The following is a 144,179-nucleotide window of genomic DNA, read 5'->3' on the forward strand; positions in this document are numbered from 1 at the left end:
TCTTTTTAATCATAGACCTGAAACAGGGACAAGGGGGCATCCTCTGCGTTTGGAGGAAAAAAGGTTTAAGCATAATAACAGACGCGGATTCTTTACTGTAAGAGCAGTGAGAATCTGAAACTCTCTGCCGTATGATGTTGTAATGAGTGATTCATTACTTAAATTTAAGAGGAGACTGGATACCTTTCTGGAAAAGCAATGTTACAGGGTATATACACTAGATTCCTTGATAGGGCGTTGATCCAGGGAACTAGTCTGATTGCCGTATGTGGAGTCGGGAAGGAATTTTTTTCCCCAATGTGGAGCTTACTCTTTGCCACATGGTTTTTTTTTGCCTTCCTCTGGAACAACATGTTACGGCATGTTAGGTTAGGCTATGGGTTGAACTAGATGGACTTATAGTCTTCCTTCAACCTTAATAACTATGTAACTATGTAACTGTCCGGCGGAATTTGAAGTAAGGCCTGAAGTCAGTTACTCCTACGGTGATCCGGCCACCGACTACGCGCCTCAGTAAGATGTTGCCTCTCTCGGCACAACTCTTACTGGTACTCCTTTGTGCTTGATCTCGTTTACACGGTTCCACAATATCCTTCCCTTCGTGTCTCTGTCCTGGATACCGCCGCAGGGTGTGCAGGCGCGGTTCCGTTACGTTCTGTTCGGTTCGCTAGGCACCTGCCAGGTTCCCACGCCTGACAGGGACCCCCCTGTGCCTTCTCCCTGCAACACCCCCTGCCACGGGATGTTGCCTGGTTCCAACCCAGTCAGCTTCTGACTCACTTCCTCCCCAGCCCCTAGTTTTACCAGTGTGAGGAGTGGCCCAGTAAATAAAGCCTTTTTCTCCCCCTAGTGGCCGGAGTGTGAAGTGTAATGTGTTTTGGCGATACCTGGTCAGGAGAACTCCTTAGTGCCATCAGACGTACCGCCACTCTCCTTAGCAGCAGAGTGCCATACTGCAACGACCAGGTCTCTGGGGCGCTGCACTCCCCCCCCGTTAAATCCAGTACTCCTGGACTGGGAAGAAGAACAACAATATAATACAGCAAAAGACATACAAAATTTATGAAATGCTTAGAACAAGTAAATAGAAAAGGTGCTTCCCTTTATGGGCGGTAAGGACACTTGAACGTTACAAACAAAAACAGGATTAAATATTTTTAAATAACATTTTGACTAGGAATAACTCTCAGTACCCAGCCGGGTATTCTACTAAGTGCAAACGCTGAACAATAAGTTAACTGAACCCACTAAAGGCCTATCATAACATACTATAACAACAACTCAACTTTCTTGCTGTTCTAACTTCCCGAATGCAGGACCGCCTAGCTCCTTGCTGGGCCTACTGTCATTGTGCCGACCATCTTTCTACTTCTCTCAGGAGGGCTCTCTCTCTAACCCCTACGGGTTCACTTTCAAGCTTTCCTGTCCTCAATCTCTGTCAACATTATCAAACTTTCTAACATTTTTAACATTATTAACGTTTCAGCTTTTATTAAGGCAATCATGAAAACATTCCCTTTAAGAGGGACCCAAGTCTCTAGTGCAGATTCTCTCTCTGTCTGCAAGTTCACTGCAAGCAAGACCTTCTGCATAATGTCTTCGCAAAGTCTTCTTTTGCTTGTAAAACCAGTAGGGAGCACCTTTAAGAAGGTGCAAACTATATACAAAGCAGTTCTGAATCATTCACCGTCCATGATCCGGCAGCCTTTTAAACAATGATGAACGTTGTGCAAAAGTAGAAAAGAAATAGAAAACAATAGGGATCCCGGGTAAACGAAGGGATCCCTAGGAGTTAACCCTGGACGGGTTTAAAGTAGCAGCAACAGCAGGAAACAGTTAACTATATACATCTTTCAGGTCTTCGAGGTTTATTTCTATAGTAGGTTGCAAGGCATCCATCGGTAGGGAACTCTTCCCGGCCGTGGAAGTTCCGGTTCCGTGTTCTCGCCTATTGCAGTGTCATTGTCATGGTTTCGTCGCTCAGGTGCGGCCAGGTCACCCGGTGTCTGAATCCGAATGTCGGCTTTGGTTGCAAGTTCTGTAGCAGCGATGATACATACTGTGATAACAGGGGTGAAATTCGTCAAATCCGGGTTAGTTGTAGTCAGGACAGCAGGTGGCACCACTACCGGCTCGCATCGATGGACGTTCCGGGCGCACCACTCTTGCGCACTCAGATGGCGGGTGTATGTCACCTGATCTCCTTGATACAGCAGTTGATGATCCCATCTATTATGGCACGGGGTCTTCACGTTGTAGCTAGTAAAGAAGATTTCCGTCGGTAGCCCCGGTTCCTGTATATAGCCCCAACCTCGCTTCGGGTGAAAGGCCAACACAGTTCCCCGCTTTACCGGACTTTCCTTATTGCGTCCTGTCTTTGGTCCTTGTACTTTCGGTGGGTCACTTTGCTCAGTCTCTTTTCGGTCTTTCCAGTGTGAAATCAGGCATTGTTTATACTGTTCCCAGGTGAGCGCAGCGATGCTGAGGCCCTCCTGTCTGGTCCTGTCTGGCTCTATCCTCGGGTTATCCCATTGGAAGATAACCCCCTCGGAGCTTACGCACAGTGGTGTCCCCATAGTTGTCGGTAGCGGAGGCACCAGCTTCTCCATGGTGCCAGGGGCTATAACCACCAGTTCGGGGGCAGGGAATCGGTCACCGTCAGGAGGGCAGGGGCGTTTTCCATACCTCCGTCTGATGGGGTTCCACTGATGCAGATCCGTTCCGCTGATAAGAACACTGGAGTCGGCTGCGGCTCGAACCGCGGTCCTCCCGAAGCGGCTCTCGACGGCGGCTCCGATCTCCATAGCTTCGCATCGGCCGGCTCCATACTCGGGATAGGTTGACTCGGCTCCTTCACCCGCGACTCCAAGAAGTCCGGGTCCTCCTCCGGCTGACGGGAGCAAGCCAGGATCACTTCTTCGTCGTTCGGGTACCCGTTGGTCGTCATCCCCTCTCCAGGATCTGCAATGGCACTCACACGCGACTCCTCCATTTCCTGGGGGTCGAGCTCCTTCTTGTCTTGGTTCCCGCCGTTGCCAATCAGGGGGCGGTTCTCCTCTGCTTCGGGGCAGATCGTCTTCCCGCTACAGCAATCGAAGGGGGTGGTCAGTACTTCTGGCGCCACTTTGATAGTCTCCTCCCATGGCACGCCCTCTTTCTCCTGTGCTCCTCGTGGCGCGGCAATGGCGGCGGTTTTGGCGGGAATCTTGCAGCAGATAGCAATACACAGTCTCAGCAATAAATCACAGTCCAGCACGTTTCAATCACAGTTCCAAGGCACACATGACCCGATTCTCCAGGCCCAAGTACAATCCTGCTCGCGACGCCAAGTTGGAGCACCCCCAGACACAGGGCCACGCGTTTCGGTACCGGGCCTCTCTGGTTCGGTTCCGAGGCTGTCACGGTGGCTAGACCCGGTCTGGGACCCTGCTAAGGGGCGTCCAAAAACAAAAGGTGGTGATAGAGTCTGTCAGGGGTTTGTGACGCCACCTGTGGCGCTCGGTCAGGGTGACTGACGCCGCTGTGGGGTCCGCTGGGGCGATGGAAGGGCAGCCGGATGGTACACCCCCCCACAGGTGAAGCACGTCCCCAGGGCTTCCCAGTAAAGTGGATGGTGATGGTGTGAGGTGCAGTCAATAACGAGGACACAGGGTTGCAGTCTCTTTACCTCTTTACTGAAGACTTCAGGATCCTCAATCCAGAGCACGTTCAACCGTGCTATCAGAGACCGGCCGGTCCGATGGGCACATCCAGAGTTTCCCTCGCAGATGGAAATCGTTGCCTACCAATAGCGCCTGTGTGTTGTAGTCCTACCCTGCTGAGCATTCGGAATAGTCCTCACAACTGCTGTTCTCGTTCGTTCATTCTCTACAGCTCTCTCTCTCTCTCTCTCTCTCGTTCTTTGGTTCCAGATGTTACTAGTTTCTAACGTCCCCTAGATATGATATGGCTAGGATGCCACCCGTTTGACGGGAAGGCTCGGAGCTCTTCCGGGACCCTAGAGACGCCCCTCTCTACGCGTTGCCCCCTATGTCTTCGTAGGTGTACTAAGGTAGACAGTCAACCTATAATTAACTGTCCGGCGGAATTTGAAGTAAGACCTGAAGTCAGTTACTCCTACGGTGATCCGGCCACCAACTACGCGCCTCAGTAAGATGTTGCCTCTCTCTCTCGGCACGACTCTTATTGGTACTCCTTTGTGCTTGATCTCGTTTACACTGTTCCACAATATCCTTCCCTTCGTGTCTCTCTCCTGTACACCGCCGCAGGGTGTGCAGGCGCGGTTCCGTTACGTTCTGTTCGGTTCGCTAGGCACCTGCCAGGTTCCCACGCCTGACAGGGACCCCCCCTGTGCCTTCTCCCTGCAACACCCCCTGCCACGGGATGTTGCCTGGTTCCAACCCAGTCAGCTTCTGACTCCCTTCCTCCCCAGCCCCTAGTTTTACCAGTGTGAGGAGTGGCCCAGTAAATAAAGCCTTTTTCTCCCCCTAGTGGCCGGAGTGTGAAGTGTAATGTGTTCTGGTGATACCTGGTCAGGAGAACTCCTTAGTGCCATCAGACGTACCGCCACTCTTCTTAGCGGCAGAGTGCCATACTGCAACGACCAGGCCTCTGGGGCGCTGCACAAACACTATATATATATATATATATTATACATATCACAAGCACAGTATATTGCAGGGGGAATAAAGGCTCTTAGGCTATGTTTCCATGTTCAGTATTGGCAGTGCTTTGGATGCAGCTTTTGTTCGCACAGTGATTCCACATGTGTTCATAGAACCATGTGGAATCACCACATCCTATACATAGAACAGTGATATTTATCGTGCGGAGACTGAGCATTTCCACAAGATAAATAGACCTGCTGCGGTCTAGAAAGACGCGCCGCATGTGCGTATACGCTGCGAAGCCGGAGGCGTCTCTGCACACATAGTGGAGATGGGATTTCATAAAAACCCCTCCACTATGCTGTAACATCTGGATGTTGCGGACCGTGGAAACATACCATTAGTTCCTCACACTGGCCTATAACATGGCCGAGTGCTATGTGATGTTTATGCTATGGGGCACTGCAGATCTGTGATTTTTTTCTATGGTCCGAATAGGTCTGTGGAAAAATAATCTGCAGCATGCTGTGAATGTCTCTGGAATTCGGATCACACGCACCCACTATGGATGCGTGTGAAACATCAGACTGCACTCAGCTGTCATCTGGCGTAGTGTAAAGGTTGGGGAAAAATTGGGGAATGTTCTCTAGATAACTGTGTTATTTTCTGCAGAGATGAGTCCTGGCTGGAAGAAGTGATGGTGGTCTGAACTGGATGAAGAAAAGCGAAGATGAAGGACTTCAACTAGAGACGTCACCGGTGAGTCACTGTATTACCTGTACACTTACACTATACACTATATACAGCGGTCCTGTGTATAATGTCAATGGTTATCACAGGTAATACAATGTTCACCAGTGACATTATATATATATATAGGACCTCTGTATATAGTGTCAGTGTACAGGTAATAGTGATCACCAGCAACATTATACACAGGAGCTCTGTATGTAGTGTACAGGTAATACAGTGATCACCAGTGACATACCTATAGGCTATATACAGCGTTCGTGTGTATAATGTTAATGGTGATCACTGTATTACCTGTACACTGACACTATGCACTATATGATGTATACAGAGCTCCTATATATAATGCCACTGTATTATCTGTACACTGATACTGTATATAGGAGCTCTGTATACAGCATATAGTGTATAATGTCACTGGTGATCACTGTATTATCTGTACACTGACATTGTATGCAGAGCTCCTGTGTATAATGTCACTGTATTACCTGTACACTGACACTATATGCAGAGCTCCTGTGTATAATGTCACTGGTGATCACTGTATTACCTGTAAACAGACATTGTATACTAAGTGGAGCAAAAGAAAAAAGTTCCAGCTTCCAAATTTATTGTGAATAAAAAGCAAGATCCAGTCAGATAAAAATCACATAATTTTGAGTAACAGGCAACTTATTTCAAACAGTAACTTGTTCTTTCTCAAAGCCGTATACTAAGTACAGATCTCCTGTGTATAATGGCATTAGTATTGTGTGTTTTTGTTTTTTAGTAATGATAGTGTAGTATTGGGTCACTATCTGGTGGTAATATGTGATTCGGTCATGGTGGGATGGAATTTATCCCTTTTATGTGATATTTTGGTCATTTAAAAAAACTGAAAAATAAATAAAAATATATCTAAACTAGATGGTGGCCCGATTCTAACGCATCGGGTATTCTACAATATGCATGTCCACGTAGTATATTGCCCAGCCACGTAGTATATTGCCCAGTCACGTAGTAGATTGCCCAGCCACGTAGTATATTGCCCAGTCACGTAGTATATTGCCCAGCCACGTAGTATTTAGTATATTGCCCAGCCACGTAGTATATTGTCGAGGCACGTAGTATATTGCCCAGCCACGTAGTATATTGCCCAGTCACGTAGTATATTGCCCAGCCACGTAGTATTTAGTATATTGCCCAGCCACGTAGTAGATTGTCGAGGCACGTAGTATATTGCCCAGCCACGTAGTATATTGCCCAGTCACGTAGTATATTGCCCAGCGACGTAGTATATTGCCAAGTTACGTAGTATATTGCCCAGCGACGTAGTATATTGCCCAGCAACGTAGTATATTGCCCAGCCACGTAGTATATTGCTCAGCGCCGTAGTATATTGCTCAGTTACGTAGTATATTGCCCAGCCACGTAGTATATTGCACAGCCCACGTAGTATATTGCCCAGCCACGTAATATATTGCCCAGTCACGTAGTATATTGCCTAGCGACGTAGTATATTGCCCAGCGACGTAGTATATTGCCCAGCGACGTAGTATATTGCTCAGCGCCGTAGTATATTGCCCAGTTACGTAGTATATTGCACAGAGCCAAGTAGTATATTGCACAGTGAAGTAGTATACAGCACAGAGCCACGTAGTATATTGGCCAGTCACGTAGTATATTGCCCAGCCACATTTGTCACAGGTTAAAAAATAAAAAATAAAGATATACTTACCTTTCCGAGGGCCCCTTGTAGTCCACGGCAGCTTGCGGTCCCAGGGTTGGTCTGAGCGCAGGACCTGTGATGACGTCCGGTCACATGACCATGTAGCAGTCACATGACCGTAACGTCAGGTCCTTTCCGCGCAGGACTTGTGATGACGTCGCGGTCACATGACCGTGACGTCATGGCAGGTCCTTCTGCCATACCATCTTTACCACCGCAACCTGCAACGGAAGATGGCGGGCGGCGCGAGAGGCTCAGCGGACTACAGAGGGTGAGTATAGCAGGTTTTTTAAATTTATTTATTATTTTTAACATTACATTTTGTACTATTGATGCCACATAGGCAGCGTCAATAGTACAAAGTTGGGGACACACAGGGTTAATAGCGGCGGTAACGGAGTGCGTTACCCGCGGCATAACGCGGTCCGCTACCGCCGGCATTAACCCTGTGTGAGCGGTGACCGGAGGGCGAAGGTATGGCTCCTCCCCTCGCGCTCCACACGGCGAGGCAATGGCGGATTTTGGCGGCAATTTTTGGCGGTAAATGGCAATACACAGTCTTTAAGCAAATCACAGTTCTAATACGATGCTGGTACAGTTCTTAGGTGCACATGACCCGATTTTCAGGCTTTAGTAGATCCTGTTCGTGACGCCAAGTTGGAGCGCCCCCAGTAGGGCTATGGGGTACTCTGTACCGGGCCCTTCGGTTATCAAGGGGGATGTCACGGTGGCTGACCCGATCCGTGGCCCTAGGGACGTCCGTAGTAAATGGGGGAAAGGTCTTTAAAGGGATATGTTCGTGACGCCACCTGTGGTATTCGGTCAGGGTGACCGACGCTGCTGTGAGGGGTCCGCTGGGGTGATGTTATGGCAGCTAGATGGTATACCTTCCCACAGGTGAATTGTATCCCCAGTCCAGACCACAGGGTAGGCAGAGTCCGGCCGGTCTAAAGGCAAATCCAGAGTCCCCTTATCCAGGTGGAAATCAGTAGCCTTCCTCTAGCACCTGGGTGTTGTAGTGTTATGATCCGGTGACCTTGGAGCAGCATGAAAACTTTCTCTGGAGTAGGTGGTAACTATACTGACCGCAAATCCTGATCTTAACACCGCAACTAGAAGTAGCCGTGGGATGGACCTAACAACCTAGACACCTCATCACAGCCGGAGGACTAAATACCCCTATAGATGGAAATAGGAAGACTATCTTGCCTCAGAGCAGAACCCTCTAGGATAGGCAGCCCCCCACAAATATTGGCTGTGAGTAGGAGAGGAAAGACATACACAGGCAGAAAAACAGGATATAGCACAAGAGGCCACTCTAGCTAAAATAGGAAAGGATAGGACAGAGTTCTGTGCGGTCAGTATTAAAACCCTTCCAAAAATATCCACAGCAGATTATACAAAAACTCCTCCATCTAACTAAAGACGTGGAACGTATATCTGCAACTCCAGAGACTCCTACACTCAGAGCAGGAATACAATCAAAAAACAAGCACACAGCTTGTGTGCCATGGAAAAAGAAACAGACACTTATCTTTGCTGAATTGGCAGCTAAGCAGGAGAAGCCAGACAGAAATCCAACACTTCCCAAGAAACATTGACAACTGGCAAGGACTAATGAATCCAGCAAACCTAAATACCCCAGTCAGAACTGCAATCAGCAGATACCCCTGTCCAGGACTGCTGCCCAGGGACAACTGCATTACCACCTACAACCACCGGAGGGAGCCCAAAAGCAGAATTCACAACATTTTAGTACCTTACTGCTGAGCCTCTCATAAGGTTCTCACAACTGCTGTTGATGTTATAGATGTTATGTCTTTCTCTCTGTCCCCCAGATGAATAGGAACAACCCATATGACTGATGACCTGAGTCTTTTTACAGAGACCCTAGCACGCCCCAGCCCCCACAAGTTGCCACCGTGCCTCCTGGGTATAGGTTGGGCAGGCAACGTGGAATTATCTGTCCTGCCAGTCTCTGAAGTAATGCGTAGAGATCCTTACTCCCTCGGTATGCTGGCTACCGGATCCTGCGCCTCAGAGGGAAGCAGCTTGTTTCTGGCTGATCTTCCTCTGATATTCCTCTCCTCTGCTCTGCTTTCTTGCACACTCTCTGCAATATGTTCACTTTAGTGTCTTCTTCTGGGAGCTGCAGCACTTCAGGCTCCAGGACTCCTTCCTCTCCCTCTGTCTTCCTGACAGGAACTGAACTCTGAACTCCTTTTCCCTCCAGATCAGGATGTTATATAGGGGAGTTCACCTTAAACAGGCTTAGAGCTCCCCCTTCTGGTCTGGAGTGTGAACATGTTGCATGCATCGTGTTACCTGATAAAGAGATCTCCTTTATTGCCTTCAGATGTAACATCACTCACCCTGGTGGAAGAATGACATTACTGCAACGACCAGAACTCTGGGGCGCTGCATTCACAAACTCTCAAATGAGAAATGCACATTTATGTACCACCAAGACCAAACCCAATTTATCATATATCTCAGCCAGCGCATACTTCATAGTATGCTCACTGGAATATTTCTCTTCTTACAAACTCTAAAATGAAAACAAACATCATGAGACAACATCAAAAATGGCAAACTCTTCAAACACAATTCTCAGGGGATGTTCCACAACGTTTATCTAAAATCTGAAATTAAATTAGTCCATGACGGAATCAGGGCAGGGGGTATAGGATGTTGTGTAGTAAGAGTTATTTTTAATCGCTTCAACATTTCAATTAATCAATACAAATTATTGATAAGGTTTCAATCAGATATATATATATATATATATATATATATATATACTTACTTTCAAGGAGTGTAGCAGAAGGTCATTGAAGCTTAAATGTTTAACCATATGGCTCATTTAAACAAGGAATGTAAACGACCCGGTCATTTACACTTATCTTCTAACAAACAACTCTTTTGAAATTCAAAGATGAGAGTCACATGATTAGACCTTTCCCAAGAGAAGGTATCCTGAATATGTTAATTATATGTTAGATAGATACTGTTAAGTCCCCAGGACACATACCATGAGAGATCAAAGCTTTTATATTAGTTTCAATAGACAGTTTTAACATATAATAGGGTACTGGAACTTGAGATGGGAGACAGACATGTACAGGGGAGATTGGAGATGGACATACAGAGACACATGCAGCAGATTGGAGAGGTGACAGACAGAGATTCCGAGGGAAAGAGATGGACATAGATTGACCGACATCTACCTTATAATGTATGAATAATGCTTGTTTTAATGCACATGTATTTTGCTTTATTGTTTAACCCCTTCCCGACCTGTGACACAGCGTATGCGTCATGAAAGTCGGTGCCAATCCGACCTGTGACGCATATGCTGTGTCACAGAATGATCGCGTCTCTGCAGATCGGGTGAAAGGGTTAACTCCAATTTCACACGACCTACAGGGACAGGGGGAGTGGTACTTCAGCCCAGGGGGGGTGGCTTCGCCCCCCCCCCGTGGCTACGATCGCTCTGATTGGCTGTTGAAAATGAAACAGCCAATCAGAGCAATTTGTAATATTTCACTTATGAAAAGTGGTGAAATATTACAATCCAGCCATGGCCGATGCTGCAATATCATCGGCCATGGCTGGAAACCCTGATGTGCCACTGCCACCGATCTCCTCCCCATTCCTCCGTTCTGTCCCATACTCCCCCTCCGTCCTCCTGTCAGCTCCCCCGTCCTCCTGTCCGCTCCCCCGTGCTCCGATCCACTCCACCCCCCGTGCTCCGATGCACGCCCCATGCTCCGATCCCACCCCCTCATACTTACCGAGCCTCCCGGTGTCCGATAGTCTTCTCCATGGGCGCCGCCATCTTCCAAAATGGCGGGTGCATGCGCAGTGCGCCCGCCGAATCTGCCGGCCGGCAGACTCATTCCAGGTACATTTTGATCATTGTGATAAAACCTATCACAGTGATCAAAATAAAAAAAATAGTAAATGAACCCCCCCTTTATCACCCCCATAGGTAGGGACAATAATAAAATAAAGAAAAAAAATATATTTTTTTCCCACTAGGGTTAGGTATAGGGTTAGAACTAGGGTTAGGGTTAGAATTAGGCTATGTGCACACGGTGCGGATTTGGCTGTTGATCCGCAGCGGATTGGCCGCTGCAAATTCGTAGCAGTATTCCATCAGGTTTACAGTACCATGTAAACCTATGGAAAACCAAATCCGCTGTGCCCATGGTGCGGAAAATACGCGGAAATGCTGTGGTGTATTTTCCGCATCATGTCAATTCTTTGTGCGAATTCCGCAGCGTTTTACACCAGTTCCTCAATAGGAATCCGAAGGTGAAATCCGCACAAAAAACACTGGAAATCCGCGGTTATTTCTCAGGTAAAATGCAATGCCTTTTACTTGCGGATTTTTCAAAAATGGTGCGGAAAAATCTCACACGAATCCGCAACGTGGGCACATAGCCTTAGGGCTAGGGTTGGAATTAGAATTAGGGTTGGAATTAGGGCTAGGGTTGGAAATAGGGTTAAGATTAGGCTTGTGGTTAGGGTTGGGATTAGGGTTAGGATTAGGGTTAAGGTTGGGATTAGGGTTAGGGGTGTGTTGGGGTTAGGGTTGTGGTTAGGGGTGTGTTGGGGTTAGAGTTGTGATTAGGGTTATGGCTAGAGTTGGGATTAGGGTTAGGGGTGTGTTGGAGTTAGAATTGAGGGGTTTCCACTTTTTAGGCACATCAGGGGTCTCCAAACGCAACATGGCGCCACCATTGATTCCAGCCAATCTTGCGTTCAAAAAGTAAAATGGTGCTCCCTCCCTTCCGAGCCCCGACGTGCGCCCAAACAGTGGTTTACCCCCACATATGGGGTACCAGCATACTCAGGACAAACTGGGCAACAATTATTGGGGTCCAATTTTTCCTGTTACCCTTGCGAAAATAAAAAATTGCTTGCTAAAACATAATTTTTCATTCCTCAAAAATTATTTATTTTCATGTCTCTGCGTTATAAACTTCTGTGAAGCACTTGGGGGTTCAAAGTGCTCACCACTCATCTAGATAAGTTCCATGTGGGGTCTAGTTTCCAAAATGGAGTCACTTGTGGGGGGTTTCTACTGTTTAGGCACATCAGGGGCTCTGCAAACGCAACGTGACGTCCGCAGACCATTCCATCAAAGTCTGCATTTCAAAACGTCACTACTTCCCTTCCGAGCCCCGACGTGTGCCCAAACAGTGGTTTACCCCCACATATGGGGTATCAGTGTACTCAGGACAAACTGGACAACAACTTTTGGGGTCCAATTTCTCCTGTTACCCTTGTTAAAATAAAAAAATTGCCTGCTAAAACATCATTTTTGAGGAAAGAAAAATTATTTTTTCTTTTCACGGCTCTGCGTTATAAATTTCTGTGAAGCACTTGGGGGTTTTAAAGTGGTCACTGCACATCTAGATTATTTCCATGGGAGGTTTAGTTTCCAAAATGGGGTCACATGTGGGGGAGTCCAATGTTTAGGCACACAGGGGCTCTCCAAACGCGACATGTTGTCCGCTAACGATTGGAGCTAATTTTTCATTCAAAAAGTCAAATGGCGCTCCTTCCCTTCCGAGCCCTGCCGTGTGCCCAAACAGTGGTTTACCCCATGTGAGATATCAGTGTACTCAGGAGAAATTTCCCAATAAATTTTAGGATCCATTTTATCCTGTTGCCCATGTGGAAATGAAAAAATTGAGGCTAAAAGAAATTTTTTGTGAAAAAAAGTACTTTTTCATTTTTATGGATCAATTTGTGAAGCACCTGGGGGTTCAAAGTGCTCACTATGCATCTAGATAAGTTCCTTTGGGGGGTCTAGTTTCCAAAATGGGGTCACTTGTGGGGGAGCTCCAATGTTTAGGCACACAGGGGCTCTCCAAACGCGACATGGTGTCCGCTAACGATTGGAGTTGATTTTTCATTCAAAAGTCAAATGGTGCTACTTCCCTTCTGAGCCTTGCCGTGTGCACAAACAGTGGTTTGTGACCACATATGAGGTATCGGGGTACTCAGGAGAAATTGTACAATAACTTTTGCGGTCCAGTTTCTCTTTTTACCATTGGAAAAATAAAAAAATTGTTGCTAAAAGATCATTTTTGTGACTAAAAAGTTAAATGTTCATTTTTTTCCTTCCATGTTGCTTCTGCTGCTGTGAAGCACCTGAAGGGTTAATAAACTTCTTGAATGTGGTTTTGAGCACCTTGAGGGGTGCAGTTTTTAGAATGGTGTCACTTTGGGTATTTTGAGCCATATAGACCCCTCAAACTGACTTCAAATGTGAGGTGGTCCCTAAAAAAATGGTTTTGTAAATTTTGTTGTAAAAATGAGAAATCGCTGGTCAAATTTTAACCCTTCCTTGCAAAAAAAAAATGTTGTTTCCAAAATTGTGCTGATGTAAAGTAGACATGTGGGAAATGTTATTTATTAACTATTTTGTGTCACATAACTCTCTCGTTTAACAGAATAAAAATTCAAAATTTGAAAATTGTAAAAATTTTCCAAATTTTCGCCAAATTTCCATTTTTTTCCACAAATAAACGCAAAAATTATCGACCTAAATTTACCACTAACATGAAGCCCAATATGTCACGAACAAACAATCTCAGAACCGCTAAGATCCGTTGAAGCGTTCCTGAGTTATTACCTCATAAAGGGACACTGGTCAGAATTTGAAAAAACGGCCAGGTCATTAAGGTCAAAATAGGCTGGGTCATGAAGGGGTTAATCTTATTATTTATTAAGCAAATTCAATTTAGTTTACTCAATTCTCGTATGAGCATTTCATATTCATCACAATCCTTTGAATCCGTTACAAAACAGATGCTCTGGTATTGGAGGAGTGTAAGGGGTGGTTACACTAAGGACTTTGTATGCCTCCATCTGGTGTCCCACCTCTATCTTTCCAACCCTCTATCTTATTTGTCGCCATCCTCCTGGGCCTGGCTATTTGCAATTTACTTTTCCTCCTCAGATCTTGCCATCTCCTCAACAGGTCACTAGTAGAGAGAGATCATAGTAACATAGTTAGTAAGGCCGAAAAAAGACATTTGTCCATCCAGTTCAGCCTATATTCCATCATAATAAATCCCCAGATCTACGTCCTTCTACAGAACCTAATAATTGTATGATACAATATTGTTCTGCTCCAGGAAGACATCCAGGCCTCTCTTGAACCCCTCGACTGAGTTCGCCATCACCACCTCCTCAGGCAAGCAATTCCAGATTCTCACTGCCCTAACAGTAAAGAATCCTCTTCTATGTTGGTGGAAAACCTTCTCTCCTCCAGACGCAAAGAATGCCCCCTTGTGCCCGTCACCTTCCTTGGTATAAACAGATCCTCAGCGAGATATTTGTATTGTCCCCTTATATACTTATACATGGTTATTAGATCGCCCCTCAGTCGTCTTTTTTCTAGACTAAATAATCCTAATTTCGCTAATCTATCTGGGTATTGTAGTTCTCCCATCCCCTTTATTAATTTTGTTGCCCTCCTTTGTACTCTCTCTAGTTCCATTATATCCTTCCTGAGCACCCATCTATCTGAAAATGGAACCCCACTAGCTGTAAGGTCACAAAACAACTCCTTCCTGCTCTTTCCAATTTGGGTCTCATCCTCTTTTCTCCTTTCTTGATCTACTCTCTCTACTGTACTATTTTATGACACTTTTGCTTTCTCTAGAGCAGATAACTGAAAGAGTAAATTGCATGCAGTATATACAGTAGTGGAATTTCCCATAAGCGCACTGAACATAGTAAATAATGGGGATTTGTAAGCAGCTGGGGCACCTTCTATGAATTTATTCTTCATCATTACTGTCAACATTGCAGCAACTGGTCCCTTCCAATCCTCAACAACAGCAAAGTGATCATTGCAAATCTGGCAAAGGATTAAGAGTTATACCACCTATGCATGCAATTTCTCTCAATCTCTGTACTCCGTCAGCAAGAGACTCCCATTGAGTTTGTGGCATTAATTCAATAGGAGAGTCATACACTTGTGCCACAGAATCCCTCACCAAATGCAATAGGGAAAAATTCTCTGTATTCTCTGTAGTGTCCCTGGCACGTCTTTTTAGATATACCATTGAATCAATACAAATACTTCCTATTCCTACTGCCTCCCGACTGTTTAGAATTATGGTGTCTGAACCATGATCCCATACTCTGAGAATCCATGTTAACAATCATTCCCCTGGTTGCTGCTTGTACCTGGTACCCAGTTCTGTTAGCTCTCCTGCTGTGTACCCCCTAGTCTCCTCTGTGATTGCAGCCTCTGCTCCAGTAAATGCATTTCCTGAATCCATCCTATCTCCACTATGCTGTGTGACTTCTCTCCTAGTTTTTGTTATTACAATGGGTCTGGCATGCCTGTCTTCCTCATCTGTCTCACTGTTAGAGCCCTCCCATTCTAGCAAATCTGACCATTGTTCACAGGTGATCATGGTTCTGACCCATCTTGTAAGAGAGTCTGACACAGGCTGCTGCCTCCTTCTGGGTCTACACGTATTCATATTTTTATGACATATGCTTCAAAATTACTTTGGATATTGTCATGCTGTTTAATTTGGTATCTCAAGGCTGATTGATTTGCTCTATAGCTGTATGCAGCTCTAAACGCAAGTTATCAATCTCCTCCTGTTAACTTTGAAGTGCCTGAACACAGACCCATCCAACGGCTGCAGCAGCTTTCTTTTCCGTTGCATCATACCTTGAGAGATCAAATTTGGTAGCCACATCCTGGGGATTTGGTAAGCGCTGTCCCTCCATATACTTGTTACATTCCGGTGCCATTGGGGTCCACGTTCCTGATAACACCCATTCTGGCAAGGATTTTTGTTCAACTTCTTATTCAACATTTTTATTCAAAACAATCCCACTTCTGACACCACTTTGTTTTGTAACAGATTCAATTATTGTGATGAATAAGAAATGTTCACACAAGAATTGAGTAAACTAAATTGAATTTACGTAATAAAAGATAAGAAATAAACAGTCAGTCAAATAACACATATAAGCAATAAAGTAAAATAAATACACGTGCATAAAAAAAACAAGCATTTTTCATACATTATATTCTCAAGGTAAAAGTCCATCAGCCTGTGTGTCCATTTCCAATCTCTGTATGTCCGCCCGTTCCCAAGAGTTCAGTCATCTTTTATATCTTAAAGCATCCAATATATCTCAGTTAAAAGCTTTGATCTTCCATAGTATGTGTACTGAAGACTTAACAGCCTCCATCTAACATATAATTAACATATACAGGATAACATCTCTGGGAAAGTTGTAATTAGAAAAAACAGCAAAATAAGGCAGAGATGCTTACCTGCCTAGGCCTCAAACAAATGCACTCAGGATGCAGTGGACCCATGTGGTAAAATAGAAACAACACAGGTGCAGCATAACCGATGAGGCAACCACTCTCAACCTGCCAAACTAATGGAGGGGGTGGCTGCTTGGCACATTGCTGCACATAAAAGACTTGTATGTGGCGCTGTTCACACAATGGAGATGCACAGCATCCAGGCAAGCCTAGTAGTGACACCCTTCTATTAGATCAGGTGGGCCTGCCCAGCGCTATCCAAATGCACCTCATGTGAACAGACACCACAGTTTACAAGACAAAAATGGGCCCAACTGCACCCCGAAAAAAGTGTAAAAAACACATAAGAAAAAATCTTTGTGAGGTATTAGTTGATATTTTTTGTGCTTTTGCTGTTTAGAGTTAGGACTCATGAGCGTGGGGACCCTTGACGCGGGTCATGAGCTTCTGTATTTTGGCCAAAATATCAACTAATACCTCACATAAAGATTTTTTTCTTTTGTGTTTTTTGCACTTTTTTTCGGGGTGCAGTTGGGCCCATTTTTGTCTTGTAAACTGTGGTGTCTGTTCACATGAGGTGCATTTGGATAGCGCTGGGCAGGCCCACCTGATCTAATAGAAGGGTGTCACTACTAGGCTTGCCTGGATGCTGTGCATCTCCATTGTGTGAACAGCGCCACATACAAGTCTTTTATGTGCAGCAATGTGCCAAGCAGCCACCCCCTCCATTAGTTTGGCAGGTTGAGAGTGGCTGCCTCATCGGTTATGCTGCACCTGTGTTTTTTCTATTTTAACCACATGGGTCCACTGCATCCTTATAGTGCATTTGTTTGAGGCCTAGGCAGGTAAGCATCTCTGCCTTATTTTGCTGTTTTTTCTAATTTTTGGAGGATCTCTGAATTCTCTTTTTGTGCTTTTGCTGTTGAAAGTTGTAATTAGTTGACTCTCATCTTTGAATATCAAAACGCTCCTTTGTTGGAAGATAACAACAAATGGCCGGTCATTTAAATTCCTACGTTAAATAGGCCATCTGGTGGAACATTTCAGTATCCATGACCTTTTGCAGAAATCCCTGAAGGTAAGGGTATATATATATATATATATATATATATATATATATATATATATATATATATATATATATATAGTGAAAAAATTGGAACAGCATCAAAATACTACCTTACAAGGCATGCAGAGCTCTTCCGACCAGCAATCTAATGGTCAAAAAATGATAAACTCAAAAAAAGGAAAAGCAGCACAGAATAATTGAAAAAAAGTGGACTTTAATGCCTGAACGGCGTGGCAACGTTTCGGATGTATTATCCTTTGTCAAGCAATGAATACAAGAGTGAGACCACATTTTATATCAAACACATACATGTCTCATTAGAAAATCATTAAATATAATAAAATCAATAATACTAAACAGTGTTATTGTGCACCATCGGTGTAACAGTGCAATTGTGCAAATTACTCAGCCCATCAAACCACAGCTATTGACGGGTATTATTAACCCCTTCCCGACCTTTGACGCATACGCTGCGTCATGAAAGTCGGTGCCATTCCGACCCATGACGCAGCATATGCGTCATGGAATGATCGCATCCCTGCAGATCGGGTGAAAGGGTTAACTCCCATTTCACCCGATCTGCAGGGACAGGGGGAGTGGTAGTTTAGCCCAGGGGGGGTGGCTTCACCCCCTCGTGGCTACAATCGCTCTGATTGGCTGTTGAAAGTGAAACTGCCAATCAGAGCGATTTGTAATATTTCACCTAAAAAAATGGTGAAATATTACAATCCAGCCATGGCCGATGCTGCAATATCATCGGCCATGGCTGGACACACTAATGTGCACCCACCCCACCCCTCCGATCGCCCCCCAGCCCCCCGATCTGTGGTCCGCTCCCCTCGGTCCTGTGCTCCGCTCCCCCGTCCTCCTGCCCGCTCCCCCCGTGCTCCAATCACACCCCCGTGCTCCAATCAAACCCCCCGCACTCCGATCCCCCCCCGCACAGCGATTCCCCCCCCGCACAGCGATCCACCCGCCCACACAGCGATCCCCCACTCCGTGCTCCAATCCACCCCCCCGTGTTTCGATCCACCCCCCCGTGCTCCGACGCCCCCCCCGTGCCCTGATCTCCCCCCCCTTATACTTACCTGGCCACCGGGGACCGTCCGTCTTCTTTCCTGGGCGCCGCCATCTTCCAAAATGGCGGGCGCATGTGCAGTCACCCCCATAGGTAGGGACAATAAAAAAAATAAATTTTTTTTTTCCACTAAGGTTGGGGTAAGAACTAGGGTTAGGGGTAGGGTTAGGGGTAGGGGTAGGGTTAGGGGTAGGGTTAGGGGTAGGGTTAGGGGTAGGGTTTCGGTATGTGCACACGTATTCTGGTCCTCTGCGGATTTTTCCGCTGCGGATTTGATAAATCCGCAGTGCTAAACTGCTGCGGATTTATGGCGGATTTACCACGTTTTTTCTGCGCATTTCAATGCGGTTTTACAACAGCGATTTTCTATTTGAGCAGTTGTAAAACCGCTGCAAAATCCGCAGAAAGAAGTGACATGCTGCGGAATGTAAACCGCTGCGTTTCCGTGCAGTTTTTCTGCAGCATGTGTACAGCGATTTTTGTTTCCCATAGGTTTACATTGAACTGTAAACTCATGGGAAACTGCTGCGGATCCGCAGCGTTTTCCGCAGCGTGTGCACATACCTTTAGAATTAGGCTATGTGCACACGGTGCGGATTGGCCGCTGCGGATTCGCAGCAGTGTTCCATCAGGTTTACAGTACCATGTAAACATATGGAAAGCCAAATCCGCTGTGCCCATGGTGCGGAAAATACCGCGCGGAAACGCTGCGTTGTATTTTCCGCAGCATGTGAATTCTTTGTGCGGATTCCGCAGCGTTTTACACCTGTTCCTCAATAGGAATCCGCAGGTGAAATCCGCACAAAAAACACTGGAAAACCACGGTAAATCCGCAGGTAAAACGCAGTGCCTATTACCCGCGGATTTTTCAAAAATGGTGCGGAAAAATCTCACACGAATCCGCAACATGGGCACATAGCCTTAGGGTTAGGGTTGGAATTAGGGTTGTGGTTAGGGTTGTGATTAGGGTTATGGCTACAGTTGGGATTAGGGTTAGGGGTGTGGGGGGGTTAGTGTTGGAGGTAGAATTGAGGGGTTTCCACTGTTTAGGCACATCAGGGGTCTCCAAACGCAACATGGCGCCACCATTGATTCTAGCCAATCTTGTATTCAAAAAGTCAAATGGTGCTCCCTCAATTCCGAGCCCCGACGTGTGCCCAAACAGTGGTTTACCCCCACATATGGGGTACCAGCATACTCAGGATAAACTGCGCAACAATTACTGGGGTCCAATTTCTCCTGTTACCCTTGTGAAAATAAAAAAATGCTTGCTAAAACATCATTTTTGAGGAAAGAAAAATGATTTTTTATTTTCACGGCTCTGCGTTGTAAACGTCTGTGAAGCACTTGGGGGATCAAAGTGCTCACCACATATCTAGATAAGTGTACGTTCACATTAGCGTCATGCGACGCTGCGTCGTCGACGCAACGCACGACGGATCGGAAACGCACGCAAAAACGCACCATTTTTGACGCATGCGTCGAGTGGATGCGTTGTAAAACGCAGCCTTTTTTGTGCGTTTTTGTTGCGTTTTTCCAAAAAACGCAGCGTTTTACGACGCATGCGTTGTCAAACAATGATGTTATCTTTCCACACAATTTAGTGTCTAGACACTAGATAACACCACCAATGAATAGAAGAGGGTGGGTCTAGTGTCTAGACAATAGATAATGCCACCAATGGGTAGATGAGGGTGGGTATTAATGTAATAGTGGTATATATACCCCGGCATAGATTATTTCCAACCATACAGCATCAAGATGGATCGTCCCATGGAGAGTATCTACCTCAATTTTGAGCTGGAATTAGCCCTTGCTATTGCTTATGCTATTGCCTGTCATGAACAGAGGAAAAGAGACAAACTATGGAGAAGCAGTCGTCGGCGTTTTTGGCTACACCCTATAGTGGAAGTCCGAGAGAGTCGTGGAGCCTACCATTGTCTGTTTGGCGAATTAAATGAGAACCAGGAGAAATACTTTGAATACACCAGGATGTCACAAAACAGCTTCCGATATCTGCTGCGTCTGGTGGAAGGAACCATTTCCAGGCAGGACACGCAGCTCCGTAAATCGATTTCCCCCGAGGAACGTCTGCTGGTGACTCTACGGTACGTAATGCAATGTGAAGGATTTATATGTTCTTGCCATTTTTTAAAGTAACGTGTTTTGGTTTTGTGGGGTGGGGGATTGTAATTAAGAATTAAAAATTCTTTCATAACAATTTAATTAATTACATTTATTTATTTTTCTTCTTGTCAGTTTCCTTGCTACCGGAGAGACCTTGAGATCACTGCATTTCCAGTTTCGGATTGGAGTCTCCACACTGTCTGGTATTATTGCCGACACATGCCGCGCATTGTGGGACAACCTCCGGGAGGAATTTTTACCCATCCCTACAACAGAATTATGGCAGGCCAACGCCCAAAAATTCGAACAAGTGTGTTCTTTCCCTAACTGTATTGGAGCCGTGGATGGGACGCACATTAGGATTACCAAGCCTTCAAAAAGTGGATCTCTGTTTTTTAATTATAAAAAATACTTTTCCACCGTGCTCATGGCAATTGCAGGTGCGGACTGCAGGTTTCTCGCTGTGGACATTGGAGCGTTTGGCCGTGCAAATGATTCACGGACATTTAAGGAGTCTGACATGGGCCGAAGATTATACGAGAACAATTTTAATTTCCCCCAGCCACGACCTCTTCCCAACACCGAAGGCCCGGCCCTGCCATTTGTTGTGGTTGGGGATGAGGCTTTTCAAATGAGTGGCAACCTACTTAAACCGTACTCCAGTCGGGGGTTGGACCGCACCAAAAGTATTTTTAATTATAGATTGTCCAGGGCCAGAAGAACTGTGGAGTGCGCTTTTGGAATCCTTGTCTCCAAATGGCGTATCTTAGGATCCGCTATAAATTTGAAAATTGATACAGTGGATGAGGTGGTGAAGGCGTGTGTGGTTCTCCACAATTTTATTATTGATAAAGAGAGAGTCAACGTGGAACTCGATGAACCCATACCAAATCCATTGCCTGATTATCAAGATCATCCTCTGCGGACAACTGTGGAGATTGCTCATATGAGGGACCAATTTGCTGCATACTTTGTTTCAGATGTTGACCGTGTTTCATGGCAAGATCAAATGGTTTAATTCATCTTGGTATTATGATGTCATGTAAACACTGTGGAGTCCATGTCATTTTACCATCCTATGTAAGGTTATTGTTATAATGTCCCCTGATTGTCTAATGCATTGTGTTTTGAAATAAAGTTCTTGTGCCTTTCCGTTTTCACAAAACAAATCTCCCATATGTTTTTCCATAGTAATCAAATTGTAAAATCCAATGTTATGGAAAGTAATGTGTGTCCCACAAAATTTATGTGAGCACCAGTACCCAAATGGAATGTGACAAAACAAAAAAATATTTCAGCCGTGTGTTCCATAGTTTTGACGTATGGCATGATCGGCTCCCACCTTGTCAACCATTTTTAATCCTGCAGACTATTTGCATATTGAACCTGGCTTGACAAGGAGGGAGACTATCATGTTTGCACAACTCTATAGAGTTAACACTATTGCACTCAGGATGCTAGAATTCGTCCAGAGTCAAATAGTGGCGACACTGTGAACATTGCTACCACCTCACCTGACCAATATTCTTAAGGTACCGTAATAAAACGATTAGCCAACGATCGCGAGCAGTGATACGACCGGACCGTGATCGTTGTTAGTCGTCGCGTGGTTGCTGGAGAGCTATCACACAGACAGCTCTCCAGCGACCAAAAAAGAGCAAGTCCCCGTGTAATCTGGGTAATGTTATGAAGCGCATGGCCGCACTCACGATGTTTTGCCTGTTTACCATTGTAAATGAAATTTAAAAAAATGAAAAAACCCTTACATTCCGGTGTGTGACACGTCCATCGACGTCAGCTTTCCGTGCTGTGCCAGCCCTAAAGCACAGCACAGCGTTTATTATTAAGTCAACGGTGTGCTCTGCTTTACGGGCGGGAATCACAGTGTCAGTCAGTGCGGAAAGATGACGGCGAGGGACGTGGTTGACACCTTTATTTTTTTTTTGGGGGTATTGTTCACTTATTTGAGTGTTTAAAACACTGCGCTACTAACCCAATATTCCCTTGTTTAAAACAAAGACATCGCTGGATCTGTGTCAAACACGCCGATCCAACAATGACAGCGTGTGATCAGTTACCCCAAAAAATTCCTAATCATTCGCTGACACCAAAAATCTCACAGCAGGGGCCTAATCGTTGTACGATTTCAGAAAAGATAATGTTGGTTACACACAAAAACCAACTATATCGTTACTGAAATCGTTGTGTGATGGTACATTTTTTGAACTTGACATATTGAGCAATGCTGTTTGTGTTTGTAACATCTCATAGTACAATGAGCGACAGCCCGATAAAAAAATGAAAAAAAAAATTTATAAAATATTGTCAGACATTGCACATCAGGTGTTACAAACACAATATTTGTGTATACGGCGCACGGTGTGATTTGGTGCAAACTTTATTTGAGACAGTAAAAACTCAGTATTTTTTTAAAAAATAACAATTTTATTAGGGACACAAAAAAAAGAAATGGGAAAGGTTAGGGGGTATCTATTTCTGCAATTAAGGGGGATTGATATCCCCCACTTCTGGTGGGTGTTGAGGAGACCGAGGAGGAGGACGAGGGGGAGGAAGCAGCATAGTCTATGACACTAGACGGGATGCCGACATCAATCCAGCCTGTTGACGGTGGCGAGACTGCCAAAGCAGGTGAGGGAGGAGGAGGGACGACCAGTGTCCTTGGCTGGCTACTCCGGCTCCGGGTCGACCCAGGCTGTGTACTAGGTGTACTCCTTGTAGACCCAGGCTGGGTACTGGGTGTACTCCGTGTAGACCCAGGCTGGGTACTTGGTGTGCTCCGGGTCGACCCAGGCTGTGTACTGGTGGTTGTTTTGGGAGCAGCCATAGCCAAGGTTGTAGTGCTTGTCGTCGTCTTCTTCTTTTTTTTCCTCCTCTCTCCCTCTGGGTGTGGGTCGGCTTCCCGTCTGTGTGCCCTTAAAGGCCTGGCATGATCAGAACTTTGGGGCTCTGTTCTGTGGTGGCGGTGGCGGTGGCCCTCGGCACGCGGAGCTCTGTGGTGGTGCTCTGCAGCAGGAGTCGGAGTCATGGCAGCCAGCGATGGTACTGCGGGCACATTTGTCGCTGACTGCATGACCCGAGCCTGCTGCAGAGCAGTGACATATGCGTTGTTGCAGGCCTGCATGACCGAAATCTGGAGTTCCGGCGTAAGATGTTCAACCATGCCCTTGTGAATGGCACTAAAAAAAATGTTTGGCCGGCCTCGAGAGCTCCGATTCGATGTTTTCAAGATGCCAGTCGATATTGGACATTTTATCGCACAGCGCCTTGAAACCATTCTGGAATACGGTGCTCAAATGTAAAAATTCGGGCATGACCACCCTGTCCGAGGCCCGCTGAAGCTGTCGGGAAGACCCGAAGAAAGGAGCGACAGAGGCCTCGGCCAGGGGAACATCTGATGGACCGGCTGCCGGTTCGCCAGATTGTGGTGGTGCAGACCTGCTCTCGCTGTGGGATGGCTGCGACGGTTCAGATGGCGCTTCACGAAGGACCGCTCCAGAGGTTCGGACAGTCTCGCGGGTGCTGCTGTGTGTTCTGTGAAAACATAAGGAAACCATTAGTATACTAAATATAACATTTCACATGCGTCATTAATGAACTTTACCGGCGGTATACATTGCCGCCGTTAATATTAACCTATTTTTAATATTGACACTGCATATGCCGCATCAATATTAAAAAAAAAAAAGCATTTATTTATTTCAAAATAGTCACCCATGGTTGTGGTTTGCAACGCCCAACAATTACGCTTATCGTTGGAACTGCCATGACGTCACGGTCATGTGACCGAGACGTCATCACAGGTCCTGCGAGCTGAGCAACCATGGGAACATAACCTGCCTTGCAGTAAAAGGTATGCCGTGTCTATTATATTTTAAATTTTTGTGTGTAAAAAAACTGGGATACACCTGGATGGGCACTATACTACTCCACTATGAAATATTGCCTGGGCATGGCCAATCTACTATCTTTCTGTGTTCTGTATACTTCTGATTTCAGGGAAATAAATAGTAAGTCAAGCTCACCATTGTAGTAATCCCAGAAGGCTCAGAGCACGGAGCCGCTGTGTCAAGCGTGAGAAGACCAGTAATGAATAAAAAAATCCAAGTTAACCAAGGCGTGAAAAGTAAAAACTAAATACTTTATTCACTTCAATCAGAAGCAGAGGATGAAACATCTGCACAATACAATAAAAACACTATCTACGCGTTTCAGGTCTGATGTTCCCTGTCACCTGAAACGCGTAGATAGTGTCTATTGTATTGTGCTGATGTTTCATCCTCTGCTTATGATTGAAGTGAATAAAAGTATGCATTTTTTACTTTTCACGCCTCGGTGAGCTTGCATTTTTTTCTTCATTTCTATACTTCGTACTTGCCAAAATAAATGGCTGGGCAATAAGCTACGTGGCTGGAATATAGTACGTGAATATGCATGTTGTAAAAACTAGGTGTGTGCATAGGTAGTATACTTACTCTCTGCTTTCAAGGACCGGTCGCAAGAACTGCAAAATACGATTGTATTTGTAGACAGAGGTCCTTGACGCTGCAGCACCACTACGGATCTGTCCCTCCTTTTTCAGGCCCCTCGTGAAACGGTCCTTCATGGAGCGCCATCTGGTCTTCAATTGTTTAACTGTGTATAAATTAAAAAAAAAAAATAAGTTTTAGAGAAAATATTGAAAATGATTACGCAACCGTGTGCAATCCCAATAGAAGACATCACAGACGGTTGTGTAATCCTGGCATGATGGGTCACAGCAGCATTTTGGAAATACTTACGAAATTTAGCTTTGTCCGTGGGGGAAGCGCTGTCGAAGCCATCCCACAGCGATTTTGCCACCTCAATCCACAAACGGCGCAACACGCCCTGGTCCGCGTGCCGGGGGTCACGGCTGTCCCACAACGGGCCCCGTTCCTCTATGGATGCCACCATCATGTCAATATCCAGTGGGTCATCATGGGCCCGTTGTGAAACCTAGAATAAATGTAAAATATTAATGTTTGCAAGATGAAAAATGTTGTCCCTACCTCCTCCACCGCCACCTACCACCTCCACCACCACCCCCTCCCACCACCCCCCATACCCGCAAAAACAAAAAAATTAACGAAAAAAAAGGAATAGGTTTGACATAAAAACTTACTCGCCGTCCTGCAACCACAGCTTGGCCCCGTGGTCTCTGCTCCTGCTCCCTCTGTTCCTCCTGGCTCCCCTCCTCACTTGAAGAAGCCTGCAAAATAGTTTACCAAAAAGTTGAGTGACCCATCTACAAATGACAGCGAATAGTAAGCAATAGTAGATCATGTACTCACCGGACTCCTCAGCGGTGGGGTGTTGCTGGAATCGCTGGCCATAATGCAATTCTGAAATAAAGAACAAAATAACATTTATCCTATGCTCCTATGCACAATACAGCAATATAAAAAAAAATAAATAAATTTACTTTTCAACCACAAAGAACATTGCACTCCAACTCAACTAACGCTGAGCAAACAACACTGCCACATTGAAAGAAACAATGGCAGAGACAACCCAATGCCAGAGTAAACAAAAGCCTAAAGATAACAAAACTAATCTACAACAGACCCTATGTAGTAATCCCCAAAAAATGTATTTATTTTTTTTTTTTAAATACAGTATGCACGGAGCAACCCAAAAAACACAATAGATTTTTGAAAGGAAAAAATTAACAACCCCCAAAAATTAAGGGCAGAAACGATAATAACACACCATACTTTACAATAAAACCGACAGGGCCAGAGACACTAAAAGGCCATACAACGCCATACATCACAACCAGAAACATACAACAATGTCTTTACACAACCACAGTGCAGAACATAATACACAACTTGCAATATAAATTATTACATTTAATAAAAGGGCGCAGAATCATTCTATACTATACTTTACAATAAATTCAACAGGGACGGATACAATAAAAGGCCATACAACGCCATACATCACAAACAGAAACATACAACAATTTCTTTACACAACCACAGTGCTGAACATAATACACAACTTGCAAAAAAAATTATTACATTTAATAAAAGGGTGCAGAATCATTCTATACACTACCATACTTTACAATAAAACCAACATGGCCGGAGACAATAAAATTCATATAACGCAAGAATAAAACATCACAACTGAATACAAAAAAACACCCCCAAACCAATAAATGGAAAAGAAAAATCTATCCTGGAAAGAACAATAATCAAGGCCGCAGACAATGAAACGCCATCCTATACAACGCCATACATCACAACCAGACGAAAAATACAACAATATCTTTAAACAACCACAGTGCAGAATATAATACACAACTAGCAAAAACAATTTTAAAAAACATGTAGAAAATGCAGAGAATCATTCTATACTTACATCTCTGGACAGCGGATGAAAAGACAGTCTGGTCTGATGTAGTCTGATGTGTAGCCTGATGTGTAGCCTGCAGCAGAAGTGACAAACAATCCAAAAATTCTCTTTATATATGGGGGATGTTTTTATCACTGTTTGCACTGTCTAGACACTGTCTAGACACTTTTTTGTTTAATTTTATCTAACGACGCATGCGTCGCACAACGCACGCACGACGCACACACGCGACGCAAGTGCGTTGTCAATTGGTTTCAATGGGAAATTGTAACGCAATGACGACGCACGAGCGACGCAAGTGCGACGCGTGCGTTTTTTAGACGCTACAAAAATGCAACATGTAGCGTCTCCGACGCCAGCCAGGTGCGGTGAAACGACGCATGCGTCGTGCGTTTTACCGAAAACGCACGACAACGCAACGCATGCGTCCCCAATGATAAAGATAGGGGCGCATGACGCATGCGTTGTCGTGCGTCGACGACGCAGCGTCGCATGACGCAAATGTGAACGTAGCCTAAGTTCCTTGGGGGGGTCTAGTTTCTAAAATGGGGTCACTTGTGGGGGGTTTCTACTGTTTAGGCACACCAGGGGCTCTGCAAACGCAACGTGACGCCCACAGACCATTCCATCAAAGTCTGCATTTCAAAAGTCACTACTTCCCTTCTGAGCCCCGACGTGTGCCCAAACAGTGGTTTACCCCCACACATGGGGTATCAGCGTACTCAGGAGAAACTGGACAACAACTTTTGTGGTCCAATTTCTCCTGTAACCCTTGGGAAAATAAAAAATTCTGGGCTAAATAATTATTTTTGAGGAAAGAAAACGTATTTATTATTTTCACGGCTCTGCATTATAAACTTCTGTGAAGCACTTGGGGATTCAAAGTGCACACCACACATCTAGATAAGTTCCTTTCGGGGTCTAGTTTCCAAAATGGGGTCACTTGTGGAGGGTTTCTACTGTTTAGCCACATCAGGGGCTCTGCAAACGCAACGTGACGCCCACAGAGCATTCCATCAAAGTCTGCATTTCAAAACGTCACTACTTCACTTCCGAGCCCCGGCATGTGCCCAAACAGTGGTTTACCCCCACATATGGGGTATCAGCATACTCAGGAGAAGCTGGACAACTTTTGGGGTCAAATTTCTCCTGTTACCCTTGGGAAAATAAAAAATTGCAGGATAAAAGATCATTTTTGAGAAAATACATTTTTTTTTATTTTCATGGCTCTGCGTTATAAACTTCTGTGAAGCACTTTGGGGTTCAAAGTCCTCACCACACATCTAGATTAGTTCCTTTGGGGGTCTAGTTTCCAAAATGGGGTCATTTGTGGGGGATCTCCAATGTTTAGGCACACAGGGGCTCTCCAAACGTGACATGGTGTCCGATAATGATTGGAGCTAATTTTCCATTTAAAAAGCCAAATGGCGTGCCTTCCCTTCCGAGCCCTGCCGTGCGCCCAAACAGTGGTTTACCCCCACATAAGGGGTATCAGCGTACTCAGGACAAACTGGACAACAACATTTGGGGTCCAATTTCTCCTATTACCCTTGGCAAAATAGGAAATTCCAGGCTAAAAATCATTTTTGAGGAAAGAAAAATTATTTTTTATTATCATGGCTCTGCGTTATAAACTTCTGTGAAGCACCTGGGGGTTCAAAGTGCTCAATATGCATCTAGATAAGTTCCTTGGGGGGTCCAGTTTCCAAAATGGGGTCACTTGTGGCGGAACGCCAATGTTTCGGCACACAGTGGCTCTCCAAACGCGACATGGTGTCCACTAACGATGGAGATATTTTTCATTCAAAAAGTCAAATGGCGCTTCTTCCCTTCCGAGCCTTACCATGTGCCCAAACAGTGGTTTACCCCCACATGTGAGGTATTGGTGTACTCAGGAGAAATTGCCCAACAAATTTTAGGATCCATTTTATCCTGTTGCCCATGTGAAAATGAAAAAATTGAGGCTAAAAGAATTTTTCTGTGAAAAAAAAAAGTACTTTTTCATTTTTACGGATCAATTTGTGAAGCACCTGGGGGTTCAAAGTGCTCACTGTGCATCTAGATAAGTTCCTTGGGGCGTCTAGTTTCCAAAATGGGGTCACTTGTGGGGGAGCTCCAATTTTTAGGCACACAGGGGCTCTCCAAACGTGACATGGTGTCCGCTAAAGAGTGGAGCCAATTTTTCATTCAAAAAGTCAAATGGCGCTCCTTCCCTTCCAAGCCCTGCCGTGCGCACAAACAGTGGTTTACCCCCACATATGAGGTATCAGCGTACTCAGGACAAATTGGACAACAACTTTCGTGGTTCAGTTTCTCCTTTTACCATTGGGAAAATAAAAAAATTGTTGCTAAAAGATCATTTTTGTGACTAAAATGTTAAATGTTCATTTTTTCCTTCCATGTTGCTTCTGCTGCTGTGAAGTACCTGAAGGGTTAATAAACTTCTTAAATGTGGTTTTGAGTACCTTGAGGGGTGCATTTTTTCGAATGGTGTCACTTTTGGGTATTTTCAGCCATATAGACCCCTCAAACTGACTTCAAATGTGAGGTGGTCCCTAAAAAAATGGTTTTGTAAATTTCGTTGTAAAAATGAGAAATCGCTGGTCAAATTTTAACCCTTATAACTTCCTAGCAAAAAAAAAATTTTGTTTCCAAAATTGTGCTGATGTAAAGTATACATGTGGGAAATGTTATTTATTAACTATTTTGTGTCACATAACTCTCTGGTTTAACAGAATAAAAATTCAAAATGTGAAAATTGCGAAATTTTCAACATTTTCGCCAAATTTCCGTTTTTATCACAAATAAATGCAGAATTTATTGACCTAAATTTACCACTAACATGAAGCCCAATATGTCACGAAAAAACAATCTCAGAACCGCTAGGATCCGTTGAAGCGTTCCTGAGTTATTACCTCATAAAGGGACACTGGTCAGAATTGCAAAAAACGGCAAGGTCTTTAAGGTCAAAATAGGCTGGGTCATGAAGGGGTTAAAGAATCTTCATTGCTTTCAATTCTTTTAACCCGCAAAAGCTGACTATACGGGATTGACTCTAGTTTTTCTGGGGTGTTGACTATTGAAAAGCAATAAATCATTTTTATCAGTGGCTTTAGTAAACAATTGAGTAGTAAATTTACCATTCTCAATTTGAACTGTAAATAGGGATGTTGAAGATGTAGTCTTAGATTGGGTCATGTGTGTCATATTATGGGGGTTTGGAGAAACGCGGGGGGAATCCGCCCCCAAAGGTCTCCGTTTCCTTACTCAGGGTCAGGATGCCCCACTTTGGTAAGGGGGGCTTCCTGGACCTTGGTGACATATTACAGACTTATGTCTGGGTCCCTTTAAATACGGCGGCACATCGAGTATGTTCCCGGATAGAGAAGACTATTTTTATACATATGACCACGTATGGAGCAGTTTAATTTTTTATGATTTTCACATATTCGTATAGTAATTCCTGAGTAGTGCAGAGTTCGGGATAATTAGGATCGCTACTGTGATTTTTACATTGCTATTGCAATAGTTTATGTGGTTCCGTCCTCCGTTTGGGCAAAGCCGCCCTTAGCTAACATGGCGCCATGGTCCTCGGACGGCTCTGCGCAGCTGCGGGGCAGAGCATTGTGGGTCCCTGACTATGATGTCACGGACATGCGCAATAGGCGCATATATATAATTGCCTAGAATACTACTTCCTGCAATTTGTGCCAACTTCCGTGGCTTTGTCCGGAGCTAATGTCCGGAGCTAATGTCCGGAGCTAATGTCCGGAGCTAAGTGACGTCAACAGTGTCCAGTGTCTGATTGGTTGCCGCCTGCTGCGAGCGACCAATCAGAAACGTGCCATACTGTGACACACTCCGCCCGCCATTTTGGTGTGATATTTGAATTTTTACCTCACAGCAAGTTTCTACTGCGTGGAGGCGGGCCCAGATTTTTACATTTGAATAAATAAAGTATATAAGGATTCTAGACTCCCGATTCTTTAGAATCGGGCTGCCATCTAGTATATATATAATTGCCTAGAATACTACTTCCTGCAATTTGTGCCAACTTCCGTGGCTTTGTCCGGAGCTAATGTCCGGAGCTAATGTCCGGAGATTAATTGCCTAGAATACTACTTCCTGCAATTTGTGCCAACTTCTGTGGCTTTGTCCGGAGCTAATGTCCGGAGCTAATGTCCGGAGCTAATGTCCGGAGCTAATGTCCGGAGCTAATGTCCGGAGCTAATGTCCGGAGCTAAGTGACGTCAACAGTGTCCAGTGTCTGATTGGTTGCCGCCTGCTGCGAGCGACCAATCAGAAACGTGCCGTACTGTGACACACTCCACCCGCCATTTTGGTGTGATTTTTGAATTTTTACCTCACAGCAAGTTTCTACTGCGTGGAGGCGGGCCCAGATTTTTACATTTGAATAAATAAAGTATATATGGATTCTAGACTCCCGATTCTTTAGAATCGGGCTGCCATCATACATACATACATACATACATACATACATACATACATACATACATACATATTAAACAGATTGAAACAAAATCAATAATAACATAGTAACATAGTAACATAGTTAGTAAGGCCGAAAAAAGACATTTGTCCATCCAGTTCAGCCTATATTCCATCATAATAAGTACCCAGATCTACGTCCTTCTACAGAACCTAATAATTGTATGATACAATATTGTTCTGCTCCAGGAAGACATCCAGGCCTCTCTTGAACCCCTCAACTGAGTTCGCCATCACCACCTCCTCAGGCAAGCAATTCCAGATTCTCACTGCCCTAACAGTAAAGAATCCTCTTCTATGTTGGTGGAAAAACCTTCTCTCCTCCAGACGCAAAGAATGCCCCCTTGTGCCCGTCACCTTCCTTGGTATAAACAGATCCTCAGCGAGATATTTGTATTGTCCCCTTATATACTTATACATGGTTATTAGATCGCCCCTCAGTCGTCTTTTTTCTAGACTAAATAATCCTAATTTCGCTAATCTATCTGGGTATTGTAGTTCTCCCATCCCCTTTATTAATTTTGTTGCTCTCCTTTGTACTCTCTCTAGTTCCATTATATCCTTCCTGAGCACCGGTGCCCAAAACTGGACACAGTACTCCATGTGCGGTCTAACTAGGGATTTGTACAGAGGCAGTATAATGCTCTCATCATGTGTATCCAGACCTCTTTTAATGCACCCCATGATCCTGTTTGCCTTGGCAGCTGCTGCCTGGCACTGGCTGCTCCAGGCAAGTTTATCATTAACTAGGATCCCCAAGTCCTTCTCCCTGTCAGATTTACCCAGTGGTTTCCCGTTCAGTGTGTAATGGTGATATTGATTCCCTCTTCCCATGTGTATAACCTTACATTTATCATTGTTAAACCTCATCTGCCACCTTTCAGCCCAAGTTTCCAACTTATCCAGATCCATCTGTAGCAGAATACTATCTTCTCTTGTATTAACTGCTTTACATAGTTTTGTATCATCTGCAAATATCGATATTTTACTGTGTAAACCTTCTACCAGATCATTAATGAATATGTTGAAGAGAACAGGTCCCAATACTGACCCCTGCGGTCCCCACTGGTCACAGCGACCCAGTTAGAGACTATACCATTTATAACCACCCTCTGCTTTCTATCACTAAGCCAGTTACTAACCCATTTACACACATTTTCCCCCAGACCAAGCATTCTCATTTTGTGTACCAACCTCTTGTGCGGCACGGTATCAAACGCTTTGGAAAAATCGAGATATACCACGTCCAATGACTCACCGTGGTCCAGTCTATAGCTTACCTCTTCATAAAAACTGATTAGATTGGTTTGACAGGAGCGATTTCTCATAAACCCATGCTGATATGGAGTTAAACAGTTATTCTCATTGAGATAATCCAGAATAACATCCCTCAGAAACCCTTCAAATATTTTACCAACAATAGAGGTTAGACTTACTGGCCTATAATTTCCAGGTTCACTTTTAGAGCCCTTTTTGAATATTGGCACCACATTTGCTATGCGCCAGTCCTGCGGAACAGACCCTGTCGCTATAGAGTCACTAAAAATAAGAAATAATGGTTTATCTATTACATTACTTAGTTCTCTTAGTACTCGTGGGTGTATGCCATCCGGACCCGGAGATTTATCTATTTTAATCTTATTTAGCCGGTTTCGCACCTCTTCTTGGGTTAGATTAGTGACCCTTAATATAGGGTTTTCATTGTTTATTGGGATTTCACCTAGCATTTCATTTTCCACCGTGAATACCGTGGAGAAGAAGGTGTTTAATATGTTAGCTTTTTCCTCGTCATCTACAGCCATTCTTTCCTCACTATTTTTTAAGGGGCCTACATTTTCAGTTTTTATTCTTTTACTATTGATATAGTTGAAGAACAGTTTGGGATTAGTTTTACTCTCCTTAGCAATGTGCTTCTCTGTTTCCTTTTTGGCAGCTTTAATTAGTTTTTTAGATAAAGTATTTTTCTCCCTATAGTTTTTTAGAGCTTCAATGGTGCCATCCTGCTTTAGTAGTGCAAATGCTTTCTTTTTACTGTTAATTGCCTGTCTTACTTCTTTGTTTAGCCACATTGGGTTTTTCCTATTTCTAGGAAATAAGTATTGATTAATTGGAGTGTTGAAACTATTAAAAATAACTCTTACTATACATGACAATATGCAAATTGCCTCTTCTGAGAAAAAAGAGGACTTAAACTCTATAGCGCCACCTGTTGGAAGTAGCGATCCTACAAGTCACAATCAACCCTTTAACGAGTCGTGCAATATGAATTAGGATAAAAGCCAAATCAGTATCTCAATTCACAGACACGGTGTTTCAGGCTGTAGAAAAAAGAAAGGGGCTGACAGCACTCACTCAAAGGGGAGCCCGTTCCATGTCAAGCATGCTTGAAAAAGACCAGATTTTGGTCGAAACGTTGCTGTTTTATGGCGAAATAAACTGCTTTTGATACCAATACGCCCGGTTGGAGCGCTGTTCATCTACTTCTGCACGGTGTTTCAGGCTGTCGCCCCTCGTCAGTGCGAAGCATGAGAACTGATTTGGCTAGATGAGAGGCTCTGGACTGAGATCTAAGGGGTAAGGTTTCTCCTTGTGGAGTGGCATACCAGCTCTGGCTTGTCAAGGTAAGGAGGCTTATTCGCTGTGCAATGCTCCTCTGGGAAATATAATATGCAAATTGCCTCTTCTGAGAAAAAGAGGACTTAACTCTATAGCGCCACCTGTTGGAAGTAGCGATCCTACAAGTCACAATTAACCCTTTAACAAGTCTTGCAATATGACTTTGAATAAAAGCCAAATCAGTATCTCAATTCGCAGACACGGTGTTTTGAGCTGTTGCCCCTCGTCTGTGCAAAGCATGAGAACTCATTTGGCTAGATGAGAGGCTCTGGACTGAGGTCTTAGGGGTAAGGTTTTTTGTTGAGAGTGACTTACCAGCTATGCTTTGACAAAGTAAGGAGGCTTATTCGCTGTGCAATGCTCCTCTGGGAAATTTAATATGCAAATTGCCTCTACAGAGAAAGGCCGGCTTCACACTTGCGAGTTTTACGGACGTAAGAGCGCAGAAACTACGTCCGTAAAACTCGCAAAAAATACGGCACAATTATTCTCTATGCCCCTGCTCCTATCTGCCGTATTTTACTGATCAGTATTATACGGCTTTCTACGGCCGTAGAAAATCGCAGCATGCTGCGTTTGTCACCGTATTGCGCAAATAAAACGCCAATGAAAGTCTATGGAAGCCCCAAAAATACGGATTACACACGGACCAGCAGTGTGACTTGCAAGAAATACGCAGCGGTGTTAGAGAGAAAAGCCGGCAATTCAGTGCGGTGTACAGTAAAATCACACTGACAGCTTACAGTAGAATAGGTAGAATAAATGTGTACACATAGAATAGGTATATATATATATATATATATATATATATATATATATATATATATATATATATATATATATGTCAGTAGACACATATATGTATATATATTATTACTTCATACAGCCGCGATATAGCAGAAAGCTGGTAATTCAATTACCGGCTTTTGCTTTCTCCTTCCTAAACCCGACATGATATGAGACCTGGTTTACATACAGTAAACCATCTCATATCACCATTTTTTTTGCATATTCCACACTACTCATGTCAGTAGTGTGTATATGCAAAATTTGGCTGTTGTAGCTATTATATTTAAGGGTTAAATGGCGGAAAAAATTGGCTCCCACGCAATTTTCTCCGCCAGAGTAGTAAAGCCAGTGACTGAGGGCAGATATTAATAGCCTGGAGAGGGTCCATGGTTATTGCCCCCCCCCTGGCTAAAAACATCTGCCCCCAGCCACCCCAGAAAAGGCACATCTGGAAGATGCGCCTATTCTGGCACTTGGCCACTCTCTTCCCATTCCCGTGTAGCGGTGGGATATGGGGTAATGAAGGGTTAATGCCACCTTGCTATTGTAAGGTGACATTAAGCCTAATTAATAATGGAGAGGCGTCAATTATGACACCTATCCATTATTAATCCAATTGAATGAAAGGGTTAAAAAAAAAACACACATTATTAAAAATTATTTTAATGAAATAAAAACAAAGGTTGTTGTAATATTTTATTGAACGCCCAATCCAATCACTGAAGACCCTCGTTCTGTAAAAAAAAAAAAAAAACATAATAAACCAACAATATACTTACCTTCCGCAGATCTGTAAAGTCCAACGATGTAAATCCTTCTGAAGGGGTTAAAACAATTTGCAGCCAGGAGTTCCGCTAATGCAGGCTGCTCCTCGCTGCAAAACCCCAGGGAATGAAGGTAAAGTAGGTCAATGACCTATATTTACCTGCATTTGCGGTGAGGCGCCCTCTGCTGGCTGTTCATAGATCGTGGGAGCTTTCCCAGGTGTGAATTACTTGTACGATGGACTCCTCGCCAGAGACGGACTACACCTCAACAAACCTGGGAAACACACATTCGCCAGAAGACTCGCTACACTCATCAGGAGGGCGTTAAACTAGAAGAAGAGGGGACGGGAAGAAAAACATTAGACTCGAAGGAGATTGGAACAAAACAAAATCCTCTAAACTGCATGCTCGCAAACGCCAGAAGTCTGACAAACAAGATGGAAGAACTAGAAGCAGAAATATCTACAGGTAACTTTGACATAGTGGGAATAACCGAGACATGGTTAGATGAAAGCTATGACTGGGCAGTTAACTTACAGGGTTACAGTCTGTTTAGAAAGGATCGTAAAAATCGGAGAGGAGGAGGGGTTTGTCTCTATGTAAAGTCTTGTCTAAAGTCCACTTTAAGGGAGGATATTAGCGAAGGGAATGAGGATGTCGAGTCCATATGGGTCGAAATTCATGGAGGGAAAAATGGTAACAAAATTCTCATTGGGGTCTGTTACAAACCCCCAAATATAACAGAAATCATGGAAAGTCTACTTCTAAAGCAGATAGATGAAGCTGCAACCCATAATGAGGTCCTGGTTATGGGGGACTTTAACTACCCGGATATTAACTGGGAAACAGAAACCTGTGAAACCCATAAAGGCAACAGGTTTCTGCTAATAACCAAGAAAAATTATCTTTCACAATTGGTGCAGAATCCAACCAGAGGAGCAGCACTTTTAGACCTAATACTATCTAATAGACCTGACAGAATAACAAATCTGCAGGTGGTCGGGCATCTAGGAAATAGCGACCACAATATTGTACAGGTTCACCTGTCTTTCACTAGGGGAACTTGTCAGGGAGTCACAAAAACACTGAACTTTAAGAAGGCAAAGTTTGAACAGCTTAGAGATGCCCTTAATCTGGTAGACTGGGACAATATCCTCAGAAATAAGAATACAGATAATAAATGGAAAATGTTTAAGAACATCCTAAATAGGCACTGTAAGCGGTTTATACCTTGTGGGAATAAAAGGACTAGAAATAGGAAAAACCCAATGTGGCTAAACAAAGAAGTAAGACAGGCAATTAACAGTAAAAAGAAAGCATTTGCACTACTAAAGCAGGATGGCACCATTGAAGCTCTAAAAAACTATAGGGAGAAAAATACTTTATCTAAAAAACTAATTAAAGCTGCCAGAAAGGAAACAGAGAAGCACATTGCTAAGGAGAGTAAAACTAATCCCAAACTGTTCTTCAATTATATCAATAGTAAAAGAATAAAAACTGAAAATGTAGGCCCCTTAAAAAATAGTGAGGAAAGAATGGTTGTAGATGACGAGGAAAAAGCTAACATATTAAACACCTTCTTCTCCACGGTATTCACGGTGGAAAATGAAATGCTAGGTGAAATCCCAAGAAACAATGAAAACCCTATATTAAGGGTCACCAATCTAACCCAAGAAGAGGTGCGAAACCGGCTAAATAAGATTAAAATAGATAAATCTCCGGGTCCGGATGGCATACACCCACGACTACTAAGAGAACTAAGTAATGTAATAGATAAACCATTATTTCTTATTTTTAGGGACTCTATAGCGACGGCGTCTGTTCCGCAGGACTGGCGCATAGCAAATGTGGTGCCAATATTCAAAAAGGGCTCTAAAAGTGAACCTGGAAATTATAGGCCAGTAAGTCTAACCTCTATTGTTGATAAAATATTTGAAGGGTTTCTGAGGGATGTTATTCTGGATTATCTCAATGAGAATAACTGTTTAACTCCATATCAGCATGGGTTTATGAGAAATCGCTCCTGTCAAACCAATCTAATCAGTTTTTATGAAGAGGTAAGCTATAGGCTGGACCACGGTGAGTCATTGGACGTGGTATATCTCGATTTTTCCAAAGCGTTTGATACCGTGCCGCACAAGAGGTTGGTACACAAAATGAGAATGCTTGGTCTGGGGGAAAATGTGTGTAAATGGGTTAGTAACTGGCTTAGTGATAGAAAGCAGAGGGTGGTTATAAATGGTATAGTCTCTAACTGGGTCGCTGTGACCAGTGGGGTACCGCAGGGGTCAGTATTGGGACCTGTTCTCTTCAACATATTCATTAATGATCTGGTAGAAGGTTTACACAGTAAAATATCGATATTTGCAGATGATACAAAACTATGTAAAGCAGTTAATACAAGAGAAGATAGTATTCTGCTACAGATGGATCTGGATAAGTTGGAAACTTGGGCTGAAAGGTGGCAGATGAGGTTTAACAATGATAAATGTAAGGTTATACACATGGGAAGAGGGAATCAATGTCACCATTACACACTGAACGGGAAACCACTGGGTAAATCTGACAGGGAGAAGGACTTGGGGATTCTAGTTAATGATAAACTTACCTGGAGCAGCCAGTGCCAGGCAGCAGCTGCCAAGGCAAACAGGATCATGGGGTGCATTAAAAGAGGTCTGGATACACATGATGAGAGCATTATACTGCCTCTGTACAAATCCCTAGTTAGACCGCACATGGAGTACTGTGTCCAGTTTTGGGCACCGGTGCTCAGGAAGGATATAATGGAACTAGAGAGAGTACAAAGGAGGGCAACAAAATTAATAAAGGGGATGGGAGATCTACAATACCCAGATAGATTAGCGAAATTAGGATTATTTAGTCTAGAAAAAAGACGACTGAGGGGCGATCTAATAACCATGTATCTATAATATAACGCTGGGAGCGTCACTCTGTCCGAAGCCTCGATAGACTGCGCAAGCGCCGGCGCAGTCTGGGCCTCACAGAGCGACGCTCCCGGGAGATCGCGGTGTGCGTTCACACTGAACGCACACCACGATCTCCCCCGCAGAAGCAGGGACCGCCAGGAGGGTGAGTATCGGACATATTCACCTGTCCCCGTTCCATCGCTGAGCGGCGCCATCTTCCCGATCTCCTCGGCCTGTGGCCTTCAGTTCAGAGGGCGCGATGACGCGCATGCGCGCCGGCGCCGCCCTCTGACTGAAAAGTCACAGGTCGAGGAGACCGGGAAGATGGCGCCGCTCAGCGATGGAATGGGGACAGGTGAATATAGTAAGTGCTGGGGGGCCTGAGCTGGCGGCGATACCGGCACCTGACCCCCACAGCGCGCCGGTGTCCCCGCCTGCTCAGGCCCCCCAGCACTCAGCGCCGACCGGGTCAGAGGCAGTATGGGGACGCAGGATGGAGCAGCACATAAAGTGGGATGGAGCAGCACATAAGGATGGGGACGCGGCATGGAGCAGCACATAAGGATGGGGACGCGGGATGGAGCAGCACATAAAGTGGGATGGAGCAGCACATAAGGATGGGGACGCGGGATGGAGCAGCACATAAGGATGGGGACGCGGGATGGAGCAGCACATAAGGATGGGAACGCGGGATGGGAGCAGCACATAAGGATGGGAACGCAGGATGGGAGCAGCACATAAGGATGGGGACGCAGGATGGAGCAGCACATAAGGATGGGGACGCAGGATGGAGCAGCACATAAGGATGGGGACGCAGGATGCAGCAGCACATAAGGATGGGGACGCGGGATGGAGCAGCACATAAGGATGGGGACACGGGATGGAGCAGCACATAAGGATGGGGACGCGGGATGGAGCAGCACATAAGGATGGGGACGCGGGATGGAGCAGCACATAAGGATGGGGACGCGGGATGGAGCAGCACATAAGGATGGGGACGCGGGATGGAGCAGCACATAAGGATGGGGACGCGGGATGGAGCAGCACATAAGGATGGGGACGCGGGATGGAGCAGCACATAAGGATGGGGACGCGGGATGGAGCAGCACATAAGGATGGGGACGCGGGATGGAGCAGCACATAAGGATGGGGACGCGGGATGGAGCAGCACATAAGGATGGGGACGCGGGATGGAGCAGCACATAAGGATGGGGACGCGGGATGGAGCAGCACATAAGGATGGGGACGCGGGATGGAGCAGCACATAAGGATGGGGACGCGGGATGGAGCAGCACATAAGGATGGGGACGCGGGATGGAGCAGCACATAAGGATGGGGACGCGGGATGGAGCAGCACATAAGGATGGGGACGCGGGATGGAGCAGCACATAAGGATGGGGACGCGGGATGGAGCAGCACATAAGGATGGGGACGCGGGATGGAGCAGCACATAAGGATGGGGACGCGGGATGGGAGCAGCACATAAGGATGGGGACGCGGGATGGGAGCAGCACATAAGGATGGGGACGCGGGATGGGAGCAGCACATAAGGATGGGGACGCGGGATGGAGCAGCACATAAGGATGGGGACGCGGGATGGAGCAGCACATAAGGATGGGGACGCGGGATGGAGCAGCACATAAGGATGGGGACGCGGGATGGAGCAGCACATAAGGATGGGGACGCGGGATGGAGCAGCACATAAGGATGGGGACGCGGGATGGAGCAGCACATAAGGATGGGGACGCGGGATGGAGCAGCACATAAGGATGGGGACGCGGGATGGAGCAGCACATAAGGATGGGGACGCGGGATGGAGCAGCACATAAGGATGGGGACGCGGGATGGAGCAGCACATAAGGATGGGGACGCGGGATGGAGCAGCACATAAGGATGGGGACGCGGGATGGAGCAGCACATAAGGATGGGGACGCGGGATGCAGCAGCACATGACAGGATGGGGACGCGGGATGGAGCAGCACATAAGGATGGGGACGCAGGATGGAGCAGCACATGACAGGATGGGGACGCAGGATGGAGCAGCGCATGATAGGATGGGGACGCAGGATGGGAGCAGCGCATGACAGGATGGGGACGCAGGATGGAGCAGCGCATGACAGGAAGGGGAACGCAGGATGGAGCAGCGCATGACAGGATGGGGACGCAGGATGGAGCACATGACAGGATGGGGACGCAGGATGGAGCAGCGCATGACAGGATGGGGACGCAGGATGGAGCAGCGCATGACAGGATGGGGACGCAGGATGGAGCAGCACATGACAGGATGGGGACGCAGGATGGGAGCAGCGCATGACAGGATGGGGACGCAGGATGGAGCAGCGCATGACAGGATGGGGACGCATGATGGAGCAGCGCATGACAGGATGGGGACGCAGGATGGAGCAGCGCATGACAGGAAGGGGAACGCAGGATGGAGCAGCACATGACAGGATGGGGACGCAGGATGGAGCAGCACATACCAGGATGGAGACAATATACCAATATAAATGCTCGCCACCCGGGCGTAGAACGGGTTCAATAGCTAGTAAGTATATAAGGGGACAATACAAATATCTCGCTGAGGATCTGTTTATACCAAGGAAGGTGACGGGCACAAGGGGGCATTCTTTGCGTCTGGAGGAGAGAAGGTTTTTCCACCAACATAGAAGAGGATTCTTTACTGTTAGGGCAGTGAGAATCTGGAATTGCTTGCCTGAGGAGGTGGTGATGGCGAACTCAGTTGAGGGGTTCAAGAGAGACCTGGATGTCTTCCTGGAGCAGAACAATATTGTATCATACAATTATTAGGTTCTGTAGAAGGACGTAGATCTGGGGATTTATTATGATGGAATATAGGCTGAACTGGATGGACAAATGTCTTTTTTCGGCCTTACTAACTATGTTACTATGTTACTATGACTTTACAGATCTGCGGAAGGTAATTTTATCCAAAGCAATAGCCTAAAAATAAGGCACTTCCAAATTTCACCAAATATCAAACAATAGAACCACAACGGAAGCTTAATGCCAATAAAAAACTAAATTTTATTAATAATACAATTAAAAATTCTATTAGAGTCCAATTACAGTCAGTGGAGATACATGAGACAGAATTATACTGTCTGCTGAGGAAAATACATATAATACCTAATATAAATCATATGATCCCAAATAAATACATATAAAACCCACAGGAATCAATACGGCATGAGTGTTACACAGTACATCTATATATAAATACCATAAGTGTGCCATAAAAGGAGAGATGCCTAAGGGATATAAGTTGGATTAATATGCCTACGAGAGCAATGGCTACTGACAAATGTCACAGATACCAAGGGTTAAATCAAATGTATGTTGGCAGACAAAGCTAACCTAACACATAAGGTGTATGAACCTAAAAGATCCCTGAATGATACTACTGTATCTATTCACATAGTAGCCAAAAAGTGCATGCTGTGCTAAAGTGCAAATATATATCCACAGGGGTCAATAAGGCATGAGTGTTACACAGTACATCTATATTATAAGGACCATAAGAGTGCCATAGATAAAGAAAAAGAAAAAAATGCCTAAGGGGATATGGGCTGAATAAATATGCCTAAGAGAGCAATGGCTACTGACAAATGTCACAGATACCAAGGGTTAAATAAAGTGTATGTTGGCAGACAAAGCTAGCCTAACACATAAGGTGTATGAACCTAAAGGATCCCTGAATGATACAGCTATATCTATTCACATAGTAGCCAAAAAGTGCATGCTGTGCTAAAGTGCAAAGGCATGAATGGAGGTAGGAATGTATTTACCTATAGCAGCAGACCAGTAGATGGATCCCGACGCGCGTTTCGCGGTTAAGCTTCATCCAGGGGGATAGTCTCAACAACAGTGGCCAGTACATGGGTTTATATAGCGGCTAAATGACAGTGATGGCAGCGGTTTGTAATGGCGCTTGCACAGACAACGCCGGCTCGAACGTCACTTCCGCTCAGCGTCACAAGGAGCTCATCCTCTCCCCTACCCGACGCGTCAGAGCAGGGGGGCGGAGTAAGCCACAGGAGAGACGCGTTGCCTCAGCAACCCGATGCCAGGAGTCTATGCGAGCGCTCACCGCAGAAGTGGAGGAGGAGTGCAGCTGGGACCTAAGAAGACAGCATCGCCTATGTGTACAGAGCAGCGTAAAGAATGTGTGTGTAAGAGGTGACTAACAACTCTGTTAACCCTGCGTGTACAGTATATGCAGGATAAAAGCCAGAGGTGAATATATGTGAATGATAATACGCAGGGCACTAAGATAATATGAATATATGGCAGAAAAAATATATATAATATTAAGTGAAGAAGTGTGTATGCTGCAAATTTACTACATAGAAAAAAATAGATGAAAATAAGGATAACAATGCATAATGCAATGATGTTCAGAGAATTAATATGTATATATACATAAATACATGCAAATTAGCATAGTATCCAGAGGAGGCAGCTTACTAAGTAATATATTTCTAACACACAAAACAAAAATTATAACAGCTAATAAGTGATACAAATATTACAGACAAAAGGCATTTAATAATGCATCCAGTTGTACATAGTGAAAATTATCTCATAGGGATTATAATAAAAAAATAAAATAAAAAAAAAATTGAGCATCCAAGACCACTCACGACGTTCAATGGTGCATAGTGTAATTACATATAAGAAATTATTCACAGAATAGCATTTTTGATAGAAGTGTCATCCCAGCTTCAGAATAAGGAAGGACTGAAAAAAGTAGGCCACACACTGCAAACGATAACATCCAATGTAGAGGACTAATCAGGAGCTAAAAAAAACTAAAGAGAAAAAAACTAAAGAGAAAAAAGGTATGTATATTGTTGGTTTATTATGGTTTTTTTTTACAGAGCGAGGGTCTTCAGTGACTGGATTGGGCGTTCAATAAAATATTACAACAACCTTTGTTTTTATTTCATTAAAATAATTTTTAATAATGTGTGTGTGTTTTTTTTAACCCTTTCATTCAATTGGATTAATAATGGATAGGTGTCAGAATTGACGCCTCTCCATTATTAATTAGGCTTAATGTCACCTTACAATAGCAAGGTGGCATTAACCCTTCATTACCCCATATCCCACCGCTACACGTGAATGGGAAGAGAGTGGCCAAGTGCCAGAATAGGCGCATCTTCCAGATGTGCCTGTTCTGGGGTGGCTGGGGGCAGATTTTTTTAGCCGGGGGGGGGGGGGGGGCCAATAACCGTGGACCCTCTCCAGGCTATTAATATCTGCCCTCAGTCACTGGCTTTACTACTCTGGCGGAGAAAATTGCGCGGGAGCCCACGCCAATTTTTTCCGCCATTTAACCCTTAAATATAATAGCTACAACAGCCAAATTTTGCAGATACACTCTACTGACATGAGTAGTGTGGAATATGCAAAAAAAATGGGGATATGAGATGGTTTACTGTATGTAACCAGGTCTCATATCATGTCGGGTTTTAGGAAGGAGAAAGCAAAAGCCGGTAATTGAATTACCGGCTTTCTGCTATATCGCGCTGGATGAAATATTAATATATATACATATATGTGTCTACTGACATATATATATATATATATATATATATATATATGTATATATATATATATAGACAGTATATATGTTGTTTTTTTTTTTTTTTAACACATGGATCCCTTGTATAGCCGTATGTCGGTTTTGCAAGCCTGCGATAAAAACACGCAGTACGGATGACATACGGATTACATACGGAGGATGCCATGCGCAAAAAACGCAGAAACACCCTGCCTAAGGAGGAGCTACGGACCACTATTTTCGGGACTTTTCAGCGTATTATGGCCGTAATATACGGACCGTATTTTCATACGCTGAGTGTGAAGCCTTGAACTCTACAGTGCTTGAACTCTACAGCGCCACCTGGTGGAAGTCACGATCCTACAAGTCACAAGCAACCCTTTATATATACTTGACAATACACACAAAGGAAATCAACATACGTATAACAAAACGTGTAATTGCAATAATTTTCTGAGAGAAATAAATTTTCTGGAACAATTTCAAGGATGCCAACACTTTTCACCATGACTGTAAGTCATCAGTATATTTTGTCTGGACAACTCTTGTTGAGTCCCATGAATGGAACAACTTGTTACGTATTCTCTTTGTTATGCATTACATTCTGCTGTTGCTAGGGAGAAGCTCTGCCCCTTGAAGTTTGTCCCTTTTTCTCTCCTGTAGTTGATGATGTTAGCTTTTGCTCCTCCCTTCTTTCTCAGTATCAGTTTGCTGTAGCCATTTTTGGATGTACATGTGCATACCTCCCAACCGTCCCGGATCCAGCGGGACTGTCCTGATTTTGACAGTCAGCCCCGCGATCCCGGGCGGGACACTACTTGTCCCGCACTGGTTGGGAGGTGTGTAATACACCAGCTCCGCTCCCTGAGTCCCTGCACCAGCAGAGCAGCACAACACATATCGGCTGCTCTGTGCGCACAGGACCTGTGATGAGGTCACAGGATGGGAGGAGTCAGGGGGTCACGTGATCGGGAGGAGTCAGGGGGTCACATGATTGGGAGGACCTCCGTGTACAGGACTCTGCTGGTTGCCATGGCGCCGGACGAGGGTAAGTAAAGTGTATGTGTGAGGTCAGGAGGTGTACAGTGTGGATGTAGCAGAGCCACGTGTGTACGAGGTGTGCAGAGCGGAGCCACGTGTGTACGAGGTGTACGGAGTGGATATACATGTGTACGAGGTGTGCGGAGCGGAGCCGTGTTTGTACGAGGTGTATGGAGCGGAGCCGTGTGTGTACGAGGTGTGCGGAGCGGAGCCACGTGTGTACGAGGTGTGCGTAGCGGAGCGACGTGTGTACAAGGTGTGCGGAGCGGAGCCACGTGTGTATGAGGTGTGCGGAGCGGAGCCACGTGTGTACAAGGTGTGCGGAGCGGAGCCACGTGTGTACGAGGTGTACGGAGCGGAGCCACGTGTGTACGAGGTGTGCGGAGCGCAGCCACGTGTGCGGAGCGGAGCCACGTGTGTACGAGGTGTGCGGAGCGGAGCCACATGTGTACGAGGTGTACGGAGCGGAGCCACGTGTGTACGAGGTGTGCGGAGCGGAGCAGCGTGTGTACGAGGTGTACGGAGAGGAACAGTGTGTGTATGAGGTGTACGGAGCGGAGCTGTGTGTGTGTGCAAGGTATACTCCACTCCGCATACCTTGCACACACACAGCTCCGCTCCGTACACCTCGTACACACACGGCTCTGCTCCATATACAGTGCAATACAATGTGTATGGAGCGGAGCCGAGTGTACGAGGTGTACGGAGCTGAGCCGTGTGTGCACGAGGTGTACGGAGCTGAGCCGTGTGTGCACGAGGTGTACGGAGCTGAGCCGTGTGTGCACGAGGTGTACGGAGCTGAGCCGTGTGTGCACGAGGTGTACGGAGCTGAGCCGTGTGTGCACGATGTGTACGGAGCTGAGCCGTGTGTGCACGAGGTGTACGGAGCGGAGTCGTGTGTGTACGAGGTGTACGGAGCGGAGCCGTGTGTGTACGAGGTGTACGGAGCGGAGCCGTGTGTGTACGAGGTGTACGGAGAGGAGGCGTGTGTGCATGAGGTGTACGGAGCGGAGCCGTGTGTGTACGAGGTGTACGGAGCGGAGCCGTGTGTGCACGAGGTGTACGGAGCTGAGCCGTGTGTGCACGAGGTGTACGGAGCTGAGCCGTGTGTGCACGAGGTGTACGGAGCTGAGCCGTGTGTGCACGAGGTGTACGTACGGAGCTGAGCCGTGTGTGCACGAGGTGTACGGAGCTGAGCCGTGTGTGCACGAGGTGTACGGAGCTGAGCCGTGTGTGCACGATGTGTACGGAGCGGAGCCGTGTGTGTACGAGGTGTACGGAGCGGAGCCGTGTGTGCACGAGGTGTACGGAGCTGAGCCGTGTGTGCACGAGGTGTACGGAGCTGAGCCGTGTGTGCACGAGGTGTACGGAGCTGAGCCGTGTGTGCACGAGGTGTACGGAGCTGAGCCGTGTGTGCACGAGGTGTACGGAGCTGAGCCGTGTGTGCACGAGGTGTACGTACGGAGCTGAGCCGTGTGTGCACGAGGTGTACGGAGCTGAGCCGTGTGTGCACGAGGTGTACGGAGCTGAGCCGTGTGTGCACGATGTGTACGGAGCTGAGCCGTGTGTGCACGAGGTGTACGGAGCGGAGTCGTGTGTGTACGAGGTGTACGGAGCGGAGCCGTGTGTGTACGAGGTGTACGGAGCGGAGCCGTGTGTGTACGAGGTGTACGGAGAGGAGCCGTGTGTGCATGAGGTGTACGGAGTGTAGGCGTGTGTGTGTACGAGGTGTATGGAGCAGAATCATGTGTAAGACGTCTAGGGAGCAGAGCCATGTGTGTAAGAGGTATACGGATCGGAGCAGAGTGTGAAAGGTGTATGGAGCAGAGTCGTGTGTGTGTGTACAAGGTATACGGAGCGGAGCAGCGTGTGCAATGTGTATGGGGCGGAGCCGTGTGTGTACGAGGTGTACTGAGAGGAGCCGCATGTGCAAGGTGTATGGAGCGGAGTCGCGTGTGTACGATGTGTACGGAGCGGACGCTGGCTGTGTCGGATCGGAGCAGATATTGTTCCTCTCTCTGACACTGACTGGCACAGGAGATATGGAGAGGTCTTTATCAGTGGTGTATCACAGCCGCAGTGACGTGAGCAGTCAGCGGCGCAGCTGGATGACACCATTCAGCGCCATGGGAGTGGAAGCTGCCGGCTGCTGCGAGGGTGCGCGGTAAAAGGTGTGTGTGTGTAGTGATGGAGAAGGCAATGATGGGGTGGGGGTAACCATGTGTGGCCATTATACTGTACCCAGCATCGTGTGGGGCCATTATACTGTATGGACCATCACGTGGGGCAAGTATACTGTACGCAGCATCATGTGTGGTCATTATACAGTATGGAGCATTATGTGTGGCCATTATACAGTATGGGGCACTGTGTGGCCATTATACAGTATGGAGCATCATGTGGAGCCATTATACAGTATGGAGCATCATGTGTGGCCATTATACAGTATGGAGCATCATGTGTGGCCATTATACAGTATGGAGCATCATGTGTGGCCATTATACAGTACGAAGCATCATGTGGGGCTATTATACAGTATGGAGCACAATGTGGCCATTATACAGTATGCAGCATCATGTGAGCCCATTATACAGTATGGAGCATCACGTGGGGCCATTATACTGTATGGAGCATCATGTGTGGCCATTACACAGTGTGGAACATCATGTGCAGTCATTATACAGTATGGAGCATCATGTGTGGCAATTATTATTATTTATTGTTATAGCGCCATTTATTCCATGGCGCTTTACATGTGAGGAGGGGTATACAAAATAAAAACAAGTACAATAATCTTAAACAATACAAGTCACAACTGGTAAAGGAGGAGAGAGGACCCTGCCCGCGAGGGCTCACAATCTACAAGGGATGGCTGAGGATACAGTAGGTGAGGGTAGAGCTGGTCGTGCAGCGGTTTGGTCGATTGGTGGTCACTGCAGGTTGTAGGCTTGTCGGAAGAGGTGGGTCTTCAGGTTCTTTTTGAAGGTTTTGATGGTAGGCGAGAGTCTGATGTGTTGTGGTAGAGAGTTCCAGAGTAGAGGGGAAGCTCGGGAGAAGTCTTGTATGTGATTGTGGGAAGAGGAGATAAGAGAGGAGTAGAGGAGGAGATCTTGTGAGGATCGGAGGTTGCGTGCAGGAAAGTACCGGGAGACGAGGTCACAGATGTATGGAGGAGACAGGTTGTGGATGGCTTTGTACGTCATGGTTAGGGTTTTGTACTGGAGACTCTGGGTAATGGGGAGCCAGTGAAGGGATTGACAGAGGGGAGAGGCCGGGGAATAGCGGGGGGACAGGTGGATTAGTCGGGCAGCAGAGTTTAGAATAGATTGGAGGGGTGCGAGAGTGTTAGAGGGGAGGCCACAGAGCAGGAGGTTACAGTAGTCAAGGCGAGAGATGATGAGGGCATGGACTAGGGTTTTTGCAGATTCTTCGTTGAGGAATGAACGGATTCGTGAAATATTTTTGAGTTGAAGTCGGCAGGAAGTGGAAAGGGCTTGGATATGTGGTTTGCAGGAGAGATCAGCGTCAAGGATTACCCCGAGGCAGCGAGCTTGTGGGACTGGGTATGGAGCATCACGTGGGGCCAGTACACTGTAAGCATCATCATTTGGGGCTATTATATAGTATGGAGCACTGTGTGGCCATTTTTGGAAATGGGTGTGGTCAGAGGCGTGGCTTAAAATTTGCCGCGGCGCGCTACGCCGCTAACTTTGTCCCTCTTTCCATTCCTCAAAAGTTGGGAGGTATGCATGTGTACTTCTCAGTTTGGATTACTGTTTCCACCTACTGCATTGTGGCTAAATACAAGATTTCAGAGAAAATCAACTCAGTTTCTCCTTATTACAAGTCAGTGTGGCTGAGTTGGAACTATCTGAGGAAGCATCGTATAAGAGTACAATCATACAGTTCTCTAAAGGATTGATGGCTAAGGATAAGGAGACTCATACTGCCTTGAGCAGTCATTATCTCTTATTACATATCCATTTGAAATGAAAATTTCCTCCCTCACTTCCCACATTTCCAGAATTGAGAAAAACATGTTCAATGTTTTCTTGTGACGTTCTTTTGATCTTGAATCTAGAAAAAAAGAAGAGAAATATCACATCAGCATGGTTTTATCACATAACCACATCACCAAATTTACATTTGACTATTTTACTATTAACACATAGGTATTACATTTTCAGAAAATCACTTATACTATTTTACAATATACTTTATGTATCAATTTCACATGTTTTCAAGATGTCTGCTTGTTGTCATTTAATCTAGTAAAAGAATCTGTTTTAGACGGATGGGGATCACACAGGTGCATGGCTGGTTACAGTATCAGAGCTGTAGCTGCTGCACACCTGAATCCTCAGTGTTGTGCTCCGACAACATAGATTGGTAGCCTTATGGCGTGACTCGTATCAAGTCCAGGGACACATCAAACATTAAAATAGATAAATCCAGCACTGCTATCTACATAAAACCTGAATTTAATTAAAGGTCAGTAAAAGACGATCAGCTGTTACAACCTCCGTCAGCCGCCGTATGTAAACACATTGTTCACAGCTGAGCTGCGCAGATCCATTCAGTGTGTAGTGACCGCTGCCAGGTGCTGCAGATACATTTAAATAAAAACTGTTCTGTAATACCTAGCAGTGCGCACTAATTCAGGTTCTTAGTCTTAAATAATGATTGGCTGCAGTGGTGAGGTGCACTGTAGTAGTGAAATTACCACTGCATCCAATAAATAGAGACAGAAGTGGCAGCAGAGACAGCGCCGGACTTAGGAGGATAAATACTCTGTGATTTTATCATTGTCGTCTAGTTGAAGCCAAAAAGCCAAAAAAGTGGAAAACCTCCTTGTAACTTGTGTGCTAGTTAATGCTTGCTGTTGATCGGCACATCAATTACATGTTTGTGTATTTTAACCTTGTTACACTTATAACCCTTATCCAATATTTAGTACAGAATGTGTAAGTGGTTATTTTATGTGTTGTTAATGTGCTACATTAATCTTGTGGGTTTAGGGCTTGTTCACAAGAGCGTATAACACGGACGAGTGCTGTGCGATGTTTTATCGGGTAGCCCTTGGACCAATGTTAGAGCAGATCTGCGATTTTTTTCTACATACTGAATCGGTTTTGAAAAAAAGGGTAGTTGCATCCACAAATTACTGATGTGAATTACACAGGTCACTGGCTTTATGTGCAGCTCCGTGTGCTCCTCCACATTGAGCGCTGAATTTACAATACCTGCATTATTAACCATTGGGCTGCATGTAAAATTGGCCATGTGCGCTGCACCCTGGATATAATGGGTCAGAGTGCTTTACTTGTGTGGATTGTGGAGCACACAGACAACATACGGATCAATTATATTCTCATCTGAACGAGCCCTTAGTATCAGTGCTGTCTTCTTTTAGTGTGGCTCCTGGATAATAAAGGATAAGAAATATTTTATCCAAAGAAATAATTGGTGAATTTAGTCCAAGCAGATATCTTATAAATTATGAGCAGTCAGTACAGAAAGTATATTGGGAAATATTACAACTTTTTTGTAATATGATTCTCTTATTTGCTGAAATAGAGTTCAAGGAATCTTACAAAATTCAATTTGGGAATATTTGCTTAATTTAAGGGGGGAAATTCAATTCGTATTAACTAAATTTTGAAGAAGATAACATAATTCTCACAGGCACCTCTCCTCGGATCTCCTAGCTCCTGTCCCACAGTTAGTCTGCCTGTGCTTCAACTTCGGCTTCTTCTGTCCTCGGCTCATCTATCTTCTTTCCACTATCTTCCTTTCAGTCGGGTCTCCCATTTACTAGACCACACGCCATGACATCAATGACATGCATCATGCCCCGTGACTATCTGCTATTTTGCTGATTTGAAGAGGGCCTAGTGAGGAGTTAAAAAAAAAAAAATACTTACCTCGCTGCTCACCTGTTTTGCCACCACAGCCTTCATCTGTTGCTCCACAAGCTCACCCCTTCATTGCACAACATCTTTTTCTGACATCTTTTCTCTGTGCTGAGGATTCTGGCACAAAGTAGGCTTTAAGCAATGCAAGTTGTGCCATCATGAGGCCTACCAGGCGCCACAATCCCTGTCACAGTGAGAAGATGTCAGAAGAGGATGTTGTGTGGCGAAGAAAAGAAGAGGATGGAAGGGGCTTTGCAAAGGAGGGAATAGGAGTTGCAACAGGTAAGCAGCAAGGTAAGCACATTCTTCTTCTTACACTTTGTCTTTTTATGGCCCAGAGCCTCAAGAAACCCCAGAGCATAATTGGGATCAAATGATTTGCAGCTAATAAATTTGATCGGAATCAAATCAAATTTCCTGGCCCAATTTGTGCAAACTACAAATTTCTGCATAATCAGGCATCACTAATATTTAACATAATTGTCAACCAAAAAGTTTTAACAAGCCTCAGGGACATCACAAGTTTTGATCCATATTTGCTGCTACAAAGAAGGGACAGAGATGCTCAATCGTGTGATGCCCTGCTCTGATTTATGAGGACTTTCAGTTCAGGCAGTTTTCAGTCTAGAAAGAAAGCTGCACAGCTGTGGACTTCTGCCTCTTTGTTTTAGGCCTCCTTCACACGTCCATGTTTAATCCCTTACTAACCTCCAATATGCATTTAAATGGCTGCTGTTAAGGGACTTAATTCCCTCAATGCCCTTTTAAAATGGCGATCAGGAGTAAGGTTATTGCTCCCCCAAGCGTCAGAAATTCTCCGGGGTTTCAGCTACCGAGGGTAGCTGAGATCCTGGAGAACACGACCATGGCTGTTTTTTTCGGTCCCTGATCATGTGATTGCCGTTATTCAATTAGTAACAGCCATCACATAAAAATGTTGGCCAGCTATTTAAAACATTTCTCTCTCTTCTGACCTGATATACATGTCATAGAAGAGAGAAATAAGGTCCCCAAGCCCCCTCCCCCGATACAGTCACCATCCCCTGGTCCCTCCAGCTGTATCCCGACACACTACCTCTTCTTCCTGATAAAAATGTCGGGCGCATGCGCAGTGCACCTTCCGAGATCTGCCTGCTGGAATCTTGCCTTGTGCAGGCTTGTACTATGGAGGACAGAGAATGAACTTCAATCCAATATTGCAGCCAGCATGCAGCCAGCGGGTAAGGAAAGGGTGAATCAAACACCCAAAAACCCTGCCCCTATGGCTGAAGATTGTTCCCTCCAAATTCAGGTGACAGTGTCCCTTTAAGGCTATGGTTTGGTTTACGGTTGAAATTGGGGTTAGGCTAGGGTTAGGGTTGCATTTAGGGTTAGGGTTGGAGTTGGGCTAAGGTTAGGGTTGGGCTACGGTTAGGGTTTGGCTATGGTTAGGGATGGACTACAGTTAGGGTTGAGCTATGGTTAGGGTTTTTTTTTCAAAAGTATAAAAAAAATCATGACAAGATGATGGCTAGTGTTGAGCGCTAGCACTCACTACTTGAGTTTGCATGAGTTCGCTCGAGCACCCACAATACTCTGTGCGTACCCGAGCAAACCCGATGCAAACTTGAGTAGTGAGCACTTGCGCTCAACACTAATGATGACATATTCAATGTGATGACCTGTATACCTATGTAGTACATTTTGGGTTAAAAATCCTCACTCTACCCCTGAATATAATCCTTGAGGGGGTCAAGTTTCCAAAATGGGGTCACTTGTGGGTGGTTTCTACTCTTTAGGCGCATCTAGGCCTCTCCAAAAGTGACATGGTGTCGGCTATCGATTACAGCCATTTTTGCATTCAAAAAGTTAATGGCACTCCTTCCCTTTTGAGACCTGCCGTGTGCCCAAACAGTGGTTTTCCCCCACATATGGGGTATCGGCATACTCAAGAGAAATTGCACAAATTTTGGGTTCCATTTTCTCCTGTTATACTTATGAAAATAAAAAATATGGGGATAAAGCTACATTTTTGTGAAAAAAAAGTAAAATATTAATTTTTTCCTTCCACATTCCATTAATTCTTGTGAAGCACCTGAAGGGTTAATAAACTTCTCAAATGTGGTTTTGAGGACTTTTTGGTGCACTTTTTTGAATGGTGTCACTTTTGGGTATTTTATTTCATACAGACCTATAACAGTCACTTCAAATGTGATGTGGTCCCTACAAAATGGTTTTGAAAATTTTGCTTGAAAATTGAGAAATCGCTAATCAACTTTAAACACTTCTAAACTTCCTACAAAAAAAATTATGTTCATGCTGATGTAAAGTAGACATGTGAGAAATGCTATTCATTAACTATTTTGTGTGGTATAACTCTCTGATTTAAGGGCATAAAAATGTAAAGTTTAAAAATTGTGACATTTTCTAATTTTTTGTAAAAATATATGAAAATCATATTGACCAAATTTTCCACTTTCATGAAGTACAATATGTCATGAAAAAAACAGTCTCAGAGTCAGTGGGATCCATTGAAGCGTTCCAGAGTTATTACCTCATAAAGTGACACTGGTCAGATTTAAAAAAAATTGGCCTGGTTATTAAGGTCAAAATTAGCTCCGTCACTAAGGGGTCAAACAAGTACATGAAAAAACGATACTGGTGAAATCAGAGTTTTGGATCAGTGTGTCATTTGTGTCTCGGTTTTTACCATCAGTGTCATCAGTGTTTCTCTGGTATGGATTAAAAAAAATTAAATTAGAAAGCTTCTCTCACAATTGCAATGTTAAGCATGTACAGGACAAGGACGGATGGCACACAGACTGTACACTGATGCCATCCGTGTACTGTACGTGTTTTGCACACCTTCATAGACTTGTATTGGCTCTTGTCATCCGTGCTGCTGGTAAAAACGTGGACATGTGAGCGTCTCCATAGGTTATAATGAGTACATGTGATATTCATGAAAAAAACAGTAGAGTTGAACATTAATGTTCTGAGAAATGACAGACAAGTAGTAGTTCAGCTACATACTCTACGTTATAATTATCTCTCAGGGGAGGACTTACAAGCTTTCATTATATGATGTTCCATCAGTCCAGGTCCAGGCCGTATTATCATCTGTACGTCTCATACCGATCCAGTGATGGTCTAAATCCTTATGCCGGAACAGAAAATCCTGAAATAATATAGATATACGGTATTATTATTATACAGCTATTACATAATCCTGCGTGGATATATTATTATTATTATTATTATTATACAGTTATTACATAATCCTGCGTGGATATATTATTATTATTATTATTATACAGTTATTACATAATCCTGCGTGGATATATCATCATTAATATACAGTTATTACATACGGTAATCATGGGTGGATATATTATTATTATACAGTTATTATATAATCCTGAGTGGATATATTATTATTATACGGTATATAATCCTGTGTGGATATTACAGTCTCTTCTGTACATTATCGGTTTCTCACCAGTTCCTCTTTACTTTCTATAATCGCCAGTGATGAATTATGTGAGTGACAGAATTTCTCGCTGTTTCCCCAGGTGTCTCGTGCTGTAGAGAAGTAATAACACTTTCCCCGGTACCAGATCCAATCATCATCACATGGAGCAGATTTGTCGATCTTGGTTTCAGTTATTTCTGTACAATGAACACATCGTGATTTGCACAAATTCACCAATCAATATTTAGGATAAAAGATTTTGAGCTTCATATCGTCCTTAATACAATGATAATTCCGGTGTTCGCACTGGAGATCTCTGGGGTCTCTGAAGATCACAAGATCCACTGATAATTCTGGTTTTCTACAGATCACTTTGTAGATTTTCTCTGCTGGTAATTGTCAAGAGGAAATTACATGAAAACAGAATTACATATATAAAATATTCCCTGTGAGATGACAGATAACACAATCCTGATATTACACCGCACAGATCTCGTATCTGTAGATGAGGATACAATGATCAGACGAGCTGTTATCAGGGTATTATATGGTGGATATCGGGGCTGCGGGATATTTCCACCTCTGAAATCTTACAGATCTGGATTATTCCCTGTGTTTGTGATTACAGTGTAACCTCTGAGGACCCCGGGAATCTGCAGTACAGCACCGAGACGGCCGATGTAAGAGAACGTGGGAGACCCCGAGATATCTACTCACCTGGTGCAGGGGTAATGCTCCTGTGCTCACCGACCTCATTATCCAGGTGACAGGATATGGGACCTAAACAGAAATTTATTGGATCGTTGGTTATATCATGACGTTCTACTCAATCTATATATATGAGGCATCGTGATTACTCGCTAATCCCGCCCCCTGCACAGTAGCTCCGCCATCACCACACATAATCCTGCCCCCCCACCACATCACCACAGACAATCCCGCCCCCCCACCACATCACGACACCTAATCCCGCCCCCCCACCACACAATCCCGCCCCCCACCACATTACCACAGATAATCCTGCCCACGAGGCTCCGTCCCCACACATTACCACACGAGGCTTCGTCCACACACATTACCACACGAGGCTGCGTCCCCACACATTACCACACGAGGCTGCGTCCCCACACATTACCACACGAGGCTGCGTCCACACACATTGCCACACGAGGCTCCGTCCCCACACATTACCACACGAGGCTCCGTCCCCACACATTACCACACGAGGCTGCGTCCACACACATTGCCACACAAGGCTCCGTCCCCACACATTACCACATGAGGCTCCGTCCCCACACATTACAATGGAAAGAACATGGTACAACAAACCTGCCAAGAAATGTTCACCAAAACTCTGCCTGAGCAAGGAGGGCATTATTCAGACAGGCATCACAAAGACCAAAGGTAATCCTGATGGAACTGCAGAGTTCACAAGCAGAGACTGGAGTATCTATATATATAAGAGGCATCGTGATTACTCGCTAATCCCACCCCCTGCACAGTATCGCCGCCCCCACCACATCACCACAGTAGCTCTGCCCCCACCACATCACCACACATAATCCTGCCCCCCACCACATCACCACAGACAATAAATCACCACACATAACCCAGCCCCCACCCCATTACCACACATAATCCCGCCCCCCATATCACCACACATAATCCCGCCCCATCACGTCACCACACATAATCCCGCCCCCCCTACCACATCACCACATAATCCCGCCCCTACCACATCAACACACATAATCCCGCCCCCCACATCACCACAGATAATCCCGCCCCCACCCCATTACCACACATAATCCAGCCCCCCAGCACATCACCACACATAATCCCGCCCCCACCACATCAACACACATAATCCCGCCCCCCACCACATCACCACAGATAATCCCGCCCCCACCCCATTACCACACATAATCCAGCACATCACCACACATAATCCCGCCCCCCCAACATAACCACACATAATCCCGCCCCCCCACCACATCACCACACATAATCCCGCCCCCCACCACATCACCACAGATAATCCCACCCCCACCACATCACCACATACTCCCGCCCCCTAACACATCACCACAGATTATCCCGCCCCCCACCCCATTACCACACATAATCCCGGCCCCCACCACATTACCACACGAGGCTCCGTCCCCACACATTACCACACGAGGCTCTGTCCCCACACATTACCATACGAGGCTCCGTCCCCACACATTACCACACGAGGCTCTGTCCCCACACATTACCACACGAGGCTCTGTCCCTCCACTGTTGTGAATAATGCTCTTGGGCTCCCTCAGGTGGTTGTAAGTGGCACTTTTGTGAGTTCTGCTCTTGGGCTCCCTCAGGTGGTTTTAAGTGGAATGGCTGCTCCTTGGATTTAGTAGTCTGCGGCTGCTTCCACTAATTGTCTTTCTGCTCGGCTTTTATTCCTGGCTCTTCCCTTCAGCCAGTGCCACTTGTCAATGTTTCCTGGCTGGATTCACATCTCTGCTTGGATTTCCCTGGTTTCCTGACCAGTTCAGCAAAGATAAGTCCTGGCTTTGCTCATTTCAGTCCACATGTTGTGGACTTATTGTTCTGTGCATTCTAAATTTTGTCCAGCTTGTCAGTATGGATTATTTCTGTTAGCTGGAAGCTCTGGGAAGCAGATTTTCCCTCCACACCTTTAGTCAGGTGTGGAGATTTTTGTAAACTCTGTGTGGATTGTTTTGTAGTTTTTATACTGACCGCACAGTATCCTTTCCTGTCCTATCTATCAAGCTAGACTGGCCTCCTATGCTAAAATCTGATTTCATTTCTGCGTATGTTATTTTCCCCTCCTCTCACTGTCAATATTTGGGGGGGGGCTATCTTTCCTTTGGGGATTTTCTCTGAGGCAAGATAGGTTTCCTATTTCCATCTTTAGGGGAAGTTAGATCTTAGGCTGTGCCGAGGGGTCTAGGGAGCGTCAGGTACCCCCCACGGCTATTTTTAGTTGCGCTGCTAGGTTCAGGGTTTGCGGTCAGTACAGATACCACCTCCTTCAGAGCTTGTCTCGTGTTGTTCCTAAACCACCAGATCATAACAGTACAAGTGGCCAAAAATGAATTAAACGCATCTCAAAAGAAGGAAAAGAAAGTTCTGAATCATTTTTTTTTCTGTGCTCTGTTTTGTCTCTTTTTTCCTCTTGATTTCTGGGTGGTTCAGGATTTATGCTCTGGCATGGATGTTCAGGGTTTGTTTTCTCATGTGGATCAACTTGCTGCAAGAGTACAGAATATCCAAGATTATGTTGTCCAGACTCCGGCTTTAGAGCCTAGAACTCCTACTCCTGATTTGTTTTTTGGGGACAGATCCAAGTTTTTGAACTTTAAAAATAACTGCAAATTGTTTTTTGCTTTGAAACTCCGTTCTTCTGGTGATCCCATTCAGCAAGTAAAAATCATCATATCCTTGCTGCGTGGTGACCCTCAAGACTGGGCTTTTTTTCTTGAATCAGGGGATCCGGCATTATTGAATGTAGACGCATTTTTTCAAGCACTCGGATTATTGTATGACGAACCTAAAGGTACCTTCACACGTAATGATATCGTTAACGATATCGTTGCTTTTTGTGACGTAGCAACGATATCGTTAAGGAAATCGTTATGTGTGACAGCGACCAACGATCAGGCCCCTGCTGGGAGATCATTGGTCGCTGAACAAAGTCCAGAACTTTATTTCGTCGTTGGATCTCCCGCTGACATCGCTGGATCGGCGTGTGTGACACCGATCCAGCGATGTCTTCACTGGAACCAGGGTAAACATCGGGTTACTAAGCGCAGGGCCGCGCTTAGTAACCCGATGTTTACCCTGGTTACCAGCGTAAAAGTAAAAAAAAAAAAACACTACATACTTACCTAACGCTGTCTGTCCCCGGCGCTCTACTTCTCTGCACTCCTCCTGTACTGGCTGTGAGCACAGCGGCCGGAAAGCAGAGCGGTGACGTCACCGCTCTGCTTTCCGGCCGCTGTGCTCACAGCCAGTACAGGAGGAGTGCAGAGAAGCACAGCGCCGGGGACAGACAGCGTTAGGTAAGTATGTAGTGTTTGTTTTTTTTACTTTTACGCTGGTAACCAGGGTAAACATCGGGTTACTAAGCGCGGCCCTGCGCTTAGTAACCCGATGTTTACCCTGGTTACCGGCATTGTTGGTCGCTGGAGAGCGGTCTGTGTGACAGCTCTCCAGCGACCAAACAGCGACGCTGCAGCGATCCGGATCGTTGTCGGTATCGCTGCAGCGTTGCTTAATGTGAAGGGGCCTTAATTCTGTGGATCATGCAGAAAAAACCCTGTTGGCCTTGTGTCAAGGTCAGGAAGCGGCAGAATAATACTGCCAGAAATTTAGAAAATGGTCTGTGCTCACTAAATGGAATGAGGAGGCTCTGGCTGCAATTTTCAGAAAAGGTCTTTCTGAAGCCCTTAAAGATGTTATGGTGGGCTTCCCTACGCCTGCCGGTTTGAGCGAATCTATGTCTCTAGCCATTCAGATTGATCGGCGTCTGCGTGAGCGCAAAGCTGTGCACCATATGGCAGTGTCCTCTGAGCAGAGTCTTGAGCCTATGCAATGTGATAGGATTTTGACTGGAACAGAACGGCAGGAATTCAGACGTCAGAATAGGCTGTGTTTTTACTGTGGTGATTCGGCTCATGTTATCTCTGATTGCCCTAAGCGTACTAACAGAGTCGCTAGGTCTGTTACCATTAGTACTATACAGCCTAAATTTCTCTTATCTGTGACCCTGATTTGCTCATTGTCGTCCTTTTCTGTCATGGCATTTGTGGATTCAGGCGCTGCCCTGAACTTAATGGACTTAGAATTTGCCAGGCGCTGTGGTTTTTCCTTGCAGCCTTTGCAGAGCCCTATTCCTTTGAGGGGTATTGATGCTACACCATTGGCCAAGGATAAACCTCAGTACTAGACGCAGATGACTATGTACATGGCTCCAGCACATCAGGAAGATTGCCGTTTTCTGGTGTTGCATAACCTGCATGATGTTGTTGTACTGGGTTTTCCATGGTTACAGGAACATAATCCGGTGCTGGATTGGAAAACTATGTCTGTGACTAGTTGGGGTTGTCAAGGGGTACATAGTGACGTTCCTTTGATGTCAATTTCCTCTTCCCCCTTTTCTGAGGTTCCTGAGTTTTTGTCGGATTTCCAGGATGTATTTGATGAGCCCAAGTCCAGTTCCCTTCCACCGCACAGGGACTGTGATTGTGCTATTAACTTGATTCCTGGCTGCAAGTTCCCTAAGGGCCGACTTTTCAATCTGTCTGTGCCAGAGCATGCCGCCATGCGGAGTTATGTTAAGGAGTCTTTGGAGAAGGGGCATATTCGGCCCTCTTCGTCACCATTGGGAGCGGGTTTCTTTTTTGTTGCTAAGAAGGATGGCTCCTTGAGACCCTGTATAGATTATCGTCTTCTTAATAAGATCACGGTCAAATTCCAATACCCCTTGCCTTTGCTTTCTGATTTGTTTGCTCAGATTAAGGGGGCTAATTGGTTTACTAAGATTGATCTTCGAGGGGCATATAATCTTGTTCGTATTAAATAGGGTGACGAATGGAAAACTGCATTTAATACGCCCGAAGGCCATTTTGAATACCTTGTGATGCCATTCGGGCTCTCTAATGCTCCATCTGTGTTCCAATCTTTCATGCATGATATTTTCCGCAATTATCTTGATAAATTCATGGTTGTATATTTGGATGATATTTTGATTTTTTCCGAGGATTGGGAGTCTCATGTGAAGCAAGTCAGGATGGTATTCCAGATCCTTCGTGATAATGCTTTATTTGTGAAGGGGTCTAAGTGCCTATTCGGAGTTCAGAATGTCTCTTTTTTGGGTTTTATTTTTTCTCCCTCGTCTATGGAAATGGATCCTGTGAAGGTCCAAGCCATTCATGACTGGATTCAACCCACATCTGTGAAGAGCCTTCAGAAATTTTTGGGCTTTGCTAATTTCTATCGCCGTTTCATTGCCAACTTTTCCAGTGTGGTTAAGCCCCTTACTGATTTGACGAAAAAAGGCGCTGATGTGACGAATTGGTCCTCTGCGGCTGTTGAGGCCTTTCGGGAGCTTAAACGCCGATTTACTTCTTCCCCTGTATTGCGTCAGCCGGATGTTTCTCTTCCTTTTCAGGTTGAGGTTGACGCTTCTGAGATTGGGGCAGGGGCCGTTTTGTCTCAGAGGAATTCTGATGGTTCTTTGATGAAACCGTGTGCTTTTTTTTCCAGAAAGTTTTCGCCTGCGGAGCGCAATTATGACGTTGGCAATCGTGAGTTGTTGGCTATGAAGTGGGTATTTGAGGAGTGGCGACATTGGCTTGAGGGAGCCAAACACCGCATCGTGGTCTTGACTGATCATAAGAATCTGATTTACCTCGAGTCGGCCAAGCGGCTGAACCCTAGACAGGCTCGATGGTCCCTGTTTTTCTCCCGTTTTAATTTTGTGGTCTCGTATCTTCCGGGTTCTAAGAATGTAATGGCTGATGCCCTCTCTAGGAGTTTTTTGCCTGATTCTCCTGGAGTCCTTGAGCCGGTTGGCATTCTTAAAGAGGGGGTGATTCTGACTGCCATCTCCCCTGATTTGCGGCGGGTGCTTCAGGAATTTCAGGCTGATAAACCTGATCGCTCTCCTGTGGGGAAGCTGTTTGTTCCTGATAGATGACAAGTAGGGTAATTTCTGAGGTTCATTGTTCAGTGTTGGCTGGTCATCCTGTGATTTTTGGTACCAGAGATTTGGTTGCTAGGTCCTTTTGGTGGCCTTCCTTGTCGTGGGATGTGCGTGCTTTTGTGCAGTCCTGTGGGACTTGCGCCCGGGCCAAGCCTTGCTGTTCCCGCGCTAGTGGGTTGCTTTTGCCTTTGCCGATCCCTGAGAGGCCCTGGACGCATATTTCCATGGATTTTATTTCGGATCTTCCTGTTTCCCAGAAGATGTCTGTTATCTGGGTGGTTTGTGACCGGTTCTTTAAAATGGTCCATTTGGTACCTTTGCCTAAGTTGCCGTCCTCCTCAGATTTGGTTCCATTGTTTTTTCAGCATGTGGTTTGTTTGCATGGTATTCCTGAGAATATTGTGTCTGACAGAGGTTCTCAGTTTGTCTCTAGGTTTTGGCGGGCCTTTTGTGCTAAGATGGGCATTGATTTGTCTTTTTCTTCGGCGTTTCATCCTCAGACTAATGGCCAAACTGAGCGAACTAATCAGACCTTGGAAACCTATTTGAGATGCTTTGTGTCTGCTGATCAGGATGATTGGGTGGCTTTCTTGCCGTTGGCCGACTTTGCCCTTAATAATAGGGCTAGTTCGGCTACTTTGGTTTCACCTTTCTTTTGTAATTTTGGTTTTCATCCTCGTTTTTCTTCGGGGCAGGTTGAGCCTTCTGATTGTCCTGGTGTGGATTCTGTGGTGGACAGGCTGCAGCAGATTTGGACTCATGTGGTGGACAATTTGACTTTGTCTCAGGAAAAGGCTCAACGTTTTGCTAACCGCCGTTGGTGTGTTGGTCCCCGGCTTCGTGTGGGGGATTTGGTTTGGTTGTCTTCTCGTCATGTTCCTATGAAGGTTTCTTCCCCTAAGTTTAAGCCTCGGTTTATTGGTCCTTATAAGATTTCTGAAATTATCAATCCGGTGTATTTTCATTTGGCTCTTCCAGCCTCTTTTGCCATTCATAATGTTTTCCATAGATCTTTGTTGCGGAGATATGTGATGCCCGTTGTTCCCTCGGTTGATCCTCCTGCCCCGGTGTTGGTTGAGGTAGAGTTGGAATATGAGGTTGAGAAAATTTTGGATTCTCGTTTTTCGAGGCGGAGGCTTCAGTATCTAGTCAAGTGGAAGGGTTATGGCCAGGAGGATAATTCTTGGGTTGTTGCCTCCGATGTCCATGCCGCCGATTTGGTTCGTGCTTTTCATTTGGCTCGTCCTGATCGGCCTGGGGCCTCTGGTGAGGGTTCGGTGACCCCTCCTCAAGGGGGGGGTACTGTTGTGAATTCCGCTCTTGGGCTCCCTCAGGTGGTTGTAAGTGGCACTTTTGTGAGTTCTGCTCTTGGGCTCCCTCAGGTGGTTTTAAGTGGAATGGCTGCTCCTTGGATTTAGTAGTCTGCGGCTGCTTCCACTAATTGTCTTTCTGCTCGGCTTTTATTCCTGGCTCTTCCCTTCAGCCAGTGCCACTTGTCAATGTTTCCTGGCTGGATTCACATCTCTGCTTGGATTTCCCTGGTTTCCTGACCAGTTCAGCAAAGATAAGTCCTGGCTTTGCTCATTTCAGTCCACATGTTGTGGACTTATTGTTCTGTGCATTCTATATTTTGTCCAGCTTGTCAGTATGGATTATTTCTGTTAGCTGGAAGCTCTGGGAAGCAGATTTACCCTCCACACCTTTAGTCAGGTGTGGAGATTTTTGTAAACTCTGTGGATTGTTTTGTAGTTTTTATACTGACCGCACAGTATCCTTTCCTGTCCTATCTATCAAGCTAGACTGACCTCCTATGCTAAAATCTGATTTAATTTCTGCGTATGTTATTTTCCCCTCCTCTCACCGTCAATATTTGTGGGGGGCTATCTTTCCTTTGGGGATTTTCTCTGAGGCAAGATAGGTTTCCTGTTTCCATCTTTAGGGGAAGTTAGATCTTAGGCTGTGCCGAGGGGTCTAGGGAGCGTCAGGTACCCCCCACGGCTATTTTTAGTTGCGCTGCTAGGTTCAGGGTTTGCGGTCAGTACAGATACCACCTCCTTCAGAGCTTGTCTCATGTTGTTCCTAAACCACCAGATGATAACACTCCACATTACCACATGAGGCTCCGTCCCCACACATTATCACACGAGGCTCCGTCCCTCCACATTACCACACGAGGCTCCGTTCCCCCACATTACCACACGAGGCTCCGTTTGTTTTTGATTTTACACTGTCTATAAAATGTATTATTAGTATTATTCAGATTTTAAATGATTATTATTGTTATTAACTTCATTTTAAGTTAATTTACCACCTGCGTAAGTGGAGCGCCCCCAGACGCAGGGCCGCGGGGTACTCGGTACCGGGCCTCTCTATCTCAGTCTTGGGGTTGTCACGGTGGCTAGACCCGGTCCGTGACCCTGCTAAGGGGCATCCAATGAAAAGTGAGATGGTGGTGCGTGGTGTAAGTCGCGACGAATAACGAGGTCACAGGGTTGCAGTCTCTTTACCTCTTTACTGAAGGCTTCAGGATCCTCAATCCGGAGTACTGCTAACAGGGCTGGCTGAGACCGGCCGGTCCGATGGCACCTCCAGAGTTCTATTTGCAGGTGGAAATCTGTGCCTACCAACTAGCGCCTATATGTTGTAGTCCTCCCTTGCTTAGCACCACGGGATAGTCCTCACAACTGTTGTGTCTGTATCTGGTGTTCTTTCCCACAACTTTCTCTGATGTTCTTTTTCTCTTCGGCCCCCAGATGATATGGCTAGGACGCCCCCGTATGACGGGTAGGCCTGGAGTTCTTCCGGGACCCTAGAGTCGCCCCTCTCCCACAATTGCCCCCTATGTCTTCTTAGGTGATTTAGGTGAGACAGCCAACCTAAAGTCAACTACCCTGCCGCGGTTTGAAGTAATGCTTGGAGCCCAATACTTCCTCGGCGTTCCGGCCACCGGCTACACGCCTCAGTAGGATGCTGCCTCGATCTTACGGCACGACTCCTACTGGTGTTATCTCCTTTTTGCTGTGATCTCGTTTCTCACTCTCCACAATAAACCTCGCTTCTTGTCCTTTCTTGAGATACCGCCGCAACGTAGTGCAGGCGCGGTTCCTTAACGTTCTGTCCTGTTCGCTAGGTCTCTGCCAGGGTCCCACCCCTGACAGGGACCCCCCTGAGTCTTTCCCCGCAACACCCTCTGCCACAGGATGTTGCTTGGTTCCAACCCAGTCAGCTTCTAACTAACTTTCGGTCAAACCCCCAGTTTTACCAAAGTGTGAGGAGTGGCCTAATACATAGTGCCCTTTGCTCCCCCTTGAGGCCAGACTATGAAGTGTATGGGTGTCTGTGATACCTGGTCGGGTGAACTCCTTCAGTGTCATCAGGCGTACCATCACTCCCCTTAGCGGCGGAGCGTCAGTACTGCAACGACCAGGACGCTGGGGCGCTGCATAAGCGCTATTGAATGTTGTCATTATTTACTTTAGTTTATTCACTAGCAGCATTAATTAGATAGCAATGAGCGTGCAGAGCGTTAGCTGGCTGGAAACAGCTAGTATATTTATACTAGCTATTGAACCCGTTCTACGCCCTGGTGGCGAGCATTTATATTGTTATATGGTCTCCATCCTGTCATGTGCTGCTCCATCCTGCGTCCCCATCCTGTCATGTGCTGCTCCATCCTGCGTCCCCATCCTGTCATGTGCTGCTCCGTCCTGCGTCCCCATCCTGTCATGTGCTGCTCCGTCCTGCGTCCCCATCCTATCATGTGCTGCTCCATCCTGCGTCCCCATTCTGACATGTGCTGCTCCATCCTGCGTCCCCATCCTGTCATGTGCTGCTCCATCCTGCGCCCCCATCCTGTCATGTGCTGCTCCATCCTGCGCCCCCATTCTCACATGTGCTGCTCCCTCCTGCGCCCCCATTCTCACATGTGCTGCACCCATCCTGCGTCCCCATCCTGTCATGTGCTGCTCCATCCTGCGCCCCCATTCTGTCATGTGCTGCTCCATCTTGCGCCCCCATTCTGACATGTGCTGCTCCCTCCTGCGCCCCCATTCTCACATGTGCTGCACCCATCCTGCGCCCCCATCCTGTCATGTGCTGCTGCCATCCTGCACCCCCGTTCTGTCATGTGCTGCCCTATTCTGTCATGTGCTGCTCCCATCCTGCGCCCCGTTCTGTCATGTGCTGCTCCCATCCTGCACCCCCGTTCTGTCATGTACTGCTTCCATCCTGCGCCCCCGTTCTGTCATGTGCTGCTCCCATCCTGACATGCCCCCGTTCTGTCATGTGCTGCTCCCATCCTGCGCCCCCGTTCTGTCATGTGCTGCTCCCATCCTGCGCCACCGTTCTGTAATTTGCTGCTCCCATCCATATGCCCTGTACAATGCTCCATTACGGTTGATGGCCCCATAAGATGCTCCATAGTATATGCCCCGTACACTGCTCCATTATGGTTGATGGCCCCATAAGATGCTCCATAGTATATGCCCCGTACACTGCTCCATTATGGTTGATGGCCCCATAAGATGCTCCATAGTGTATGCCCCCGTACACTGCTCCATTATGGTTGATGGCCCCATAAGATGCTCCATAGTATATGCCCCGTACACTGCTCCATTATGGTTGATGGCCCCATAAGATGCTCCATAGTGTATGCCCCCGTACACTGCTCCATTATGGTTGATGGCCCCATAAGATGCTCCATTGTATTAGATGCCCCGTATGCTGCTGCCATACTCACCTATCGTCGCTGGGCGCCGAGTGCTGGGGGGCCTGAGCAGGCGGGGACACCGGCGCGCTGTGGGGGTCAGGTGCCGGTATCGCCGCTCGCTCAGGCCCCCGACACTTGCTATAGTCACCTGTCCCCCGTTCCAGCGCTGTGCGCCGCTCCGTGTTTCGCGTCCTCTGCCTGTGACTGTTCAGTCAGAGGGTGGCGCGCATTAAGCGTGTCATCGCACCCTCTGAACTGTGAACGTCACAGGCAGAGGACCCGGGAGACGGAGCCGCACGCAGCGCTGGAACGGGGGACAGGTGAATATACTTACCCTCCTGGCGCGTCCCTGCCTCTCCGGTGGAGATCGCGGTGTGCGTTCAGTGCTTACACATACCGCGATCTCCTGGGAGCGTCACTCTGTGGGGTCCAGACTGCGCCGGCGCTTGCGCAGTCTATAAAGGCTTCGGACAGAGTGACGCTCCCAGCCTTATATTATAGATACATTGAATCAATGAAGAAACTCCACCATCATCTGACCAGTAATGCGCTATAGTTCTGGTCTCTGCTTCTCCTGATTCACACTCTGCACACCTCATCTGCTGCAGAACCTCGTTACACACCTCATCTGCTGCAGAACCTTGTTACACACCTCATCTGCTGCAGAACCTCATGTTACACACCTCATCTGCTGCAGAACCTCATGTCACACACCTCATCTGCTGCAGAGCCTCATGTTACACACCTCATCTGCTGCAGAACCTCGTTACACACCTCATCTGCTGCAGAACCTTGTTACACACCTCATCTGCTGCAGAACCTCATGTTACACACCTCATCTGCTGCAGAACCTCATGTTACACACCTCATCTGCTGCAGAACCTCATGTTACACACCTCATCTGCTGCAGAGCCTCATGTTACACACCTCATCTGCTGCAGAGCCTCATGTTACTCACCTCAGCTGCTGCAGAACCTCATGTTACACACCTCATCTGCTGCAGAGCCTCATGTTACACACCTCATCTGCTGCAGAGCCTCATGTTACACACCTCATCTGCTGCAGAGCCTCATGTTACACACCTCATCTGCTGCAGAGCCTCACGTTACACACCTCATAAGCTGCAGAGCCTCACGTTACACACCTCATCAGCTGCAAAGCCTCATGTTACACACCTCATCTGCTGCAAAACCTCACGTTACACACCTCAGCTGCTGCAGAACCTCATGTTACACACCTCAGCTGCTGCAGAACTTCAATTTAAAAAGGATGAGGACATTTTATAGCAATAAACTAAAGGCCCCTTTCCACTTGTGAGAAAAACGGACGAGTGCAATCCGATTTTTTATCGGATTGCACTCGGACCAATGTTAATCAATAGGTGACATTCCATTTGCGATTTTTTTCTCAGCCGAAATCGGACTGAGAAAAATCTGTGTCGGCTGAGAAAAAAATCGCAGCATGCGGGTGCGAGAAAAAAAACGCACAGCACTCGCACCATGTGAGTGCTGTCCGATTTTTACGCACCCGTGTCCTTAGAAAAGCCGGCAATTCAGCGCAGAGTACAGTAAAATCACACTGACAGGTTAGATTAGAGTAGATATATACACATAGAATAGGTATATATATATACTAGCTGAAGAGCCCGGCGTTGCCTGGGCATAGTAAATATCTGTGGTTAGTTATAGCACCTCACTTCTCTTATTTTCCCATCACGCCTCTCATTTTCCCAATCACATCTTTCATTTTCCCCCTCATATCTCTCATTTTCTCCCTCACTCCTCTCATTCCCCCCTAACACTTGTCATTTCGACCTCACATCTGTCATTTTCCAATCACTCCACTATTTTCCCTCACTCCTCTTTCGACCCCACATCTGTCATTTTCCGATCACTCCACTATTTTCCCTCACTCCTATCATTTTGCACTCACACCTTTTCATTTTCACCTCAGTATATACATGTTTGTCATCTCCCTTATATATAGTATACACCTGTATGTCATCTCCTGTATATATAATATACCTGCTGTGTGTCATCTCCCCTGTATATAGTATATACCTGTATGTCATCTCCTCCTATATATAGTATATACCTGTATGTCATCTCCTATATATAGTATATACCTGTATGTCATCTCCTCCTGTATATAGTATATACCTGTGTGTCATCTCCCCTGTATATAGTATATATCTGTGTGTCATCTCCTCCTGTATATAGTATATACCTGTATGTCATCTTCTATATATAGCATATACCTGTATGTCATCTCCTTCTGTATATAGTATATACCTGTAGGTCATCTGCTCCTGTATATAGTATATACCTGTGTGTCATCTCCTCCTGTATATAGTATGTACCTGTATGTCATCTCCTCTATATAGTATATACCTGTGTGTCATCTCTCCTGTATATAGTATATATCTGTGTCATCTCCCCTGTATATAGTATATACCTGTGTGTCATCTCCTCCTGTATTAGACCTCGTTCACACATTATTTGCTCAGTATTTTTACCTCAGTATTTGTAAGCTAAATTGGCAGCCTGATAAATCCCCAGCCAACAGGAAGCCCTCCCCCCCTGGCAGTATATATTAGCTCACACATACACATAATAGACAGGTCATGTGATTGACAGCTGCCGTATTTCCTATATGGTACATTTGTTGCTCTTGTAGTTTGTCTGCTTATTAATCTAATTTTTATTTTTGAAGGATAATACCAGACTTGTGTGTGTTTTAGGGCGAGTTTCGTTTGTCAAGTTGTGTGTGTTGAGTTGCGTGTGGCGACATGCATGTAGCGACTTTTGTGAGATGAGTTTTGTGTGGCAACATGCGTGTAGCAACTTTTTGTGTGTCGAGTTGCATGTGACAGGTTAGTGTAGCAAGTTGTGTGCAGCAAGTTTTGCGCATGGCGAGTTTTATGTGTGGGGCCTTTTGAGTATGTGCAAGTTTTGTGTGAGGCAACTTTTGCATGTGTTGCAACTTTTGTACATGTGGCAATTTTTCCGCGTGTGCAAGTTTTGCATGTGGCGAGTTTTCCATGAGGTGAGTTTTGCACTTGTGGCGAGTTTTGCAAGAGCCTAGTTTTTGCATGTGGCGAGTTCTGCGCGTGGCAAGTTTTGAGCGGCGACTTTTGTGTTTCGACTTATGTGGCGAGGTTGGTGTATGTGTGGTGAAATGTGTGCTGAGGGTAATATGTGTTCAAGCACGTGGTAGTGTGTGGCGCATTTTGTGTGTGTGTTCATATCCCCGTGTGTGGTGAGTATCCCATGTCGGGGCACCACCTTAGCAACTGTACGGTATATACTTTGGCGCCATCGCTCTCATTCTTTAAGTCCCCCTTGTTCACATCTGGCAGCTGTCAATTTGCCTCCAACACTTTTCCTTTCATTTTTTCCCATTATGTACATAGGGGCAAAATTGTTTGGTGAATTGGAAAGCGCGGGGTTAAAATTTCACCTCACAACATAGCCTATGACGCTCTCAGGGTCCAGACGTGTGACTGTGCAAAATTTTGTGGCTGTAGCTGTGACGGTGCAGATGCCAATCCCGGACATACATACATACACACATACACACATTCAGCTTTATATATTAGATATATATATATATGTCAGGGAGACACCTATATATATATATATATATTAATATTTCATACAGCGCTAGATAGCTTTAAAGCCGGTAATTCAGTTACCGGCTTTTGCTATCTCCTTCCTAAACCCGACATGATATGCAAAAAAATGGTGATATGAGATGGTTTACTGAATGTAAACCATGTCTCATATCATGTCTGGTTTAGGAAGGAGAAAGAAGAAGCCGGTAACTGAATTACCAGCTTTAAAGCTATCTAGCGCTGCATTAAATATAAATATATATATATATATATATATATATATATATATAGGTGTCTCCCTGATATATATATATATATATACCTATTCTATGTGTATATATCTACTCTAATCTAACCTGTCACTGTGATTTTACTGTACTCTGCGCTGAATTACCGGCTTTTCAAAGGAGACCTGTGCGTAAAAATCGGACAGCAATACGGATGTCATACGGATGTTGCGATAAAAAAAATCACATGACACTCGCATGGCACTCGCACACGTTACATCCGTTTTTTCGGTCCGAAAATCGGACCGTTTTTTTCTCACACAAGTGGAAAGGGGCCCTAATTGTGAGCAGAAAACTTGCAGAGTTCTGCTTCACATGTCCGACATTCACAGCCAAAGTACAGACCACAATGTCCGGACTGACAGCTTCATATAAACCTGAGACTGATGAGTTTGTGTCAGGAGATGCAGGACTGACTATGCCAAAAATAAAAATATACATTAGTAACCCCTCATGTCAGTTTTCTGTGAAAAAGTGCGATCTTTCTGCAGCGTTTCTGCAGCTCCACATGATTATATTTATTAATCTGTAGCATAGCGCACGTCCTTCATACATTTCACTCAGAACTTTTCTGGTGCATTTTGCTTGATAAACGTATATAAAAGTGGGAAATATGATATAATATTGTGTTAAGAGTTAACCCCTTCATGACCCAGCCTATTTTGACCTTAAAGACCTTGCCGTTTTTTGCAATTCTGACCAGTGTCCCTTTATGAGGTAATAACTCAGGAACGCTTCAACGGATCCTAGCGGTTCTGAGATTGTTTTTTCGTGACATATTGGGCTTCATGTTAGTGGTAAATTTAGGTCAATAAATTCTGTGTTTATTTGTGATAAAAATGGAAATTTGGCGAAAATTTTGAAAATTTCACAATTTTCACATTTTGAATTTTTATTCTGTTAAAACAGAGAGTTATGTGACACAAAATAGTTAATAAATAACATTTCCCACACGTCTACTTTACATCAGCACAATTTTGGAAACAACATTTTTTTTTGCTAGGAAGTTATAAGGGTTAAAATTTGACCAGCGATTTCTCATTTTTACAACAAAATTTACAAAACCATTTTGTTTTAGGGACCACCTCACATTTGAAGTCAGTTTGAGGGGTCTATATGGCTGAAAATACCCAAAAGTGACACAATTCTAAAAACTGCACCCCTCAAGGTGCTCAAAACCACATTCAAGAAGTTTATTAACCCTTCAGGTGCTTCACAGCAGCAGAAGCAACATGGAAGGAAAAAATGAACATTTAACTTTTTAGTCACAAAAATGATCTTTTAGCAACAATTTTTTTATTTTCCCAATGGTAAAAGGAGAAACTGAACCACGAAAGTTGTTGTCCAATTTGTCCTGAGTACGCTGATACCTCATATGTGGGGGTAAACCACTGTTTGGGCGCACGGCAGGGCTTGGAACGGAAGGAGCGCCATTTGACTTTTTGAATGAAAAATTGGCTGCACTCTTTAGTGGACACCATGTCACGTTTGGAGAGCCCCCGTGTGCCTAAAAATTGGAGCTCCCCCACAAGTGACCCCATTTTGGAAACTGGACCCCCCAAGGAACTTATCTAGATGCCTAGTGAGCACTTTAAACCCTCAGGTGCTTCACAAATTGATCCGTAAAAATGAAAAAGTACTTTTGTTTTCACAAAAAATTTATTTTCGCCTCAATTTTTTCATTTTCACATAGGCAATAGGATAAAATAGATCCTAAAATTTGTTGGGCAATTTCTCCCGAGTACGCCGATACCTCATATGTGGGGGTAAACCACTGTTTGGGCACACGGCAGGGCTCGGAAGGGAAGGCACGCCTTTTCACTTTTTGAATGGAAAATTAGCTCCAATTGTTAGCGGACACCATGTCGCGTTTGGAGAGCCCCTGTGTGCCTAAGCATTGGAGCTCCCCCACAAGTGACCCCATTTTGGAAACTAGACCCCCCAAGGAACTTATCTAGATTCATATTGAGCACTTTAAACCCCCAGGTGCTTCACAGAAGTTTATAACGCAGAGCCATGAAAATAAAAAATAATTTTTCTTTCCTCAAAAATGATTTTTTAGCCTGGAATTTTCTATTTTGCCAAGGGTAATAGGAGAAATTGGACCACAAATGTTGTCCAGTTTGTCCTGAGTACGCAGATAACCTATATGTGGGGGTAAACCACTGTTTGGGCGCACGGCAGGGCTCGGAAGGGAAGGCACGCCATTTGGCTTTTTAAATGGAAAATTAGCTCCAATCATTAGCGGACACCATGTCACGTTTGGAGAGCCCCTGTGTGCCTAAACATTGGAGATCTCCCACAAATGACCCCATTTTGGAAACTAGACCCCAAAAGGAACTAATCTAGATGTGTGGTGAGCACTGTGAACCCTCAAGTGCTTCACAGAAGTTTATAACGCAGAGCCATGAAAAAAAAAAAAATTTTCTTTCCTCAAAAATGATTTTTTAGCCCCCAATTTTTTATTTTCCCAAGGGTAACAGGAGAAATTTGACCCCAAAAGTTGTTGTCCAGTTTCTCCTGAGTACAGTGATACCCCATATGTGGGGGTAAACTACTGTTTGGACACATGTCGGGGCTCGGAAGTGAAGTAGTGACGTTTTGAAATGCAGACTTTGATGGAATGGTCTGCGGGCGTCACGTTGCGTTTGCAGAGCCCCTGGTGTGCCTAAACAGTAGAAACCCCCCACAAGTGACCCCATTTTGTAAACTAGACCCCCCAAGGAACTTATCTAGATATGTGGTGAGCACTTTGAACCCCCAAGTGCTTCACAGACGTTTACAACGCAGAGCCGTGAAAATAAAAAATCATTTTTCTTTCCTCAAAAATGATGTTTTAGCAAGCAATTTTTTATTTTCACAAGGGTAACAGGAGAAATTGGACCCCAGTAATTGTTGCGCAGTTTGTCCTGAGTATGCTGGTACCCCATATGTGGGGGTAAACCACTGTTTGGGCACACGTCGGGGCTCGGAAGTGAGGGAGCACCATTTGACTTTTTGAATACAAGATTGGATGGAATCAATGGTGGCGCCATGTTGCGTTTGGAGACCCCCTGATGTGCCTAAACAGTGGAAACCCCTCAATTCTAACTCCAACACACCCCTAACCCTTATCCCAACTGTAGCCATAACCCTAATCACAACCCTAACCCCAACACACCCCTAACCACAACCCTAACCCCAACACACCCCTAACCCTAAGGCTATGTGCCCACGTTGAGGATTCGTGTGAGATTTTTCAGCACCATTTTTGAAAAATCCGCGGGTAAAAAGCACTGCGTTTTACCTGCGGATTTACCGCGGATTGCAAGTGTTTTTTGTGCGGATTTCACCTGCGGATTCCTATTGAGGAACAGGTGAAAACGCTGCGGAATCCGCACAAAGAATTGACATGCTGCGGAAAATACAACGCAGTGTTTCCGCACTGTATTTTCCGCACCATGGGCACAGCAGATTTGGTTTTCCATAGGTTTACATGGTACTGTAAACCTGATGGAACACTGCTGCGGATCCGCAGCCAAATCCGCACCGTGTGCACATAGCCTAATTCTAAAGGTATGTGCACACGCTGCGGAAAACGCTGCGGATCCACAGCAGTTTCCCATGAGTTTACAGTTCAATGTAAACCTATGGGAAACAAAAATCGCTGTACACATGCTGCAGAAAAACTGCACGGAAATGCAGCGGTTTACATTCCGCAGCATGTCACTTCTTTCTGCGGATTCCGCAGCGGTTTTACAACTGCTCCAATAGAAAATCGCAGTTGTAAAACCGCAGTGAAATGCGCAGAAAAACCGCGGTAAATCCGCGATGAATCCACAGCGGTTTAGCACTGCGGATTTATCAAATCCGTTGCGGAAAAATCCGCAGAGGACCAGAATACATGTGCACATACCGAAACCCTAACCCTAACCCTAGCCCTAGTTCTAACTCCAACCTTAGTGGGGGAAAAAAAAAAAAATTCTTTATTTTATTATTGTCCCTACCTATGGGGGTGACAAAGGGGGGGTCATTTACTGTTTTTTTTATTTTGATCACTGTGATAAAACCTATCACAGTGATCAAAATTCACATTGGAACGAATCTGCCGGCCGGCAGATTCGGCGGGCGCACTGTGCATGCGCCCGCCATTTTGGAAGATGGCGGCGCCCATGGAGAAGACGGACGGACCCCGGGAGGCTCGGTAAGTATGATGGCGTGGGGGGGGGGGGGAGCACGGGGGGTGGATCGGAGCACGGGGGGGTGGATCGGAGCACGGGGGGGTGGATCGGAGCACGGGGGGGTGGATCGGAGTGCGGGGGGGGTGGATCGGAGTGCAGGGGGGTTGGATCAGAGTGCAGGGGGGTTGGATTGGAGCACGGGGGGAGCGGACAGGAGGACGGAGGAGCGGAGCACAGGACGGAGGGGAGCGGACCACAGATCGGGGGGCTGGGGGGGCGATCGGTGGGGTGGGGGCCCATCAGTGTTTCCAGCCATGGCCGATGATATTGCAGCATCGGCCATGGCTGGATTGTAATATTTCACCAGTTTTTTAGGTGAAATATTACAAATCGCTCTGATTGGCAGTTTCACTTTCAATAGCCAATTAGAGCGATCGTAGCCACGGGGGGGTGAAGCCACCCCCCCTGGGCTGAAGTACAACTCCTCCTGTCCCTGCAGGCCGGATGAAATTACAGTTAACCCTTTCACCCGGCCTGCAGGAGCCCAATCCGGCCATGACGCATATGCTGCGTCACAGGTCGAAATGGCACAGGTTTTCATGATGCATACGGTGCGTCAAAGGTCAGGAAGGGGTTAAAGGGAAACTGTCAGCAGGATTTCACCCCGAACTGTTCATATGTGCATAAAGTTCTATCACAGTCAAGTCCAGCAAAACCTTTCCATGGCCGGTCCGTTCCTCCATTACTGAGGAATCAGGGTTTGAATTTATATGCAAATAAGACTAAAGAACTGTTTGTAAATCTGAGGCCTCCGTCACTCCAGCTCTATTCCTCACCCAGGGTCACCTCCTCCTGTTTCACTGACAGTCTCTAAGCTGTGTTACGTCAGTCAAGGAAGGAGGAGGCGGCGCTGGGCAGGGAATAGAGCTGGAGTGACAGAGGCTTCAGATCTACTATAGCTATTCAGCCTCATTTGCATGTCAATTCAATCCCTGATTTCTCAGTAATGGAGGAAGGGACCGGCTGTGTAAAGGTTTCCTTGGACTTGTTTTTCAAAGAGCTACAGGAGCATATAAATAGTTTGGGGGAAGGTGACATCTTGATCTCTTCAATCAGTAATTAGGCTCCTGCTGGACATGTGTGACACTTTCTTTTTTCACTTCTCCTCTTAGGCCTCTTTCACACTGCACGTCGCTATGCGTTGTTCTGTAAAAAAAAACGCATCCTGCAAAATTGCTTGCAGGATGCGTTTTTTCTCCATAGACTTGAATTAGCGACGCAGTGCGACGAATTGCCACACGTCGCAACCGTCGTGCGACAGTTGCGTCGTGTTGCGTCGGACCGTCGGCACAAAAAAATGTTGCTTGTAACTTTTTTTGTGCGTCGATAGCGTCTTTTCTGACCGCGCATGCGCGTCTGGAACTCTGCCCCTGCCTCCCCGCACCTCACAATGGGGCAGCGGATGCGATGTAAAACAGCATCCGCTGCCCCCGTTGTGCGGCGTTTCCACACTATGCGTCGGTTCGCTGCAACGTCGCATAGCGACGTGCTGTGCACGACGCTAGTGTGAAAGTAGCCTAGTCGGGTCACTATGCACCAATATTAGAGGCAGAATATCAGCACTGATCAGTAATAAATCTGCTGTAATTTACAGCTCTAATTAGACAGATTATTTTGCACTCAGTTTTGGAAACGGTTTAATTGGGAGCAAAAATGTCTATAATACATAATAGATCTTGTACACAGCAAGGACACCAATGGTTAAGCTGCAATTTGAGACAGATTTTCTGCACATTTTGCTTAATGAATCCCCCAATTAGGTTTCTCCATTGTGCAAAAAAAAGTCCCTTTTTAAATGGTAAAGTGAAGACCCCAAATAGTTACATTGTTTTAGCTTTAGGATAATAAATATTGATACTTACGAGTCCAGACAACGATGAGAGTCAGTATCAGTATGTTTATCACCAATATCGAACAGCTCATCAATATCAGACAAGGAAGCAGGACATGCGCTGCAGGAAACACAATGAGGAGACTGATTGTTACTTGTGGATCAGATAAGAGAAGACAATGACACAATGTAACATCCCCACCCCTGCGGAGCAGCATCTCCAGACATCACTGAGGAGACGACATGTCAGGGGCGATGTGCTGGGTGCAGATAATCTCTCCTATTACTAATGATGGCCGATCTTCCTACTTTGGACACATTAGGTGATAATGCCAGTTGCTCATGACACTGCAGGAAAATAAATGCTTCTCCTACAACTATAAGTGGAAGATTATAGAAAGTCTCATCTGGGGGCAGCAGAAGATTGAGGGGGAAATGCTGAGCCGGAAGATATTGTGCAATGTTTTCTTAATTCAGATCAGGCCTGGGCAAAGTGCGGCCTGCGGGCCATATCCGGCCCTCTGGCTGTTCCAGTCCGGCCCGCAAACCGAGACAACCAGGGAGCTGAAAACAGTGGCCCACCATGGTCCGCACCGTGCCCGCCGCTTGTTGTCTCTGTCCGCCCGCAGTCTCCTCCCACCCACAGTCTCCTCCCACCCACACGCCTGCCCGCAGTCTCCTCCCACCCACACGCCTGCCCGCAGTCTCCTCCCACCAACGCGCCTGCCCGCAGTCTCCTCCCACCCACAGTCTCCTCCCACCCACACGCCTGCCCGCAGTCTCCTCCCACCCACACGCCTGCCCGCAGTCTCCTCCCACCCACACGCCTGCCCGCAGTCTCCTCCCACCCACGCGCCTGCCCGCAGTCTCCTCCCACCAACGTGCCTGCCCGCAGTCTCCTCCCACCCACACGCCTGCCCGCAGTCTCCTCCCACCCACACGCCTGCCCGCAGTCTCCTCCCACCAACGTGCCTGCCCGCAGTCTCCTCCCACCCACACGCCTGCCCGCAGTCTCCTCCCACCAACGTGCCTGCCCGCAGTCTCCTCCCACCCACACGCCTGCCCGCAGTCTCCTCCCACCAACGTGCCTGCCCGCAGTCTCCTCCCACCCACAGTCTCCTCCCACCCACACCCCTGCCCGCAGTCTTCCCAGTCTCCGCTCTCCATCCACGCTGACTGCATTGGTGGAGGAGGGGCATCCGACCACTTCATCCACCAATCAGCGTGGGAAACAGCTGATGCAATAACGTCATGTCATCGTGTCAGCTGTGTACTGCACAGAGCCTGCGCATCGGAGACAGAAGCAGAGCAGAGTCGGGGAACGGGAGAAAGGTGAGTATGTGGTTTTTGTTTTATTTATCTATGTGTATGGGATGTTTGGCTGCACATGGGAGAGGCTGTATGGGTCTTATGGACATTTGGAGGCTATGGAGATCTTGACATGGGGAGGCTATGGGGGTCTTAACATGGACATGAGTAGAGGCTGTGTGGGCCTCATGCTGGACATGGGGAGGCTCAAATGTGGGACATGAGGAGGCTTTGTTGGCCTCAGACGCTGGCCATGGGGAGGCTGTGTGGGCCTCAGACGCTGGCCATGGGGAGGCTGTGTGGGCCTCAGACGCTGGCCATGGGGAGGCTGTGTGGGCCTCAGACGCTGGCCACGGGGAGGCTGTGTGGGCCTCAGACGCTGGCCACGGGGAGGCTGTGTGGGCCTCAGACGCTGGCCACGGGGAGGCTGTGTGGGCCTCAGACGCTGGCCACGGGGAGGCTGTGTGGGCCTCAGACGCTGGCCACGGGGAGGCTGTGTGGGCCTCAGACGCTGGCCACGGGGAGGCTGTGTGGGCCTCAGACGCTGGCCACGGGGAGGCTGTGTGGGCCTCAGACGCTGGCCACGGGGAGGCTGCGTGGGCCTCAGACGCTGGCCACGGGGAGGCTGCGTGGGCCTCAGACGCTGGCCACGGGGAGGCTGCGTGGGCCTCAGACGCTGGCCACGGGGAGGCTGCGTGGGCCTCAGACGCTGGCCACGGGGAGGCTGCGTGGGCCTCAGACGCTGGCCACGGGGAGGCTGCGTGGGCCTCAGACGCTGGCCACGGGGAGGCTGCGTGGGCCTCAGACGCTGGCCACGGGGAGGCTGCGTGGGCCTCAGACGCTGGCCACGGGGAGGCTGCGTGGGCCTCAGACGCTGGCCACGGGGAGGCTGCGTGGGCCTCAGACGCTGGCCACGGGGAGGCTGGGTGGGCCTCAGACGCTGGCCACGGGGAGGCTGGGTGGGCCTCAGACGCTGGCCACGGGGAGGCTGCGTGGGCCTCAGACGCTGGCCACGGGGAGGCTGCGTGGGCCTCAGACGCTGGCCACGGGGAGGCTGCGTGGGCCTCAGACGCTGGCCACGGGGAGGCTGCGTGGGCCTCAGACGCTGGCCATGGGGAGGCTGCGTGGGCCTCAGACGCTGGCCATGGGGAGGCTGCGTGGGCCTCAGACGCTGGCCATGGGGAGGCTGCGTGGGCCTCAGACGCTGGCCATGGGGAGGCTGCGTGGGCCTCAGACGCTGGCCATGGGGAGGCTGCGTGGGCCTCAGACGCTGGCCATGGGGAGGCTGCGTGGGCCTCAGACGCTGGCCATGGGGAGGCTGCGTGGGCCTCAGACGCTGGCCATGGGGAGGCTGCGTGGGCCTCATACGATATATTAAAGGGGCTATATTTAGGTTCAAATGGTATATAGGGGGATGTTAGCATGCTTAATTCTGCTCAATATTAAGTGATATAATTGATCTTAATATAAGTATAATTAATATGTTGATATTAATATTGAGTAGAATTAATTTCAGCCTATTGGTTCGGCCCTCCATAACGATCATTGTCTCTCGTGTGGCCCCTGGTTTAGATCATATTTTTGTCTTCTGTTCCAGCATCGAGTGGTCATTCTTGGTACTGCAACCATATTACGTCTAGTGTCTATTCTCTGTCCTGCATGCATCATAAGTATTAGACCCCCCAAAGTACTAAGTGACGGGGACACATGACTGTAGGAAAAGGGGATTATTATCTATATTTATGGTGATGAATTCAGGCTGGGTGGTTGCCCTTTTAGAAACAGGAGTCTGTGTAGTTGGTTTGTACTGTAAGGAGGGTGCAGTTTATGAAGACATGCAGCTGTCTCACTCACCAGAAGAAATGACAGAAACATTTCTACAGCTTAGAGGAGTATAATCATCATACCTCCCAACCATCCCGGATCCAGCGGGACTGTCCCGATTTTGACAGTCAGCCCCGCGATCCCGGGCGGGACATTAGTTGTCCCACACTGGTTGGGAGGTGTGTATATCACCCGGTCAGCTCCCTGAACCCCTGCATCCCCAGAGCAGCATATTGGCTGCTCTGTGCACACAGGACCTGTGATGAAGTCACAGGATGGGAGGAGTCAGGGGGTCACATGATCGGGAGGACCTCGTGTACAGGACTCTGCTGGTTGTCATGGCGCTGGAGGAAGGTAAGCGTATGTGTGAGGTCCGGAGGTGTTTACAGTGTGGATGTAGCACAGCCGTGTGTGTACGAGGTGTATGGATCGGAGCAGCGTGTGAAAGGTGTATGGAGCGGAGTCATGTGTAAGGTGTACGGAGCCGTGTGTACGAGGTGTACAGAGCAGAGCCGCATGTGTACGAGGTGTACGGAGCGGAGCAGCGTGTGAAAGGTGTATGGAGCAGAGTCGTGTGTGTAAGACGTGTATGGAGCGAAGCCACGTGTACGGGGTGTACAAAGCAGAGCCATGTGTGTACAAGGTATACGGAGTGGAGCAGCATGTGCAATGTGTTTGGAGCGGAGCCGTGTGTGCACGAGGTGTATGGAGCAGAGCCGTGTGTGTATAAGGTGTATGGAGCGGAGCCATATGTGTACGAGATGTATGGAGAGGAGCCGTGTGTGTATGAGGTGTACGGAGCAGAGCCTTGTGTGTATAAGGTGTACGGAGTGGAGCCGTGTGTGTACGGAGTGGAGCCGTGTGTGTACGAGGTGTATGGGGAGGAGCCGTGTGTGTATGAGGTGTACTGAGCGGAGCCGTGTGTGCAAGGTATACAGAGCGGAGCAGCGTGTGCAATGTGTATGGAGCGGAGCCGTGAGTGTACGAGGTGTACGGAGTGGTGCCGTGTGTGTACGAGAAGTATGGAGCGGAGTCATGTGTGTATGAGGTGTACGGAGCAGAGCCGCATGTGCAAGGTGTATGGAGCGCAGTCGTGTGTGTGTGTGTACGAGGTGTATGGAGCGGAGCCATGTGTGAATGAGGTGTACGGAGTGGAGCCGTGTGTGTACGAGATGTATGGAGAGGAGCCGTGTGTGTAATGAGGTGTACGGAGAGGAGCCGTGTGTATAAGGTGTATTGAGCGGAGCAGTGTGTGTACGAGGTGTATGGGGAGGAGCCGTGTGTGTACGAGGTATACGGAGCGGAGCCGCATGTGTAAGGTGTTTGGAGCGGAGTCGTGTGTGTACGAGGTGTTTGGAGCGGAGTCGTGTGTGTACGAGGTGTATGGAGCGGAGTCGTGTGTGTACGAGGTGTATGGAGCGGAGTCGTGTGTGTACGAGGTGTATGGAGCGGAGTCGTGTGTGTACGAGGTGTATGGAGCGGAGTCGTGTGTGTACGAGGTGTATGGAGCGGAGTCGTGTGTGTACGAGGTGTATGGAGCGGAGTCGTGTGTGTACGAGGTGTATGGAGCGGAGTCGTGTGTGTACGAGGTGTATGGAGCGGAGTCGTGTGTGTACGAGGTGTTTGGAGCGGAGTCGTGTGTGTACGAGGTGTATGGAGCGGAGTCGTGTGTGTACGAGGTGTATGGAGCGGAGTCGTGTGTGTACGAGGTGTATGGAGCGGAGTCGTGTGTGTACGAGGTGTATGGAGCGGAGTCGTGTGTGTACGAGGTGTATGGAGCGGAGTCGTGTGTGTACGAGGTGTATGGAGCGGAGTCGTGTGTGTACGAGGTGTATGGAGCGGAGTCGTGTGTGTACGAGGTGTATGGAGCGGAGTCGTGTGTGTACGAGGTGTATGGAGCGGAGTCGTGTGTGTACGAGGTGTATGGAGCGGAGTCGTGTGTGTACGAGGTGTATGGAGCGGAGTCGTGTGTGTACGAGGTGTATGGAGCGGAGTCGTGTGTGTACGAGGTGTATGGAGCGGAGTCGTGTGTGTACGAGGTGTATGGAGCGGAGTCGTGTGTGTACGAGGTGTGTTGTGAATTCTGTGGCAGAGCTCCCTCCTGTGGCCACAAGTGGTACTTCGGCTGGTTCTCTCTGTGAGCTTCCGTTGGTGGAGGAAAGTGGTACTGCGGCTTCTGAGTCTCCTTCCTCAGGTGATGTGGTGAAGTCGTTAGACGTTTCCTATTTACCTCCACCTAGTGCTTTGATCCTGGCCTCCAGTCAATGTTCTAGTGTGGGTCTAGCTTCCTCCTGGATCGTTCCTGTGGCCTGCTGCTCTGCATAAGCTAAGTTTTTGCTTGTGTTATTTTTGTTTGCCGTTTTTTTCTGTCCAGCGTGCTTTATTGGTTTTTGTTGCTTGCTGGAAGCTCTGGGACGCAGAGGGTGTACCTCCGTGCCGTTAGTTCGGTACGGAGGGTCTTTTTGCCCCCTCTGCGTGGTTGTTTGTAGGGTTTTGTGTTGACCGCAAAGTTACCTTTCCTATCCTCGGTCTATTCAGAAAGTCGGGCCTCACTTTGCTAAATCTGTTTCATCTCTACGTTTGTCTTTTCATCTCACTCAGTCATTATATGTGGGGGGCTGCCTTTTCCTTTGGGGAATTTCTCTGAGGCAAGGTAGGCTTATTTTTCCTTCTTAGGCTAGCTAGTTTCTCAGGCCGTGCCGAGTTGCATAGGCAGCGTTAGGCGCAATCCACGGCTGCCTCTAGTGTGGTTGGTAAGGATCAGGGATTGCGGTCAACAGAGTTCCCACGTCTCAGAGCTCGTCCTATGTTTTTGGGTTATTGCCAGGTCACTGTATGTGCTCTGAACTTCAACATCCATTGTGGTTCTGAATCACCATTTCATAACAGAGGTGTATGGAGCGGAGTCGCGTGTGTACGAGGTGTATGGAGCGGAGTCGCGTGTGTACGAGGTGTATGGAGCGGAGTCGCGTGTGTACGAGGTGTATGGAGCGGAGTCGCGTGTGTACGAGGTGTATGGAGCGGAGTCGCGTGTGTACGAGGTGTATGGAGCGGAGTCGCGTGTGTACGAGGTGTATGGAGCGGAGTCGCGTGTGTACGAGGTGTATGGAGCGGAGTCGCGTGTGTACGAGGTGTATGGAGAGGAGTCGCGTGTGTACGAGGTGTATGGAGCGGAGTCGCGTGTGTACGAGGTGTATGGAGCGGAGTCGCGTGTGTACGAGGTGTATGGAGCGGAGTCGCGTGTGTACGAGGTGTATGGAGCGGAGTCGCGTGTGTACGAGGTGTATGGAGCGGAGTCGCGTGTGTACGAGGTGTATGGAGCGGAGTCGCGTGTGTACGAGGTGTATGGAGCGGAGTCGCGTGTGTACGAGGTGTATGGAGCGGAGTCGCGTGTGTACGAGGTGTATGGAGCGGAGTCGCGTGTGTACGAGGTGTATGGAGCGGAGTCGCGTGTGTACGAGGTGTATGGAGCGGAGTCGCGTGTGTACGAGGTGTATGGAGCGGAGTCGCGTGTGTACGATGTGTATGGAGCGGACGCTGGCTGTGTCGGATCGGAGCAGATATTGCTCCTCGCTCTGACACTGACTGGCACAGGAGATATGGAGAGGGCTTTATCAGTTGCGTATCACAGCTGCAGTGACGTGAGCAGTCAGCGGCGCAGCTGGATGACACCATTCAGCGCCCTGGAAGCTGCCGGCTGCTGCGAGGGAGCGCGGTGAAAGGGGTGTGTGTGTAGTGATGGAGAAGGCAATGATGGGGTGGGGTAACCATGTGTGGCCATTATACTGCACCCAGCATTATGTGGGGCCATTATACTGTATGGAGCATTGTGTGGGGCCATTATACTGTACCCAGCATTATGTGTGGCCATTATACTGTACCCAGCATCGTGTGGTGCCATTATACTGTACAAAGCATCATGTGGGGCCATTACACTGTATAGACCATCACGTGGGGCAAGTATACTGTACACAGCATCATGTGGGGCCATTATACAGTATGGAGCATAATGTGGCCATTATACAGTATGGAGCATTATGTGTGGCCATTATATAGTATGGGGCACTGTGTAGCCATTATACAGTATGGAGCATCATGTGGAGCCATTATACAGTATGGATCATAATTTGGCCATTATACAGTATGGAGCATTATGTGTGGCCATTATACAGTATGGAGCATCATGTAGAGCCATTATACAGTAAGGAGCATCATGTGTGGCCATTATACAGTATGGGGCACTGTGTGGCCATTATACAGTATGGGGCACTATTTGGAGCCATTATACAGTATAGATCATTGGCCATTATACAGTATGGAGCATTATGTGTGGCCATTATACAGTATGGGGCACTGTGGCCATTATACAGTATGGAGCATCATGTGCAGCCATTATACAGTAAGGAGCATCATGTGTGGCCATTATACAGTATGGAGCATCATGTGTGGCCATTATACAGTACGGAGCATCATGTGTGGCCATTATACAGTATGCAGCATCATGTGTAGCCATTATACAGTACGCAGCATCATGTGTGGCAATTATACAGTACGAAGCATCATGTGGGGCTATTAGACAGTATGGAGCATAATGTAGCCAATGGCCATTATACAGTATGGAGCATCATGTGTAGCCATTATGCAGTATGGAGCATCATGTGGCCATTATGCAGTATGGAGCATCATGTGGCCATTATACAGTATGGAGCACTGTGTGGCCAATATACAGTATGGAGCATCATGTGGAGCTATTATACAGTATGGAGCATCATGTGGAGCCATTATACAGTATGCAGTATCATGTGGGCCCATCATACTGTATGGAGCATCACGTGGGGCCAGTACACTGTACGCAGCATCATTTGGGGCCATTATACAGTATGGTGCATCATGTGGCCATTATACAGTATGGAGCATCATGTGTGGCCATTATACAGTATGGAGCACTGTGTGGCCATTATACAGTATGGAGCATCATGTGTGGCCATTATACAGTATGGAGCATCATGTGTGGCCATTATACAGTATGGAGCATCATGTGTGGCCATTATACAGTATGGAGCACTGTGTGGCCATTATACATTATGGAGCATCATGTGTGGCCATTATACAGTATGGAGCACTGTGTGGGCCATTATACAGTATGGAGCATCATGTGTGGCCATTGTACAGTATGGAGCATCATGTGGGGCCATATTTTTTTGTTTATAATTATTGTTTACGAAACATTGTGATCAGAAGTGCTAAATGGGTGTGGTTGGGACGTGACTAGTTGTGAAATGGGTGTGGTTAGAGGTGTGGCCTAAAGTTTGCCACAGCGCGCACAGCGCGCCGCTAACTTTGTCCCTCTTTCCCTTCCTCGAAAGTTGGGAGGTATGAGAGTACGATCTCACAGAACTGGGAACATTCACCTTACACCTCATGTACTGGTGTAGCATCATCTACCTCACATACAGAGGAAAGTTTCCCCTCAGACATTGTGCGCTCCTCCACCATCACCTTACCTATCTGCCTCACTCATTGCCCCTCATTCACACTGTATACTGACCCTTCTATGTACTGGTATCACACACCATGGTATCGGTGCTGTATACTGATCCTTCTATGTACTGGTATCAGACACCATGTTATCAGCGCTGTATACTGACCCTTCTATGTACTGGTATCAGACACCATATTATCAGTGCTGTATACTGATCCTTCTATGTACTGGTATCAGACACCATGTTATCAGTGCTGTATACTGACCCTTCTATGTACTGGTATCAGACACCATGTTATCAGCGCTGTATACTGACCCTTCTATGTACTGGTATCACACACCATGTTATCAGTGCTGTATACTGATCCTTCTATGTACTGGTATCAGACACCATGTTATCAGCGCTGTATACTGACCCTTCTATGTACTGGTATCACACACCATGTTATCAGTGCTGTATACTGATCCTTCTATGTACTGGTATCACACACCATGTTATCAGTGCTGTATACTGATCCTTCTATGTACTGGTATCAGACACCATGTTATCAGTGCTGTATACTGACCCTTCTATGTACTGGTATCAGACACCATGTTATCAGTGCTGTATACTGATCCTTCTATGTACTGGTATCAGACACCATGTTATCAGTGCTGTATACTGATCCTTCTATGTACTGGTATCAGACACCATGTTATCAGTGCTGTATACTGATCCTTCTATGTACTGGTATCAGACACCATGTTATCAGTGCTGTATACTGACCCTTCTATGTACTGGTATCAGACACCATGTTATCAGTGCTGTATACTGATCCTTCTATGTACTGGTATCAGACACCATGTTATCAGCGCTGTATACTGATCCTTCTATGTACTGGTATCAGACACCATGTTATCAGCGCTGTATACTGATCCTTCTATGTACTGGTATCAGACACCATGTTATCAGCGCTGTATACTGATCCTTCTATGTACTGGTATCAGACACCATGTTATCAGCGCTGTATACTGATCCTTCTATGTACTGGTATCAGACACCATGTTATCAGCGCTGTATACTGATCCTTCTATGTACTGGTATCAGACACCATGTTATCAGCGCTGTATACTGATCCTTCTATGTACTGGTATCAGACACCATGTTATCAGTGCTGTATACTGATCCTTCTATGTACTGGTATCAGACACCATGTTATCAGCGCTGTATACTGATCCTTCTATGTACTGGTATCAGACACCATGTTATCAGCGCTGTATACTGATCCTTCTATGTACTGGTATCAGACACCATGTTATCAGCGCTGTATACTGACCCTTCTATGTACTGGTATCAGACACCATGTTATCAGCGCTGTATACTGACCCTTCTATGTACTGGTATCGGACACCATATTATCAGCGCTGTATACTGATCCTTCCATGTACTGGTATCGGACACCATATTATCAGCGCTGTATACTGATCCTTCCATGTACTGGTATCGGACACCATGTTATCAGCGCTGTATACTGACCCTTCTATGTACTGGTATCAGACACCATGTTATCAGTGCTGTATACTGACCCTTCTATGTACTGGTATCAGACACCATGTTATCAGTGCTGTATACTGACCCTTCTATGTACTGGTATCAGACACCATGTTATCAGTGCTGTATACTGACCCTTCTATGTACTGGTATCAGACACCATATTATCAGTGCTGTATACTGACCCTTCTATGTACTGGTATCAGACACCATGTTATCAGTGCTGTATACTGACCCTTCTATGTACTGGTATCAGACACCATGTTATCAGTGCTGTATACTGATCCTTCTATGTACTGGTATCAGACACCATATTATCAGTGCTGTATACTGACCCTTCTATGTACTGGTATCAGACACCATGTTATCAGTGCTGTATACTGACCCTTCTATGTACTGGTATCAGACACCATGTTATCAGTGCTGTATACTGATCCTTCTATGTACTGGTATCAGACACCATGTTATCAGTGCTGTATACTGATCCTTCTATGTACTGGTATCAGACACCATGTTATCAGTGCTGTATACTGACCCTTCTATGTACTGGTATCAGACACCATGTTATCAGCGCTGTATACTGACCCTTCTATGTACTGGTATCAGACACCATGTTATCAGTGCTGTATACTGATCCTTCTATGTACTGGTATCAGACACCATGTTATCAGTGCTGTATACTGATCCTTCTATGTACTGGTATCAGATACCATGGTATCAGTGCTGTATACTGATCCTTCTATGTACTGGTATCAGACACCATATTATCAGCGCTGTATACTGACCCTTCTATGTGCTGGTATCAGACACCATGTTATCAGTGCTGTATACTGATCCTTCTATGTACTGGTATCAGATACCATGGTATCAGTGCTGTATACTGATCCTTCTATGTACTGGTATCAGATACCATGGTATCAGTGCTGTATACTGATCCTTCTATGTACTGGTATCAGACACCATATTATCAGCGCTGTATACTGACCCTTCTATGTGCTGGTATCAGACACCATGTTATCAGCGCTGTATACTGACCCTTCTATGTGCTGGTATCAGACACCATGTTATCAGTGCTGTATACTGATCCTTCTATGTACTGGTATCAGATACCATGGTATCAGTGCTGTATACTGACCCTTCTATGTACTGGTATCAGACACCATGTTATCAGCGCTGTATACTGATCCTTCTATGTACTGGTATCAGATACCATGGTATCAGCGCTGTATACTGATCCTTCTATGAGCGCTGGTATCAGACACCATGTTATCAGTGCTGTATACTGATCCTTCTATGTACTGGTATCAGATACCATGGTATCAGTGCTGTATACTGATCCTTCTATGTACTGGTATCAGACACCATGTTATCAGTGCTGTATACTGATCCTTCTATGTACTGGTATCAGACCACCATGTTATCAGTGCTGTATACTGATCCTTCTATGTACTGGTATCAGATACCATGGTATCAGCGCTGTATACTGATCCTTCTATGAGCGCTGGTATCAGACACCATGTTATCAGTGCTGTATACTGATCCTTCTATGTACTGGTATCAGATACCATGGTATCGGTGCTGTATACTGATCCTTCTATGTACTGGTATCAGACACCATGTTATCAGTGCTGTATACTGATCCTTCTATGTACTGGTATCAGACACCATGTTATCAGCGCTGTATACTGATCCTTCTATGTACTGGTATCAGACACCATGTTATCAGTGCTGTATACTGATCCTTCTATGTACTGGTATCAGACACCATGTTATCAGCGCTGTATACTGACCCTTCTATGTGCTGGTATCAGACACCATGTTATCAGTGCTGTATACTGACCCTTCTATGTACTGGTATCGGACACCATGTTATCAGTGCTGTATACTGATCCTTCTATGGCCTCTATTTATATGATATATGATTTTGCAGTTAGCAACATAACATGTTTTGACATAGCATATTTTTGTATAATAGTAAATTTCCTAGCTGCATGTATGAGGATCCTTGAATTTACTGAGCAATTTGTTTTCCAGGTACCTCTCTGTGGTGTTTTCCCTGGTGTGAAGGATTTCTGGTGAGATTTATTATATGCTCCTCTTTATATGGCATTGTTCCTGATTCATGCTGCAACATTAACAATTTAACACTAGAAGTCCCAGAGAGGGGTTTATTTAACATTTCTACCTTTGTAACCTGGGGGAGCTCGAAATTTTTGGGACTTTTAGTGTTAAAGGGAATAATCCCCACTAGATGAGCCCTCGCTAACACATTTCCCTGCCTGCTTTATCACAGAAACGAGTGTTTGTGCTGTCAGTCATATCAGCTCATAATTTAATGAAGTCAGTGATGTGGGAGCTCCAGTGGCTGTTGAGATTGTATGTCACTTACTTGATTTATGATGAGCTCACAGAACTGGTGGCATGGCAGAAAACACTCACTCCTGTGATAAAACAGGCAAAGAAATATGTTACCTCAGAAAGCGGCAGGTGCGAGCCCTGCAGTGTTGTCTATATTCTCAATTATCATAAGTGACTTATGAAATCTCCCCTGGCCAGGAGCTGTGTTATGTGCAGACCATGAACAGCTCTGCATGGTTGGATACTACAAATAAGAAAATATGTTCCTATGTATAACCACAGACAAAGTGAGCACTAGAAATCGTTAAGAACAGTGAAGTTTATTGATTATACAAAAATACATTTCAAGTATATGGAAAATTAAAAGCATAGGTGCCTCACAGGGACGCAAAAAATAGACCTGTTCCTATACGGTATTGGTACTGGACATATGTAACATATGGTATGCAAACCTAATTATTTCTGTGATACACCCTGTAAGAACAGCAGCACCATGTCCATATATCACATACTGTATAGGAACAGCTCTGTTTTTATGTCCCTCATCTGTGAGGCACCTATGCTTTTCCATATATTTTAAATGTTTTTTTTTGTTTTTTTTTAAATCAATAGACTTTACTGTTTTTTATGATTTTTAGTGTTCACTTTGTCTGTAGTATTCATATGTACATTGACCTAGGTATTTTTGATATATCCTATATTTTGAAGTGCAATCCAATATATGGCATAAATAAGATATAAATAAGAAAACATGTATCAGGGTCACGTTTATAGGATTATCTCAGCACAGGAATAATCTGCAGCACTCCTGTGCCCATCCAATGCTGCAGAAAAAATGTTATATCTGAAGGACGCATAAGACTCAACCATGCCACTAGCCTGAGCGGAGTTATCAATCGAGAAGAATCACAGGAAGCTGTGAGGCCGAGGATCTGTGCGCTCCTGCAGAAACAGACCCTTTGGTGTAATAGTGTGTGTTTGAATATGTTTACATATATTCTATATGTCTGGGAAAAAAATCACTTTCTGGTTGCTACTGACGAGTATACAGATAATGCTATTTTTCTCATCAAGTCCAATAGATTCTGCAGTGCTGCATCCAGCATATATCAACTTAACAAAGGGGACATTGTCTCTACGAAACGTGTCGCTCTCTTAAGGTCCAAAATACCTTAGATTTATAGATAGATATCCTTGAGATATCTAATTAGTGCCTTAGGGTACCGTCACACTATACGATTTACCTACGATCACGACCAGCGATATGACCTGGCCATGATCGTAGGTAAATCGTAGTGTGGTCGCTGGGAAGCTGTCACACAGACAGCTCTCCAGCGACCAACGATGCCGAGGTCCCTGGGTAACCAGGGTAAACATCGGGTAACTAAGCGCAGGACCGCGCTTAGTAACCCGATGTTTACCCTGGTTACAAGCGTAAAACTAAAAAAAAACAAACAGCACATACTTACATCTGGTGTCCGTCAGGTCCCTTGCTGTCTGCTTCCCGCACTGTGACTGCCGGCCGTAAAGTGAAAGTGAAAGCACGTCACCGCTGTGCTCTGCTTTCACTTTACGGCCAGCAGTCACAGTGCGGGAAGCAGACTGCAAGGGACCTGACGGACACCAGAATGTAAGTATGTGCTGTTTTTTTTTTTTTAGTTTTACGCTTGTAACCAGGGTAAACATCGGGTAACTAAGCGCGGCCCTGCGCTTAGTTACCCGATGTTTACCCTGGTTACAAGCGAACGCATCGCTGGATCGCATCGCTAGATCGCTAGATCGGTGTCACACACACCGATCTAGCGATGACAGCGGGAGATCCAGCCATGAAAGAAAGTTCCATACGATCTGCTACGACGTACGATTCTCAGCAGGATCCCTGATCGCTGCTGCGTGTCAGACACAGCGATATCGTAACGATATCGCTGGAACGTCACGAATCGTACCGTCGTAGCGATCTAAATGGTATAGTGTGACGGTACCCTTAAGTGTGTACTTTAATGTACATGAATTAACATAATAAATAAATTTAAAAAAGTATGTGGGGTCCTTCCCATTTTTGGTAACCAGCAAAGGTAAAGCAGATGGCTGCGGGTTTATATTATCAGACTGGGCTGGTCCCTGGTTATTGGGCCCTTCCCAGCCTAAAAATACCAGCCGGCAGCCACCCCAGAAGTAGAGCATCACATTATGCTGATTTGTTGGCAATTGGAATAATGGTGCTTGGGGTTGAGGTCAACTGTGAATTGTCCAAAAATACAGCTGACATCAAGCCCTGGTGTTAGACACCTCTCCATTAATATCAGACACCCCCATTACTAACCTCGTAACCCAAAAAAACATAAAATATGCACCCAAAAAAATACTTTATTTTAATACTCACCGACATTTTCCACACGTTATTTGAAAAAAAAAAATCCCACGCAGGGTAGTGAACTAAGATTGCTAGCTTAGGCTCTGGAAATCTGTCCCTTGCAGAGTTCTTTGCACTCATGCAATGCAAATCGCACAAACTCAGGTCGCCTGCGCTGAGTTACGCAGAGGGGAGCTAGATATGAATCTACATGACGGTGAAAGTGACGTCCCGTCGACAAATCGGAGCCGAAGAGAAGGAACCGCTTGGTTGGTGTGATGTCACAGGAAGTGCAAGAATCGCCGCTGGGAGAGGTGCTGTGACCGCGCTGAGCTGAGAGAGAGCGGGACAAGGGCAGAAAGTTAGCAAATATCCAACAATAAATGCTTGGCCCCACAGATCAAAAAAAATCCTGGATAACCCCTTTAATGTGCAGTTTGTCTATGGTACTTGTCCTCTTTATAGGGAGTCTGTCACCAGATTTTTGCTCACCCATCTATGAGCAGCATTATATAGAGGCAGAGACCCTGATTCCAGTGATGTCATTTACTGGGCTGCTTGCTGCAGTTTTGATAAAATCCCTGTTTATCACTTGCAGATTAATCAGTTCTCTGAATGCTGAGCTGTGTATAGCCCCACCTACACCACTGACTGTCCACTTTCTGTGTAAACTGTGCATAGGCAGAAAGCTGCCAATCAGCAGGTATACTAGTCCTCTTTTGATAAAATCCCTGTTTATCACCTGCAGATTAATCAGTTCTCTGAATGCTGAGCTGTGTATAGACTCACCTACACCACTCAATCTCTTGATCAATTTTTAAACAATATTAATAAAAATGATTTTTTCTTAAATTTTTAATGCTACTATCAGCACTCAAAACATAAATTTTTTAGACCGAAAGGTGTTTAATGAGAACTCGTGTATACAAACTTGCACTTTTAACAAACCCACTGATGTCAACAGCTTTATTCACATCAACAGTTGCCATCTACCTACCTGGCAGATAAATGTACCAAAAAGTCAGTACATGAGATTACATTGAAACTGCTCAAAACCCCAACAATATGACAAAGAAGCGGAGGAATTAACCGCTAAATTCTTGGAAAAAGGCTATGAGCTCAAAACACTGGAGGCCTCTAAAAATCAGGTCTCCAGCCTACTTCGCCAGGATTTACTCAAAGGAAAACCCCCGAAAGAGAATACTGAGAGAACGGGGTTTGTTCCAATTATAACACAATTTAATTCAAATGCCAGCATTCTTAAAAAAATAGTGAACAAACACTGGGGTATCCTGAAAGATGATAAAATCTTAGGGAATCACATCCCCACTCATCCACACTTCATATACAAAAAAGCCCGCAACCTTGGTAATCTGATTGCACCTACAGTACAGCACTCTAATGCTCCCAATACGAAAAAGTTTTTTGAAAAAAAAAAAGTTTTTTGAAAAAACCATTAAAGGTTTTTTCCCTGCCGTAAGTGCACAATGTGCAGAAAGACATGCAGCGCCCCAGGGTCTTGGTTGCTGCAGTAATGTTATTCTCCTCTAGGGGGGAGTGATGTTACGTCTGAAGGCAATAAAGGAGATCTCCTCACCAGGTAAACACAATGCATGCAACATGTTCACACTCCAGACCAGAAGGGGGAGCTCTGAGCCTGTTTAAGGTGAACTCCCCTATATAACATCCTGATCTGGAGGGAAAAGGAGTTCAGAGTTCAGTTCCTGTCAGGAAGACAGAGGAAGAGGAGCTCTGTGGCATGAAGTGCTACAGATCCTGGGAAGAGAACATATTGCAGAGAGTGTGCAGGAAAGCAGAGCACAGGAGAGGAATATCAGAGGGAGATCAGCCAGGAACAGGCTGCTCCTTTCTGAGGCGCAGAAGCCGGTAGCCAGCATACCGAGGGAGTAAGGATCTCTATGCTTTACTTCAAAGACTGGCAGGACAGATAATTCCACGTTACCTATCCGCACCTTATACCCAGGAGGCACGGTGGCAACTTGTGGGGGCTGGGGCGTGCTAGGGTCCCTGTAAAAAGCCTCAGGCCATCAGTCATATGGGTTTGTCCTATCCATACCATCTGGGGGACAGAGAGAGAGAGACATTACATCTACAATAGTTGTGAGGACCTTACTGAGAAGCTCAGCAGGGAGGTACTACAACACCCAGGCGCTAGAGGAATGCTACTGATTTCCACCTGGATAAGGGGACTCTAGATTTGCCTTCAGACTGGCCGGACTCTGCCTGCCCTGTGATCTGGTGCTCTGGACTGTGGATGCTGAAGTCTTCAGTAAAAGGTAAAGAGACTGCAACCTTGTGTCCTCGTTATTCACTGTGCCTCACACCATCCACCATCTACACACTGGGAAGCCCTGGGGACATACTTCACCTGTGGGAAGGTATACCATCCAGCTGCCATAACATCACCCCAGCGAACCCCTAAGCAGCGTCGGTCACCCTGGCCGAATACCACAGGTACCAAAGCTATTCCTTTTATTGGACTCCCCTCAAAGGGCCACGGACCGGGTCAGGCCACCGTGACATCCCCTGAACCAAAGGACCCGGTACCGAGTACCCCATTGCCCTTACGTGGGGGCGCTCTAGACACAAAGCAAAAAACAACTCACAATTGTAAGAAACGGCAAGAATTATGCCATCAAGCAATATATTACTTGTACCACAGAAGGGGTTATATATGTCATAAAATGCCCATGTGATCAACTATACGTGGGCAGGACCAAACGCCCGCTCAAAGTGAGAATGAGCGAACATATGTGTAATATAAAACAAACATTTTTGGGCCACCCTCTGTACAAACATTTTGTGGAAAAGCACAACAGTGACCTAAATTCCATGGAAATAACGGTTTGAAAAAATACCAGTACCCTGGAGAAAAGGTAATTATACTGCGACTATGTCTAGAGCAGAAAGCAAGTGGATTTTCACGCTAGACACCCTTATTCCAAAAGGACTGAACAGTGAGCTTGAACTCTTTGGTTTCCTGTAAGATCAGCTGATTTTTATTCTCCCTATAAAAGGATCTATCTAGGCACCTAGGAGCATCTCTGATGAAGGAAAGCGCTCTTTCCGAAACGCGTAGGGTATTGGTCCTTTCTGCTATTTGTACTTTCTCAAAGCTAAACTCCAGACTATCCCGCGGCTCCACGTGACTAATCACGTCACGGCAGGTCCTGCTGCGGTCATCGCATACCGCTAGGAAGCAGTGAACACAACCAGAAGTCGGGACTCGCCACGCTACCCAGGACGCCGGACATCTCCACCGCCTGTATCACTGAGGAAGAAACAGCCTTTATCCAGGACAGCAGTTCCAACCAAGGTAACAGACGGCGCGCACTCAGCAGATTTCTGACCCGGCTAATCTGTCTGAAGCACGCCACATTACCTCATCTACTGAAGCTTTGCCACTGGCCGGGGCTGCTTCTTTTATCATCCCTATTTTCAGCTTTTTTCTATTTACACATGCATGCCTTCTTAATGACATTATAAGTCTTCCACCAGACTTTGAGAAATCTCAACTCAACAAGGATTGTGAACTTTCTTACTCAGACTGTGAATCTTAAGAGACTAATTTTATAAGACTCATTAACTCATCCACTCATTATTGCTTCCAAGTTCCTACCACCTTTCACTGTAGGTAGTATCTAACTTCAGTTGCCTACCGGTGGCCACCCATTGGGCAGAGTGCAATATATTGTCTGCACTATAAGTTTGTTTGTATTCTCCTAGTATCTGCACTGAATGTACTGATTTTTATATATTTTTTCAGGGGGCCATCATCTTCATAGGGCCTCGTAAATTCTAGCAAAGCGTGATTACGGGCCAAGTGCAATATTTATGTATACATAGACACATTCTCCACTGTTGTATTTTCCACTCATTATCTCCATCAAATATATGTTCTGGTTCCTTTAAATCTCGTTGTGCGCGAATTTATCCAGAATACTATACCTACATACCGACAAGAAAGTGGTTGTTGTCTAAATTTGCAGCAATACGAGACACTTTATACTGAGCGCTGCTGCAACCTATATAACACTATTACTACTTCCTCATGGCTAATTATAAACAAATTAATCACTGGGGAAATTTCTGAGGAATCTGATACTGATACTGAATTATTAGATGATGTACGGTATCTGTCGGTTCTAACCTTTTATCTGTATATTGCTGTGTTTTGTTATTTTGTGTTTTTGTTTTGCTATTAACTTAAAAATAGAATTAATTTGGAGCATTGTAAATGACCGTTTACTCTGTAATATTATTATTATAAGTCATTCACTGTGATGTAAATGTCAGTATATGAGTAGTTACATCTGGCGATACCTTATGTGTGTATATGAATAGGACAGAAACTAAGATAAGTGACGGATATATCATTCAGTTTTGTGAACAGTGAAAAATGCAATAACACAGACCAAATATAATAAACAAACGGAGCCTGATTCCTCTTATAAAATAGTAAACAAGTAACTATAATTACTGTATATGATTCATGAAGGATTCCTGCACCACAATAAATACAGGACGGACCAGCAGGGGGCAGTAACGGGCGGTAACTGATTCTTGTATATTCTGGCTTCCAGGATAAGCAGCAGATCTAATGTCTCCAGAGCCCAACTCCTATTAGGGATGATGGGATCATTTATGCTTTAACCGCCAGAATAATTTTCATGATTGTTTTTTCATTGGCCAAAATGAAAGAATCATAACTTTATCTTCTTTATTTTCACATGAACAGACCAGTGACTATCACAAGCTCATTGTACACTAATGTCTCTGCATTCCCTATAACTATGAAGCGATGACCGGGGGACCACCACGGTGCAGGAAGACTACTGTACACAAGATGAGGTGCAAACAACAAAGGATAGATTTATTGGGAGACAGGGAATGGAAGGGACAAGAAAGGTGCAAACAAGGGTTTACAATAGCAAAAGATAATGCACATGAGTTATCTTGTCTGTAAAATAGCACAGTGCTTCAACAATTACAAACTCAGAATCTGTCTCACAACTCAGAATCTGTCTCACAAGCAACTTTACACAATAAAACAAATATCGATGCTACTCTGCATATAACCTCCCTGGGCTTTACTACGCAGGCCACACGGCTACCGTGCTCTAACTACTGAAGCCTGCACTAGGCCCTAACAGGTGCACCAAACAGGAACAAACTCACGGTGATGTTGGGGACACAGGTCCAGTCTCAGGGGGCCCCCCAAAGTCCAAAACGGTGGTGCGCACGGATTCCTGTAAGCTCTGCAAAGCATGGTCTTCTCCTTGCTTCTGGATTCTAGGGGTGTTCCTGGAAACTGTAAGTCCCCTTCTCAGTATCTTCGTGGCTTCACAAACTAGCACAGAACAGCCACCCTTTGCTGTAACTGGGAAAGTCTATTTAACAAATGCAGTTCGTTTCAAGCTGTGTAATCTTCCTTGCAGCCAGAACAGCACAAAGTTCTCTCAGTTCTCTCTGAAACTTTTCCTCCACACGCTGCTTCAGCTCTACCCCTCCACACAGCACCGACCAGTTAATCACAAACATAAGAGCAGGGGAGAAAAGCAGAACATACCATCACACCAGACAAGGGGATGCAGCCTCTTAAAGTGACAGCGTGTTTCTTATTGTCCATAACCGCACCACCCTCTTACATGCCTCCCTTCTTAATGATTGTCGTCCTCGGCCATCGGCCATCACAGCATCAGGGTAAAAGTGTAATGGAGGAGGCAACAAAGGTGTAAAAACAGACAGAGTACACTGTTCTACATATCGGACTGGTGGAACCCCTGCATTAGACCTCTGGGATCTCCGAAGTTCTTGGCTGTCAGGCAAGGCTTGACTATCTTCCAGAGGAACACTTGTTGCAGGGGACATTGTGTGCTCTTGTCTGGTCTCATCCTCGCATGGCGGTACTGGTACATCCATGGGATTACCGTCTCTGGGCGGCTGAGGACCCCCTACTGTGTCAGGGACGGTCCACCACTCCTCATTGATTTGGTCATCAGGCATGACAGATTCAGGAAGTGGAGTGGCGCCTTCAGGCGACAATGGCATAGAATAGACCTCAGACCGGCAAGGCCGCAGCATATTTCTGTGAAGTACTCTGGGGCGGATGCCCCATCTTCAATCTGTACCTTGTAGACAGGGCCGTTAGCATACACCCACTCGATACCCTTGTACGGCTGTACTTCCCATCTCTCACTTAGTTTTCCCTTAGGGCGTTTCTCTCTGACCAATACCCGGTCTCCAGGTTGGAGCGGTAACTCTTGAGTCGGTTTGCAGGCCGTATGTTCTTTTTCTTGCAGTTGCTGACCCGCCAACCGCCGTATCGTTTGCAAACGTTGCCGATGCTCTTTCACCCATGAGGTGACAGTTCGCTCCATCAGCTCCTCTGGCTGTTCCAAATTCAGCTCAATTATCTCTCGTCCAGCTCGTCCAAACAACAGTAGATAGGGGGTATAACCCGTAGTGGAGTGGACCCGATTGTTGTAGGTCCAGACCAATTCTGGCAGATAGTCTGGCCAACACACCTTCTTATCCTCCTCCAATGTTCTCAGCATCTGAAGCAAGGTTCTGTTGAATCGTTCGCAAGCTCCATTGCCTTGAGGATGGTAAGGGGTGGTCCGGGACCGCTCGATGCCATACATGCGATACAATTCTTCCATCAAACAATGATGGAAACATGCGCCTTGGTCGGAGTGGATGCGCTTTGGGCACCCATACACCCGGATGAAGTCTTGACAGATGGCTCGCACCACCGATTCCGCAGTCTGGTCTCTAGTCGGAGTGACTACTGCGAACTTAGAGAAATGATCGGTCATCACCAAACAGTATTGCAGCCCCCGGGCCAAGTGTCTCATGAGGAGATAGTCGATCATCAAGACTTCCAACGGTTCCTTAGTTTGTATGGTCTGGATGGGTGCCCTCTGTTCAGTACTCTTAATGAGGTCACATACTCGACACTGCCGGCAAACCTCTTCCACCACAATACACATACCGCTGCAACCATTGGTAGGTCTTTGTGGGGCCGAAGTGCGCTCCGAATTCGTGGGCTTCTTTAGCTATTTCTTGAGCCATTCTTCCTGGGATGCCAACTTGCCACCTTACTTCCATATCTTTTGGCTGTTGCCTCTTACGATATAGTACTGACTCTCGCACTTCCAGTCTATCCCACTGGTGCAACACACTCCTCATTTCAGAGTCCAGATTATCTCTCTCTTGTTTGCCAGGCTTCCGCTTTTGCATTACCCACCATTTCATCTGTCTCAGCCCTTCGTCTTCATCCTGAACGTGTCCCCATTCCTCATTGGTTCTCCCCAGGGACCGGGGTAATGCGCAGGCCTCCCTTCTTGACTGGGTCACAACCATTGGGGGCTTGAACCTATTGAAGTCTAAGGTTTCCTCCTCTTCGAGTTGCTCATCAAGATCCCCCACTGGAGTCTCCACAGGCACTCTTGACAGCCCATCTGCATTTGCGTTTTAGGTAGCAGAGCGATAACGGATGGTAAAGTCGAACTTGGCCAGGCGAGCCATCCACCGTTGTTCTAAGGCCCCCAGTTTAGCATTCTCAAGGTGGGCCAGGGGATTATTGTCTGTTCGAACTTGAATTTTTGTTCCTGTCAGGAAGCCTGCAAACTTTTCTGTCATGGCCCACACCAGGGCCAGGAGCTCTAGCTGTAAGGAGCTGTAATTGTGAGGGTTTCTTTCGCTGTCTCGCAGGGACCTGCTAGCATACCCGATAACTCTCTCATGTCCATCCTGTATCTGAGAAAGTACTGCACCGAGTCCATGAAGGCTACCATCGGTGTACAACAGGAACGATTGATCGAAGTCTGCGTAGGCCAAAATCGGGGCCGAAGTAAGGGCATTCTTTATAGCCTGGAAGGCCTCGTGTTGTCCCTGTGCCCAGGGGATGCGCTGGGTCTTCGGCACTCCAGCGGTCCCCCTCAGCAACTCATTGGAAGGACCTGCCACCTTCGCGAAGTCTTTAACAAACCGGTGGTAGTACCCCGCGAGTCCCAGGAAGGCCTGGAGTTCTCTCACTGTTTGAGGGACTGGCCACCTCTGGATAGCAGCCACTTTTTCTGGCGAGGGTAGAACTCCATCTTGTGACACTATGTGGCCTAGGTACTCAATCTCCCTCTTGAAGAGGTGGCATTTTTTTGGCTTCAACTTCAGGTTATGCGCCCGCAGTCTTCCGAGTACCTGCCCAAGCCGGGCAAGGTGGTCTTCGAATGAGGATGAAAACACAATAATGTCATCCAGATAGATCAGGGTAGCCTCGAAATTTAAATCTCCCAAACACTTTTCCATCAGCCGTTGAAAGGTGCCTGGAGCATTGGAGAGTCCGAAGGGCATCCGGTTAAACTCGAACAGTCCCATAGGGAGGATGAAGGCGGTTTTCTCTCTGTCTTTCTCTGCCACGGCTACTTGCCAGTATCCGCTTGCTAGGTCCAGGGTGGAGAAGTACTTGGCTTTCCCCAACGCTGTCAAGGATTCCTCGATGCGGGGTAACGAATACGAGTCTCGAACAGTGCAGGCATTGAGTTTCCTGTAATCTACACAGAACCGGATGGTCCCATCCTTTTTCTTGACGAGCACCACCGGGGCTGCCCAAGGGCTCTGACTACTCTGCACCACTCCTGAATCCAGCATCTGCCTCAGTAATGTTTTCACCTCTTGGTACATCTTGGGCGGGATCTGCCGGTATCGTTCTCGAATTGGACGAGCTTCCCCAGTTGGGATCTCATGCGTGATGACTTCAGTACAGCCGAAATCTTCGGCGTGACGGGCGAATGCGGCCTGATTTTCCCACAGCATAGTTTCTATTGTTTGCACACGCTCAGGGCCCATAGCCTTCACATCCACTTCCATTTGCTCAAGGATGACCCGTCCACTCCACTCCGGGGATGGTGTCTCTTCGTCTCCAGCAGCAACTGCTAGGGTCCACCCCACGCCTTCTTTCGGTGATAAAGACATCACCTTCTGACTCGCCACTTCACCCTTATGTAGGTACACCAGGGCCAGATCTGTCCCTCGTGGCAAGGTGACCTCCCTGGGGCTCACGAAGCTCTTACGGGGACATGTCCTCGCTGGACCACAGCTATCGTACGAGCTATCATGACTTCTTGATCCACTCCTCCGCCTACCACAGGCTGAACAACCACTTCCAACCCATCAAGGTTGCAGTGAGTCCCCACTGGAAGGTATACTATAGTTTCTCGCTCGGGAGGTAGGATTACAGGTTCTTTACCAGGAGCCCGGATGACCCCTACCCAGGGGTGGATTAAGGGTAGCCAGGGCCCCGGGCTGTTCACACACTGTGGGCCCCCCCGGTCACGTGACGGGGGTCACGTGACGGGGGTCACGTGACGGGGGTCACGTGACGGGGGTCACGTGACGGGGGTCACGTGACGGGGGTCACGTGACGGGGGTCACGTGACGGGGGTCACGTGACGGGGGTCATGATGTACCCGAACCAGATTATTCCAGAAAAAGGGCCGGGCCCTACTCTACTGTAACCTAGGAAATATTTGTTAAAATCTGCAATACAATTTAGGTATATCTTGACCAATAATATCACATACAAGGAACAAATACCACCGCACCATGACCAGACCACAAATTACAACCACAGTGATCGAATAATAGCACATACAAGGGACAAATACCACCGCACCATTTCCAGACCACATATTACCATACCTCCCAACTTTTGAAGTTGGGAAAGAGGGACAAAGTTGCGCGCCGCAGCAAATTTTAGGACACACCTCTGACCACACCCATTCACTAGTCACACCCATATCCATGTCTCAAACACACCCATTTAGCACTGCTGATCACACTGTTCATAAAGAATAATTATAAAAAAAAAAATATGGCCACACAGTGCTCCATACTGTATAACGACCCCACATGACCACATGATGCTCAATACTGTATAATGACCACACATGATGCTCCATAGTGTATAATGACCGCACATGATGCTCCATACTGTATAATGACCGCACATGATGCTCCATACTGTATAATGACCACACATGATGCTCCATAGTGTATAATGACCGCACATGATGCTCCATACTGTATAATGGCCACACATGATGCTCCATACTGTATAATGGCCACACATGATTCTCCATACTGTATAATGACCGCACATGATGCTCAATAATACTGTATAATGACCGCACATGATGCTCCTTACTGTATATTGGCCGCACATGATAATGGCCACACATAGCTACTCCTACACACGCGGCTGCGCTCCGTAAACTTTGCATACACGGCTCCGCTCCGTACACACGGCTCCACTCCATACATCTCATACACACACGACTCCGCTCCGTACACATTCAGCTCCGCTCCATACACCTCATACACACACGGCTCTGCTCCATACACCTCATACACACGGCTCTGCTCCATACACCTCATACACAGCTCCGCTCCATACACCTCACACACACACGGCTCCGCTCCATACATCTCGTACACACAGCACTACTCCGTACACCTCATACACACACCGCTCCGCTTCATACACATTGCACACACTGCTCCGCATACCTTGCACACACACAGCTCCGCTGCGTACACCTCATACACATACGGCTCCTCTCCATACATCTCGTACACACACGGCACTACTCCGTACACCTCATACACACGTGGCTGTGCTCCGTACACCTCGTACACACGCGGCTGTGCTCCGTACACCTCGTACACACTGCTCCGCTCCGTACACCTCGTACACACGGCTCCGCTCCGTACACCTCGTACACACGCGGCTGTGCTCCGTACACCTCGTACACACGACTCCACTCCGTACACCTTTCACATGCTGCTCCGCTCCGTACACCTCGTACACACGCGGCAGTGCTCCGTACAGCTCGTACACACGCGGCTGTGCTCCGTACACCTCGTACACACGACTCCACTCCGTACACCTTTCACATGCTGCTCCGCACACCTCGTACACGCGGCTGTGCTCCGTACACCTCGTACACACGACTCCACTCCGTACACCTTTCACATGCTGCTCCGCTCCGTACACCTCGTACACACGCGGCTGTGCTCCGTACACCTCGTACACACGGCTCCGCTCCGTACACCTCGTACACATGGCTCCGTACACCTCTTACACACGACTTCGCTCCGTACACCTTGTACACATGCGGCTGTGCTCCGTACACCTTGTACACATGGCTCCATACACCTCGTACACACGCGGCTGTGCTCCGTACACCTCGTACACACGCGGCTGTGCTCCGTACACCTCGTACACATGGCTCCGTACACCTCTTACACACGACTCCGCTCCGTACAGCTTGTACACATGCGGCTGTGCTCCGTACACATGGCTCCGTACACCTCGTACACACGGCTCCGCTCCGTACACCTCGTACACACGCGGCTGTGCTCCGTACACCTCGTACACATGGCTCCGTACACCTCTTACACACGACTCCGCTCCGTACACCTTGTACACATGCGGCTGTGCTCCGTACACCTTGTACACATGGCTCCGTACACCTCGTACACACGGCTCCGCTCCGTACACCTCGTACACACGCGGCTGTGCTCCGTACACCTCGTACACATGGCTCCGTACACCTCTTACACACGACTCCGCTCCGTACACCTTGTACACATGCGGCTGTGCTCCGTACACCTTGTACACATGGCTCCGTACACCTCGTACACACGGCTCCGCTCCGTACACCTCGTACACACGCGGCTGTGCTCCGTACACCTCGTACACATGGCTCCGTACACCTCTTACACACGACTCCGCTCCGTACACCTTGTACACATGCGGCTGTGCTCCGTACACCTTGTACACATGGCTCCGTACACCTCGTACACACGGCTCCGCTCCGTACACCTCGTACACACGCGGCTGTGCTCCGTACACCTCGTACACATGGCTCCGTACATCTCTTACACACGACTCCGCTCTGTACACCTTGTACACATGCGGCTGTGCTCCGTACACCTTGTACACATGGCTCCGTACACCTCGTACACACGTGGCTGTGCTCCGTACACCTCTTACACACGACTCCGCTCCGTACACCTTGTACACATGCGGCTGTGCTCCGTACACCTTGTACACATGGCTCCGTACACCTCTTACACACGACTCCGCTCTGTACACACGCGGCAGTGCTCCGTACACCTCGTACACACGCGGCTGTGCTCCGTACACCTCGTACACACGACTCCACTCCGTACACCTTTCACATGCTGCTCCGCTCCGTACACCTCGTACACACGCGGCTGTGCTCCGTACACCTCGTACACACGCGGCTGTGCTCCGTACACCTCGTACACACGCGGCTGTGCTCCGTACACCTCGTACACACGCGGCTGTGCTCCGTACACCTCGTACACACGCGGCTGTGCTCCGTACACCTCGTACACACGCGGCTGTGCTCCGTACACCTCGTACACACGCGGCTGTGCTCCGTACACCTCGTACACACGCGGCTGTGCTCCGTACACCTCGTACACACGCGGCTGTGCTCCGTACACCTCGTACACACGCGGCTGTGCTCCGTACACCTCGTACACACGGCTCCGTACACCTCGTACACACGCGGCTGTACTCCGTACACCTCATACACACGACTCCGCTCCGTACACCTTGTACACATGCGGCTGTGCTCCGTACACCTCGTACACACGCGGCTGTGCTCCGTACACCTCGTACACACGGCTCCGTACACCTCGTACACACGCGGCTGTACTCCGTACACCTCATACACACGACTCCGCTCCGTACACCTTGTACGCATGCGGCTGCGCTCCGTACACCTTGTACACATGCGGCTGTGCTCCGTACACCTTGTACACATGGCTCCGTACACCTCGTACACACGGCTCCGCTCCGTACACCTCGTACACATGGCTCCGTACACCTCTTACACACGACTCCGCTCCGTACACCTTGTACACATGCGGCTGTGCTCCGTACACCTTGTACACATGGCTCCGTACACCTCGTACACACGGCTCCGCTCCGTACACCTCGTACACACGCGGCTGTGCTCCGTACACCTCGTACACATGGCTCCGTACACCTCTTACACACGACTCCGCTCCGTACACCTTGTACACATGCGGCTGTGCTCCGTACACCTTGTACACATGGCTCCGTACACCTCTTACACACGACTCCGCTCTGTACACCTTGTACACATGCGGCTGTGCTCCGTACACCTTGTACACATGGCTCCGTACACCTCGTACACACGTGGCTGTGCTCCGTACACCTCTTACACACGACTCCGCTCCGTACACCTTGTACACATGCGGCTGTGCTCCGTACACCTTGTACACATGGCTCCGTACACCTCTTACACACGACTCCGCTCTGTACACACGCGGCAGTGCTCCGTACACCTCGTACACACGCGGCTGTGCTCCGTACACCTCGTACACACGCGGCTGTGCTCCGTAAACCTCGTACACACGCGGCTGTGCTCCGTACACCTCGTACACACGCGGCTGTGCTCCGTACACACGCGGCTGTGCTCCGTACACCTCGTACACACGCGGCTGTGCTCCGTACACCTCGTACACACGCGGCTGTGCTCCGTACACCTCGTACACACGGCTCCGTACACCTCGTACACACGGCTCCGTACACCTCGTACACACGCGGCTGTACTCCGTACACCTCATACACACGACTCCGCTCCGTACACCTTGTACACATGCGGCTGTGCTCCGTACACCTTGTACACATGCGGCTGTGCTCCGTATACCTTGTACACATGGCTCCGTATACCTCGTACACACGCGGCTGTGCTCCGTACACCTCTTACACACGACTCCGCTCCGTACACCTTGTACACATGCGGCTGTGCTCCGTACACCTTGTACACACGCGGCTGTGCTCCGTACACCTTGTACACATGGCTCCGTACACCTCTTACACACGACTCCGCTCCGTACACCTCGTACACACGACTCCACTCCGTACACCTTTCACATGCTGCTCCGCTCCGTACACCTCGTACACACGCGGCAGTGCTCCGTACACCTCGTACACACGGCTCCGCTCCGTACACACGCGGCTGTGCTCCGTACACCTCGTACACACGGCTCCGCTCCGTACACCTCGTACACACGCAGCTGTGCTCCGTACACCTCGTACACATGGCACCGTACACCTCTTACACACGACTCCGCTCCGTACACCTCGTACACACGCGGCTGTGCTCCATACACCTCGTACACACGCGGCTGTGCTCCATACACCTTGTACACACGACTCCGCTCTATAACAGCACCACCCTCTTACAGCTACACCCCTGGCGCATTGAGTAGAGTCTCCCCTATATACAGTGTGTAGACTGTCAGTACTGGAAATACAGGTTTGTGCTATAAACCAGAGATTGCTCCTTCTGAATTTGGATCCACTCCCTGGTTGTAAGTAAAGAAGTGACTGCCATCATTTACTGTACATACAGAAGTGTCCGCACACTGCAACTAATGAGCACATGAAATCCAATATTGCAACCAATGTTACACATACAAGGTGCTTAGTGTTTTTTGATCAAAGAGAACAAAAACCTCCAACCACATCATGGTGCACCTAAATATGGCTGGTCCTTATCACCCATGTTCTACCTCTCCATCTGCCAAACCAGCCTCATCTGAATGGGGAGCAAAAGAAATCGAGGCTTAGCTCATAAATAGTCTTGTCTGGGAAAGATCATCCGGTGTGTTTTGGTTATAATTATTGAATCCACACAATGGCTATAAAGAGCGGATAAGTGTATCTTTAGTGGCGGATTATAATGGGGTCAATCTGGGCGGTAGCCCAGGGCCCAGTGGTGTGGGGTGCCCTGGGCTACAGCTCAGATTGCCCGCCGCCATCATTGCATTACTGCCCTGACTGGCGTAAGAGCCCGTGTTATGAATTGGAATCCTAGGCTCTGACATCGGATTCTGAACCACAAAATCTTGAATGTTTTGTACCCTTGTAGTGAGATTATCCATCCAAGAGGACAGACCTTGCATGTCCATGTCTACACCTGTGTCCAGAACCACCCAGAGGTAAAGGGGAAAAGAGAGACAAAACATGCTGCAAAGAAAAAAAAATGGTTTCAGAGCTTCTCTTATCCCTCTATTGAGATGCATTAATACTTTGGGCCAGCTGTACTGTTATGACCTGGTGGTTAGGACAAGAATGGACCTGATGGTCAAGAGCACCCGGAAAGACCTGATAGCTACAAAAACACAGGACAAGATCTGGGAAATGGGAACTCTGCTGACCGCAATCCCTAATCCTATCACATACACTAAAAATAGCCGTGGATTGCTCCTAACGCTCCCTAGGCAACTCTTCACAGCCTCAGAACTAGCTAGCCCTAAAGATAGGAAAATAATGCCTACCTTGCCTCAGAGAAATTCCCCAAAGGAAAAGGCAGCCCCCCATATATATTGACTGTGAGTAAAGATGAAATCACAAACACAGAGATGAAATAGATTTAGCAAAGAGAGGCCCGACTTACTGAACAGACAGAGGATAGGAAAGGTAACTTTGCGGTCAGCAAAAAACCTACAAAAGCCACGCAGAGAGTGCAGGGAAAAAAAAACCTTCCGCACCGACTCACGGTGCGGAGGTGCCCCTCTGCGTCCCAGAGCTTCCAGCAAGCAAGGCAATATTCACAATAGCAAGCTGGACAGAAAAAATAGAAAACAAGAAAATAGCAAGAGGAACTTAGCTTCTGCTTGAGTCAACAGGTAACCAGAACGATCCAGGAGCGAACTAGACCCATAGTACAACATTGACAGCTGGCATATAGCAATGATCCAAGTGGAGTTAAATAGAGTAGCCAGCTAACGAATTAAGCTCGTCACCTGTGGAAGGAAACTCAGAAACACCCACAGCCACCAGAGGAAGTCCATGGACAGAACCAGCCGAAGTACCATTCATGATCACAGGAGGGAGCTCGACAACAGAATTCACAACAGGCCCGGTGGGCAGAGGGGGCATCTGCTCACCGTGCCCCTACCGGCACTGCGGCAGTTAAACGCTATTGATGTGCATGCATGCGCCCGCATGTCAATAGTTAACAGCCGCCAGCCAATCGGAGGCTGGCAGCTGACATCAGCTGCAGCGCGCACGTCTCCGGCGTCTGACGTCATTGTCAGTCACAGGCGAGTGCGCGCTTCAGCTGCGAGGAGAGAGCATCACCAAAGGAGCGCGGACAGGTGAGGAGAACTCTTTTTTTTTTTTAATTGCGAACGGGCTGCAATCCGGGGGGCCCGAGCAAGTATGCTGGACACTGGGGGCAGAGATGCTGGACACACTGGGGCAGAGATGCTGGACACTGGGGGCAGAGATGCTGGACACTGGAGGCAGAGATGCTGGACACACTGGGGCAGAGATGCTGGATACACTGGGGCAGAGATGCTGGACACTGGGGGCAGAGGTGCTGGACACTGGGGGCAGAGATGCTGGACACACTGGGGGCAGAGATGTTGGACACACTGGGGGCAGAGATGCTGGACACACTGGGACAGGACTGGAGACAGATGGGGCAGGATTGGAGACATGGGCAGAATTGAGATACGGGGCATGATTGGAGACACGGGGCAGAATGAAAGACATGGGGCAGGATTGGAGACAGATCGTGCAGGATCATGAGGCAGGACAGATACGATGGAGACTGATGGGGGAGGATGGGGAGATCATATAGGGCAGGATTGGATACTCATGAGGGCAGGATGGGAGAACATATGGCTGACGCCAGGAATGATACACGGGGCCAAGATGGGGGATATTATTATTACCATAGGGGCTAATTAAGGGATATTATTACTGCAGTGATGTATTTATTTTATTTTTTGACGACACTGTTTTAAATGGGGGGGGGGGCGGTCCTGTTACTGTGTAGAGTGACACTATGTCGCCTCTTTTTCTTCATGTGGTATAATGTTCTGCAAGAGGAGCTCAAGATAACTGTGTTATTTCCTGCAGAGACGAGTCCTGGCTGGTCTGTGATGGCGGTCTGTGCTGGATGAAAGATGAAGGACTTCACCTAGAGACATCACTGGTGAGTCAGTGTTACCTATACACTGACACTATACACTGTATACTATATACTGAACTGAAGGGTAAATTGACTAGATCAATGGATGTTTGACAGGTTATAGTTTCACACAGCAACTATTTTTCTGGAATAATCTGGTTCAGGTATATGTGACCCCATACCTCCCAACCGTCCCGGATCCAACGGGACTGTCCCGATTTTGACAGTCAGCCCCGCGATCCCGGGCGGGACATTATTTGTCCCGCACTGGTTTGGAGGTGTGTAATATCACCCGGTCAGCTCCCTGAGTCCCTGCACCCGCAGAGCAGCACACCACATATTGGCCGCTCTGTGCGCACAGGACCTGTGATGAAGTCACAGGATGGCAGGAGTCAGGGGTCACATGATCGGGAGGGCCTCCGTGTACAGGACTCTGCTGGTTGTCATGGCGCTGGACGAGGGTAAGCGTATGTGTGAGGTCAGGAGGTGTTTACAGTGTGGATGTAGCAGAGCCGTGTGTACGAGGTGTATGGATCGGAGCAGCATGTGAAAGGTGTATGGAGCGGAGTCGTGTGTAAGAGGTGTATGGAGCCGTGTGTACGAGGTGTACGGAGCACAGCCGCGTGTGTATGAGGTTTAAGGAGCGGAGCAACGTGTGAAAGGTGTATGGAGCAGAGTCGTGTGTGTAGGACGTGTACGGAGCGGAGCCATGTGTGTAAGAGGTGTGTGGATCGGAGCAGAGTCGTGTGTGTACGAGGTGTGCGGAGCGGAGCCACGTGTGTACGAGGTGTACAGAGCAAAGCCACGTGTGTACGAGGCGTGCGGAGCAGAGCCACGTGTGTACGAGGTGTGTGGAGCAGAGCCATGTGTGTACAAGGTATACGGAGTGGAGCAGCATGTGCAATGTGTATGGAGCGGAGTCGTGTGTGTACGGAGTGGTGCCGTGTGTGTACGAGATGTATGGAGAGGAGTTGTGTGTGTATGAGGTGTACGGAGCGGAGCCGTGTGTGTACGAGATGTATGGAGCGGAGCCGTGTGTGTACGAGATGTATGGAGATGAGCCGTGTGTGTATGAGGTGTACGGAGCGGAGCCGTGTGTGTGCAAGGTATACGGAGTGGAGCAGCCTGTGCAATGTGTATGGAGCGGAGCCGTGTGTACGGAGTGGAGCCGTGTGTGTACGAGGTGTACAGAGTGGAGCCGTGTGTGTACGAGATGTATGGAGAGGAGCCGTGTGTATGAGGTGTACGGAGCGGAGCCGTGTGTGTACAAGGTGTATGGAGCGGAGCCATGTGTGTACGAGGTGTACGGAGCGGAGCCGTGTGTGTACGAGGTGTACGGAGCGGAGCCGCATGTGCAAGGTGTATGGAGTGGAGTCGTTTGTGTACAAGGTGTATGGAGCGGAGTCAGAGGTGTACGGAGTGGAAGCTGGCTGTGTCGGATCGGAGCAGATATTGTTCCTCTCTCTGACACTGACTGGCACAGGAGACATGGAGAGGTCTTTATCAGTGGCGTATCACAGCTGCAGTGACGTGAGCAGTCAGCGGCGCAGCTGGATGACACCATTCAGCGCCATGGGAGTGGAAGCTGCCGGCTGCTGCGAGGGAGCGCGGTGAAAGGTGTGTGTGTAGTGATGGGGAAGGCAATGATGGGGGTGGGGTAACCATGTGTGGCCATTATACTGTACCCAGCATTGTGTGGGGCAATTATACTGTATGGAGCATCGTGTGGGGTCATTATACTGTACAAAGCATCATGTGGGGCCATTATACTGTATGGACCATCACATGGGGCAAGTATACTGTATGCAGCATCATGTGGGGCCATTATACAGTATGAAGCATTATGTGTGGCCATTATACAGTATGGAGCATCATGTTGGGCTATTATACAGTATGGAGCATAATGTGGCCATTATACAGTATGGAGCACTGTGTGGTCAATATACAGTATGGAGCATCATGTGCAGCCATTATACAGTATGGAGCATCATGTGTGGCCGTTGTATAGTATAGAGCATCATGTGTGGCCATTGTACAGTATGGAGCGTCATGTGTGGCCATATTTTTTTGTTTAGAATTATTGTTTATGAAACATTATGATCAGAAGTGCTAAATGGGTGTGGTTGGGGCATGCCTAGTTGTGAAGTGGGTGTGGTCAGATGTGTGGCTTAAAATTTGCAGTGGCGTGCTATGCGCGCCGCTAACTTTGTCCCTTTTTCCCTTCCTGGGAGGTATGTGACTCCGTCACATGACCCCGGGGGCCCACAGTGTCTGAACAGCCCGGGGCCCTGGCTACCCTTAATCCACCCGTGTATCATGTATTATTCATGTACTGCTCTATTCTTTTGCCAGTTGGTCACAATCTTCCCCGTAATATCTTCTGGAACATTTGAAAAAAAAAAAGATTAGCATGTAGGGAAAATATTCTAATCTAGAAGGCAGCAATAAAGAGTAATGAGGAATAACAGTAATAATTATCAGGGTATAATGACAGGTTTGTGTCCATCATAACATTTCCAAAGGTAAAATTTCAAAACCTAGAAATGACTGATAAAGATAAACAGGAGATAAAGAATCCATTGTCTGTAGCAATTATTGCAGGAGGCAGAAACCAGGCGGGGTTAATATATAACTGGTAAACAAGTCTGTTGGGTGAGGAAGAGCTTAGGTATGTGAGGAGGAGTTTAGCTATGATGTTGGATCTTTGCCAGTGAGGCTCCGGGATCCTTCATTCTTACCACATTATGTGTAGGGGGAACCAAATTATAAAGGAGGAAACAAAGTATTAGCTCCCTGTGTACAATGTATCAGTCCTGGTCTGGAGGTTTCTGCTCTTCATGTACATCAGATCCATGATATTATGGAGGATCTGTGACTTCTCCTGTGTGAGGACGGCAGAGTGTAGATGTGACACCGAGCTGAGAGCTGTCATCTGTATATTGGATACTAAGTATGAGAATATTCAGGGTAACCGGCCATATGAGACATAATTATGGTAACAGGACTGATAATAATTAATAACTATAAAATATCCTTCCATCCTCACCAGCTCTCACTCTGTTCATCATTTTCTTATGTTTTACCATTCCGTCTTCTTCCCAAACACCCATGGTTTCAATATCGTTTCTTGCAGTGAGGCGTTTAGACTTGCTGCAGCCATGAAGCTCACAGATCCTCTGTGTATATCTACTTTCGGTGTACAGATTACGTGCACAACAGCCAAGAGACGCCTCATAAAGGAGGAAACTGAAAGTAAACCTTCAGCCATTCGCAGACGAGGCTGAAGTTGGTTTCTTATTCGTCAGTTTCTTATTCGGCATTTTTTTTCTTTTGTTTTTTATAGGTTTAACAACAAAAAATAATCATCACAATAATAACATACAATGCAGCGAGGAGCCCTGATGTGAATACACTTAAAAACGGTTACAAAAACAATAAAACTGGCACAAAAATGGGCATCAAAGTGGGCACCAAAGAGCACTGAAGAAAGGGTTAAATGCCTTTAGACCACTGATCTCACACTGCAGACATATAGAACAGGGCGCCCCACATCCAAACCAGTTATTTCCAGCCTGGCCCAAATGGGTTCTGGGTACCAGAACTGGCATCAAAGAGGGCAGACAGTCAATTTTGGCCATTTGAATAAGTAACTGATGTTTTTAAGGGGTTAAATGCCTTTGGGCCACTGATCTGACACTTAAAATACACAAAGTGATGCCCTGCATCAAACCCAGGTCCCTTCAGCCTGGCCCAAATGGGTTCTGGCCACCAGAACTGGCATCAAAGTGTGCAAACAGCCCATTTTCACAGTTTTGAATAAGTAACTGATGTTTTTAAGGGGTTAAATGCTTTTGGGCCACTGATCTGACACTTAAAATACACAGAAAGTGATGCCCCGCATCAAACCCAGGTCCCTTCAGCCTGGCCCAAATGGGTTCTGGCCACCAGAACTGGCATCAAAGTGGGCAAACAGCCCATTTTCACAGTTTTGAATAAGTAACTGATGTTTTTAAGGGGTTAAATGCCTTTGGGCCACTGATCTGACACTTAAAATACACAGAAAGTGATGCCGTGCATCAAACCCAGGTCCCTCCAGCCTGGCCCAAATGGGTTCTGGGCACCAGAACTGGCATCAAAGTGGGCAAACAGCCAATTTTCGCAGATTTGAATAAGTAACTGATGTTTTTAAGGGGTTAAATGCATTTGGGCCACTGATATGACACTTAAAATTCACAGACAGTGATGCCCTGCATCAAACCCAGGTCCCTCCAGCCTGGCCCAAATGGGTTCTGGGCACCAGAACTGGCATCAAAGTGGGCAAACAGCCCATTTTCACAGTTTTGAATAAGTAACTGATGTTTTTAAGGGGTTAAATGCCTTTGGTCCACTGATCTGACACTTAAAATACACAGAAATTGATGCCCTGCATCAAACCCAGGTCCCTCCAGCCTGGCCCAAATGGGTTCTGGACATCAGAACTGGCATCAAAGTGGGCAAACAGCCCATTTTCACAGATTTGAATAAGTAACTGATATTTTTAAGGGGTTAAATGCCTTTGGGCCACTGATCTGACACTTAAAATACACAGAAAGTGATGCCCTGCATCAAACCCAGGTCCCTTCAGCCTGGCCCAAATGGGTTCTGGCCACCAGAACTGGAATCAAAGTGTGCAAACAGCCCATTTTCACACATTTGAATAAGTAACTGATGTTTCTAAGGGGTTAAATGCCTTTGGGCCACTGATACGACACCTGAAATTCACAGACAGTGATGCCCTGCATCAAACCCAGGTTCCTTCAGCCTGGCCCAAATGTGTTCTGGGCATCAGAACTGGTATCAAAGTAGGAAAACAGCCAATTTTCACAGATTTGAATAAGTAACTGATGTTTTTAAGGGGTTAAATGCTTTTGGTCCACAGATACCACAGTGCATACATATAGAACAGGGAGCCCCACATCAAAAACAGTTCTCTTCAGCCTGGCCCAAATGGGTTCTGGGCATCAGCACTGGCATCAAAGTGGGCAAACAGACCATTTTCGCAGATTTGAATAAGTAACTGATGTTTTTAAGGAGTTAAATGCCTTTGAGCCACAGATCTGACACTTAAAATACACAAACAGTTAAGCCCTGCATCAAATCCAGGTCCCTTCATCTTGGCCCAAATGGGTTCTGGGCACCAGAACTGGCATTAAAATGGGCAAACAGCCCATTTTCACAGATTTGACTAAGTAACTGATCTGTTTAAGGGGTTAAATGCCTTTGGGCCACTGATACGACACTTAAAATACACAGAAAGTGATACCCTGCATCAAACCAAGGTTCTTCCAGCCTGGCCCAAATGGGTTCTGGGCACCAGAACTGGCATCAAAGTGGGCAAACAGCCCATTTTCACAGATTTGAATAAGTAACTGTTATTTTTAAGGGGTTAAATACCTTTGGGCCACTGATCTGACACTTAAAATACACAGAAAGTGACACCCTGCATCAAACCCAGGTCCCTCCAGCCTGGCCCAAATGGGTTCTGGCCACCAGAACTGGCATCAAAGTGGGCAAACAGCCCATTTTCACAGATTTGAATAAGTAACTGTTATTTTTAAGGGGTTAAATACCTTTGGGCCACTGATCTGACACTTAAAATACAGAGATATTGATGCCCTGCATCAAACCCATGTCCCTACAGCCTGGCCTAAATGCGTTCTTGGCACCAGAACTGGCATCAAAGTGGGCAAAGAGCCCATTTTCACAGATTTGAATAAGTAACTGATGTTTTTAAGAGGTTAAATGCCTTTGGGCCACTGATCTGACACTTAAAATTCACAGACAGTGATGCCCTGCATCAAACACACGTCCCTTTAGCCTGGCCCACATGGGTTCTGGGCACCAGATCTAGCATCAAAGTGGGCAAACGGCCCTTTTTCACAGATTTGAATAACTAACTGATGTTTTGAAGGGGTTAAATGCTTTTGAGCCACTGATACCACAATGCATATGTCAGGAAATAGGAAGAAGTCCTGATTACTTCAATTACACATACAGCGCTCTGAGCTGCAATTTCCTCTGCTTGCCAGCACAAGGCTGGAATTCTAAGCCACTCTTTCTCCCTCCTTCCACCATACAGCCGTAATGTAAGACAAGCCTGCCAGCTTCAGTGAAGAATTTATATGGCCCTGTGCTGCTGTCACGATAATGCCAAAAAATGTCATATTGTGAGTGTAGTTTCAGAAGGACATGGCTAACTACACACACACACTCACAATTCAGCTGCGACCCCTTACTCTCCCCCCCCTCATCTTCACTCCTACCCAAAACAAAGCCTATGATAGAGACTGGGCAACCTGATACTAATGGTGGGCAGGGTGTGGCTTTAACCTGCAGGTGACCAATCCTGCAAAGCCACCCGTTGTCCCTCCCCTCTCACTCAGGAATGCCTTTGTCTGAGACCTTGGAATAACATAAAGAACTATCTGATCAGTGCATATCATTAACCAGCCCTTTAGTGATGTCACAAGCTCAGAAGTATAAGTCACTATACTCTTAGACCAGCCTTCAGTCTTGGCCGGGAAGCGATCTAACACAGCTTGGCAAAGCTGTTCCATGCATCTGGATGTATTTATCCTCCTAAGCCACAGGCCAGCCAAGATGATACCATGACATAACCTGTAAGTTCTCTTTTCAACGTTAATCCTATTTTATTTTGTAATCTGTAACGTACCGTATTTTCTGGCGTATGAGACGACTTTTTAACCCCTGCAAATCATCTCAAAAGTTTGGGGTCGTCTTATACGCCGGGTACAGCATGTGCAGGGAGCGGTCCTGTATGGTTCTCAGGATCTAAAGGAGAGGAGACTCTCCTTCAGGCCCTGGGATCCATATTCATGTAAAAGAATTAAAAAAAATAAAAATGGGATATACTTACCCTTTGACGGCCCGCGGCTCTCATCGGTGCAAGGGCCGGCCTCTGATCCTAAGGATGCATTGAGCGAAGGACCTTCTGTGACGTCACGGTCACACGACCACAACGTCATCAAAGGTCCTTCGTTCAATGCATCCTTAGGAATGGAGGCCGCCGCTTGCACCGCTGAGAGCCGCGGGTCGTCGGAGGGTAAGTATATGTTGTGAATTCTGTGGCTGAATTCACTCCTGTGGTCACAAGTGGTACTGCAGCTTCTGAGCTTCTTCCCTCAGGTGTTCTGGTGAGCTCGTTAACTGCTTCGTTACTTAACTCCGCCTGATGCTGCTATCCCTGCTCCTTGTCAATGTTCCAGTGTTGGATCTGAGCTTCTACTGCTTGTTCCTGTGACCCGCTGCTCTGTATAGCTAAGTGCTTTTTTGCTATTTTGTTGCTTTTTTTCTGTCCAGCTTGTCTTTTGTTTTGCTGGTAGCTCTGAGAAGCAAAGGGTGTACCGCCGTGCCGTTAGTTCGGCACGGTGGGTCTTTTTTGCCCCTTTGCGTGGTTTTTGCTTTAGGGATTTTTGTAGACTGCAAAGTTCGCTTTACTATCCTCGCTCTGTCTAAGATTATCGGGCCCCACTTTGCTGAATCTATTTCATCCCTACGTTTTGTCTTTTCATCTTACTCACAGTCATTATATGTGGGGGGCTGCCTTTTCCTTTGGGGTATTTCTCTGGGGGCAAGTCAGGCCTATTTTTCTGTCTTCAGGCTAGCTAGTTTCTTAGGTTGTGCCGAGTTGCCTAGGTAGTTGTTAGGTGCAATCCACAGCCGCTTTTAGTTGTGTTTAGGATAGGTAGGTGTGCAGTCTACAGAGTTTCCACGTCTCAGAGCTCGTTCTTTGTTTTTGGGTATTTGTCAGATCACTGTGTGCGCTCTGATCGCTAGGCACACTGTGTCTCTGGATTGCCTTCATTACACCTTTCATTAGCAGACATAACAGTATATCCCTTTTTTTTTTACATGAATATGGATCCCAGGGCCTGAAGGAGAGTCTCCTCTCCTTTAGATCCTGAGAACCATACAGGACCGCTCACTGCACATGCCGTACCCGGCGTATAAGACGACCCCCGACTTTTGAGATGATTTGCAGGGGTTAAAAAGTCATCTTATACGCCGGAAAATACGGTACGTTACAGATTACAAAATAAAATAGGATTAACGTTGAAAAGAGAACTTACAGGTTATGTCATGGTATCATCTTGGCTGGCCTATGGCTTAGGAGGATAAATACATCCAGATGCATGGAACAGCTTTGCCAAGCTGTGTTAGATCGCTTCCCGGCCAAGACTGAAGGCTGGGCTAAGAGTATAGTGACTTATACTTCTGAGCTTGTGACATCACTAAAGGGCTGGTTAATGATATGCACTGATCAGATAGTTCTTTGCATTATTCCAAGGTCTCAGACAAAGGCATTCCTGAATGAGAGGGGAGGGACAACGGGTGGCTTTGCAGGATTGGTCACCTGCAGTTTAAAGCCACACCCTGCCCACCATTAGTATCAGGTTGCCAAGTCTCTATCATAGGCTTTGTTTCGGGTAGGAGTGAAGCTGAGGGGGGGCAGGAGAGCAAGGGGTCGCAGCTGAATTGTGAGTGTGTGTGTGTAGTTCGCCATGTCCTTCTGAAACTACACTCACAATATGACATTTTTTGGCATTATCGTAACAGCAGCACAGGGCCATATAAATTCTTCAATGAAGCTGGCAGGCTCGTCTTACATTACAGCTGTATGGTGGGAGGAGGGAGAAAGAGTGGCTTAGAATTCCAGCCTTGTGCTGGCAAGCAGAGGAAATTGCATCTCAGAGCACTGTATGTGTAATTGAAGTAATCAGGACTTCTTCCTATTTCCTGACATATGCACTGTGGTATCAGTGGCTCAAAGGCATTTAACCCCTTAAAAACATCAGTTACTTATTCAAATCAGTGAAAATGGGCTGTTTGCCCATTTTGATGCCAGTTCTGGTGCCCAGAACCCATTTGGGCCAAGCTGGAAGGACCTGGGTTTGATGCAGGGCATCACTGTTTTGGGAATTTTAAGTGTCAGATCTGTGGCCCAAAGGCATTTAACACCTTAAAACATCAGTTACTTATTCAAATCTGCGAAAATGGGCTGTTTGCCCACTTTGATGCCAGTTCTGATGCCTTGAATTCATTTGGGCCAGGCTGAAAAGACCTGTTTTTGATGTGGAGCTCCCTGTTCTATATGTATGCACTGAGGTATCAGTGGCCCAAAGGCATTTAACCCCTTAAAAACATCAGTTACTTATTCAAATCTGCAAAAATGGGCTGTTTGCCCACTTTGATGCCAGTTCTGGTGCCCAGAACCCATTTAGGGCAGGCTGAAGGGACCTGGGGTGATGCAGGGCATCACTTTCTGTGTATTTCAAGTGTCAGATCAGTGGCCCAAATGCATTTAACCCCTTAAAAGCATCAGTCACTTATTCAAATCTGCGAAAATGGGCTCTTTGCCCACTTTGATGCCAGTTCTGGTGCCCAGAACCCATTTAGGCCAGGCTGAAGGGACCTGGGTTTGATGCATGGCATCACTTTCTGTGTATTTCAAGTGTCAGATCAGTGGCCCAAAGGCATTTAAGCCCTTAAAAACATCAGTTACTTATTCAAATTTGTGAAAATGGGCTCTTTGCCCACTTTGATGCCAGTTCTGGTGCCCAGAACCCATTTGGGCCAGGCCGAAGGGACCGGGGTTTGATGCAGGGCATCACTGTCTGTGTATTTCAAGTGTCAGATCAGTGGCCCAAAGGCATTTAACCCCTTAAAAACATCAGTTACTTATTCAAATCTGCGAAAATGGGCTGTTTGCCAACTTTGATGCCAGTTCTGATGCCCTGAACTCATTTGGGCCAGACTGAAGAGACCTGTTTTTGATGTTGGTCTCCCAGTTCTATATGTATGCACTGTGGTATCAGTGGCCCAATGGCATTTAACCCCTTCAAAACATCAGTTACTTATTCAAATCTGTGAAAATGTGCTGTTTGCCCACTTTGATGCGAGTGCTGATGCCCAGAACCCATTTGGGCCAGGCTGGAAGAACCTTGGTTTGATGCAGGGCATCACTTTCTATGTATTTTAAGTGTCGTATCAGTGGCCCAAAGGCATTTAACACCTTAAAACATCAGTTACTTATTCAAATCAGTGAAAATGGGCTGTTTGCCCACTTTGATGCCCGTTCTGATGCCCAGAACTCATTTGGGTCAGGCTGAAGAGAACTGTTTTTAATGTGGGGCTCCCTGTTCTATATGTATGCACTGTGGTATCAGTGGCCCAAAGGCATTTAACCCCTTAAAAACATCAGTTACTTATTCAAATCTGTGAAAATGGGCTGTTTGCCCACTTTGATGCCAGTTCTGGTGCCCAGAACCCAGTTGGGCCAGGCTGATGGGACCTGGGTTTGGTGCAGGGCATCACTTTCTGTGTATTTGAAGTGTCAGATCAGTGGCCCAAAGGCATTTAACCCTTTAAAAACATCAGTTACTTATTCAAATTGCCAAAATTGACTGCCTGCCCTCTTTGATGCCAGTTCTGATGCCCAGAACCCATTTGGGCCAGGCTGGAAATAACTGGTTTGGATGTGGGGCGCCCTGTTCTATATGTCTGCAGTGTTAGATCAGTGGCCCAAAGGCATTTAACCCTTTCTTCAGCGCTCTTTGGTGCCCACTTTGATGCCCATTTTTGTGCCAGTTTTATTGTTTTTGTAACCGTTTTTAAGTGTATTCACATCAGGGCTCCTCGCTGCATTGTATGTTATTATTGTGATGATTATTTTTTGTTGTTAAACCTATAAAAAACAGAAAAGTAAAAAATGCCGAATAAGAAACTGACGAATAAGAAACCAACTTCAGCCTTGTCATTCGCAGTGACTAGTGAGCCTGTGCTGCCCACTTCTGGCTGGGGGGCTCCTGCATTTTTCTCCCTTTTGTGTCAGGAGCTGTGAGACCAGTAATAATGAGCTCAGTTCCCTCACATTTTTTTGCCTCTTCCTCCAACTTGCATAAATGCCATGAAGCCACAGTGACAGATCCCGCTCTGCTACTGACCACACACTGGTGCAGTTCTCATGATTGTTACTCTCCACACGGGTCTTACAGATAAAACTACAGTTTATAGGGATTCTGCAGGATGTGGTAATATCGGGCAAACAGCAGGGAACGTTCTTGGGGCTTCAGTGGTCTCTACTGATGACGTGATAGCGTGTGGTCCATCGGTGAGCTGACCGCTGCAGCCAATCACTCACCTCCAGCAGTGATGTTTGTGCGTCCTGTAATGTTCGTAACCTTATAAGTAGGACAGCATTTACATTACTGTTGTGTACTCAGCTCCTCTGCAGAACTCTGTGCAGTCTGATCTTGTAGTCATAGTCCGATCTACAGATCAAAGGGCGGACAATCACCGGATCAGAGTACAGTGATTGCTGTCTGTATGGCTCTTTCAGACTTCAGTGTCTCCAGTACCTGTGGTGACAGTTTTCACACATACCAGAGACACTTAAGGTACCGTCACACTGAACGATATCGCTAGCGATCCGTGACGTTGCAGCGTCCTGGATAGTTATATCGTTCAGTGTGACACGCAGCAGCGATCAGGATCCTGCTGGGAGATCGTTGGTCGGAGCAGAAAGTCCAGAACTTTATTTCGTCGCTGGATCTCCTGCTGACATCGCTGAATCGGCGTGTGTGACGCCGATCCAGCGATGTCTTTACTGGTAACCAGGGTAAACATCGGGTAACTAAGCGCAGGGCCACGCTTAGTAACCCGATGTTTACCCTGGTTACCAGCGTAAATGTAAAAAAAAACAAACACTACATACTTACCTTCAGCTGTCTGTCCCCGACGCTGTGCTTTCCTGCACTGGCTGTGAGCGCCGGCCAGCCGTAAAGCAGAGCACAGCGGTGACGTCACGGCTCTGCTTTCCGGCCGCTGTACTCACAGCCAGTGCAGGAAGCAGAGCGCCGGAGACGGACAGCGGTAGGTAAGTATGTAGTGTTTTTTTTTTTTTTACTTTTACGCTGGTAACCAGGGTAAACATTGGGTTACTAAGCGCGGCCCTGCGCTTAGTAACCTGATGTTTACCCTGGTTACCGGCATCGTTGGTCGCTGGAGAGCTGTCTGTGTGACAGCTCTCCAGCGACCAAACAGCGACGCTGCAGCGATCGACATCGTTGTCGGTATCGCTGCAGCGTCGCTAAATGTGAAGGTACCTTTACACACATAACAACTAACAACTTTGTATATAACTGCCTTATGGTTTAGTGATGTTTGTCTTGTAGTCTCTTTTTTCATCTGTATTTTTTAATTTTGGCTATTTTCCATAATGCTAATTGTATTATGTCATGGGGGTAAAACCTCTATGTATTACTATGTGTTATTTTGTATGTTATTATCTATTATTGGGAACTGGAACCTGCGATCACTGGTGCAATATATTGCAACAATTGTTTATTACGGTGTATTCTTCTGCCAGTTCTCCTCTATTAAGCCCTAAATAGTCACTACAAAGACGAAAGGCTCCTATGACAATCTATCTACATCCCGTAAACACACAGAGGGTACGATGGATTGTCATAGTAGGACCTGCCTCTTCAGGGCAACCACTTAGCTGCCAGGACTACTATTGACTGCGGCATCTAAGGAGTCATTACGACTGTGACAGACAAGGAGCATCTCAGCTCCTGAACTCGTTCCATGCACCTGATATGTGAGGTGGATGTTCGACCAATGTCAGTTGTCACTAAAGGCAGTGGCGTATCTAGGGGGGGGGCAGCCGGGGCATGTGCACCGGGCGCAGCCGGCAGGGGGGCGCAGTCGGGCCGCCTAATGTGGCGGTCCGCAGTGTCTCCCCGGCGGCAGCATTCTGCCTCCCCGGACTGACATTCGGCTGTTCTCTGTGCCGACTGTCAAGCTGACAGCCGGCACAGAGAAGCTCAGTGTGCTGGCTCCCAACAAAGTGCAGACATACCGCATGTGGGCCCGGAAGTAGAGGGGAGGGGACAGAGCTGCAGCACTCTGTCTTCCTGCCCGTGTGCCGCTTTCTCTCACACAGGCAGCGCTGCTGGATGATGTCATCATTCAGCAGCCGTCTGTGTCAGAGGAAGGCGAAGGAGGAGATGCTGTGGCAGAGCGTGCGGAGAGGTGAGAGGTTGTGTGTGTGTGTAGGTGAGGTGCTGTGTGTGAATGTGCAGAGAGGTAAATGGTGTTGTGTGAGTGTGTGTATGTACGGGGAGGAGAGGGCAATGATAGGGATGGTGGGGGAGGAGGAAATGATGGATGTGGTGGAAAGGGTAATGATGAAGGTGGTGCCGGTGGAATGGGCAATGATGGGGGTGGGGAAGGATGAAATGATGGAGGTGGTGGAGGATGAAATGATGGAGGTGGTGGAAAGGGCAATAATGAGGGTGGAGGAAATGATGGAGGTGGTAGAATGGACAAGGATGGTGTGGTGGAAAGGACAATGAAATGATGGGGATAGCGGGGGAGGAGAAAAAGATGGATGTGGTGGAAAGGGCAAAGGAGGAAATTATGGAGGTGGGGAGAAGGCAAGAATGGTCGTAGTAGAACAGATAATGATGGGAATGGTGGGGAGGTGGGGGAGAAGGCAAGGATGGTGGTAGTGGAACAGACAATGATGGGAATGGTGGGGAAGGAGGAAATGATGGAGGTTGTGGAATGGGCAATTATATGGGGTGGTGGTGAAGAAAGCAATGATGGGGTGGGGTAGAGGACAATAATGGGATGCGGGGGGAGGAGGACAATGAGGGGTGATTGGGATGGGAGGAAGGGGGACTTAGGAACAGGGGGAAGAAGACATTATTATCGCTTATTATGTCCTTAGTATAAAGTGTACTCACTAATTCTGTATATCACCATCCTAAGTTACATAGTTTCCTCTTTTATTATGTATAACATCATCCCTTATTACGGACCATTCTCTCTAGTTATATATGGTGCCGTCCCTTATTATATACAGTTAGGGCCAGAAATATTTGGACAGTGACACAAGTTTTGTTATTTTAGCTGTTTACAAAAACATGTTCAGAAATACAATTATATATATAATATGGGCTGAAAGTGCACACTCTCAGCTGCAATATGATAGTTTCCACATCCAAATCGGAGAAAGGGTTTAGGAATCATAGCTCTGTAATGCATAGCGTCCTCTTTTTCAAGTGACCAAAAGTAATTGGACAATGGACTCTAAGGGCTGCAATTAACTCTGAAGGCGTCTCCCTCGTTAACCTGTAATCAATAAAGTAGTTAAAAGGTCAGGGGTGGATTCCAGGTGTGTGGTTTTGCATTTGGAAGCTGTTGCTGTGAGCAGACAACATGCGGTCAAAGGAACTCTCAATTGAGGTGAAGCAGAACATCCTGAGGCTGAAAAAAAAGAAAAAATCCATCAGAGAGATAGCAGACATGCTTGGAGTAGCAAAATCAACAGTTGGGTACATTCTGAGAAAAAAGGAATTGACTGGTGAGCTTGGGAACTCAAAAAGGCCTGGGCGTCCACGGATGACAACAGTGGTGGATGATCGCCGCATACTTAATTTGGTGAAGAAGAACCCGTTCACAACATCAACTGAAGTCCAGAACACTCTCAGTGAAGTAGGTGTATCTGTCTCTAAGTCAACAGTAAAGAGAAGACTCCATGACAGTAAGTACAAAGGGTTCACATCTAGATGCAAACCATTCATCAATACCAAAAATAGACAGGCCAGAGTTACATTTGCAGAAAAACACCTCAAGAAGCCAGCTCCGTTCTGGAAAAGTATTCTATGGACAGATGAGACAAAGATCAACCTGTACCAGAATGATGGGAAGAAAAAAGTTTGGAGAAGAAAGGGAACGGCACATGATCCAAGGCACACCACATCCTCTGTAAAACATGGTGGAGGCAACGTGATGGCATGGGCATGCATGGCTTTCAATGGCACTGGGTCACTTGTGTTTATTGATGACATAAGAGCAGACAAGAGTAGCCGGATGAATTCTGAAGTGTACCGGGATATACTTTCAGCCCAGATTCAGCCAAATGCTGCAAAGTTGATTGGACGGCGCTTCATAGTACAGATGGACAATGACCCAAAGCATACAGCCAAAGCTACCCAGGAGTTCATGAGTGCCAAAAAGTGGAACATTCTGCAATGGCCAAGTCAATCTCCAGATCTAAACCCAATTGAGCATGCATTTCACTTGCTCAAATCCAGACTTAAGACAGAAAGACCCACAAACAAGCAAGACCTGAAGGCTGCGGCTGTAAAGGCCTGGCAAAGCATTAAGAAGGAGGAAACCCAGCGTTTGGTGATGTCCATGGGTTCCAGACTTAAGGCAGTGATTGCCTCCAAAGGATTTGCAACAAAATATTGAAAATAAAAATATTTTGTATGGGTTATGTTTATTTGTCCAATTACTTTTGACCTCCTAAAATGTGGAGTGTTTGTAAAGAAATGTGTACAATTCCTACATTTTCTATTTTTGTTCAACCCTTCAAATTAAACGTTACAATCTGCACTTGAATTCTGTTGTAGAGGTTTCATTTCAAATCCAATGTGGTGGCATGCAGAGCCCAACTCGCGAAAATTGTGTCACTGTCCAAATATTTCTGGCCCTAACTGTAGCTTCCTCTGCTGTTATATACAGCGCTGTCTTTTACAGGGGGATTTATTATGTGTGGGGAGAATTTGAGTGGGGATGGGGGGATTTATTGTGTGTGGGGTGAGTTTTGGAGTGGAGATAGGGGATTTAATGTGTGCGGTGAGATTTGAGGACACAAAATGAAGAGCAAAGGGGGAGATGGGGGGCATATATGAGGAAAAAGTACAGGGGAATAGGGGCATGTATGAGGAAACGGTACTTGGCAATTGGGGGCATGTATGAGGAAACAGTATGGGGAAATTGGGTGCATGTATGAGGAGACAATATGGGGGAGTAGGGGGCATGTATGAGGAGACAGTACTTGGAAATTGGGGGCATGTATGAGGAAACAGTATGGGGAATGGGGGGCATGTATGAGGAGACAGTATGGGGAATGGGGGGCATGTATGAAGAGACCGTATATGGGAATTGGGGGAATGTATGAGGAAATAGTATGGGGGAATGGGGGGCATGTATGAGGAAACAGTATGGGGGAATGGGGGGCATGTATGAGGAAACAGTACTGAAGAATGGGGGGCATGTATGAGGAAACAGTATGGGGAATGAGGGGCATGTATGAGGAGACAGTATGCGGGAATAGGGGGCATGTATGAGGAGACAGTATGGGGGAATGTATGAGGAAACAGTACGGGGGGCATGTATGAGGAGACAGTGTGGGGGAATAGGGGGAATGTATGAGGAAACAGTACTGGAGAATGGGGGGCATGTATGAGGAAACAGTATGGGGGAATGGGGGCATGTATGAGGAAACAGTACTGAAGAATGGGGGGCATGTATGAGAAAACAGTATGGGGATTGGGGAGCATGTATGAGGGGACAGTATGCGGGAATAGGGGGCATGTATGAGGAGACAGTATGGGGGAATGTATGAGGAAACAGTACTTGGGAATTGGGGGCATGTATGAGGAGACAGTATGGGGGAATAGGGGGCATGTATGAGGAGACAGTATGGGGGAATAGGGAATGTATGAGGAAACAGTACGGGGGAATGGGGGCATGTTTGAGGAAACAGTATGGGGGATGGGTGAAGACAGTATGGGTAGCGAACAGGGGAATGTATGCGGACATATGAAGAATATTAAAATACTTTTTTCCTAATGTGTGCGTGTTTTTTTTAACCCTTTCTTACTATTGGATTAATAACGGATAGGCGTCTTATTGACGCCTCTCCGTTATTAACCCGGCTTAATGTCACCTTACAATAGCAAGGTGACATTAACCCTTCATTACCCCATATCCCACCGCTACACGGGAGTGGGAAGAGAGGGGCTAAGTGCCGGAATTGGCGCATCTTACAGATGCGCCATTTCTGGGGCGGCTGCGGACTGGTATTTGTAGCCCGGGGGGGGGGGCAATATCCATGGCCCCTCTCTAGGCTATGAGTATAAGCCTGCAGCTGTCTGCGTAGCCTTTCTGGCTATAAAATATAGGGGGACCCCATGCAATTTTTTTTTTGGGGGTCCCCCTACTTTAATGGCCGGTAAAGGCTATACAGACAGCTGCGGGCTGATATTCATAGCAGGCTACAGATATTGGCCCCGGCCGTCGGCTTTCCCCCTCTGGCGCAGAAAATTGCACGGGCGTCCACGCGTTTTTTTTTTTTGTTTTGTTTTAATTTAACCTTCATAAAGTCCTCTTTCACACTTGCGTCTGTACGAGTCCGTCGCTATGCGTCGGGCCGATGTACCGACGCACGTTGTGAAATTTGTGCCCGACGTGGGCAGCGGATGCAGTTTTTCAACACATCCACTGCCCATTCTGAAGTCTGGAAGGAGGGGGCGGAGCTTTGGCAGCGCATGCGCGGTAGAAAATGGCGGACGCGCTGGACAAAAAAAGTTCACTTGAACGTTTTTTCGTGCCGACGGTCCGCCAAAACACGACGGATCCGTTGCACGACAGACGCGACCACGCGACGTGTGGCCATCCGTCACGATCCGTCGCTAATACAAGTTTATGGGGAAAAAATGCATCCTGCGAGCACATTTGCAGAATCCGTTTTTTTCTGCCAGATCCGTTTTTTTCCGCCGGATCCATTTTTTCCTGCTGCATCCGTTAATTCCCGCCGTATCCACTTTTTTCCTGCCGGATCCGTTTTTTCCCGCCGGATCCGTTTTTTTCCACAATTTCCTTTTTTTTCTGCCAGATCAGGTTTTTTTTCCATCGGATCCTTTTTTTTCCCGCCTGATCCGTTTTTTTCCACAAGTTCCTTTTTTTCTGCCAGATCAGTTTTTTCCGCCTCAAGGACCTCTATGGTGACCATCCTGACGCTATTGCGCGCACATGTCAGCTGTACAAAACAGCCGACATGTCGTGACTTTGATGTGGGCTCAGCGCCGGAGCCCACATCAAAGGAAGAGACACGACATGCGCAGAACATGTTGCGTTTTTTACTGCGATGCGTTTTTTCCCCAGAAAAAACGCAACATATGCACAAAAATTGCGGAATGCATTATAAATGATGGGATGCATATGTATGCATTTTTAAATAGTTTTTATCGCATTTTTATAGTGAACAAACGCAAAAAAATGCGAAAAATCCTGAACGTGTGCACACAGCCTCAATGTGCATCTCCCCATCACACTCCATATGTGTCTCACTCATCATACTTCACGTCTCTTTCTCTCCCATCAGTCACTCTTAGGCCGGGGACACACACAACGTATAAAAAAAGGTCCGTTTTTGATGGACGAGAATCGCACAAATGTTACCAAAACAGTGATCCGTGTGCAGTGCGAGGATGTGATTTTCTCGCATCCAATGATCCGTGTGACATCCGTGTGACATCCGTATGGTGAGATTTTCTCACACACTTGCAAAATGAGCAAATAATGGCTGAGCCTTTCCTGTCACCTGCCCAATGCCTGAGAATTTCTCGCAAGTCACACTGATGGTCCGTGTGCTGTGCTATTTTTTCTCACCCCATAGACTTTCATTGGCGATTCTCGGCCAAGATACGCTGACAATCGCAGCATGCTGCGATTTCACTCGGATCCTGAATACGGCCGAGAGAATATCGGATGATGGGAGCTGCCCCATAGATTAACATTGGGACGAGTGCTATGCGATTTTTTATCGCATTGCACTCGTCCGTATTACGGTCTAGTGTGACCCCGGCCTTAGCCATACAATGCATCTCTCCCCTCCCTCCATAATGCCTGGCTATTCACTGCAGAGCTGGAGCTCCTTCTTATCTTCTTGAGGGATGAGTCCCAGACAGCTCCTAATGCTGCTCCATGCACACCACATGTCTTCACTCTTCTTGGGTCCAGATGCTGCTGAGCCCACTGTGTTCTGCTCCTCTGTAAACTAGCTGTCACTCTGATGCAGTAACTGCTGGTGATAGCAGGTCACAGGGCAGTCACACACAAAATGGTGCTGCCCTGTGATGTTGCTCTTCATTCTTACTGTTGGGGCAGTAACTGCTGACATCACCATTTCCCTCCCCTTTTGGGTGGTCTAATATCCCTGGGGCAGAACTGCTAAATCTTACTATAGCTGCTTGAGGTCTAAAACGGAAAATGCTCCCCCTAGTGGTAAATATGTATATTTGTAGAAAAATATATAATATTTTTCATATAGAAATTTTTGCAAACAGTGCAAACATTGCATTAATACATTTTAATTACTATTTTAAGCTTAATTTCACAAAAAAAACAAAATACAAGAAAACTGGTGGCACCTTCCCTTTAAGGAGAATCTCGAAAGTGTAATCTTCTGAACATTCATGTCTCTGGGTGGAGCAGGTTTCTTTTTCATTAAGAAGAAAGATGGGTCTTTAAGAATTGCAGAGACTTTCTGGGTCTGAACAAATTCACGCTGAAAGACAGTTATAAATTGCCCGGCATCTCTGAATAATTTGTTAACAATAAGGGTGCTACCATCTTCGCCAAATTAGACTTGTATAGAGATTATAACCTAATCAACATTCAAAAAATCACAAATGGAAGATTGCGTTCAACCCCCGTGATGTTTACTACAAAATACTGTCTTGTCATGTTTTCATGTTATGTAATGCTCCACCCGTGCTTCAGCAAGAAACTAATGAAATCTTACATGATATCCAGTATCAAAGCATCCTAGTTTATCTCAATGACAGCACAATCTGCTCCAGACATCTTGATTTATAGCATTTTCATTTCTACTCCCTTTTGAAGACTTCGACAAAATGATCATTACATAAAACAGAAAGAAATGTATCTAACTGCCGTTTCTCGAACATATCATCTCAACTGGAGGTCTACATATGGCACCAGAGAAAGCTTCTGACATTTTCGATTGACCACAAGGGGTTGGTCTCAAAGCACTCTAACAATTCCTTGGCTTTGCAAATTATTACCTCCAGTTTATTATAGATTGCTCTCAAGTGGTTGTTCTTCATAACCTGGCCTTAGTTCTGTTCCACAACTGGTCCAAATGTTCTTCAAAGAAATTTTTGGGTTCTGTGACGTCCCAGCTTGTATACTATCTGACCGTGAAGTACAACTTGTTTCCAGGTTTAGTTGGGCTGTCTATTATAATCTAAAGATGTCCTTACATTTCTCTTCTACCTATAGTAATGGGCAAACTGGTATAATACATCAGTCCATGGAATGATAAATATATACTACCATTCAAAAGTTTAGGGTCACTTAGAAATTTCCTTATTTTTGAAAGAAAAGCACAGTATTTTTTAATGAAGCTAACATTAAATGATTCAGGAATACACTCAATACATTGTTAATGTGGTAAATGACTATTCTAGCTGCAAACATCTGGTTTGTAATGCAATATCTTCATAGGTGTATAGAGGCCCATTTCCAACAACCATCACTCCAGTGTTCTTATGGTACTTTGTGTTTGCTAACTGTGTAAGAAGGCTAATGGATGGTTAGAATACCCTTGAAAACCCTTGTGCAAGTATGTTAGCACAGCTGAAAACAGTTTGGCTGATTAGAGAACCTATAAACCTGACCTTCCTTTGAGCTAGTTGAGAATCTGGAGCATTAAATTTGTTGGTTCCATTAAACTCTCAAAATGGCCAGAAAAAAAGAACTTTCATATGAAACTCGACAGTCTATTCTTGTTCTTAGAAATGAAGGCTATTCCATGCGAGAAATTACCAAGAAACTGAAGATTTCCTGCAAAGGTGTGCACTACTCCCTTCAGAGGAGAGCACAAACAGGCTCTAACCAGAGTAGAAAGACATGTGGGAGGCTGCGCTGCACAACTGAGCAACAAGACAAGTACATTAGAGTCTGTAGTTTGTGAAATCGACGCCTCACAGGTCCTCAACTGGCAGCTTCATTAAATAGTACATGCAAAACACCAGTGTCAACGTCTACAGTGAAGAGGCGACTCCAAGACGCTGGCCTTCAGGCAGAGTGCAAAGAAAAAACCATATCTGAGACTGGCTAATAAAAGGAAAAGATTAATATGGGCAAAAGAACACAGACATTGGACAGAGGAAGATTGGGAAAAAAGGTGTTATGGACGGACGAATCCAAGTATGAGGTGTTTGGATCACACAGAAGAAGATTTGTGAGACGCAGAACAACTGAAAAGATGCTGGAAGAGTGTGATGCCATCTGTCAAGCATGGTGGAGGTAATGTGATGGTCTGGGGCTGCTTTGGTGCTGGTAAAGTGGGAGATTTGTACAAGGTAAAAGGGATTTTGAATAAGGAAGCCTATCACTCCATTTTGCAACGCCATGCCATACCCTGTGGACTGCGCTTGATTGGAGCCAATTTCATCCTACAATAGGACAATGACCCAAAGCACCAGAACTATTTAGGGAAGAAGCAGCTGGTATCTATCTGTAATGGAGCGGCCAGCGCAGTCACCAGATCTCAGCCCCATTGAGTTGTTGTGGGAGCAACTTGACCGTATGGTGCAAAAAAAAGTGCCCATCAACCAAACCAACTTGTGCAGGGGCTTCTGGAAGCATGGGGGGAAATGTCTCCAGATTACCTCAGCAAATTAACTGCTAGAATGCCAAAGGTCTGCAATGCTGTAACTGCTGCAAAGGGAACATTCTGTGACGAAAGCAAAGTTTGAAGGAGAAAATTATTTTTTCAAATAAAAATCTTTTTTTCAAACCTTGTCAATGTCTGGACTAGATTTTCAATTCTTTTGGCAACTCATTTGATTAATAGAAGTATGACTTTTCACTGAGGACTCTCAATTAAATATATTTTTCAATGAAAACACAAAATTGTCTGGGTGACCCTAAACTTTTGAACGGTAGTGTATATTTTCTACAATTCCCATAACAGGGATTGTTGCCTGTTTCTATGGGTTCATGTATGTCTGCATAAGAGCGATACACATAAAATGCTAAGAATTTTAATTTAGCAGGATCTATTGCAAAATTGCTTAATTTTCCAAGATACATTGGGATGAAAAAATGTAGAGGTAAAATATTATATGACCTTGCAAAAGTACCATAATTTCTTAAAGTTTTGGTAAACATAAGTGTCTGCTTGTTCAGCAATGAAAGCCTACGTGGTTTGATCTTGAGGTGATACTAACATCAGTCCCTTATTTCTTGCTAATACTCATTTAGGCTACGTTCACACTAGCGTTCGGCTAGTGTGCGTCGCTCTAGCATCGGGTGACGCAGCGGCGACGCACGCGTCATGCGCCCCTATGTTTAACATGGGGGACGCATGCGTTTTTGCTTGTTGCGTTTTCCGACACGTGCGTCTTTTTTTACGCTAGCGTCAGACCAAGAAAACGCAGAAAGTTGCATTTTTCTTGCGTCCGATTTTCGTCAAAAAACGACGCACGCGTCGCAAAACGCAGCGTTTTTGCGTGCGTTTGCACGCGTTTTTCGGTGCATTGTGCGTCGCCGACGCAGCGGCGCACAACGCTAGTGTGAACGTAGCCTTAGTTATTTATGTAGAGGAATGATGGAGGTGATTATGCCTTTGAGACAGTTTTTACGACACAAAGTTTGTTTTTTGATATCATGCACACACAGTAAAATAATATATAAATTATTATCCTTTAATTAGGTATATAATTCCTAAAATATTCAAGGTCTCACACTAAGAAGGCTGACATTTAATTTTTCTTGCAGATTATTTTCCAAATTTGCTGTGTAGATTGAGACAGAGTCCGCAGAGTCATCTATTTGTCACTAGAGCATCTGTAAGGTTCTCGGTCTCTTTGTTATGTCTGCTGTGATTTTCTGTTATTGTAACCTGGTTTTTCCGTCGGCCATTTTGCTTTGTCCTGCTGCAGCTACTTTGCCCTGAGTCAGTATGGAGTTTCTAGCTTCTGTGTTTCCGCCCTGTTCTCAGCCTCTTGCCTTTTTAAGCAGCCTCAGCTGTTCTATCAGTGCTTCTGAATCATGTCTGCAGTCAGCCTGTTACCGACTCCTGGAAGCCTTGGACTCTCCATCTCCTACTGAGGATCTCTGGGACACTTGTGGACACTGGAACTCTGCAGCATGCTAAACTACATTTGCAAGGGAAGTAACAGAGAGAGACTTGGAACCAGTTTGTGCTTTATGTTGAACTTAATGTTTACTCCGACCTGCCGTGCCATCTGCCGTGTCTCCTGCCTGTGTATCTTCAATTGTGTGAAGCCTTTTTCCCTGTGACCTACTTGTATGAAGTAATACAAGCAAGTTATAACTAAACCTGTGTCTCCTGTGTCTTCCTCGCACCCAAGCACAAGACTCTTAACAGACTATGTACAATACATTACAGCGTCTATATTAGGCTGGCTAATACTAATAATCTGGCCCCCCGAAGAAGGAAGGTCCGAAATGCGCGTCGGGGTGGACGCGCACGGACCCAGCTGCACCTGCCTCCTTGCTTTTACCGGTAATATTATGTTACTCTTTATATTGCAGACTTTGCATGTACCGGTTATACTATCGCTGCAAGGTGGAACGCTTGGTCCACTCCCGTCTAATCCGCTATCTCTCGGATAACTCTCTTCTCGACCCCTTACAATCTGGTTTCCGCTCTTTACACTCTACTGAAACTGCCCTCACTAAAGTCTCTAATGATCTAATAACAGCCAAATCCAAAGGTCATTGCTCCCTGCTGATTGTCCTGGATCTCTCTGCCGCATTTGACACTGTGGATCATCAGCTCCTTCTCACCATGCTCCGCTCCATCGGCCTCAAGGACACAGCCCTCTCCTGGTTCTCCTCCTACCTTTCTGACCGATCCTTCACTGTATCTTTTGCCGGCTCCTTTTCCGCTCCTCGTCCCCTTACTATCGGGGTTCCGCAGGGCTCAGTCCTGGGCCCCCTCCTTTTCTCTCTATACACTGCCCCTATTGGACAAACAATCAGCAGATTTGGGTTCCAGTACCATCTCTATGCTGATGACACCCAATTATACACTTCTTCCCCCGACATCACCCCTACCCTAATTCAAAATACCAAGGATTGTCTGTCTGCTGTCTCTAACATCATGTCCTCCCTCTATCTGAAACTAAATCTCTCCAAAACTGAACTACTTGTGTTTCTCCCCTCTACTAACCTCACTCTACCCAACATCGAAATTACCCTGGAGGGTTCAACTATAACTCCCAAGCAGCATGCCCGCTGTCTTGGGGTCATATTCGACACCGAACTTTCCTTTACTCCCTATATCCGATCACTCACTCGTTCCTGTCACCTGCATCTTAAAAACATCTCCAGAATCCGACCTTTTCTCACCTTTGAAACTGCTAAGACTCTTACTGTCGCTCTCATTCATTCCCGTCTGGACTACTGCAGCTCTCTTCTGATCGGTCTCCCTCTTTCCAAACTTTCTCCTCTCCAATCCATCTTAAATGCGGCAGCCAGGGTCATATTTCTGTCCAGCCGCTTCACTGATGCCTCCATCTTGTGCCAGTCATTACACTGGCTACCCATTCGCTACAGGGTCCAGTATAAACTCATCTCTCTCACCCACAACACTCTCCGCAGTTCTGCACCGCCTTATATCTCCTCTCTCATCTCCGTCTATCGCCCTACACGTGCCCTCCGTTCTACAAATGACCTAAGACTAACATCCCCCGTAATCCGAACCTCGCACCTCCGTCTCCAAGACTTCTCTCGTGCTGCGCCAGCTCTCTGGAACGCACTTCCCCAGACGATCAGACTGATACCTAGCCCCGACCTATTCAAGCGCGCTTTAAAAACCCATCTCTTCAAACAAGCTTACCACATCAACGACTCAGTAAACTAACTTTGCCCTGTTCCCTCCTTCCAAATATTATCTGCATGTGAATCTGCCCCCTACTATTCATCTGTCTCCACACCCTCCATGCACATGATAACTGCACTTGATACTTGACTATTGCACTTAAACACACGGCTGATGACCGGATCATGCAGCTTTATATGAAAATCCCTATTTACTATAATTGCCAGACCTGAAATAACAAGCACTTTTCACCTATTGTGTCCCCCCCATTTCCTTGTAGATTGTAAGCTGCGAGCAGGGACCTCACCCCTAATGTCAATGTTTAAATTGTCTTAACTTGTACTGAATTTATTGTCTGTACATGTCCCCGCTTATTGTAAAGTGCTGCAGAATATATTGGCGCTATATAAATCAAAATTATTATTATTATAAGGTGTCTGACTGTCACTTAATGTGTGATATGTCAGCTTTTCAATAGGTTGTGTTGGGTTACAGATTATGACAATCTTTTGGTAAATATATTGTGAATAATAGGACTGTGCACTAGTTTTGTCTTATATAGCATACCATTTATTGATTTACAATCTTTTTGGCAGCAGTTTTGGGTCCCTGCATGGCTTTTTGTTTGCACCCTTTTGTGTAAGATTCCTGTGTGTCTTGTTCCCTAAATATCCTTGCCTTTTATTCTTATTAATAAAAATTGGTATTTTTATATTAATTGAGACCTTCTTATCATTCTTTTCTTCAGTGTTTGGATAATAATAATACTGTGCACATAAGTCAAGCTCTGTCTATCAAGTAAGTCCCCTGCCAATTCCTTATCTTTCTGTGAATGGATACACCCCATTTTTTCCTAGAAACTGCATTAGTCTGTTGAAATTGCTTCGTCCACTAACTCCCGTTTATTCAAGCTGCCACAAAGCATCGTTGCCATGTTGTACTGTGCAGATGTCTCGGTTCAGTGCAGTGTGTATACATTTTACAGGAACTCTAAATGCTGCCAAAATGCTCCGAAACTTCTATAAGGTGTGAAAGTTTCTGCGGTTTCTTTTTTTGGTTTCTGATGTTTTAAATACTAGTTTTACTATGTAGCACCTGCTGCAGCTCTTGTGCCTCATAAGTTCCTCTTCATATTAAAATCACAAATAGGCAAAAATTATAGCAACAGCCACCATTCTTTATTACAAAATACAGCATGAGGACGCCGGGCCAATCTCCCCACAATCCTTTTGGAGCAGAGGCCTGTCTTTCCGTAAGCTCAGGTAAACAGGACTTGCCTGCCTCAACTGGCACCCAAGACCCTGCCAGACTGCACGACTTGTGCCTCCACCACCAGTATCTGAGCTCACTAGCCGAGCATGAGGCTTATCAGTTCAATGATAATATAGCGCTATGCGCCATTGACAACCGATAAATTAAAACGTGGGGTTTCGCCCTTTTTCAAGTAAGTTCGACACCCCACTTACAAAAATGTCTTCCTAGCTCCTGCCCTATTCAGCCTACAATCGTGCATTATTCTTCTGGCGCTACCTGCCAAAGTTCCACCTGCCAAAGTTCTCCTCCTTCCTTTTCCACCATTATGGTACTGATGAGGACTCTGTCCCCATGTACAGTCTCGAAGCACACCGAAGACGTCAAACATGAGGTGAATATTCAGCCGCCACTGATCGGATCCCTTCACGTCAGGTATCAGATTAATCAGCATCACAGCGCCACGATGGCCCTGCCTTTAGCTTATAGGGCTAAATCCTGCTGACATGTTCTCTTTAATTAAGAATTGTTGGCGATGCCCCAGGAGAAGACGGTGATTGTGAAACTCAAATCGGGCTTAATCCAATGGACATGATGTATTGTTGGTTATTATTTGAACTCTTGTATGTGGGATACATGTACTACAGAAAGAAGCGCTGGGCTGCGGGACTTCACTATTACACAGTATCGGCTTGGGTAACATTTATTAAAATTAACCTGGGCCACTTTATGGAACGAACATTCATTTACTGGGAAAAAATGACTTTTGGTTTAAATTTGAAGTGATTGGTTCTTACGTGACTTATGTAGAATAACGGACTTCCTTGGACCTTTTACTTGAGCAGAATATTTCTTATACATACAGTATTACTGTAATATCGTAACCTGTGCTACGTGTCTTAGGCCATGTTCACACAGTGCGTTTTTTTCTGCGGAACCGCAGCGTTTTTGCCGCTGCGGTTCCGCAGCTGTTTTCCATGCAGGGTACAGTACAATGTACCCTATGGAAAACAGGAACCACTGTGCACACGATGCGGGAATCGGGGAAAAAAAGCCGCGCTGAATAGCCGCGGTAAAAAAGAAGTACCATGTCACTTCTTTTTTCGGAGCCGCAGCGGTTCTGCACCCATAGACCTCCATTGTGAGGTCAAACCCGCAGTAAAACCCGCAGATCAAAATATATCTGCGGGTTTTATTGCGGTTTGTGGTGCCGAACCGCTGCAGCAGGAAGTGCGGGGAAGCGGGAGGAAGTGCGTGGGCGGAGTGTGGCTGCCCCAATCCCCCCCCCCCCCGTGCTCCGATGCCCCCCCACCCGTGCTCCGATGCCCTCCCCCGTGCCCTATTCTCCCCCCATTATACTTACCCGGCCTCCTGGTGTCCGTCCGGCCGTCTTCTCCCTGGGCGCCGCCATCTTGCAAAATGGCGGGCGCATGCGCAGTGCGCCCGCCGAATCTGCCGGCCGGCAGATTCGTTCCAAAGTGCATTTTGATCACTGAGATATAATCTCTCAGTGATCAAAATAAAAAAAATAGTAAATGACACCCCCCCCTTTGTCACCCCCATAGGTAGGGACAATAAAAAAATTAAGATTTTTTTTTTTTTTTCCACTAAGGTTAGAATAGGGTTAGGGGTAGGGTTAGGGGTAGGGTTAGGGTATTTTCAGCCATTTTAACTCTAAAAAACTTCCTAGAAAACACACAGACTCTGCATAGAAAACTGCATAAAAAAACGCATCAAAAAACGCACCAAAAAAGCACCAAAAAAAGGACCTGCGTTTTCTGCAAAGAGCTGCGGTTTCAGTCCTGAAAAAAAAAGGAGGGAAATCAGGAACGTGTGAACATACCCTTAATGTGAAAGGTTTCCTTAATTTGCCCTTCCTCTCTTAAGTCTATAATGTGAAACTGAGTTTGTGTAGAAAGCATTCCCAGTAAAATGGAAAACTGATTCTTATATTAATTGTTAGATAAGATAAGCTTCCTGGTATATGCCACTGCTGTAAAACTTGGTACTGATCCAGTACAATTGAATATAAAAAACATTGATATACAGTATGCCTTGCTATGCTATATGCCTTCTTTCACCAGTTATAAGCCACTTCTCCTCCCCCTTCCTCCTGAACTCGGCATCCACTATGAAAAAAAAAACGCTAATATCCATCTTTGTCAATACAAGATGGATTGTCAGCTCCCTGGAGGATATGATTATTAGCTTTCTTTTGAAGTCTATGGAGAGAGTAGTGGGTAGAAAAGAGTGACATTGAAAGGCAGAGACTCTCCCAGATTCTGTTTCTTCTCTCTGTTTGATCTCACCCAGTGCTGGATTCACTTCTACACTGCTCAGTACTGCTATGTAATGCTGCTGTCTCTGAACATGAACTATACAGAGACAGGGGATTAGCAATACCTCATGACATCTATACCAGCGAGTATCATTCCAAAAGCTCAGAGAAAACTGAAAATTATAGATAGAGCCTGCAGACTGGAAAACTGTGGAAAAATGCAGAATGCAAGTCATATAATGGCCGTAAACATTGTTATTCCTCATATTCCACACGTGACATTTTTTTCTCTGAAAATTCACATGAAGAAGGTACAGTTAAAAGTTTTAACTTTATGGTGTTCCTTTTTATAAATTAAAAAAGAGCTTTTTGTATAAAAGGAAGTACATGCAAAAACAAGAAGAGGAAGGAAATGGTGGAAGGCGGTCACTGGTAAACTCTGAAAATATGTCACGCATACAAAAGAACAGATTGCTCTAGTTCTTTTTACGAGCACTTATCTTCTTCCTTCCTTTTTGTCACAATGGCACCCCTCCTTTCCTACCCCCTTTATGCCCCCCCCCCCCCCCCCCCTTCGTATAAATGATGTCCCAGCCTCTTTCTGTCTCGCTCCTCACAGCAGTGGGACCCGGAGGCTGCGTTCTGCTGTGTGCAATGCTGCCTGCTGGTGAGGGATGGCTGACCTCTTAATGTCGGCATTTCGAGACAAAATCAGAGGGAAAGTGCTTCCTGTTCTACCAGCATCTTGGTGATGCTCAAGGGTCCATTCTCGGTGGCTGGCGGTCCGCTTGGCATATCCTCCTACTGTAGCGCTTAAGCCCCACCCCCGTGACGACAAGGGGAATGTGTGCACACATCATGCACGCACCTCCTCCAAACACGCCCCCTCCTCGCACACACTATGGCCACATGCCCCTGCTCTCGCGGCATCTGCACACATTCCTCAAGGTAGAGGCAACACAGCGCCGCCATCTTGAAGTCCCCTGTTGGTTGCCAACATCGCAACCCTATACCTCTCTGCACCCCCCCACAGCCCTCCTGTGCCGGACACTGACTGCAATGGGAGGTCAGGCTATCAGAAATGCATCCTCTGTTGAGGCGCTTGCCTCCTCTTTGCTGGTACAAGATGTGCAGCCAACACATATTACCACTGCACATTGCACAGCCCCTACACGGACTGCTGCAGCTAGTGCTCTTCAAATAAACAGAACTGCTGTTATGCCCCCCCCCACACAACTTTTAAACCCCCTGCAGGGGCCAATTTCACCACAAGAGTTACCCACTATGGGTACAGTGCCCACTAGTGCCCACATTATGCCAGTTACATCCATGGCCCACATAGTGCTGAGTGCTGGATCTCCGGCCCTGACTCCGCATCATCATGGGCACGGTAACTGCACCGCTGCTCCAGATCTTCTAGGCATAGTCACCGATCCAGATCATCTCGCTGGCAATCACCTTCCTCATCCGACGAGTCATCTGACAGATCACAAAGGGATTTGCGTCATAGGTCAACATGTCACCGTAGATCCCCTGGAATTTCTACGGTTCCAGATCACTCCCAGGACACGTCTGTTCCTGCTCAGGCTTCCCCGGCCCATCCCGTTCAGTCAGTTCCGCAAGGTATCTGTGAATACCAGTATTCAGAGGCTTGGGGGAAGAAGGGGGGATTGCTTCCAGCCCAAAAATCGCTCAAGTCAGGGCGTTAATTTTTCCCCTGGTCAAAAATGTTTAGTTAATCCCTTTTGTTAGACCAAAATCTTAAAAAAGATCACCCTACTCGCGCTAGCATACATAAGTATGTATTTTTCTGTGGTATATCCTCACTTTGGTCTCACTTAGATGAAAAGACTGTTAACAAAATTTGGGAAAACAATTATGTCAATATTTGGGCTCCCTTGACCAGAACACAGATGATAAAGAATGACGACCTGTTGATAGACGGTTTGAGCGCAAAACTGAGTCACTAAAACGATCAATAATTCGTTACAGGCAATGTTCGTTATGGGATGCGCTACTCGGAAATGTTTATATACATGGTACCATTTATAACTCGTACAAGGCCCACAGGGGTAGCACTTGGTGGCGCTACAATGAAAAATTCAAGAGGCGTTTAGCCCTACAACCTCACCTGGCTTGTTGAGTGAAAGCTATGGATACATGGATCTGACTCATGTGGGCTCAAAAAGCCACAGCCCCCTTTCACACAGCAGCCTCTGCCCATGCTTCCGGAGTAGGGTCAGTGGCCATCCGCAGACCTGGCTCCTGTTGATTGTTCAATGACGGACATTGTCGTTTTTCAGACTATGCAAGTACAAACATGAGTGTTTGGCCTGTGGAGGCCCCCATGCCGAAATCAAATGCCCTCGTCCCTCCTACAAATTGCCCACAAAATCCACCAACTAATCAGAACCCAAGGACTCCAGTGAGCGTAACCACGATGGGGCCTTGGCTCGACCTTTATCCCAAGGTGTTCCTATTTCCACCGAGAAAATTTTGGTCGTTCCACCATCCTATCCTTTTTAGGGATTGAGATAGATTCCACTGCAATGGTTTTTCAGCTTCCTTCTGATAAAGTTTTAAAATTGCCCGATTGAAGGTTTTTGCTCCGTCTGAAAAGTCATGTTGCTACAGATGCAGTGCTTGTTGGGTATTCTCACATTTGCATAATTTGTAATGCCCAAGTTCCTCTTGTCCTATAATGGTCACACGTGTTTTCAGTCCCCTGAAATGACTAATGAGGATCTCTCCCTTTTTTCCGATGCCGCTGAGTCCTCATGTTTCAGTGTTATTTTCAGGGATCAATGGTGTGCAGAACGTTAGCTGGAGTCCTGGCTCTCCTCAGGCTGGGTAAAAAAATTTTGTTAGAGTTATTTTCCATTGTCACGGCTATTGCCATCTGGGGTTCCTCCCTCCGGGATAGACAAATTTGTTTTTGGACTGAAAACATGAGTGTGGTGCACTCCTTAAATCACCTGGCTTCCTCGTCCCTCCCGAACATCAAGCTACTTAGGTTCTTGGGTTTACAATGTTTAAATTGTAACATCTGGTTTAGAGCTCGCCACATCCTTGGTACCAACAATGTAATCGCTGAGTCTCTTTCTCGTTTTGATTGGCAAAAAGGGCACCCATGCCCGTACCTCATGTTGCAAGTGGTGGACGATTAATGGACATGGTGAGATCCTCTGTAGCCCTGTCTGCATGGCGTTCTTATGGTAAGGCATGGAGGGAATGGTAAAATTTAGTGAGGAATAGACCGTTATTGTCATCCCATGACACCCGCTTAGAAGTTACCATTGATTACTTACTTCACCTTCAAAGCATTGGGGTATCGGGCAGTTGCTCAGAACTGCATATCTAGTTTGGCCTTTTAAAATCGCCTTTTTTGTTGGACAGATGTTACCAAAGTTTTTATCATTCATCAGGCTATCAAGGGTTGGAGAAGGAGGCACATTCGTCAGGAGAGCAGTTGGCCTATTTCTTTCAATTTGCTCACCCGTTTGATTCACGGCACCCCCGTAATCTTTTCTTCTCCTTTCGAATATGCTCTTTTCTCTGCCACCTTTGGTATTGCATTTTTCGGTGCTTTACGCATCAGAGAATTAGTTCCTTCATCAAAACACACTTTGTGTGTCTGTCAGCATAATGACGTCTCCCCCTGCAACTGGGGTCTTCGGATTTGTATTCGTAAATCGAAACCGGACCCATCGGGGATGGGTTCATGGGTCACTCTTTTTGCCATTCCTGGTCCCATGTGTCCTTCAAACCTGGTTAACAATTATGCGCTTACACAGTGCAGGGAAGCTGAGGCTGGGGGACGCGACAGGAATGTAAGTATGTACTTTTTTTTTTTACTTTTACAATGGTAACCAGGGTAAACATCGGGTTACTAAGCGCGGCCCTGCGCTTAGTAACCCGATGTTTACCCTGGTTACCCGGGGACTTCGGCATCGTTGGTCGCTGGAGAGCTGTCTGTGTGACAGCTCTCCAGCAACCAAACAGCGACGCTGCAGCGATCGACATTGCTGTCTATATCGCTGCAGCGTCGCTAAATGTGACGGTACCCATACAAGCGCCAACATCAATACAACTTCTTCCCCCCCTCATCATTGATCCTCCGAAGCTGGGTGTACGCCTCCCAGATTCAGAGAGGCGTACTGCACATGATCAGAGTCAGGCCGGCCTCACACTAGCGACTTTTACGGACGTAAGAGAGGTGCTGAAAATACGGATTGCATACGGTACAATGCTTCTCTATGCCCCAGCTCCTATCAGCCGTATTTTACTGATCCGTATTATACGGTGTTCTACGGCCATAGAAAAACGCAGCATGCTGCGTTTGCCACCGTATTGCACAAAAAATACGCCAATGAAAGTCTATGGGGGCCAGAAAAATACGAATTACACACGGACCAGCAGTGTGACTTGCGAAAAATACGCAGCGGTGTTCTATAGAAAAGCCGGCAATTCAGTGCGGTGTACAGTAAAATCACACTGTTAAGTATAGAGCTACCAATCAGAAAATGTTAGTTTGGATGAGCAAGGTACAAGTGAATAATTAAAATATAACCTTTAAAGGGAATCTGTCACCTAATTTTAGCCCTGTAAACTGCGGCCACCGCCATCAGGGGCTGTAATGCTGTAGATAAGCCCCTGATGTAACCTGAAAGATAAGAAAAACAGGTTAGATTATACTCACCGAGGGGCGGTCCCGCTGCGGTCCGGTCCGATGGGCGTCGAAGGTCCGGGTCCAGCGGCTCCCATCTTCATACGATGATGTCTTCTTCTTTGCTACCTGCTGCGGCTCCGGCGCAGGCGTACTTTATCTGCCCTGTTGAGGGCAGAGCAAAGTACTGCAGTGCGCAGGCGCCCGGGAAAGGTCAGAGATGTGTCACTTGCTGGGCTGCTTGCTGTAGTTTTGATAAAAATCACTATTTTAATCAGCATGAGATTATCACTAGAGGACTAGTAAACCTGCAGTCAGGTAGTCCTCCATATTCATGAGCTCTGTATAACCCCGCCCACACCAATGATTGTCAGTTATCTGTCTATGTACAGTGCACACATAAAGCAGCCAATCAATGGTGTGGGCGGGGTTACACACAGCTCCGCATTAGATAACTGTCAGATCTGTGGCAAATAAAACAATTTTTTATCAAAACTACAGCAAGCAATAAAGTGACTAGAATCAGGGTCTCTGTCCGTACATCATGCTGCTGTCAGATAGGGGAGCAAAAACCTGGTGAGAAATTCCCTTTAATCCTGTATTATACATTTTTAATATGTTGCTGTACTCTACTGTTACCTTAACGACGGTAAATTATTAATACCTTGGCTTCACAAACACTATAATCAGGCTGTTGACAAAGGAGAAAAGCAGCTCAGATGAAACCAGTTCTGGGCGGAATAAACAAAGGCGCTGAGCGATTCGTCATGTGTTTAGTGGTTGAAGCCAAAGGAAAAAATGCAGAAAGTGGGAGGACTTGGCTCAGTGGTTAGCAGCAATGTTTCTATCCAGCGCCGGGATCCTGAGATCTGCGAGGAGTCTGTACATTCTCTCTATGGGAGTTTGTGAGTTTCCTCCAACACCTAAAAAAAAAAATCCAGTGGAAGGAAATGTAGAAATGTAGATAGTGAGGCCGACTGGGGACAGTGATAACGACGTCCTGTGGAATATGTTGTCAGTACATGTAAATAAATTCCGGTTTTGTCGCTGCCATATTCATTAGTATCTGCGTCTTTAGGATATGTGTGCAATTTATTCCAGGGAGGAGCAAAATGTCACAATACGTGATTCTATAGATGAAACTTTATCTCGTGCCGTCATCTTATGTCTTTATACTTTATTTTACCATTTATTCATTGTATAGTAGAAAACTCGAACAATTCATACAAAGCGTGGAATAAACAAGTCTCGGCTCGTCTGTGGTCTGTGGAGCATAAAACAATGAATTACTGCGAATAATGAGGGAAAAACTGGAAAAAATGAATCATAAAAGATTCCTTTGTCAGGAACGGAGATGTCTATTGTGCTGTTACACAAGGCCTCCATTACCCTCCCCCGCAGGGTTACACTTATTATACACCGTATCCTGGAGATCAGGTTATTCTTTGTATGTGGAGTAAACACACAGAATGTGTAGAAGACTAAACACACAGAATGTTGGCTTTGATTCAGCTCCACAAGGAGTTACATAGAAACAGAAACCGGTCATTCCAGATCTCCGCCTAGCGCTCAGTTGTTTACTATTAATATTTGATACTAGCGCTCAGTTGTGTCTGCGCCCCCTGGTGTCTGTGCCTGGTAACATCACTGCTGCCTGCATGTAACAGGGCAGATAATGGGTTAATAGAAAAAAATTGGAGTCCCACACAACAGGACTGGATTTTCCTTTTCTTTTTCAAAAGAAAATACAGTACATACAAAAGAAAACTTTACATGGTCGACATGACCCGGTTGACGCGTTTCGACTCCACTAAGCAGTCTTACTCATGACAGATAATGGCTTCTCCGACTTACAGATTGTTTCTCCATGAACCCGCTGCCACGTGGTGAACCCCCCAGGACTATGTCCCCATCACTGGCGGCTCTGGATCACCGTTACAGATGAGCGGATCCAGCAAGATTCCAATTTACCAAATCGCTCAGACATTACTGGGGGATTCGAGTTGCAGCTAAGTTTTTCTCTACAAATTGACGGTTCCTTATTATACTCCAAGCCCCAGAGTATAATAAATGTTGGATAAAAAAAAATTAATAATTCTTCACAGCTCACTTGTTCACCTCCCCCACAGCCCGCTGTCCGGTCCTCGGTGACTCTTCTTTTTCTCTTTACATCAAATTCTATTGATATCACTGTAAAGTACAAGCAGTTGTTTAATCACTTTGTTCAATGTTTGGGAGATAATTGTAAGACAACTATCCTGGCTCTGCTTTTTTATATATATATTTTTTTTTAATTATTATTTTTTCATTTAAATTCTTGTATGGCATTGAAGTTAAAATAACATGATAATTTTATTACTTGGGATCTTTACTGATCCGACTTTGGATGCGACAATACAAATGATGTCTACTTGAAAAATGGAAAATAATAAACTTTATCATTTTTCTTATAATTTTTTTATTTCCTTTCATTTCTCTATTTGAACATTCACATTTCTGATGGCAATGCTTATGTATTTCCGTGCATTACTCCCGTTAGTTTCATTTCTACCCCCAGCCTGTTAGACCTTGTTTCTGACAGGACCTAACACGTCCATAGATGGCAGATCCCGGAGGCCATCATTAGGCATCATAACCAGTGGTCGCCACATTCACATTATAGGTATGCAGCGGCCGATGGAGTCCAGAAGGAGCTCCATCCCTCTATCAACCACTTAGTTGCTGCTGTCACTATTGGCTGCAGCATCTAAGGAGTTAAATAATCAAGATTTAAGTTTAGCTCAGATTGACCATTACAACAGCTTGTCAATGGTATGTTACAGCTCCTGAGCTGCTGCGCCAATTATACAGTCATTCTGATATACTGTTTTGAAGTAAGTACACCTGCCTCATCAGATCTAACATCTATTTAACATTGTATGGAGTTTATACTGTACCGTATAGTATTCACAAATACTTACCTGAATACATATGTATGCTCACTACATTCAGGGGAAAACACAACATAAGGTGTAGAAATATTTGGATAGTGAACACATTTTTGTGATTTCAGCTCTGAAGGCCTCTTTTGAAAATAAAACAACTAAGATGCAATTGAAAACCGAGAAAAAGATGGACACAATAGCTAAAATTTAACAATTTTATTGAGAAAAACTCTAAAATATTACAGATAAATACCACAATAAAAACCAGAGTACAAAAGATACAATAGAAAAGGGAGAGGCAGACCTAGTGCCATGCACGAATACAACCATCAGATGAGGAGCAAATCAGCAATAATA

General features: G+C 46.4%; 1 protein-coding gene across 2 annotated transcripts; it reads right to left on the reverse strand.

Moving 5' to 3' along the window:
- Nucleotides 1–47,994: 47,994 nt before the first annotated feature.
- LOC138666024 (C-type lectin domain family 2 member E-like) lies at nt 47,995–111,204 on the reverse strand. 2 transcript variants are annotated; one of them, XM_069754086.1, is made up of 6 exons: nt 111,008–111,204; nt 76,065–76,154; nt 55,380–55,442; nt 54,690–54,859; nt 54,259–54,368; nt 47,995–49,373 (listed from the first exon to the last, which is right to left on the reverse strand). In XM_069754086.1, exons 1-6 carry the CDS (start codon nt 111,069–111,071, stop codon nt 49,259–49,261), a joined length of 612 nt encoding a protein of 203 aa, XP_069610187.1. In that variant the 5' UTR covers nt 111,072–111,204; the 3' UTR covers nt 47,995–49,258. The 2 variants fall into 2 exon arrangements, with proteins under 2 accessions (XP_069610187.1, XP_069610186.1); XM_069754085.1 differs by lacking the exon at nt 111,008–111,204 and adding an exon at nt 88,568–88,620.
- Between the last annotated feature and the right edge of the window lie 32,975 nt (nt 111,205–144,179).

This window comes from Ranitomeya imitator, chromosome 2 (genome assembly GCF_032444005.1).
Source record: "Ranitomeya imitator isolate aRanImi1 chromosome 2, aRanImi1.pri, whole genome shotgun sequence".
NCBI lineage: Eukaryota > Metazoa > Chordata > Amphibia > Anura > Dendrobatidae > Ranitomeya > Ranitomeya imitator.

Bases quoted from the DNA above. Each gene is read 5' to 3' on its own strand.
- LOC138666024 (XM_069754086.1), bottom strand. From the start codon at position 111,071: ATGGGTGTTTGGGAAGAAGACGGAATGGTAAAACATAAGAAAATGATG. The intron at 76,155-111,007 runs GTGAGGATGGAA...TGTTTCCTGCAG, and splicing joins GATGAACAGAGTGAGAGCTG to CGCATGTCCTGCTTCCTTGT. The intron at 49,374-54,258 runs GTAAGTCCTCCC...CTTTTTTTCTAG, and splicing joins ACATCATATAATGAAAGCTT to ATTCAAGATCAAAAGAACGT.